This window comes from Motacilla alba, chromosome 4 (assembly GCF_015832195.1).
Source record: "Motacilla alba alba isolate MOTALB_02 chromosome 4, Motacilla_alba_V1.0_pri, whole genome shotgun sequence".
In the NCBI taxonomy this organism is placed as follows: Eukaryota; Metazoa; Chordata; class Aves; order Passeriformes; family Motacillidae; genus Motacilla; species Motacilla alba.
Window position 1 is genome coordinate 66168730 of NC_052019.1, and position 144179 is coordinate 66312908.

General features: G+C 40.5%; 1 long non-coding RNA gene across 3 annotated transcripts; it reads right to left on the reverse strand.

The window, feature by feature from the left end:
- Window positions 1-40373: 40373 nt before the first annotated feature.
- LOC119700610 lies at window positions 40374-112282 on the reverse strand. Of its 3 annotated transcripts, none has more exons than XR_005256828.1 (6): window positions 111771-112282; window positions 87671-87755; window positions 68300-68360; window positions 54450-54634; window positions 53756-53906; window positions 40374-53616 (listed from the first exon to the last, which is right to left on the reverse strand). It is a non-coding gene; the product is annotated as an uncharacterized LOC119700610 (long non-coding RNA). The 3 variants fall into 3 exon arrangements; XR_005256829.1 differs by having other exon boundaries at window positions 40374-46383; window positions 53435-53906; XR_005256827.1 differs by having other exon boundaries at window positions 40374-53906.
- Window positions 112283-144179: the final 31897 nt, after the last annotated feature.

Consider the following 144179-nt stretch of genomic DNA (forward strand, 5'->3'; position numbering starts at 1 on the left):
TGCCGTGTAGCTGCTGCCTTGGTGCAGTTGGTTTTGGAGGTTTCTATCTGCTGGGCACCTCTGTGTGCTCCCAGCTCTCCTCTGTTTTCAGCATCATGGGACAGCACGCAGTGTTTGCATATCAGGCTGAATTTGTCACTTCTGAGTACCCAATACAAAGGTTTTGGTGCCTTTTGTCCACAAAATAGCCTTTAACCCACTTCAGTGGGAAAAATTATCATACCTGTGATAGCAGAGGCACACAGAAAACCAAAAAAGACCAAATTTTCCAGAAACAAAATATTCACAAGCTCTTTTCTTTTGTTTTCCTCAATTGCTTTTCTGTCATTGCAACATAAGTGAGGTTTGTTGAGTTTTAAATAAATATTTCACTGAAAAGGCTCTGGAAAGGGATTTACTTGAAGTGAAGGTCCTTTCTGACCTCTCCTATGTGCTCAGCTTGTGCAATAGGATTTGTTTCCTGGGGCAGACTTTTGATTCAGAAAACGTAGTAACTTCATGGTGTTTCTGAAACACCATGATCTGACATAGTGGTACAGCAGTAAGTGCAAGAGTTGCATGCAGGAAGGGATTATGCACCAAAAATTCATATGCGTGTGCTTTTCTTTTATTTTCAGGTTGTCTTCTTGTCTATTTGCACAAAGAGATGAATAAGATCCCCAGGTTCATTATTATTCCATTCTCACCAGCCTTGTTTCATATATTTTATTATGTTTCCCATTACTCATTCCCTTCACTGAATACATAAAATATTTTCCTTACTTGTCATCTTAATACAAACTTTCCCAGGAGCTTTTATCGCTTTTCTTGCTCTTTTCTTGCAATTTGCAGTTGCCATGGAACTGAGATAAGACAATAAAAATCAGCCCATCTATTTAGAATACTTTTGCCTAGAAGCATAGATGTATGTATAGATGTATGTGTTATAGAATGAGATATAAAAGTTATATATTCTACGTGTTTTTGTCGGCATGCACAACTTATTTTCCGTAGTCTGTGCAGCTCAGTGCTTCAAAAACTGTCATCATCTGATGTCCCTGAGCGTGCCCCAAAGCAGTCAGTGGCTACTCCAGCTTCGCACCGCTGGCACCTCAGCCAGAATTGACTCATTCATGGAGATTTTATGCGCAGTCCATGCACCTGAGAAGTTGAAACTCTGCTTTTCACATTTGCTTCAGTTTGCGCTTGCTCGTGTTAGGCTTTTAGTGTTGCAGTGTTGCTTGCTCTGAGCCAATATTAAAGACAGTAAATTGTGGTTTTTCTCAGTTATTGGGGGGCAAAAAGGGCAGTGGGAATGGCAGGTGCTGCTGGACGCCCTCGGGTGCCCCTTGGGCTCCCCAGGGAGCTGCGGGGCTCTGGGAGAGGGCTCCTGCCCCGCTCGCTTCGTCAGGGGCAGTGACTCATTAAAACACGAGCGTGTGTTATGCGGTTGCCAAGGGAACGAGATAATTGAAGTAATTGTTTTTGCAAATTCTTCAGTTGGTATTCAGCGTGTAAGGCTGCCTGTCACAGGGCGAGCAGAGCCATGTGGGCTGTAGCCAGCTTTTCTGGGAACCAAAAATGCCTTTTCAGTATGGGCAGTGCATATTCCTGCGAGGGTTTTGGGTTGGGGATTTGGTTTTTGGTTCTTTTTTTTTTTTTTTTCTTTTCCATTTCACAGGACGCAATGCTTTTTTTCCAAGCCAGTTTTTGCCCCTCTGAGACTCGTTGCAGATCCAGCAGCTGCAGATCTGGTTCTCTCCTTACATTTAAATAAACATTCCTGTCCTGACTGGCAACAGCCCTGTCTCTGGTTTCCTCGGTACCTGCATAGGCAGAGCCGCTAACGCTGCTGCCGAGCAGATGCTGATGCTATCAGCAAACCTGTTCCGAGAGAAAGCGCACTCAAAACCCCTCCTCCGTCGATAAGAGCAAGCCTGCAGATGCTTCCAAAATATCCAGATTGGCTGTCGGTAGCCGGGATCGCTTCGGCAAACAGCTGGATCTCATCTCCGGGCACGTTTCTGCTCGTGTAGGGTTGGCAAAGTTTGCTCTTCTGCACCAGGAGAAAAAGCAGCAGCTGCAGCCGGAGCGGTGGGCTCGGCGTGGCACATCCCTGTGCATGCCCCCTGCCCTGCACATCCCGGTCCTTCCAGAGCGCCACCGTCCCTGCAGACAGCACGGGGAAGCTTCTGCTTTCAGTGCACATCCATGGATCCGTGCTTGGTATTTTGCTGGAAGTAGGAGTATTCATTTCACTCATGACCCGAGGCAAATTTAAATGTAGGCTTCCAGAAGTGTTAAAACAGTATAGACAGAGTTTAATGGGCCAGACTCCAAGCTCTATAAATTTAACTATTCCCATACACCCAGTGTAACTTACAAGTTGATTAAAACATGTGTGAATTGATTCCTGTAGACTGACACTTCACGGGTGGCTTTAGACTGAGAAACTATCTGGTTTTGCTTTATAAAGTGGCCTGTATCTCCTACACATGGCTTGGAAGTTGTTTGAGAAAACCTCTGAGGCTCTTGGGCTGCTGGACTGGCTGGGCTGACAGCTTGGCAGGGAGACACCAGACAGATTATCATATTCCTTTTATCGCCTGAAGGTTGCAGAAAACACAAACAATATGGTCATGGGGAGAGAGCAAGACCAGCTCATCCCTGCTGCTTTTAGTGGAAAGTGGCCTTAGCCTCGGACTTAGAGGAGTGCAGTCATTTCTGTAGGTTTGATGCTCCAGAGTGAAGCATCCATCCCATAACTCCAGGATGGAGTATTCGGAGACACTACATGGCTCCTCACCAGTGGTAGTATGCGCTATGATTGCCCTGAGGAGAAGCAAACCCTTCTGCCCCACATCAAAGCCACTCCTTCACCTCCAGAGGGAAAACTCAGGCTTCAGGGGAGACTTGTGCTTATGCAAATCCTATAAGGATATGCCTAAGCACATCTGCTGAGACAGGAGTGTGACCTCCTGTGAAGCTCTGGTGTCACTGTCTCTAGCCCATGAGGCTGCAGAGGAGGATTATAGCACTCCTGGCAAGACATCATGGAGCCAATCTTGACTGGGTTTGGGCCACCATTAGAAAAGCTTCATAAACTGATCCTGTGCCCCATGCCAGTAAAGATGTCAGTCAGAGCTACCACCTTCTCCCTATTTCCACCTGCCTCCTTCCTGCTCTGTTTAATAGCAGTTTCTAATGTTACAAGCAAAGATAGCTGATACGCTCCTAGATAAAATGCCTATAAACTTGGTTTTGATAGCAGGAGAATAAAGAAGGGTGTCAGTTTAAGGAGAAGTTTGTGCCTTTGATTATCCTTGCAGGAAGACAATTTCTACCCTCTCCATGCGAATACCCAGCTGAGAGACAGCCTAATTTAGGTGCTGTGTCTGCAGCAGTGCCCAGGGGGTTGCTTCCAAGAGAAAGCAGCTAATGCTGCCCTGACTCTGTGGGGCTATAAGGTTTAGGATTAAACTCAGCCTGAAGCTGATGGTTTGGGATTTTATTAGAGAAATCATAATTATCTGGCTTTGTCACCCTGGCTGATGCAGATATCAGATATCCATCTGGCTGATGGATAAACCGACTCTGCTGGTTGTTTTCAATCTTTGCTTGTGTTCTGCTATTTGTAGGGTGAGCAAGAATGAGAAAGACTGATGAAATGCAGAGGCTGTGATGAAAGGATGGTTTTGCAATGTGGCATGATGATTTTGTGTACAAAATTAGGCCGAAGCAGTAAAGTCAGTTTTGGAAAGGGAGTTGTAGTGATCTTTGGTATTCTGTTTCCCTAAAAAGGCATACAAGGAGTGTGCTGGGGGCTTTATGATTGCTCTGTGAAATTCCAAGCGAGTGCATTTCTGGGATTTAGTTGGGAAACCAGAGGAGTGTGCATTTGTCATTTGTCAATCCTATTACTTAAATTCCCCATTAACACATGTAGCTCACTATCTCTCTGGATAATCCAGCATGCTGGACTACTTCCAGATAACCCAAACCAGAAGGGCTGGACATTGCTTCAATTACTGAGACACTTGAAGTGGAAGCCTAATTCCACACCCTTTCTGTATTGCTGGGGGTCTACATCTTAAAATCTGGCTTTTCAGTCTTGATTCTGGAAGGTGGTGAGATCTCTGCCCAGCCCCGATCCCAGGAGAAGTTCACAGCCTGCCAACAACTGTTGTATCAAACATCAGTTTGGGAAATATCATGGATGAACTGTTCATGCATTGTGGGAGAAAAAGGAGGTCATGACACCCCTCTCTTTAAAGGCTGAATCCCTGGCATCCATCCACTTATATCTTCCACCTCCACCACTGTGCTGTTTCCCTTCCAGAAATTCTACTCCTTTTATTCTGTCTCAATAACCTCTGGAGATAACATCATAATTTTATGAACTCTACACAAGAGGCACAAAGGCAGCTACAAGCCAACCTCCATGCTTAAAATGACCCAAGAAGCAAATTTCTATTGAAGTGATTTGAAACCAAAAGTTGGTTTTGATTATTCTCTTTTTTTCCCCCCCAGGACCTAATGGAAAAAAACGTTCAAGCTCTCTTACGGGCTGTATGGTTTTAGGTTAGTCTATTAATCTTTATTATCTAAATTAATGGAATTTTTGTATTACACAGATGTTTATATATTATAATCCTTGCCAGTGCTGGAGGTAATGGGTGTTGCCACTACAATATTTTGCATTCTTTGATATTTACGTTATTTTTTAACAGATTGGCCAAAATTCCAAACAAGTGCATAGTCACACTGTTTGCAAACCCAGCTTTGGAGTTTCTACCTCCTCAGCCAGGTGGAAAAGCAAAAAGGTGAGAGTGAGCAGGATCAGTTTACCTGCAGGCACTGAGGTCAGGGGTCCTTCCTGTTGCATCCAGCTTGCTGCTCCTGCTTGCACAGTGGATAAAAACTGGAGAACACAATACTGGTGCATGTATCATTACTGGTCCAGACCAGTGCATTAGACTTCACTTCTGAAGTAACATGGTCCTTTTTTCTCTAATTCTTGCCAAATAAAAATGGGAATTTTGTATTTTCTGCCGTGCCCTGCCTCAAGGCAGGGGTTCCTCAGGGAAAACACAACTGAACCTCAGACGTTTTCTTTCCTTTGCATGGAAAAGGATTTTGCTTTGAATGATCCCCCAAAGCATCACAGATCCTTATTTTTACTTTGTATACTTCAGCCTGAGGAATATAACAGAGCTCTGTGTGTCTAAAGAACAAGATTTCTCCTAGACTGCCCTCCCGAAAGGATATGGGTTTCCCACTACTTAATTCATGGCGCATTTAAGCCACTTTTCTTCTTGTCCCAGCTGGAAGCAGAAACTGCCAGAGGTTCATGAAAATGAAAAACGGTGAGTGAAATATATTGTAAATCCAAACTTTCAAACCCCAATAAGGCTTAATTATGATTTCATCCAAAGTGGCTCACGTAATTACTTCTCCCAGGTTTTAATGCTGTAAACCTGTCTTCTGCAGCACACATCCACACTCCCATTGGCCGTGCCAGGAACTGACCTCCAGATTTATCACTCGAGCAGGAAAACATACAATGATCCTTTAGAACTTGCCAGTCGCTGGAGAGCTTAATATTAGATTAGGAGCACTCTCGAAAGTAAGTAGGAGGAAGTTCAAGGAGCACTGAAGAAACTCTATCTATTTATCTAAGGCAAAACTGGCAAATTTTTAAGGTTGTCTCCTCCAGGTACTGTCAAATAGCACAGGAGGTCCCTACATGATTTGGACTAGGAATGATATGTCATTAAAGGAAGTAAAGGGCCTGTCAGAGATAATTTCCTCTTTGTGTCATGTTGTCACTTTGCTCCCAGCGTGGTTCGTGTCATCACCAATAATTCCTGCACCCTGCAGCAGGTCTGTTTTTCCCTTTAATCCAGTGGTTAGATGGACTGGCCAAGCTACACAGGGCTGTGATTGCCAGTGGGCACAGGGCTGACAAACGTAAGAGATTGATTTCAAATGTACGCATGCGATGAAAGGCACGAGGGGATGGTCCAAGAGGAATGCTTTTGTTATAGTCCTCCATTTTTAATGCTATTAATAAATTAACATCCTTCATTTGTAGGAACTAGAAGTATGGTTACTTTCCAGGCCTTACATTCTCTTCATCAGAGGCCTCTGGATCATCAAGTGGCACCAACAGTGTGTCTAGAGTATTCCCTTGCTCAGTCATTTGCACAAACAAACAAATCCCCCTTCCCAAAGCTCTCTTTTTCTCAGTTCTGTGTTTCTCATGACTAAGTTCTGCATTAGTCATTATTTTATTTTTCATGCCGCTTGGAAAAGACCTGTCCTTTCAAAAACTGCAAGGATCTGTCTGTGTGTGATAGCATTTGAATGCTGCTAAAACAAGAAGGAAAACTAAAAAGCAATCACTCTGAAAGTCCAAGATTCCGCCTTGCACGCCACAATATAAACTTAAAACTCAGTGCCTACCAAAGGGTTTTATGCTGTGGAGCTCATTAATGCACAATTATGTCTCATGGAATGGTTTGGACTGGAAGTAGTAATATCAGGGGTGCAAATCCCCAAAGTCAGCCCCAAACCTCTGTGCACGAAGCTCCTCCTCACCCAGGTGCCACAATTCCGACAAACCGCGTCCTTCCCTAGGCAAGGCAGCTTTCTGAAAAAAACCCCAACCATCATCATGACTTCCTGCACTAACTCCCCTATAAACAGCCACCTTATTTATGCTTCCCAGCAATCTTTCCTGTGAGGAGCAGAATTGCTACTTGCTGCCTTACAGCTCCTTCCTCCCCGCAGCAGTCAGACCAGTGGAGCCTGGCCGCGCTCCAGGTTTTTGGCTGCAGAGGGGACGAGCATTTCCAGCCCTCTCATTTGATTTTTCCCTCCAGAGACACAGGTCTTTGTTTGCACAGCCTGGTGGGTGATGCTTGTGCAGGGGTGGGAGCTCAGGATATGACCTGGCCCCTCGCCTCCTGGTTTCTGTTTATCCCAGAGGAGAAGGGAAGGTTCCTATGGAGCAGCCCTTAATTTGGGGAAATAATGTGTGGTTTCCACTTGGAAACTCTTAATTAAATAGTCTGTGTAGGCTTGGAAATGAGTCTGTGTTTATCTGAATGCAAATTTTGTTTTCCTGGGTGTGGGTAAATGGCAGGGTAAATTAGGGGACAGAAGTTTTCACTCCAGAATTAAAACATCCAGTGCCAGCTCCACCAGCCCTGGAGAAAAGGAAAAGCAGCAACATAGAGATGTGGCCCAGTTGACAATTTTCCTGTTTCTGAGCTGAGCATCTAATTTCTAGATTAATTTGTCGTTTATCTAGGTCACTTGCTTTCCTTCATCTTTGGGAGGCAAACTGAAGCTGAGAAAGAAACCGTCCTGGTGCGCTCACCATGGGCAAGAGAGGAGGGCTTTGTCTAAAGATGCAGTTTATCAAACGGGCTTGCTTTCACATCCCTCTGTCTTCATGTTTTTGTTGTAGCTGTCTTCTTCCCTCGGGGCTTTCCATTGACTGAATTGTCTAAACACTTTGACCACGATTGCCAAATTATACTTTCCTTCAGAGATCATAATGCAGATAAACCAGTTGAGTAGCTGCCTGCAGAGAGGAGAGATACTGAGCTCACTCGAGTTGTTAGCACTTTCAATTACCAGCTAGAGTATCTTAATTATTAACCTTGTGAAGATGAGAGGTTTCTCCCATGGGCCTGGGGACAGATGTAGGGATTGGCAGGAGGGAGGCTGAAGGCAGCAGGCTGCACCTTCCCCTTGTCACAGCACAGGCAGAGCTGGGGTGCTTTCGACAGTTGAGGGTGCACATTGCACATCCCTGGATTTGGGGCAGCTTGCCAGGGGCCTGACACCTTGTAAGGGAAGAAAAAGGCAAGGAAGTGTGGCTGCTTGGCCTTTCTTGCTCTCACTCTGCTTTCAGTGCCAAAGAACTGTTTCCACCTACCTATCTAAAGGTGACTTTCATCAAAAGAGAAAAAAAAAAGTGGCAGCTTTACAGGTATGTAAACACCTTGTTTTACAAACAGCAATATAAAAGCCTGACTTGAGCTGACAGCTTTTCTTTAACGAAAATATTCCCTGCCTACAATGAATCTCCTGTCACTGATTCCTGGTTCCAGAAACAAACTGTGCTGTTCCAAGAATGTGTTGCACAAGTGAATTCATAACAAAGTAATCATGGAGAAAGCAGGTTCCTTATAGCAAAGCTGTTATAAAGCATCTCAGACATGGGTATTTTAATCTCCTAAAGTGTCTCTGTCAGTACTTCCCTTCCTCCAAGCAATTTGGACCAGAATGACAGCAGCAATAATTGAAGGATGAGTCACTGGCTGTATTGTAGGTGAGACATCATCGTGGAGGGAAGGCCAAGAGACAAACCTTTCAAAACAGGCTTGTTTTTATGCTGCTGCTGTCTCACAGCCTGGCAGTCCTGGAAAGGGCACCACGGGTGCCCCCAGACTCAGGGCCCATCAGAGTTGTCACTTCAATTTGAAGTTACCAGTTCACCTGCAGAAAATCCCTGTCACACAAGATCTCAGTCCGAATGCAGAAATATGCCTGAGAAAATTCTGTCCCTGAAACCCAGATTTGCTCTGGGTTTGAACCAGTAGAAGGGAGGCAGTGAGAAAACCCAAATTCTGAAATTTGCTCTTGAGATCAGGATCCAGCTCTAGAGAAAAATGGCCACCAAGGTTCAGGAAAGCAGGAGAATGGAACTAACTTTAGAGCTTGAATCAGGGTTTTTATGTTTTATTCTTTGCAATTTTAGCACTGACAGAGCAGTACTGAAGTTGGAAAGCCTTGGAATGAGATTCAGGGAGAAAATGGAGGAGGCAAAGATGCCAAAAAAGAAGGGGCAACAAGAAGGAGGGCAGAGGAAGGGCAGAACTGCCTTTTGCAACTGCTGCTTGAGTTTGGGTGACCTCTGTGGGTTCAGAAGTCCTAACAGAATTAATTTTGCCATCCACATTATTTGAGCTGCTTTTGTGGCACGTGAGGCAGGAGAAGAGGCTGGAGGGAGCAGGGATCCTACCTTCCCTGCTGGACCATGCCTGAAGCTGGCCCTGCGGATGGGGGACAAGCATGGTGCCACTCAGGCAGCCTGTCCTCTAAACCAAGCATGTGTCCCCAGTCTGATTTATTAGCCCACAGTAATTAAGCAATTTGTTGATTAAAGCAGAGAGGATAAGAACCCGTGTTTCCTACCGCTTGTCCCTGTGCAGAAAGACAACATCACTTACTTTTTCTTCTCGGGGAAAAAAACTTGAAATTCACATTTTTCCCAGGGTGGGAATGTGGAAAGGGAATTTTATCCAGCAGAGGAGGTGCAGGGAGCTGCGTGTACCTGGCACGTTTAAGGATGCACTCAGCAGCTCCGGGGGCTGGGGCCCAGGAGGCAGCAAGTGAAGGGTAACATGATCTATCTTTTGTGCGAGGTGAAGGAGCTGGGGAGCCGGGCAGAGGCAAGGGGGGCCTGAGCCAGCCTGGAGCGTGCACCGACTAGCACCAAGGCAGGGAAAACAGCTCTTGGAACCGCTTCCATAAATTTTCTTTTCCTTGAAGCATCCGACAGAAAAAGAGAGAGGGGAAGAGAGGGAAAGGGGGAGGGAGGCAGATGGCAGTGTGAGCCGTAAAACCTTGCAAAAGCAGGGCTGGGCACTCGCTCCAGGCTCCGGCACAGCGGCTGCAAAGGCTGGGGAAGCTCTTCTGGAGCTGGCCCATGGCTCGGGGCTGGCCCTGGAGAGCTCTGTGTGGATGAACAGCTAAACCAGTGGAGCCCGAGGCCTGGGCCAGCAGGCAGGGATGCGTGGGCAACAGGGTGGGGAGGAAGCAGGAATCCCCCAGCAGCAAAGCCAAGCACCTCAGAGCGAGGCGGACACGGAATTCCCTGCCCTGGGCACGGCTTTGTCCCTCTCCGGGACTCTGAGCATCCCCCCAGGATGTCCTGCAGACACATCCAGCTCCCATCAGGGCGGCGCGTGTTTGTACAGGGCCTGAGAAATGACTCCTTTCTCAAGCTCGAATCCTGCAAATTGCTAAGCTGCTCTCCTGCAAAAGAAACTTTTCTTCTGTCCTCTGACACCTTCCCCTTAATACCACATTTCTTTCTGTGCTGAGGAAGTATTTCTTTGTGCTAAGGAAAACGTGAATGGGAAGAAAGTCAATGTAAACACAGCCTCAATCATCAGATAGTTCCTTTTTTAGTTCTCAGCGCTTCAAACAACAATGAAATATAAACAGAAGTTACTCCTTTCCAATCTCTGTTAGTAATGGCTGGACCATTAACTGTTTTCCTCTCCATCACCATGACAACTTGTGGTTGGTTCCATGGCAGCTCCCAGACCAGTTCAAACGCAGGTTGCCTGTTTCAGAAAAACATGTGCTGAGCACAGGGGGCAGACTGACTTCCCCAGCATCCCAAAAAAACCCTGATCCAAACCCCTTTTGAAGCCATCAAACAATTGCATTGACTTCATCTGGGGATTTGGAGAAGATCCTGAGTCAGAGCAGCAAAACCACGGCTGTTGATGCCCTCAGCATGTCTCCTGAATTAAATTGTCATTTTCTTTCATTTTGGAGAGGCAAAAGAACAGTGGGAATCACGAAGGCAAAGAATAAGGCTGGTTAAACACATAAAAGTGTTAAAATGCTCTATAATATTTCTAAGAAGTGCTCAGTGAACACATTTCCTATCTAATAAATGTATGACTAAGAATAATATTCACACAGCCATAACACCTTCCAGCAAAGACTTTGAATGCAAAACAGATTAGAATGCTCCTGGACAGGGAAAAGCAATTGGTTCTTATTGTAGTCACCAGGGTGAGTTCTCAGCTCTCTTTGCTGTCATTCCAGATGGGAAAATGGGACAGCAGGATATGATACTGCTACCACGGCAAAGACTTATCTGTGCTTGCTTTCAGAGCCCTCCAAAGCAACCGTTTCCTTTATTTTCTACACTGACTCAGGTTGGAGGCTGTTAGGAAATCACAAAGATCCCTGCAATGGGAATTGTTCCCAAAAGTCAAAGATACCTCGGTAGGTATCCCAAATATAACATTTCAGGGGATGAATGGCTCTAGAAACTCAAAGGTATGGATGGCACTGAATGAGGCATCTGCGCTGTGTTGTAATGGGGAGAGGATTTGGTAGGATCCCGGCAATTGGGACTCCTGGCCATGCACTGTTGGGTGAACCTGGGAAAGTCACTTTCTTCAAGTCTGTGTAAAACAGGAACAAACTCCTGCTTTTCAGACTGAAAGGGCAGGATGAATTATTATGGTTTTCTTTTGGTCCTCTCCAGTTATTTTTCTCAGGCAGCTCAGCTCTTTTATCAGGGTAGCAGTCCTCTGGCATCTGAGAGGCTGGACAAGCTTAATCAGGGGTCATTTATGAAATGGGATTAAATTTTACTTGTAGTTTAACAAGAATCCAACTGTGTTATCCCCTGAATCCTTGACATGAATCCTTGACATGTCAGCCTCTTAAAAACTTACACAGCCTAAACAAACCATAGGCTGTTGCTAATGGAAATAATATAATATTATAATGTTATTACAGCCATGTGTTGCAACAGTTCTCTGATGGAGACATTGTTTGCTTTTCAGATTTTTCTCAGGTTTGTATGGATGGTATTTCATTTGATTGCTTTTCATCACATTTCATAACACCATTCTTTCCTTAATTTTCAAAAACACGAGGAAGGATATTTTTCCGTGGCTGTAGAAAATCCTGGAAGTGAGGAGTGCCCATAGAACAGGGGCAGCTAAGAACTTATCAAGATCTTTGGGGAAAGTCTGAACTCCTTCACTCCTACAGCTCTCTCACACTCTCACACTGTAAGTCAGCAAATCTATAGGATAAATAGATTGGTTCTGCATATGACTGAAGGACCATTTTTAGCACAGATTGAAAAAAAAAATGGGCATTTAGTATTATACTGTGGCACTATATGAAATGCAGAGAACTTGTAGACTTCTGTTGCTTCTCCATCTCCAGAGATGAGCAGAAGATGCAGCTTCTCATCAGGTGGGGAAGTTCCTATCTTTAATAGCATTTCTGTTAGGACTATTTTTTTCCTAATTTCATAGCCCTTCTTGAAAGTTTTGTCATGTGAGCCAGACAGTTCTTGAGATTTTGTCAGATATTATTACCTTCTCTGTAAAGTATGTATATGGCTTTGTGCTCTGCATAACCCAGGCTTGTGTAAAGATAAAATATTTTAAAATACACAGTTGGGTTTTCTTTACCTTGGCCTTCTTAAGTATAGAAAATAACCTCTCGTGCTTGTGTCAAAGGAAAGTGTTTTTTTATGGGTTAGTGAAATAAGCTATTCAAAACCACTAAATCCTTCCAAATAACCTTTCAGAGCTGTCAGAGTGAGAGACCTCAAGCCACAGTGCCAACAGCACGCTGTTAATGCTGCCAGAGTTGGAGGGAAGCAGGAATTTGACACTGACCCATTTAGGAGTGACACAGCATTCTATTAGTCAATTAATGGATGCCATTAATTGGTGGATACCACCATCTCGGGATGGAACCTTCCTTTTCTTCTCCTTTCCAAAGCGCTCACCCGTCCAGCAGCAGGTCAGCACGCCTCGTGTGCCTTTAGCTTAAAGCAAATATTATGCAAATACGAATGGAAAAAGGCTTGAATTTTATTTCCTGCATTTTGCTCCTGGTTGAAAGAGAGCAGAGCGGGTCCTGGGGGCTTTTATCTGATACAAAGTCAAAAATATCTGTTTGCAAACATAAGAATTTGAAATAATTCCCCCTATATTTCAAACATTGTTTTTTAATTTTCAGGTTATATTGTCCTTAGAGCAAAACCCATTTCTACACCAAAGCTAAATGTTCTTTGCCACTTGACACGTTGAAACCCACCTGTTTGTGCTGTCTAGCACTGCATGTGCCAGTCCTAGAAATCAAACGGCAGAGTTTCCTCAAAGGTGGAAAATATCTAAGACTGGCGTCTCAGAACAAACCCTTGAGCTTTTGCTGTGATGGAAACATGATAGTTTATTTTTAAAGAGATATGACAAGATTTTCTGACCATCTATGCAGGTAGAAAATGAGACACTTATACACACGCCTCAGAAGTTCTTTAAATTGGAAATCACTGATAGTTGTGCACTTTAAGAACTCCAGAAGAAGTTCCAGTGTATTGAAAACCCCACCTTGCTCCTGACTGGGACCAGATTTTTCCTTGATATGGGGCAAGGGAGGTTTTCACGCTTTATTTCCTTGCTTATGTAACTCAGTCTTACAAATTTAAAGTTTACACCACCTTTTTTTTTTCTTTGCTACACCTAGGTTTTGAAGAAAAGCTTGAGAAGTGATGATTATATATTATGTTCAATTATTGACCTTTTGATCACCTGAGTAATATGTATAGATTTTTTTTAAACTACACAGCTCATTGCATTTTTTTGCATACAAAAGCTCATTTCACAAAATGCTTCAGTACCTTGGGTAAGCAGCAGCTTTTCCCAATTAGCAAATTCAGAATTGCAACATTAATTAAAGGCAAAGGCAGGAGCCTGTTTTGGTTCTGTGCAACCATGCAGATTTGCAGCTTAGATTGCTGGGTCTTGCTCATGGAAACTCCCAGAAAAGGGAGGTGGCTGGGGTGGGGAGGAGAGCAATATTTGTGCCATCACTGGCTTTTCTCTGTGCTTTCTGAGGAAAAATTATTTTTATCCATGTCAGTACCTATTTTCTTTATTAATTTTCCCTATGCTTTCAGTCTCTTTGAAAATCTTTGGTATGTTATTGTGGGAAGGGATGAAGTGGATACTTGCAAAATTCTAAGGACTATGTGGTATATGTAGGGATCACATGGAACCACAGTGCACTGACTTCTACACTCAAGGTTGGGCTTGATAATCTCTTTTCCAACCTTAATGATTCTATGACTTGCTTTAATCCATGGAATAGAAAATTGGAATTTTAAAGACATGCTCAATTCTTCCCAGTGCCGCTGATTTTTTAGTGTCACTGCTGTGTGAGGCACATTGCTGCCAAAAGAAACATTTCTCTATGGATAATTTTCATTCCCTTGACTTCAGCATAATCCAAAGGGATCGGTGGAATAGTTTTTTGTTATTTATTGATGCCACAAACATGAAATGTGCCACTACAGAAAAGAGCAAACCAAACTGAACAGATGAGTGCCTGCGCAAAAGAATGAGCTTCCCCCAAGTCTATAAAATCTATAACAGACTTTTGAGACTTAATAGTGAAGTTGATGGAGGACAGCCAAGACTACCAGTGCCGTGACTTAGGGAAAAGGCTGCAAGTACAGCTCGGGGTCTATGAAATTCATGTACCATTCAGAGGGCAAAAGTAAAGGCTATGAAGAAAACTTTGCCGCCAGCAGCACAGCCCCCTATTTAGTGCATAGTCTTTAGAAAGTGGCTTGGTGCAGGTAGATAAAATCCCATCTCTATCTTAGCCTAGAAAGTGACGCAGAAAAATGACCCTGCCTTGAACCTTGAGGCATTCTGTCAGAGGTGAAAAAAAATCTATCTGCCATTTTTCATAATTTCCATCCTCTTCTTAGCAAAACATCTCTTTCATGCTTGTTCAACTTGGCCTAACCAATAGCTCCTTTTCATGCTGAGGAGCATGTGTTAAGATCCCCAGAGGATTTCTGCCTGGTTTTTTAGCCTGAGCCTGTAATTTTTCTTCCCATTAATATTCCTTGGATGTACCTGTTGTGCCCCTGCTTTAGATGTGTCACTGAGCACTGCTGGGCTTAGAACCACAGTGGTTTCAACACACACTGGTGATTTGACCCTCACCAAAGAGTGTTCCCTTAGGTGAAAATCTTTAGGTGAAAAATCATTCTGAAGAGAAGCATTAAGATTGCACTGTGCCAGATGGTGATTATGAGGGACTCAGGAGGTGAAATAATGGCAGCAACTTCAGTGCTCTGCACTGATTTCCTGGAGATCCTAGAAGGGGTGTGTGAAATCTCCCAACTGCCACCGGTGGTGGTGAAATAAGCAGCCAGAAGAGAGGGAAAAACATGGAAGAAATCTGAGCTCAGCTGTGGGCTTGGGGCAAAGCAGCAGAGCCAGGCCGGTGTGGGCAACCTGTGCCCGTGGTTCTCGCTCACAGCAGCTCCTTGTTGAGATTAACAGGGAATGGCTGTGTTGCAGAGTGGTCTGTGAGGACTGGGGAAGCAACACGAGACACTTTGGTTTCTGCAGCACAGCCTGATATATTCCATATGCTGCAGGAGCAGTTTTTTCCTTCATCCCTCTTTATCTAGGCAGCTTCGCATGGAGAAACATCGCAAGCGAGGAAACAGAAGGCAGAGGGGAAAGTCAGAAACCCTCGTCTGGTTTCTGCCGGGGTTGAACACTGTTTGCTTTGGCTTCCAGACGTGGCAATTTAGCAACAGGAAATGTCAGCTCATTAGAGCCATCGCATGGCATGGCACGATGATAGCAGCGGCTCCCTCGCGCTGGCCGCGCTCCAGCCGGCGCGCTCCGCAGGGAAACGGCATGGTTTGATGGGAAGGGCTCGCTTTCGCTCTCAGGGCAGGACAGTTTAGTGGGCTAGTTGACTTGGCAGGCTGTTAACAGAATTAATTTGATTGCCTTGGCAGTGGTAGGAGGATGCATGAAGGAAACCTTCTGGCTGCGTTGCCAGTGTATAATACCAAATGATTATCATATGCCATTGAACTGGTGCTGGATGAAGCGGGTGTGAGGGCTTGCAACAACTTTACCAAAAATAGTAAGTGCCATTTGAAGTTGGCAAAGCCGTGCTCGAGAGAAAACAAGCTTTCCAGTTAAAGCCAGTCAGAACTTCACCCCGCAGGCCTGTTACTTGTCATGTTCCTGGGCTGTGTCATTTTTCATCCGCGCTCCGCCTGTGAAAGTACTGCTTTGTATTATCCACCACTGAATTATATTAAAAGCCACAGCTGTCTACTGTTGATGGAGGCTGTTTCCACTGGAGGATGGATACCTGCATTAATGACAGCTGGATTTGCTGTTGGACAACTTGTAGTCTTGGCATCCAGCTTGTTATTTTGCCTGAAAATGCACAGGGAAGGGTGTTGCACGTGGAGCTGTGCTTTTTACGTATGTAAACCTCTCATATTTTTTTGGAATGAAAGAAAAAAACACTTGGCACATGATTCATTTGTATAAATACCTTTTCTTTAGGTACTTAATGCAATGCAATGAGTGATGGAGAAGAAGCTGTAGGATTTAGCTGGCCCTTCAGAGGCAGGTCTCTCACTCCACGTGACTAATGGTAAAATAGGTATTCTTCATCCAAAGGGCTGAAAGCATTTAAAAGCATTCAGGAGAAACCAGTTGCCTTTCCAAATTGAAAGCTGGAACTCAGTTTCCATGATCAGGCTGATATTGGCCCGGCATCCAAAATCAACACAAAATGGTATATCTATCTAGAAACTGGCACAAGACTCATGTCTGAGGAAGGGGTTTCCTGATAGATTTGGGATGGAGTGCCATGAAAGGTTCCTGATTTGGACACTGAAATGGAGCCCATTGCTCCTCCCTCTCCCTTTCTCTCACTGTATGACACACACACATAGCAGCTAGATTGTCTGTTGCAGGTGATGGCAAAAAAAAAAAAAAAAAAAAAAAGGATGGGGGGAGAAAGGGAGAAGAGAAACAAAAGTTTAAAGCATCAATATTTATTTTCTGAAATTATCAATAAAAACTTAAAGCACTGATCTCCTACAGAATCTGTTAACGGCTTTGTTAGAGGCGTAGAGAGAGAGCAGAGAGTTTTGTTAGAGACAAAAGCCTGGAAGATAAATTTAAAAAAAATTTTTGTTACCTCTGGAACGCAATTTAGCTGGAGTCAGAGAAGTTTACAACAGACTTGAAAACTTCCTTGCTGCTTATAGGTTGTTGATTGGGTTTTCTTTAACAATAATTCATTCCATGATTTCCTACCTTTTGTGATCTCCACTGGACCTGAACAGTTGCATTTATATTTCCGTGTTCACATTTTCTTCCTTCAGTGTGTGCATGTGCAGGTACATGGCTCTACATGCACACAGGAGCACAGAAAGCTCAGAAATTCCTAATGGAAAATATCACCAAGCTAATATTTTAATGGCAATTTCTGCAGAGTAAATAGATTTTTCATACAGATAGATCAGCTGTCCTGCACAACAGAGAAGACAGTTCTTTACCCAGGACCAGTTTATGACTCTGCAGCCCATAACAGGTGGCTTGTCTGCATGAGATCATACACCAGGGACATCCAAAAGTTTCCTGGTACCTCACACTCAATCCAAGTGATCTGCTTTTATAATTCATGATGTGATTGAAGGAGCAGTGGCATGACCAGCACTTTGCAGCACTGCTCACCTGCTCTTCCTTCTTCAGGGGTCGGAGGGAGGGGGAAACAAATGAAAGATGAGAATATATGGATTTTGGTGGGGTGTGCCTTGCCAGCCCCCCAGCAGCCTCCAGGCAACCTTGATGTCCACTGTGCCCTCAAATGAACAGGGCAGAGTTCCCTGTGGGTGGAAAAGGAATGGGAAGGGAAATGTGATCTCTCCACCAGTGGTTTTTTGTGCTGGTTGCCAGTGGCTCTGAGAGAAAGGGACCATGACCTGATCAAACAGCTGTGGCCCTGAATGCCTGGGGAGGTGGGAAGAAAAGAGGGATAACGGCTCTGGCAGCTGGAGCAAAACGGGAGGGAGGGGGCATGAAAGGGCTGCAGGCTGCTGCTGGCAGCTGCTCCGGGTGGTTGGGCACAGAGTCCCCTCTGAGTTCAAACAGGGCACTGAAGCCTGCCCCAGAGCTCAGCTTCCCAGGGAGCAGCTGGCATGGTCCTCATCCTGGTGGCTTTGGGCTGGACACCTTCAGGTGGGATGGGATGGCACGGCATGGCATGGCATAGGAGAGAAAAGGGCTGGTAGGAAACAGAATGTGTCCTGTGAGGAAGGTCAGCCTTCCTGACCAGAAGAGGGGAATGGGCAGCAAGCTCTGAAGAGAAAAAACACCACAGAAAGGGAAACAGAAAGAATCAAACCTAGAAATGGTTTGGTTTTCTTGCAGCTTAAGGAGGACACAGTGAGGGTAACTGTGCACCAATAATTACAGTGAATAATGCCATTCCCATGATTCTGCTTAAAGAACTTAAGATCTCATTTAAAATGTCTATCTGTCTATCTATCTATCTATCTATCTATCTATCTATCTATCTATCCTATTTATTAATAAGCAGCACTCTGGTTCCCAATGGAATTTCACAGCCGGATGTTTTCTTCTAAATAACTTTGGTAAGTGGAACTTGAATGTCTTAAGATGTGCCTTAAAAAAAAGTAATGCCCAGAGCTCAGAGCATAACAAGCCTGGTAACCTAATAATGACAATATTAACCACAAGTTGATCCTAAGATAGCTTGGAAACATCCAGTGTCAGAGCCTGCACCTGGCCTTGGTGATGCCTTCAGTTCCTTTGTGGTTTTGCATTCATATTTTCCCTGGTTTCTTCGTGCTGCTTTCTCACACTCCCATGAGCAGCGGACCAGGATGAATAATTAATGGTATAAAGGAAACAGTGACTGTGAGTGAACCTCTCTCAGCAGCATAAAGGGGGGGGAAAACTGAGTTGTAATCAAAGAAATTACAGTTAATGTAAAGAGGTGGAAATGTTCAGAAAAATACAACTGTTTCAGGACTGTCTTTTCCATTCTTGTTTCATCTGTTGGCTATGGTGTGTCTCCGTGACTTTAAATTAAATTAGGTGTTTCAGAGAAACACTTTAGTGAGGTGGGTGCAGTGCATGGAGTATCACTTGGCTGTTAAGGCTTGCCTTCTATAACTTGAAATGGCATAGACCAGGAGTATATGTAATTTTATCTTCATTAACACTTTAGGTCTAACAGGAATTACTGGGTTTACTCATTATTGATGTTCAATATGTTGATTCAACAGGAGTGCATTGATATCTTTCCCCATGTAACAGGAAGTTAAATAGCCATCAATTTGAAAAATAAGGATTTTTCTTCTTCTTGAGGCTGATGTGCATTAGGTTCCTTTGGAAAGAAAAAAAAAAAAAGTAGGAATCCAGTACTTGCTAGTTTTCCACCAAAAAAGATGTATCATACATGAATGTATATATATATATTTTTTTTTTTTTTCATCTCTGGTACCCATTAAGAGACTCTAATGATTTTGTGGAGGGCAGAACATGATCCTGGAGAAATATCAGGGGAATAGTACCAGGTTTGTTGGAAAGTCCGTATTCACTTGGAACTCACACCCTTTCACTCTTTGGTGTTCTTAGCAGGGACTTGATGTACTTGTAACCTGAGTTCTGGCCATTGTCAGTGTGAAAAGCAAGCAGGGACGCGTCATTCCGTGTATTTTCAAATATATTCCAAAGGCAAGCACTGCTGCCAGGGAAATACATATTTTTCACTGTGGCCACTACTGCCCTAAGGTGTGCCGTCGCGTTCAGCCTGGAGGAATCTTCTCAGGAGGATTTTTTGACATGTGATGGCAAAAACTTGTTAAGAGTGCTTTATCAGAGGTTATGAGACTGCTTGGAAAATAGGACAACAGCGAGAGGTTTGAGGCAGCACAAACATACCCTCGCCAAGAGCATCCCTGAAACCACTGAAACCTGTCTGACACTAAACTGCAGTCTTTAATGGCTTGAGCATAATAACAACAACAGCAATAGTAGTAACAATAATAATGATTCAAGGGAGCTGTAATAATAATAATAATTTTGCAGCTGATCTGTGTTTGTTTCCTTTTGTGGTGCTGGCTGGAGGCAGCACACAGCTGGTGGGCCGTGCACGGTGTGGGCTCTTTTCAGTCTGCACCATTATTTCCAAATCAGCAGCTTTCTCTTGACTTGCCCTAAATTCTGCCCTGTTTAGAGGAATAATGCCTGCAGGGGAGATGCCTCCAGCATAGCTTAGTCCCTCTGTGATGATTTTCCCATATCCTTTTTCATTACTTTTTATTTGTTTTTAGGTCCATAAGGGTAGCAGAGATATTTGTGTGAGAGGCTTGATTAAAGCCCAGCTGCTCCATGCAATCTGGATCTGGGACTTTTGGACAGGACATTTTTGGGTAAGTTCTGCCATCTTCAATAGTGGTGCAGCATTATTCTTCTTCCCAGGTGTTAAAAACCCACCAGCACTGACATCTTCTCACAGCACAGGAGTATTTAATGGGGAAGGAACATGTGCTTGCCAACAGAACCCTTTGCCACATGGAGGCCCTAAAAGTTCATTGCAAAACACAAGACATTGCTGGTGTCACAAAGGCATTGCCACAGCACAGCGTTTCATGTGGCTTTGCCATGTTTCACCCAAAGCAGGGCTAAAGGGAACGTAGAAAATTAGCTTTTCCTTTCTGAGGTTACTTGGGGTGATTTTGGAAGTCTCTCTTAGGGCCTTCACCAGGCTTGTGAGGACAAATCATTGAATTGCCTTCTTAGCTGCCCCATAATGAAGGGGCTGGCCCTAAGGAGACACCTCCTGGAGAGGGAAGAATGGGGTTCCTTTTATTTTATTTTAGATAAATAGTTTTTCCCAAAAGAGAAATTTGCATTCCAGAGGTGATACTGTGCTATTTTCTAAGCTTACCTTCTCTGCCACTTGGGGCATGACAGCTATTGAATGACCAACAACAAAATCAAACACCAGCAAATCCACCATGGGGCTTCCTGGGAGTTGCCTCAGGCAGCCCTGGCTTCTGGAGCCCAAAATCACCCCTGGGGAGGAAAAGACATTCCCATCCACAGAAGGGCCAGTCCAGCTAGAAAATCATTCCTGGAGGCCATGGCACTCTCTGGCTGCTCCTGAGGGAGCTGGACTACCACTGACATATATGTTTTGTTGACACTTTTTCAGCCACAGTATTTTAATGACAAACCCAAGCTGGTTTTATACACAAAACTTCAAGTCAAGGTATTTTTTTCCCCCAGAATTTGTTTAGAAAACAGGGAAAGGAATCTTTAAGCCCCATCTATGAAGGGGTTTCCCCAAAGAGAGAAGATCACATTGCAAAGCATCCAAAGGAGCACCGTGTATTTCAACAGATTACGTTGTGCTCACTGCCATTAAGAGCTCTCTGGCTCCCCAGCTGTCACAGACACGTTACCAAATTTTGAGTTGCAGTGAAATCGTTGCATTTGTTGGATTATCTGCTGGAGTGAATAATCCAAGAGCCCACAAAACCAGACTCTGCTCATGAGCCATCCTGTAACCTGAGGCGAGTTACTTACCACCTCTTGCCTCCAACTCCCCAGATAAACTGAAGAAAAATCAAAGAAAATCAATATCCTTCCCCACCCTTCCCTTTTGCCAAGTCCTTTCAAATATTCAGGCAAAAGGTGGTAGGCAAATGAAAACCACCCTGCATTGGGAAATATTTCCATTTCTGATTTGCAGAGGAAAGCAGCAATTTTACCCCTTCACTTTGAAGAGAGGGAGAGAAGTGATGCTGCTCAAACTAAAAAGAGATTAGTTTTATTTTGTTAATTGCAGTCCTTTTGAAAAATGATCCTCAGCCTGCCGGTGAGGTGCTAATTAATGTGAGGATGTGGTGCACCATATAATAAAGGCTGCAGTTGAGGAATGTGAGTGAAGTAGGGATTGTTCCCGAGGTGCTGATGTGTAAACAAGATTGCTGCAAGGTGGGCCACAGGTAAGCTTGACTTTGCTTTTTTTTGCAAGCTGCTGCCTTGCTCATTGTGTTCATTTTCCACAGTGGGAAAGTGGTGAGGAAGAGAACAATCCTTCCCTTGTAACCACCACTGAGTTCTTGGACACAGCACAGCTCCAGTCTTTAGGATAGGGAGATACTCAGAGCAACAGAGCTACAAAGTCACTATGTAATGAACAATCAGCATTTTAAAAGCCTAATTAAGATTCTCTAATTTTATTTGATACTCTGATTGTCTGACTGTAGTGGGTAACTTTGGCCCCACGTTGACAAAAAACCTTTTCAGTCAGTAGACACTCATTGACATTTTAGTTCTGCATCTTAAATTTCTTCAGATTTCATCTTGATCATTTTTGGTTTTCAGACAGAAACATTCAGACATGCCCCATTCTGGGAGAAGAATTGATTATCTCTCTGGTCCACAAGTATTTAAGATTTTCTTAAGCCTCTATTACAGAGGTTTCTGGCCTTCTTAAGTCTCTATTACAGAGGTTTCTGGCTTTACATTGAAGACTTATGGTGGGGAACTTTGCTGCCATATATTGATAATATTGGTGATAACATTGATAATAGGGTGGCAACTGTGGACTACCCCCTCAATGACTCTCTTCTGCAGCCAGTTTTGACTTACAATTGAATGGGAAAACATGCCAGTAACATACTTAAGAAATCCTGGAAGAAAATGCATCCCATGTTCCCAAATTGTGCAATGTTTGATCTGACTGTTACTGTCTGAAGCACAGTACTCCCAGATGGAGAGGGTGAGTCTGAGTAGGCAAACAGTAGGGAATTCAGTGCTCAGTAAAGAAGTCTTCTGCCTTTTCTTTTGTATTATACAAGAGGACAAGCCCCAGGTATGTCCAGTTTGTGTATCCAGTGTAGGATCCTACTCTTCAGCAGGCGTGTTTTGTTCAGATGCTGGAGAGGCAGTCCTCCAGCTGTGAGGAGGTTGCTATCCCAAGTTACCTGAGTATTGAGTATTCCATGAACCTTTCCCAGTGCATGAGTTCAGGCTCACCAACCCCCCACCCAGATGTGTCTACTTCTTTAGAAGACAAATCTGACTATGAGCAGTGAAGGAGGAATATCCTCTTTGCTAGAAGAAAAATAGGGGAAAGATAGATTGGAATAGCTGGGATTGCTTACCACTCATTACTCAGAGCCAGAGGAAGGAGCTGAGGGTCAAAGGAAGGACAACATGTCCAATCCAGGGTGTGTGGAGGCAACTTTTGGTTGTCAGCTGGCCAAGGTTAGTGTCACCGTGCTGTCAGCAGTCCTCTTGTAGTCCATTGGGAAGTGTCCAGCCGAGCACAGCTGGGTGAGGAACATTCCAGGCCCTCAGCAAACAGCAATGCTCCTGCAGCTGGGGTCACAGGGAGAGGCAGGGCAGCTTCCATGCAGGTGCCTTACGGTCCCCAGCTGTTGTGGGGACACCCCCTGGCCCCCTGGGGAACATCTGGCTGGGAATACAGAGCTGGAGCTGACCAGGCTGATGCCATTCAGGGCTTTCTGACCTAGGTGGTCAGAGGTTTTTCCAGCAGAGAGGAGATGCTTTTCCAGTGTGATATACCAGCAGATGAGGGACAAGGGAGAGGATTGACCAGGCCTTTTGAGAGAAGAATATTTCACCTGAGAAATGTATCATTGCATTGTGACTAAAATGTTTTCTCAGAGAAAACTTTGTGGTTTCTTCTTTGGGAGGAGGAAAAGGAAGAATATAATTTTGACATATTGAGGTCTTTCTGCAGTGGGTTGTTTCTTCTGGAGGTTGCTTTTTTCCTTTCTAGAAATATTTCTGAATTCTTCTCCCGTTGCATTTTCAACTCCATGATCCAAAGGGAGAATAACTGGGAATGTCTATATGTGTATATATATATACATATATATGTTTTAAAAAACCCACAAAACATGCTAGATAGCAATTCTATTTACTGATTTCTCCATATCTCTATATATAAATTTTCCATGACCCTGCTGGCTATAAGTTTCATAAGGCAATAATTTTTTCAACTGCACTTTTTATATGGTGTGAAGATATGCTTTTTTGGCAGTCCCAATACTCCAGGCTTGTCATATATTTCATGTAGAAAAGCAGAACCTTCCCAGATGTGGAATAGCAAAATTTGGTGATGTCATTTTCATGTTTACCTTGATAGGGCCAAAGCAAAATCTTATTGATTGTAAAGTATTGGGGAACCATTTGATCAGCATTGAGCAGAGTGCAGAACTACTGGGTTTTTTCCCAGTCTTCAAAGAATCATTAGCTATTTTAGAAAAATTAATGAGAGTCTTCAAAAGAGACCTTGGGTAAGAGCTCCTTTTGTTTCCAAAGTTTTTCTCCACTTCCCACACACATTCAGCCCACTTCTGGATATATATTTAAGGCAGAGAGAGCTCCAGGCTGTTTGTACAATGAAATTGGCAGGAGGCAATCTTTCATTCACTCACACAATTGTGCCCTTAGAATATAAGCTATGAACACAACTAATATGATAACTAAATTATTTGAAAGGATACCAAATAAAATAAACAGTTCCACATCAGCTCAGTAATAAGAATAACCTTACTTTCAGAAAGTGCATTTTATCTTGAAGGCTCCCAGAGCTGCCAGCACTTTGCACATGTCCAGCCACAGTTCGGACCCTGGTGAGAGGCAATGCTCCCCATTGGGAGCACAGCCAGCGTGCCATGCACTGAAATCTGCTCAGAAAGGGGAGCTGAAAGCCAGATTTGGAGTAGAAAGTGCATGACTATGGTTATATGTGGAAAAGATTGCCAGAGAAGCTGTATATGAAAGATTTTGTGAGAGAACTCTGTTGTAATTAACCAACACAACATCCACACGTTGCCTCTCCAGTGGCTCAGGCTGTAGCAGCACAGGATTTCTGAGAAGCAGCACTGATAGTCAGAGAACCATAGATTGGGTTGGGTTGGAAAGGAACTTGGAAAGATCATGTCTTTCCAGCTCCCAGCCATGGGCAGGGACACCTTCCCCTAGACCAGGTTGATCAAAGCCTCATCCAAATGTGTTTTGATCACTTCCAGGGATGGCACATCCACACCTTCTGTGGGAAACTTGCACCAGTGCCTCACCACCCTCTCAGGGAAGCATTCCAGAAACTTCCCAGAACCAGCTCTGGTAAACAACACCACACTATTCCTGCTCCGTCTGCTGGGGTTTTGCTGGATCTCCCAGACACCAGATACACACACAAAGCCACATTTCCACTGGTGTGGGTTTTTTTAAAGTAACTCTGGTGGAGAAGAAATAATATGTGCCTGTTGCATCCACAACAGTGCGGGTGAAGATGAGCACAGCAGCATGACTGAGTCTCCTCATTACCCTCGTGTAACTGTATCTCAGAGGTAGACAATAGCCCCAGGCTTAGATCTTCTAAAAATTTATCTGTATCAAAAGGGATCTTGTACAGGCAGAAAGCAGCAAGTTGGTTTTTTCCAAGAGCAGCTTTGCCATTTTAAGCAGTTGTTGGCTTAATAAGTGAAATAGCTCAGGGCTGTGTGCATGCCACAATGATTGCATTCTGTAAGAAAAGACTGTGCCTGTGGGTCTCTGAGGTTCAGAGCCAAGAGTAGTCATACTTGTGGTCTTCAAGTCACAACCCCAAGCTATTCTCACCACCGTAGATAAGGGATAGCTGATCATAAGAATAACACCGATTCCAAAATAACTAACCACAGCAAAATGAAAATGACCTAGTGGAGCAATACAAAGGGCGTGTGATTGACAAGATAGCTGTTCTTTGAAATGTACTGTAGGCAGTAAATAGCATCTTATGCCCATAAGGTATTTTCTATCTTAAAGCCAAGAATAATGATCTGGCATCTGTCCTTCCTGAGTGAGGACTCAGTTCTCAAGGCTGCAGCAGGTCCCTCCCAAAAGCCTCTGGAAATGATAGCAGGGGTGTGCTCATGGCTTGTAATTATACCATGGGGTGCTTCTCCTCTTTCTTTCCAAAAGGACTTCTCTCTAATAGAAACAGATGTGCAGGGTGGAGGGGAGTTTTGATTCTTACACTTGTGCTTAGATGTATTTAACTCACATTTGCATATCCTTGGAGTGGGCAGCCAGGCAAGGAAATGCAAGGGCCAATTCCTCGTATATCTTTGCTCCCATCAAAATCCAAGTGGCATTTCTGCTCATTTCTACCAAAGCAGCTGCAGGGCTCTGCTATCACTGCCTTGTAATCACTGTAATATTTCCATTTCCCCTGTTTTTGGCATGTTGCAAATATAGCCACGTAGGGCTGTGAACTCTGACATTCCATGGACCTGATGCCAGTAGGGAAGAGTCGAGTTCCCAAGGTCTGCAGCAGCAAGATTTGCCCATAGCACTTTGGCAGCCCATCCCAGCACCCGAGCTGCACGACCATTCTCACCTCACAGGAGCAACAGGAATCAAAAAATGTGAATAAGCCAACAGATATTTGCCTCTTTTCTTTCTTTCTTTTTTTTTTTTCCCCTCCTAGTATAGACTGGAATTCAATCGTGAACAGAAAGCTCTTTGAACATGTCAGATGGCTTTGAGGAAAGCAAAATGCTCCTTCTTTCAAGAGTGGTATATTTTCTGATGTTGTCATGGAGCTTTTTGTTGGTTTGTTTTGTTTTGTTTTTTAAGTGAAAAGGAGAATTGTAACTTCCTTTACACCAGTGCATTAGCATAATACGTTCCTGCCTTCAGGTACTGTATGTCATTGTTGTGAGTACATTTTGACATCTCTCACACTTCCAGCACTCCAAAGATCCATGACAGAGCTGAATGAAAACTTTTTTTTTTTTTTTGGACTTGGCAGGAGCAGTAAGAACACATAAAACCTGCCAGCTGTCAAGGATGTAAATGGTGATTTTGTTTCACTTTTTTAATGAATTAAAGCAGGATTGAAATCTGTCCAAAGACAGCATGTTGGGCCTTGCAAGGAAAGAAAAAAATTAAAGGGAGGGATTTTTTTCTCTCTCTTTTGGCAGTTATGCTCATGGAGTGTTTATTCTTGGTAGCACAGTATAGGACAGAGCTACTCTCCTGGAAGAGCTTTGTCTGTGGCAGGAACTGGTTTCAAGAGAGAAAGCATTTGAGGGATTAAAAAAAAATCTTAGTTCTGCCACTTATTTCAATACAGTCACCTAAAAACTACTGCACTCATCTCTGCTTTGGAGAAGGATAGCAGCAAATAAGTGGCAGAAGTCTTTTTGTGTGCCACTTACAGGATGAAGCCAAACTAAGATCTGATGGATTTTTCTTATAAATCATGTTTTTGATGCCATTTTTTTGAGGTGGGGACAGGTGTGTCTTTCATCTGTCAGGCTGGTATCATGTACTTCTGAGGAGACTGTGATGAGTCCCTCTGGTCCCTCCTTTTTCCTCTTTGGGGGTGAAAATATGGTAAAGAATTTGCTTTTTATGTCCTAGTTTCTGCTTCTCAGGTGATCTCTCATTCCAGAGCCAGCCAATTTCAGGTCATGTTTTCCAGCTGCGAAGGGGTTATCAGTTATGAAGGCCATCTCAGCACCTTGAAAATTGAATTGCAGATGTCTTAAACATCTGGCAATTTCCCTCAGCACTGGCAGAGGGAAATGAAGCCTGTTCTTTAGGAAAATGGAGTGCCTGACATCAGAACAAGCTCATACTGACTGATGTTCCTGGACCAAAGACCATCCTGGAAGCACAGCTCAGCTCTGGATTTGGGTCAAGCCAGGCACAAGCTCATCTCCAGTAGTGTGGGCTGAGCTGGTCCTGTGTACAGCATGGAAGAGGTTCCATGTGCCTGGCAGGAGGTGCATGGAGCACATTAGGTCTTGCAGGGATTTACAAACAGGATTCAATTTGGCCTTTGTGAACAGACCTATTAATCCTATGTGGCTTCTCAGGCAAGCCAGGCTCGGGATGTACTTCAGATTTAGACAAAATAGAAGGGAAGAAATTTGTTAAAAAAAAAAAAAAAAAAAAAGTGAGTACTATCTTCTTCCAAAAAAACTCAAGGTGGACCCAAATTTCTGAAGAAAATTACAACTTTCCCTTTTCCTCCCCTTGCCTCTCCCCCAGCCTTCTAAACCTCTGGCACCTACCCACTTCAGCTGGAACAGAATGACTCTTCTCCAGTTTCCAGCCTCTCCTCAAGTAGGAAGTATAGAAAATCTCACAGGAAAGCCCTTTCTTATGAGCTTTCCAGGCAGATTTTTCTGAATAAAGAGAGTCTTTTACACATATAAGCTATTTATTAGGTCTTCCATCCCCAGCTTGAATGTAAGTCTTAAGACACAACATGTGATTACAGGATGACAATTTGCTAAACCCTACAACCTCTTCAGTAAACTTTGTAGGATTGTAGGAAATACAGTGACAGTTTGGACTCTTCAGTTATCTTTTTTCGAGAGAAATCTTCATTTACAGCAGCATGCCAAGTAATTCGAGCACTTATATATCAGAGCGGAAAAGGGTGACCTGATGAAATGGAGCAGCTCAGCAATAAACATTAAATTGCAATATTTTTCTCACTTTGGGGCAGTTGTGCATGTTCTGCAAAGACACAGAGCAGGCTTCCCTATCTCAGGATCCTGCTGTTACTCAGCATCTTCTTCCTCTGTCTCTGAAATGGGGAAAGCCTGCTCAAAGAAATTTCCAACTTCCTCCTCTGCTGGAAATGAAAGCACAGGAGATGAAAGGAAAGGAATTCCCGCTACCTTTCCAGGTCACGCTTTTCTCCCCCTCATTAGGGTCTGGGCTACCTTGCCCACTATGAGACCTCCCCTAGCAGGGGTGAGACTCATCTACCTCCACCAGTTGGGTCTACAGCATGTACAGCCATTGATAAAGGGATGAACAAAGCAATTTAACCACTTAAATCTTGCTCTGGGTGGACACAGGCGGAAAGACAGGAACGGCTGAAGGGGAAGAAGATCCCCCCAAGTCACAGCACATTTCATACCACCAACACACAACCCTGAGGTGATTATTAACTCACTTGCTGAAGTTGTAATTTGTGCTATATTATGAAAAGTTTTAGGTTTCCTGATGTATGGGAGGCAAAAAGCCCCCAAATTAGGATGCTTGGGTTGGCACCTTCAATGGAGGGAAGGTGCCTGGTGTTTAGCCTCACTTTCTTTGATGGGGCCGCAGCGCTTAACTGTGCTTAATCCTTTTTAATGAACACTTTGCTGATGCAAATCAGCCCACAGATGTCTATTTAAAGGAAAAGAGTGAAAAATCTGTTGGGAGACTGTCTCTGTAAGATAGACTTGGCCAAACTAAAGAGTGCCACATAAGGGTGAGTGAAAAATAACTGCAAGTTAAAAACGCACTTCAGAGAAGATGGTGCAGAGGAGAATGTTTTCCAAAGCGGTGAGTTTTTCATTTCATAGTTATGAAAAGAAAAATAATCCAATTCTACTCTTGTCTCCAGAAATAGTTCAGAACAGAGAAACAGAAGCACTGTTTTCAAACAGGACTTTCCTGTCCTTTAAAACTACTTTCTTTCGAAAGGTGGGAAAGAGCACAAAGTAACAGTGGCTGTTTTGCCAGTTGGAAAACATTTAGGAAGTGTGAGAATGTGAAGGGGGGAGAAAAATCATATCCTTAAGCTTTGTCACTGTTCCTCAGCTGGAAAAATATTGGAAAGCAGAAAAATGTTTTGTTTTTCATACATCCTTAATTTGGAGAATGGTTCCAAGGAAAGTCATTCTCTCCCAGGAAAAGTATTCCACTGAGAAAAATCAAGAATTTTCCAGCACTCTCTAACCACATGCCTTGTTTTCATTTCTACCCACTGACTGATAAACAGGGCATTTGTCAAGCTGGATATTCTACTCCTCCAACGTGTTATTCCAATGCATGTGGCCAGGTAGAACCTTCTGAGCATTATAATTTTCCATTTTTTTCTCTAAGTGGATTTTTAAAAAGAGCTCTAAATATCCACTCACATACAAACAGGAGGTGAACAATTCTTTCTTAGGACCCTGCTCATTTAGGAAACATTTCAAACATTTTCAAGAGCAGGATAATGAGGAGCACATATGAATTTACAGCTTGAGTCATTACTCAGTGATTTTTCAAGTTCAATTTGCCATCTCTAATTACTCTTATTTTACTGCTTCTAATACTTTGAACAGTTTTTGGAGGGCTTAATCAATCAAAAGTGTTACATTGCATAAAAATTTGACTTCCTTGAACTGGTCACCTTCCCCCCACATCATCCAGCTTTACTTGATCACCCTTCCCACCCTTACTGGTAGTTATTTTAATCACACAGCATTTTGGGTAGTCAGGACAGTGACAGCACCCTTTTGCCCAAGCCATCACTTGCAAATCATTGCACAAGGTGCATGCTTTCCCCCTTACTCTACCAGAGGCCATTGCTTAAAAGATCCAGTTCCTGTAAAAACAATCACAGGTCAGCACTGGGAGAGTGATGGAAAGGCCCATTTCAGTCGTGTGGTTTTTGGCACGGAACCACGGCGAGTGCATAATCTGTAGAAATGTTAGCTTTCTAAACAAACAGAACCTCTGGTTGCACAAAGGCACACAATAAGGTTGAAACTTGTTTCTTTCATTAAGCAACCTTTCAAAACCAGAGCTTGTTTTGTTCTAGATGCCCGTCAATCCTGACAGATCCCAATAAACAAACAGCAGCAAGGGCTACGGAGCCAACTGAGCTGCCCTGCACACTTTGCCTTGTTTCCTTTCCTCAAGTATGGAAGTATTTTGTCCACTATCCAAACACAGAGATGTTGTAGTGGGAATGGGAAAGTTTTTGGGGCTTGTACCATGCTGTGCTGGGTGTCAGTGGAGGGGTGCCACCTAGCAATCCCATGGGCAAGGCTTGAATTCCATCCACAACCCCTGGGGGATGTTGGTGATGTAAACTTCCCACTCTGGATCTGCGAGGGTCATATGGGAAAAGTCAGCTGCTGGCAGTAGGCATCCCTCAATACCCTGTCCAGACTTGACCCATTTCCAAGCTGCAATACTCTAAGCAGGAATTCTTTTGCTTGGTGCTGCTATTGCAATTTCACCATAGTGTCACTGATATATACAAGAATTTGGGGTTTTTTTCAGTCTAAAAAAGACAGCAGGAGTGATCTGTTTATGCACTTAAAATAGCCTGGAAAGTAAAGAGGAAAAAAAACTTTGATCTATCTCAGGCAATTATATATTTTTTTAAAAATTTCTCTAAATATTTTAGTGCACCGAAGTATTTTTGAAAGGGATGGAAAAGTAGTGTTTTGTGTACACTGTGCTAAAAATGCCTTAAAAATCCATCATTCCTCAGCCATCTGTTTAGGAAGGCAAAGCTCTGCAGATGAAAAGAAACAGAGGTAGACAGCAGTTCTGCCTGAATATCCATGTTAAAATGCTGTTTGTCTGTGGGCTCTGTTCCACCTCCTCCCACTGTCTTCTGGATCCTCATAGGTGCCCTTGCACCAGGCAGGCCTACATTTATAGGGCAACGTTTTGCATTTTATTTTCTAAAATCTAAATCAGCATTAATTATATCCTTTCACTGGACAATATGTAACATGCTACCATTCTGGGAAAACCAGAATGTGGAAAATAAGCACATGTTTTGTCTGAGAATGCACACCTCACATGACAGATAATACAGGGATTACAGAAGATGTGATTTCTGTGCACTGACAATACAGACGTGCTGTTTCTGGAGGAGGAGGAATTTTGGGTTTAATGTAGGTGGGGTTTAAGTCACTCAAGAGTTTGTCTCAGGCAAAAGTACAATGCATGGCTTTTACTTGAAATAAGAAGGCACTAAGATGATTACTGCTTGTCACACAACTAAAACAACACATGGTTACACAATTCATTTTAAAATGAGTTTTTTCTTTGACTGGTCTGCACAGTGGTGGAGTGCAGTGTATATTCAAGATTGTATATTTATTTTCTTCTCAGTGAGTAAAGGCATCAGGTTAAAAAATTTTTTTAACAAATTTTTAAAAACCCCCAAAAACCCAAACACAAATCAAACTAAAATTAACCCATCTTGTTCACTCAAAAACCCTTGCAAATGGCTACAGTAAGTTTCCCAGCACTTCAGCATGATTGACATGTGGGAGTCATGTTCTGGCACAAATATATCTGGATGAAGTTATCCCTTCAGTGGTCACAGGAGGTCATCCTTTATGTCTTTGCTCCTTTGTAAATAAGAGGTACTTCCCCTCCCATTTTCATGTCTACACATGATTTCTTAGTTTATTAACAATTTGGTGGCTTCCATTGTGGGTTGGCTTTTTTTTTTTTTTTTTTTTTTTTTTTTTTGGTGTTGACTGCCACCTCAGCTTTGCCAAATTGTCTCTTGATTTGCAACTGTGAAAGGAGCTCTGGGGCTGGGGCAGTGTGACCCATCACCTCTCCTTGTCACACCGAAGATGTGCAGAAAGGAAGGGATCAGGATTAGCAGATCCAGCCTGGTGCTCTGCTCCCATTCAGAGCTCAGAGACAGCAAATCTGTGGCGTGCACTGATCATGCATTTTAGCACCACCGAGCCCAAAATCCCCTCTCAGTGCTCCCTGGCAGAAGCAGCACTCGAAGACCTCATCTGTCTCACCCAAAAAAAAAGAGGACAGAAGAACTGCACAGTCCTCCCCTTCCTATGAAACAGTTTTTACCTGCTTCCAGAGGTAGATAAATGCAATACAGGGTTCCCACAAAGTGCCTTAAGCCTGCTAAGAAAAGTAAAACAAAGCACAGTAAACTACACCTTTGCTGAGCAGCTAAGACAACAGATTTGAGCTTTTTATAGCTCAAGTCCGTGTCATTCACTTGGCAAACAAGTGAATTGTATATTAATTAAAGTGATCTACTAATTAAATATCAAAAATATATTATTTAAAGTGAATCATATATTAATTAAAATCCCTGAAAACTTTATTGGGTGTCTTTTTAGTGACCACCTGATCTTGGTATAAATTAGGCTTCTGAATGCCCTACTGTCTTGATAGTGTGCCTTGACTCTTCCTCATTTTTAAAAAGAAATCTTCTGAAATGCCAAAAATCTCTAAAGGCATTTCTGACATTTCAGAAAATATGCTGAGGCTCTTGTCAGCATGGAAAACTGCCTGAATATCATCAATAAAACACGATGAAACATAATTTTCTCTGAAATATGTCATATTTTCCATTTTTTGAAGTATGAAAGATATGTAGATGAAAACACTCAATTCTATAGATGACTTGAAAGTTCAGAATTGCCCTGGAGACCTTTATGTCAGCCAAAGCAGATGATGCAATAAAATTACACATACAAATACTTTAACAGGTTGTTCCTAAAACTAGAGTCCTGTTTATTGGAAACTCCCTACCTTTGGCAATTCTCATCAGTTGCTGTAATAAATACTTGGTTTTCTGCGGAGCATAAGAGAAGCTCTGAAAATGTTTGTGAGCTTTCTGCATTGTCTTCCAACAACCCCCAAACCAAACAGTGCTCATAAATCCATCCTTTATCCTTGTTTAGTTATTAAATATTTCTGTTGGATCTGCTTCCGAAACTTTGAACTTTTCAGCTGGTGCTTCACTAATTTGTGACAAGTCAGAAGGGATCTTTACCCACTTTGTTAAGGGGTTTCAAGAACCTCTAAGCTCTCATGATATGTTGGCATTGCAACTCTCTGAAAACCCCCAAAATCTGACTTAAACCAGCTGAACTTTTCTTATGCAACACATCAGCACTTTCTGGCCTTTTGGATGATTTCACTCTGGCATGATCTTGTTTAGAAACAGAATTCTATATAAAGAATATGTCTTTATGCTTTTTATCTATGGACCTTACAGACAAATATGTAGAACCATACAGAACCATTGTTTACAATAAGAAATATAATCAAAATATATGCACAGACAGTAGAAGAGGGGCAATTGTGGAATAAAAATGGCAAGACAAGTGGCCAAGCACACTTGTGAAACTATAATTTAAAATGTCTTTGAAATATATTCTTTCATTTTCTTGGGCTTTTGTGGGTCACTTAGATATTTACAGCAATTTGAAAGAGGAGCTGAGTGGTATTTTCAGGTTAAAATCTCCGTTTGTCTATAATGTTTTCCTTGGTGCCATTACTCCTCCCTGACAGGTGAGGGGAGGTTTTGACACTGTTAATATAACATAGGGTGTTAATCTTATAATCACCCTGTCAGCACTTCGTGTCAGGGTGTTAATGGCCACCTTTCAGCCACTCAGGCTCGCCTGCCAATAAAAACACTGCCGGCTCCTATCCAGCCAGCAGCTACTCTGCCCTTTCCCCAAAGAATAAATACAAAATTTCACTAGCCATGTGGCTCTAAAAGATGCTCCTCTCTGTTTATTTCCTCTTCCTTCTCTGCACCCGTTGGCACACAAAGCAAACTCTGACACTGAGGCCTTTTAATGCGCTTTGCAGGCTTCATGTTATTTTAAAATATGCCTTTTTTAAAGTTTTAAATAAACATAACACCTGTGACAGGATGAAATGAGATTTTTTTTTTAAACAGTGAGAAGCATAATGCTTTGCCAAAGCACTTTGTTACATAAATTCAATCCAAAGACAAAAACTGTATTTCTGTAATTTCTCAGTGGTTGTGACGAATCCGTATTTTTCTCTCTTCACAGGAGAGGGGCTTTTCCAGCTTCCTGGCAGAGGGAATTGCACAATTCCAGATGACTTACTTTATATGCCTAGAGGAGCTTTATTACACAAAGGGAGACAAAGAGAGGAAGAGGGAGAGAGCACACAGAATAATAAACAAAGAAGAATAAACATTCCTGCAGTTATCCGTAGGGATTCCAGATGCTGCTCCATCCCTCTGCAAGGCCTGCCTACCTCCCCAAACCTTAATGAATATTAAATACAGCTTAACATTCAGTGAGGTGTGGGGAGGCCAGAGCTGTGATGAAACCCCACAGTGCAGCCAGTTTGCTGCTCTCACTATCTGGTGTTTGGATTTTTACTCAATTTCCTATAGGTTTCCTTTCATCAACGTGACGTGGCTGGTTCCAGCATCATGTGCTGTCCATCTGGATTTTATACTCCTTGCATTTTCCTGGCTGAAAAGAAACAGACTTACTACCCAGCTCATTAGAGCCCAGTCCCCAAAAAAGTAATAGTTTGTTCCTAGATAAATAAAATTTTTCTCATGTGGGATTGGGATTTTAATGCACAGAAAAAAAAAAAAAAAGAAAAAAAAAAAAAGAAAAAAAATGGAGCAAAGCCTAAACAATCACCAGTTTCCATGTCACGCCCAGCCAAAGATGCAGTCAAAATTATTTCTGTATTAAATCAGGATTAACTTTGGGTTTGCTTGCTGTATTTTATAGTAAGCAAGAATACTTGAATTTCTATTATCTTGGATGTACAAAGATATTCATTATATCACGACAAAAAATGGTGGGTTTTTTTCCACAGTCGTTCCATAGCCGTTCATGTGCTTTGCAACAGCAAAATGAATGTGAAAGGTCAGACACTCAGAACAGAAGATATCCCTTATCTTGCTGTGATCAGGCTTTAATATAGAAAACACATATAATTTTTGCAAAAAAGATGATATTGAATTGGATGATTTAGAATTGGATTCTAAATGTAAGGGGTAGTAAGAGGATCTATCATTGACTCCAAGAAAAGCCCAAACAGCCAAGCAGCCTCCCCCTCATCCAAGCCACCACAGCCATCGCCAATCTTTTTAACAACTTATTTAACATTTGGTTATTAATGTAGCATATCCTGTCCTGGTTCTGCAAAGTTACTCATTGCTGGTATTCTAAATATTTGTGAAATTGCAGCTAAATCAAAGGAAAGGTTTAAGTAGCACTTTATTATGTATTATATACTTCAAAATACGTGCACTACCCGGGGGATATAGAAAGTATTTAAAAGGAGAGGTCTGACTCTAATTAAAGTGACTGGTTTATGCCATACTGCTTCCTTTTTTATTTTACTTCTTACCAGGGGCTTAAAAATCCCTGTCCTTGGCAGAAGGGAGGAATGTCTGCAACAAGATCACTGGGTCAGCAGTTTGGGTGGTGGACAGAGGTCCAGACCTGGACATGGATGGAATGATGTGTGTGAGCAATGAGAGGGGAAAGAAGGGGAAAGAACAGCCCTTCCACCTGCAAATCCCAGAGAATCCTAAACTGGTCACTGCCTGCCAGGCCATTCCACATCCCAGTCATTAGCTGTGCAGGAATTTCAGAGTTTCATGTGTTGGTAAGGCTGAGTGAGTCACTGTAGTTCAAAACAAAGAGGTCCAAGATTCCTGTCCAAACAGCTGTGCTTCATATTTGAATTTTAGCCTTGTGCACTGTGAAAAACCTCAAGCCCAGTGCTCCCTGAGGAAGTCTTGCATAAGTTTTATTCTCTCTTGGTGGAGCATAGAGAAAGTTAAAGGTCCAGACTTCAGCTGACCTTGGAATATTCAGAGTAGACAGTCTAGTCCCTCTTATATATTTGTGTATATTTAACTCCTGTGAACAGTAATGCGACAAACATCTGCAGAGTGAGGAGCAGCTACAACCCCAAAGAAGGCAAATTAGAAGCCAAGAGCAATCAAACTTGGTTACATTTTAGAATTTTGCCAATGCAATAGCTGTTCCTGAATTACTTTATAGGTTAAGCAAACCTCTCCATCTGCAGTGGGATTTCATCTTCCCAACAGAATGTAGCTATTTACCAGCTTTTTGGTGCTTTAGCTTCAAAAAGCAAAGCAAGAGCTCCAAGAACTCTTACGCAAAAAGGAAGCAGCTGCTGGCAGAGATGTAGCCAGGATGGTAAATGAGGCCTCTTGGGAGTGCTGTGACAGGCACAGTGCTTACAGACTGCTGAGATGTGAGAAGGAGGGAATGCTCTTTGGTTTTGGGATCGCTGCTGCCTGGTGGGAAAGTGGTTTTGGAAGAGTGGAAAATTCATATGAACTTGATTTGGTATTTCTGTGGACAGAAGGTCTTTATTGACAGCTTGGGTGGTGCTAACATCAATGTGCCCCCTTGCATTTCATTGCTGGTGTACAGAGAATACCTCTTGGGAAGACACAAGTTCACTCTTCTTGTTTTTAAAATCTTGGCTGTTCCTGAACTTTTGACTAGGAGTTATTTTGGATTAATTTTTTTTGGAGATACTAAGATTCTGTTAGTAAAATTTGGACTGAGACCACTGAAACAATTTTCACAAACTACCACTGGATAGAGCAGTCACCTGGTCTTACTTTTCAGTTGCCACCAGCCTGCCTTTGACCACATTGCTAAAATGGAGGGCTGAAGCCTTCAGCAGCAGCTGAGGTTCAGCCACATGATGAATAGAGAGTACACAGTCAATTCCCTCATGACTCTACAAAAACTGTGGGCAGACCTTCAGCAGCCCATCCATAATATTTTGAGCTGTTCAGGCTGCTCAGATTCCCAAAAGAGACTGCCAAATCAGTGTGAGAAACACAGGGGTCAGAGTGGAATATGTGCATTTGACTGAGTTACTGCTGTGAGTCCTGTGACCTGCAGGAGCCTATTCCATGCAGAACTTTGCAGGAAGGCAGGAGAAAGCTGTCTTCTGTTTTTCTGACAGAAAGGTGCCTGTAAAGAGGAAGATATCCAACCCAATGAAGACCTACAGCAATAAAAAAAATGAAGGGAATACTGGCTGGTCACATACTTCCAAAACTATATGAAAGCTGCCCCATGAGCTTAACACAGTAAAAGAACCCACCATAAAAGTGGAAACAGAGCAACTGTGAGACCTCAATAAAGGCAGTCAAGTGCCTGCTTAATCTCCAGTGGTGTGGCAGAAGATACGAGCAGGTTTAATGGGTATGTATTTTCTCTCCAGGAAAATGGAGATCCTAACTACTGTTATATTTGGAAAAGACACTGCAAATGCTTCTTAGTCACGTAAATTTCCCCAATTTTATCAGGTTATCTTCTCCAGGCCTTAAGTGGAAATGCTGGTCAGAGGTAGCTCTATTTCTGTATCTAGGTAGCCATAGGAAGCAAATCAAAGAGCAAGCACCAGAAGTGTGGCCTCCATACTTCAGGCAGGTGCACTGCTTGTGACGCAACCTCCCTCTGATAGAAAATATGTATAAAAGTAAATTATTTGATTGCAAAAAACCTTTGTGGAGATGATTTAAAACAAAGCAGTACGCAACATCCAGGGTGCTGAAACTCCTTAAAGGAACAGCAGTTCAGTGGGTATAAATGGACACACACAGTCCTCGGTGCTGTTCCCAAATTGGTTTAAAAATTCATTTGTTTCTTTAAGAGAATATTATCTTCTGAAATACTACAACTTGGAGAAGGTGGAACTATTTCCAGCTTTGTCAAGCTCTGTAATAATGGAAAGATCAGTCATTCCCTCTTCTTCCCACTCGTCTTCCCACTCTTCTTCCTGACATGCTGGCACTCTTCTGTTGTATTGCTTTGGTCATGCTTATGAAACAAATCTAAACAAGGTAATAGTCATCTTTTTCAGCTATTTGGAATGATTTCTGCTATTTGGTTTCCCCACATAAACACTTTGTTATGTGAAACTGATCATTTTAAGTCATGTTGAAGCTTGAAGCTCATTGAATGCATGGTTGTGATGCTGTTAATTCCAACAATAATAAATACGTGTATGTGTAGGGAAACAGAAATGTCTTTATTTATCCAATGTCAATGAGAACAGAACCCAACTCACCTGAATTTTTGTGAATTCTCATAATAATTCATTCAATTACATGGTCACAAAGCTTTTAAAAAATATTCACTCTCTTCTGGCTCTGGCACTCACCATCTGTTATTCCTCTAAAATTGGCTTTTATATGCTGAATAAACAGCCTTCTGTTTTCATTATTCATATGCTATGTTACGAAAAAATCTATAAACACAAGGCTTCTCACTAATTATTAAATAACCACAATTTATTATATGGAAATATATATTTCATTTATTCCAACAACTTTTTTTTTCTCTAAATACAAGATAGTCCAATACCTTTGAACAGTAGCTGTCTGGACTGATAAGTAATAGATTAAACTTCCTTTTGGTAGAACAGGAAGAATAGCTTTAAATTATTTAATGTGCTGGCATTTCAGAGAAATGGATTTTCCCATTATGAGCTTGCTCAGTGTCTCAAACAACATCACAAGCAATTTTGACCAGAACAACTACATTATTTAAATAATAAAACAGAACTCACACAGACTGCAATATCACAGCAGCTTCTAGAACACCTTTTCAAAGTCATTGATGCTTCCTGAATTGTATCAATGATAAACTGGTTTTTTGAAGGAGTCCAAAACTTTACTCAGTGCAGAGAATCTGGACAGCGTGGAGAAAAGAGTGACCATGGAAAAACTTAATGCCTCTGCAGAGAAATAGATTCCTGCCTGGTTTCCTTCCATCTTTAAGAACAAGACTTGTTTCCAAATGCAGCTAAACTGAGATTACAGACCTGCTTTTACTCTGTGTGACTAACAGAGGGGAAACTCTCAGCCCTGGAAAAAACAATGATGGTCCTGTAATTCTGAAGGATATAAAAACTGGCCTGTGAAGAGCAGCATTTTCAGACTGACCAGCAGCATGTGCACACTGGCACTTTCCCTTTCTGTTTACTGTGTTTACATAAATATTCTCTAAGTGTTTATTTGTAAGACTTCAGCTGGCACTTCCTGTACACCCTAACATTTCATCAGCTTCAGGGAGTGCATTACAGGATGCCAGCTCAGGCCTAAGGTCTTGAATCATGCATTGCATATTTCTTGCAATCTGAATGAAAGCCTGCTAGCACACTTCCCGATCCAACACCAGGCCTCTGGTGAATATTTATGTTGGAAGCCAAAATCTAAAAAGACAAGGCTGCTTTGGAAATTCTGTTCTTAGTGACACAACAATTCATCACTTCTGTGCAGTTTTGGAGCTCTCATAACAAACATCACACAATGAGGTTTGAATCAAAGCAAGTAGCCAAAGTTAGTGGTAGTGTTTTACTTCCTACAGTTTCTGCCAGTCTCAGAGAGGGATGTTTATTACAAACTTTTACAAATTATATGTTAACATAAACCCAAGTTAAGTTCTTGTCTGGAACAAGCTCTTGTACTACTAGTATGAAGTTGTCTAAAAATATAGCTGGGAAAAGGGTATGACTTGAAATAGAGTCATTTCAAGGGTAATTTGGGTTGCTATGTCTTCAACACACAACTGAGAAATCTGTGATTGCTGAGCAGATTGGGTTTCTGGTTATTCTTTAATGTGTTTATATTTTCTGAAACAGCCCTTGGAAATAGTGTTTGGACTGCGTTGAGGATTAAGTTTATTAGTGCTGCTTATTTCTTGGTAGGAGATGGATAAGGCCATTATGATTCCATCATTTTATAACACTTACAAATCATGTGCCCACAAAAGTGCCTCTAGTACCAGATAAACAGAAGATCAGTCCCACCCTCTGGAACAACTTCCATATTTATTGTTGTTTTAAAGTCTTCCTGCAGCATCATTTCTGGCCTGTCAGTTACCCTAAGGAAAACCATGAGCATGTGAATGCATAACATGATATATCTATGACAATTTCCACGCTCTGTCTCTCCTCACAGCTAAGACATTGAAGAAATTTTAAAAATAAAACAAAGAAATTGACATTTATTGAAGGGAATAGGGTATAGAACTATGTCAGATAGAACGCTGCAGCAGAATAAAGCCTGCCAGTAAATTTAACTCTTTCTAGAGTTTTATTGCTCATTGTAATTATTAATATCTTTAGTTAGAACACCATTTGGATATCATTAAAATAAATGCAAACGATCTTGGCCTATACTTAAGGATCATTTTTAGACATGCTCTTTTTGTCACTCAGTTCACTAATGCATTCTTTTTATCACAGAGTATCACATTACATACATTAAACACCTTAGCAACATCCAATGTCCTGTTGAGGTGAAAATAAAATTGCACAGATTCATCGCCACTCCAAAAATGACTCGAAACAAATGCTTGTGAAGTGTATCTTCACTTAGCAAAGACTTACCAGCCAGTGTTTTCTCAACAGCCAGACTCTACGCTCATGCTGGGAACCTGAACCTTCTGGAACCTAAGAATAGAGCTCTGCCTTCACTTGGGTACTTTGGTTTCAACATCTCTAGGTTTTTATGGCTGTGGAGCAACAAGAGGGAGGAGAGAGTGACTCAAACTGAAATGAAGTCTGCCTCCGAATAATTTAAAGCAGTAATTTAAATTAATCTATTTTGTCACTGAAACAGGCTACAAGCATTCACCAGGGAATGAGAATACCTTCTCAAATTGCCCCTCTAGATCCACTAATGGATATCTAACTGCATGTTCATCAAGGCTCTTCCAGTACTGGCTAATTACCTCTTCCAAAGCCAAGAACTTTGGCTGTTGGGTTCTTTTCATATCACTTCTCTAGAAGTTCTAATTCATCTTAAATTAATTTCATCCTTAATGCAGCCAAAAAACTAAATTACTTCCTTTCACAGACTTTGCCAAATGATCTTCCAAAGCACACAAATACTCTCTGAATTATAGATAAGGTCACTTAGCAAACAATACATTTCAGCACAATACAAATGCATACCCAAAGGATCATTTTCGTTATTGAACACACCAGTTTGTGATTAAAAAATTGTATCTTCATAGAATAATTTTGAAGATTGTGGCAAATGAGCAAAACAAAATGTTGACAAAAGACAATATTTTTCCCTCCATGGGGAAAGGAATTTGAGTAAAGAATTTTTTGCCTCTTCCGCTGTAGAATAACACCAGGAAATCTGTGGGGCAGGATCTTTGTGATCTTTTTCAGTTTGTTTCCTCCATAAATATTTCCTCCCATAGAAGGTAAGTGGGAGAAAGAACAAGTTGGAATAACTCCCTCAAGCATCCTCTGAGCAGTAGTGCTACTTGTTTCTAGGGGTTGGGTTTCTTGGGTGTTTTTTTACTTTTTAAAGCTCAATGCATAAGTGAGAAGAACAACAGATTTACTGAGCAGTCTGTGCCCTTAGGGAAACACAGATCTGCATGACCTACTCAGTGACTTCCAGGCTTTGTCAGTAGGGCTGAAAAGTCATGGTTCCGTGATCATTGTCTTAAAAATATTAAACTGGATAAAGTGAAGATTTACTTACAAAAATAAGACCTGAAACAGCAGAAGTATTTGATTTTATTTTGCCCTATATAGTGAGACAGTTTACTGCATGGTATGCGTGAAGAAATATTGTATTTATAGGTCTCTGGCTGGATGTTGTGTCTCCATATTTTTGTGGCTGTGTTTGAATACTTATTGCACTGATTTACTGGATTGTTACAGAAATCCTGGCAGGTTCTCAGTTACCAACACTTCTCAGGTCCACACTCAGGTGACTGAATATAGGCCTGAGATTTCCTTTAGCCAGTTAAGAGATGTTTACTTCACAGCAGAGAAACCTAAATAGAGTGAAATGCCTCACTCTCTGCGATACAGCTGACATCTTGCTGGTCTTCCCTGGAAGAGTTCAGCCTGAGGCTCTCCAGTGACATTACTTTGAGCTGATTTAGCTCTTCCCCTCCATTTATTAAGGAAGAGATGTGCCTAATCTTAGAGAAAAACCTCCTGCTGGCTGGCAGGGTGCCTGTAAGTGATGGGTGGTGCTAGCCAGAAATTCTCTGGAGATTTAGCTCTGCATTACTTCCATATAGAGCTGATGTCCTCCAACATTAACTGATCAAATTGTAATTAATTAAAAATGGCTCTCAGTTAATATTCTTGAAGGTCATTTTAATTTAAGAGGATGCAGGTACAAATAACAACTCAGGAAAGAGGTGGTTCCACTGAAAACATAGTTAAATAACTATTATCCACACCCAACATATTTTCTTCTTTCTTTCTTTTCTTCTTCAGAAAAGAAGAAATGTTGTTGTATTTACTGCATTTATATATGCAGTAAATACTCTACATTTTTACTTATATCTGTTTGTTCTGTCACTCCAGCAAAAGAATACTGTTGATATTTGGATATTCTTGTATACAATATATTATTTTAAGAGAACAGGAATGACTTGTTATATAGGACAAAATTCAAAATCTTATTTGAAAATGGCTGTATTTGAAGTGGCTCAAAGTCTAGAATATGTTTTAGATATGCATATGTTTGATGCTTGACTACATAATTTCCAGCTGAAAGAAACACTGTTACTGTGTGAAGGTTAAACACAATCAGCTCCACACTTAAATTTTTCTCCAAATAACTTGGAAAATTCTGCGCCTCAGCATCACATCTGTGCTTCCAATTGCCTTTCACATGATGTACTTGAAAATTATTTTAACGTGTGAGTTGCTTGCATTTTTCTGGCACCTGAGCTGATCTCAAAATTCCTAGATTGTGATAATGTAATCAGGTGTATCCACCACAATCTTATCCATTTAAATTGTGATGGATATTTAAATGAAAAAATGGCAAATGTGATGGCCATTTAAATGAAAAAAATATTTTAACAGTCTTCTTTGGAGCTTATCTTTCTTTTAAAAATATATATATATTTTGAGGGTGCAAAGACATTCAGTAGGATCCTTTGAAAAAGGCAGTAAAAGCCCAAGCTCTAAATATTTACACTTTTTACTTCTCTTCATATAAGAAAAAATATGCCAGCGTGATGCTCTGCTTATGTCTGACAAGCACTCTGATGGCAGAATCAGCTTCTGGAAGCCAAATACCTTCTTGAAATATTTCTTGGCATGTTTGTCTGAGCAGTAATTACATACCTGCCGATAACGGGAGGAAATGTTTTGCTGTGTCTGAAGATAGCTGAGGTCTCAAATTCTTACAGTTTCCATAATCATTTCCTTCCTGTACTTGACTCCATTCCATTCCAAACCAAGGTTTTTAGCAATGAAAGGACATGTCAGCTTCTGGAAAAATGCCACCTGACTGTGTATGGCATAATCTTATGAATGGAACCGAATGATGGGTATTTGGTCAGTCATTGAACCATTGATTATGCAGTGCAAAATATGAGATTTTCAGCTCTTTTTAATTCCTCAGAAATAACACAGCTAAAAAGCAGCCCAGCATAAAAACTTCTTCCCAGATTGTGTTTTTAGTTTTTAAGAAATGATAGTAATTCAGACCATTCGGGTTTTTTCCACAACATAAAGACAGGATATAATATCCAGTCTAATATTTAGTACAGATAACTTTGAGTATTTTATGTTCTTTTTCCTGCTCTTTTCCTAGAATGTAATAAAAGTTTGGGGCCGTTGCTTAGTGTGTAATTTAGACTCCTAAAAAAGTGCTTTGTTTTCCATAAATACCAACCCACTGAAGGTTCTTAGTGTACTCCTGAGCATCAGCTTTCTCTGTCAGCTCCTCTGTGTCTCTCTTTTCCAGGAATGTAACTTTTCAAGCACTTGTGTTTTCATATCTTCACTTTCATCTCCTGTGCTTTGGTTGTAAAAGTACAACAACATTGCCATTTTCACCAAACACTTTGGGAGTCACAGGCAAAGAAAATATGAGTGGAAAGGCTGAATCCCCAGCTGGCGATTTCTTTCTGCTTTCTGGCAAGAAATCCTTTTACTCAAACTGAGCAAGTGGCTGCTTACACAACAGGGTTCATGAACAGACTTCTTAAAAACACTACAATTTGCCAAATGTGTCAAAAATAATTTTATGTTCATCTAATTTCCGCTTGATTTTTTTCTCTAGATGACCTACCAAAAAAATTCCCAAACAATCAAATAAAAAACCACAACCTAACCTCTTTTCTTCTGTTTTGGGCTGAGGGGCAGAGATTTCAGAGAATTTTTTTCAGCATTGGAAAGAAGGCAAGCATGTTGGCACTTCAGAAAGCTGGTGTTAAGGGTGGGATTCCAGAAGCAGCCAGTACTGGCCTAATGTATCCAATTTGTGTGTAAAAAAATATTTATTGCATTATGACCAAAATATCAAGGTCTTTTCTGGAAATCTCTGTTTTTTTATTCATATGCCATTATTTTTTTTTCTTTCAGTCATGAGGGACGTGAGCTGGTACCCTTAGCCACCCTAACACATTTCTCTTTTGGAGGCAGCAGGCCCTCAGGTGAGTTTAACAGAGTGGTTTTCTGGCCACCAAATGCAGGTGTTTAAATAACATCCTTAGATGAATCCTCAGCACAGTTTGGTTCCTGTGTTTCTGGATACTATTTATAAATAGGATGAACACAGGCCCACCCTACACACACCTGGCCTTTGGGAGAGGTGGAACAGCTTTAAACTGTCAGATTCTTTGGTCAGAGGACAAAGTTGGTGTAAATATCTGCCTGGTTTCTCATCTGTGCTACATCACATTAACCAGCAGCAAAAAAAAGATGTAGCCTTTCATTTCTGAGCATCTGCCATGGATAGCACTGCAGTCAGCAGCTATGGCGTAAAACTGACTGGCTGGAATAACACCAGAGTGTCACTACAACAAAATATTGACTCACTCCCATTGTCTCCTTATTTCTCCTTCCTCTCAATGCCATGCCTACAAATAACAATTTCGTGGGATTTCAGAGAAAAGAATAACACCTGCATTTCCAGAGCAGAGAGAGGAAAATCTTTAAAGTGTAGTAGAAAAAATGCACGTTGAATGTTGACCTCGGTGAACAATCTAGAAATTCAACAAGGGATGTGACCTGCAGCTGCTGCCAAAATGTATCAAGAAAAGGTTTACAATCTGCTGAGTTGCATCTGTTATGCAAAATACAGAATTTATGTAAATACTGAAATGCAATACCAAGCCAGGCATATATTAAAACTTAAGGACAGCTTGAAAGTTTAAAAGTTTCCTTTCTGAACTTTGGAAACTGTTCTTATGAAGATCTACCCCAGATGTCAGTTTATCTCAAGAGTATCCATTATACTACAGAGTGTGAGCACAATTTCTGAACAAAATCATCAATTTGTTTTGGATAGTGGCATCCTTGGAGGAAAGAAAGAATTTAATTAAATCCTCTACAACATTTCTATTTGTAAACTTGTCCAAGCAAAACAAGCCATAAATCAATTTGTGTTTATTTATTAATTCTAGCAATATGGGTGGTAAACACACATTAAAAAAACCAACAAACTTGCAAACCAAAACATTATCGTTAGAGATGAATGAAATTTCTTGATGAATACAAAATTGACTGAAAAAATGAAATCTTGGATTTACTAAAACCCTTTTCAAACTCCAATCAGCTTCAGTATCTTTGTTCCCAAAATGGGTGAGTGAACTACTTTGCTTTGAAATGTAAATCGGTAAATAAATAAAAGTTTTAATTTCTTAAACCAGCATTACTTTTTTGAAAGAGAATTTCAATTTTTAAAAGGGGAGATCTCTTGAAGCCAAAATGGAAATGCAGTCCTCTTGAACACACTACGACAAAACAAAGCATTTCACGTTACCCTGAAGGAAAACATCTTTATCCCTGCTGCTCCAGCTCTGCTGTACTCTCCAGGAGCACTCATAACATCAGCTATATCATTAAACAAACAGTGCAATTATTCAAGAACTTCCACACACAGATGTGTTTTCTCCTTTACTTACAATTTTTGGCTCCTAAACACGTACGGATGTAGTCTTGACTCTCGTTGAACTTTGGAAAAGAAATCCATTCCACGTAAAAATCCATTTAGTGTAAATCATCCTAGTGAATCTCCACAGATGCAATATGGAGATGTTTTATGATTGTTTTTTATGATTCAATTCATTATCATAAGTTGGAAAAAATGAAATTTCCACACCAGCTGGGTCAGTACTTTAAACATCTGGATGACAATAAACAGAAAATTAAATCACTAAGAACTTTTATCTAGGTGGAATATAAAGGCAATCTATCTTGACCCGCAATGAATTTCCCATTTTCCATTTTATTTCCTATTTGACAACCACTTTAGAAATTTCAGCTGCCAACATTCCTGCAATCATTAAGCACACCCTAATAAAAAATGTAATTCTGGGAAGAATATGCGATAATAATATTTAATAATTTTATTTGATTCTTGTTTTAAGTGCAGACAGGTCCCCATGTTAAGCACAGACCATTTGACAAACTTCCATAATGCAGGCATCATTATACCACAATGCACTTTGGAAAACTGCCAGGCAGTGATGCATTTAGGACCACAAAATTAAAAATTCAATTAATTCAGAAAATGTGACTGCAGAATAAATCTTCTATGTGTGACATTAGAGCAAAGAGACTTTAGATTCCAGCTGCTCACATCCAAAAGTCCATGCACCTCTCTTTTGGAGATAGATGCTTTTTAGTCCTTCCAATTTATTAATGTACACATCTATAGAAAGCAATTAAAAATGCAAAGCATGTTTTCAAATTGTCAATTAGATGAGGGGAAGATGTTAATATTTAGTTGGGATTTAATTTCAATGGTTTCTCAAGCAATTAAATCTCATTAGGAAAACTTTAATTGTTAACAGGTGAAGTAAATTTAGAAAATATAGAAACTAGCTTGATTTTTATTAAAGACAAAGATGGAATGCTATTATTTTCTTCTGCAAGCATGATCTTCATCTGTGAAAATGACTCTAAGTCAAAGCCCTTTAGTTGGTGCTTTATGTTGGAAGATGATCACACATCAACATGAGTATGGCCAAAATTTCAAGGTTCTATTTAAATAAAGTTTATAAGCAAATAATACTCAAAAAACATCTACACGTTAACACTGCACTGGTAATAGGATATGGATATTTTACCACTAAAAACAATCCTTGAAGCCAACACTGTGCAACATATCAAGCAATGTAATTATGCCAGAGAGAACAGACTGATAAGAAAATAAGGAGTGATGAGATTTTTGATTGAGACAGAATATGGAATGATTATTATACTGCATTTGTGAAGCACATGACAATGGAAATTTAAAATAAAATTTAAAAAAAGAAAGAAAAATCTAGTCCTGCTACAGTCAGTCAAATATAAGACAAATAAAAATGCATTGGAAAGTCTTCACCTGCAGAAAAATGACATATCTCCATGGGAATTGCATATTTTTTATATTCTTAGATAAGACAAATTTGTTCTTGGGAGACGGAGGAAGGAAAAGCATTTAAATATTTATGACACAGATAGAGTATAAAAGAGAGCTCAAGAGTATACAAGAGCCACTGAGGCAGGATAAGACACCTGAAAAATGAACCACCACAAAGTGGTGTTTAGAGCACTCCAAGCTTCAACATCAAGTTGAGACCGAAAAGATAAGAAAACAGTTCTGTATGACTCAATGGGAACTCAGAAGTCACTCTTCCAATGTTAAATCCAGGGCAAATTCCCAGACATCTGGAGTGTGAGGGCCACTTGTGCATGACTGAATGCTAAAACAGAGCCCTGGGCCACCTCCTGGCAACTCATGGAAGGGATGCCACGTCAATCTGGGAGCAGTGTGCATGAGAGTTCTGCTCCTGAGGGTTAGCTGGAGAGAAACTTGGGAGCCGTGGAAGGGACAGATGAATGTGGCTGGGAAGAGCACTGGGCTTGAGGGTCACAGAGGTCTGTCACAAGAAGCGAGCTGAGAACCAGGCACATCACATAAGGTAATGCAAGTGGCTGGGGTTTGGCCCACAAGTAAGAAATACTTAAGGTGACCAAAGCAGGTACTGGTGAGGTCTCTGGGACATGAGTAGTCTGTCATCATCTTCACTAAGTGCTGTTTCCATGAACATCTCAGAATAGGCTCCTTTAGAGGACCCTGCCTGCATTTTTCTGTCGCAAGCAGGAAGCCTGCGGATGCAGATCCGACTCTCCCCACGTGCACGTGAGCAGCCAGCTGGGTAAGTGAGGGGTTTGCTCAGACATGTCACAGAGCTGCACACATTTTTTGAAGTGTACAGCAGGCTTTGACAACGCAGGCCTTCACACAGAGTGGTTTAGTGAGGCTCCTCTCCCCCTCCCTCTCCATGCCCCCAGCCCTACATGAAAGCAAAGGCAGCAATCGGAACTAAGCTGGCTAAAAATGATTTGGTTCATTGCTACACTTCAAGAATATGTAAAAAAAGCCATGCTGCTGCCTTGTGACACAACACAGCACGTCCCAGAGGTTGGTTTTAATGTATTTACTCCTCCAGAGCACCACGACTTTTAGTAAACGGGCAACATATGATGCAGTTCTGGTCTCATCACAACATGTTTAACATCTGGGAGAGCTGCCACTTGTGAAGCCAACCAGTGCCCTGCTGACAGACAAAGTGAGCATTATACTAAAATGCCATTCCTCAGCTGTTTGCAGAATTAATTTCCCTGTAGAATTTTCTAATTAGTTGGCTCTTTCCAGCCTGTTCCCCACAGAGGAAGCAGAAAGGAAGCAAAAGGCTAGCACCTGCTCCCAAAGCTCTGGCAGGGGAAAAAAAAAAACTTAAGGATGACATATACACTAAGTATTTAGGCACTAGAAAGCCTTCTATCCATGCAGCTGTGGGGATGAAGTAACTCTGTTTGAAAGCTTAATGGAGATTCTTCTGTGGGGAAGAATTTCCAGTGGCTCACATTCCAGACAGTTAACCACATTACCAAAGGGAAGAAAAAGGGATTTGTTCAAGCATTGAAAACTGTCTTAAAAAATACAAAAAAAAAAAAATCCCCCCAATCTGTAGAAAAACAGACAGATGAATCCAGACCTGAGGAGGATTCTACAGTAGCTTGCTCCATTACCTATAGGTTATTTTCAATCATTCTTTTTTTTTCTATGATTTTGAATTAAAAGATTAAATATGTTGGAATGCAGTGTATGATATTATCTTAGAAGGAGCAACTTAAACAAAAGAATTTGTTCTTAACTGAAGTGAGTCATTGGAACAAAAGAAATAACATGGTTCTTGCTTTGAATTTACCTGCAGTGGGTCAACATAAGGAAGAAAATATGAAAGGTATTTCATGAAAAATAAAAATAAGGAAAAAATGGTACAAGAAAGATAATTTGCATTTTTGACTACTCAGCCACTTTACAAAAACAATTTTTAAATACTGAATATAAAACAACATGATGGTCAACTAAAGTTAGAATGCATGAAGGAAAAAAGCTTCCTTATGGAAATTAGGATAAGCCATTAGCACTTCAATAAACAGTTTTCACTGTGTTTCCACAGTGACTTCACAAAATAGTAGACCTTGCAAAGAACAAAGATTTTAAAATAAGATCACAGATAAAATCCATTTAAATTAATTGGGTGTGTGTTTGGATCATCAAAGTGTGATGTAGACCCAGAGATGAGTAAGCTACCCATTAGTAAAGCAGATGGTGTATTAAATGTACCATTTTGTCTAATTTTTGTATCATTCCAAAGTTCCTTAAAGCTGTTTTTTAATAAATTCAACATATGTGTCTAAGTGCATGTATATTTTTGAGTATGTGGGATTGAAAGACTTCTTAATTAATAATTTATTAATTTCATAGAATCAAGACACATGCTACATTTTCATAAACTCATCATTTTCCAGGACAATTTAGGATAAACAAATACAACAGGGAATGTAGGTAGGAGGAAAGGTTCAGCTAAAACCACAGGAAAAGAAGCCATAAAGTTGCCTGCCTGAGACAAATGCCCAGACTTTGTTCCCCACTGAGACAATTTTGAAAAAGTAGCAAAATAGAAAGTGGAATCATAAGGCAAGGCTGTTCCTGCTTTTCACTGGCAATGCTTGGCAATAATCTCTGCTGTTCTGGTTGTCTGTGGAAAATCCATGTATGAATGAGTGGCATTCGTCCCTGTCATATGAGGTGGTGCTGACATGTCAATTCCAAATGTCTACAATTATTTCAAGTGGACTTTCCCCCAAAGCCTACATTGGAGAGGATAATTTTAAACTGCAGAAAACCCAAGTAAACAGCACTCATTTATTTTCCTCGGAAGTGGTGCAGCTAAATTCATCTGTGGCTTTAAAAATCTCCCATGATACTTTAGTCTGGCCCATTAACTGCACCTGTTCTCTTTTTCTTTCTCTTCTTTTTTGGGGTGGAACAGGGCCTGGGGGGGAATTATTTCTCCTTCAATAGCAAGTGTCTGGCTTTTAAAGGATGCATAGGATATTTTATTTCATTATTGTTTAGGCATTTCAAATTAAATAATAATCCAAAACCTCTCATTCCATTATTTTTCTCCTTTGAAATTAAAAGTAAATAGTGGAAGGGAGTACATGTCCTTGGAAAGACAAATGGGGGATAACTCACAGAGAAACATAATGTGAAAGAGTACATCTATTTTCCACAAATAATGATCTAAATAAATCCATTTTATAGGCTTCTCTATATTAATCACTTTGACAAAAGTGAAATTTTTTCAAAAGGAAAACATATCACTGAAATAATTTTGACTTATTTCTGATTTGAGGGTAGACTTTCCACAAATATGAGCATATATAAGCTGCTACAGGCAGCTTCTCCCCAAGACCTTAATCATAGCACTGATTTAAATTTAATTTACTGGTGGCTCGCTGAAAAAGGCTTTATTTTTTCCTTTAGCAAGTAAAGTGACAGTGAATAGCAATTTGAGTGTAAACACGACATATTGTTCTCAGATTATTACAGGTCATAATATTTGACTTCAGCTAAATCTGAAGTCAAAAAAAGAGGCTAAGAAAACCCTGGTTTGCTGGAGGAAATAACCCCTGCTTATTTCCCACACTCTGAAATTAAAAAAATATTAAAACTAAATATAGTTGAGTCAGTGACCTTTAAAAAGTCTGTTGGGGGATTTTATATTGGTTGTGTTCTGTTTTGCTTTTGATTAGTTTTGACTAGTTTATCTGCAAATCTAAAACACATGAAGAACCAAAGTCTGCAGAACGGAAAAGAGCGATTTTCTCTGGGAAGCCTCTAACCTGTTGTAAAGAAGAATTCTGCATTGTGGTGCAGCTGACTCAACCCTTATTTCCCTCAGCTACCAAGAAAAGCAAAAACAAGACAAGTTCTGTACCTTTCCAAAAATTTAGAAAAACAGCGGATAAATGGCTGAAGTGGAATGTTTGACTCAAACCCCAGAACACTGATTCAGGAACCACCTTTTACTGGCTGCCATCTGAATGCCAACACTGATTGGTGTTACCTGGTTTTTAGGACACTGAAACTCCACCCATACTGAAAGGCAAAGGCAGAAAATGTTGGTTTGCTTTTAGCTCTGACAAATATCTAACAGTGGTGAGTGTGGGATGAGAATCCAAAAGCAGTTTGCATGGTGTGATGGCAGCTGGGTGACATCTTTCATAAATTTGGGATTAAAGCTCCCTGTCCTTCTTCCCCCTTTCAGCTCCCAGACACACAGCAGGTCATTCTCGCTCCCATTCTTCCTCACTTGCTCCCTCTTTTGCCAGTCATCTGTTTCCCCACCCAGGTGGCTCACAGTGCTTTCCTTGACTGTGTTCATCAGGGCTGAGGTTGCCAAACAACCAGGGTGTGGCCAGATCACAAATCCCAGTGCAGACTCACTGACCACCCCTATTTCCAGCGCCAGGCACTGCAGCCCCGGAGAGGCTCACAGGTTGCAACATGTGTATTAATATGGCTTTGCTTTCTCATATCCTTATCTCTAACAGCAAATCTGTGTAGCTCAGGATATGAACTGCAAATGAGAGATGAGGAACTGGTTAGTGCTTATCAGGAACGATGGAATTTGAGATCTGGAGATGAAGGGGGGTTGTTAGCTGTGTTTTTTTAATGAGAGGACTGGCTGATGTTTATCAATTGACCCCTGTTTCAGGTAATGGAGCAGTTGGCAGAGAGCTGTTCGTACTGATTAGATTGAGTGAGTTGGTATTCAGATTAACTTCTGATTTCCCTTGTATTATTTGTACAAGCTCTTTATTGCTCTGGATAATTCTCCCCTTCCTGGTTTAGGAAGTGGAACTGACATCCTCCTGGAGCACTGCTACCAGCTCACCAGATTTTATTATGTGAGACAACATGATGGTCATAGATTAACTCAAGCTATTACTATTTTTCTGTATTAAAATTAGACCTCTGTGACATTTGCTTTGTTCTAAGCAAACAGGGATAATGTACAGCTTTATCATCTAGGAGAGATTTATGGTACTGAGACCGATCAGGATATTACTTTTAATCAACATTTCTGTGGCTAAGGCAACTGCTGTCTTCTTTCAGGATTGAATATTTGTGTAACCTGAGTGGCTTTCAATCCTTGCTTGTTCTGATCTTCTGCTGTGGCTGGACGGAATTATGATGTTCTTGCCTTCCCTCTCCCCTGCTAAGCTCATTGCAGTATCTTTGGGTTTCTTTCCTCTCTTGTAACCTGTTATTTGTCACTGCTTTGTCTTACTTCCCTGCCACAACAGATCCTTGAAGTGATCCATCAGAGGAGCAGATTCATAACCAGTTTTTCAAAAGTTCCCTTATTGGATTTACAAGCCTGACCCAACAGACCTTGCAATCACAGGTGAGAGTCCAGGTAGAACAAGTAATAACTTCACACATATGTACGTGAGGACTTCCACTACACTAGCAAACACATTTTTATTGACATTTCCTTTCCCAACCTGGCTATCAAACATCATATTTCACATATCTGTAGAGAAAACCAGGTTTATTTTCCATGAATGGGCCGCATTATGGGGATTTTTTTATGTTATTCCATCTCCTACAGGCTTTTATCCAAACCAAGCAACTAAAATAAAACATGGCTTCCTTCCCTGAGATGGTTTCATAGCCCAGCTCTCCAACTTTCTCCCATACCACAAACATGCAACACAATTGTGCAACAGCCGAGGAAGGAATGGTGAGATCAGAGCCGTGACTGCAGACATCCTGACATGGGGATCTGGCAGTTATTCAACACAAACACAATTAGAGGACTTACCCTTGCGTGAAGTATTTGCTTTCTTGATAGTCACCAGCCTTAACCTCTAGGAATGCTTACGAATCAGATAGCGTTCCTTGAGGAGGGCGAGCCTTTTCAAGCTCCTCTGTCCTGCTTTAGCCAACACAGATACAAAGAAGAAAGAAATTCCACTGCGTCCCACAACTTCTCCCAGGGAAAGCCTTTAAGAAGCAGAGAAGAGATGTGGTCCCAAAATCCCTGCCAAGGATTCGAGAACACAATATCGCGCAGCATTTGCTCCTCTTCCTACTATCAGCAGGAAAAAATAACACTACAAGAGACAAACTTTGAAATTCTCACCAAACATGAAAGCAGGGGGGTTTCCTGAGTCCTGCTCCTTGGCTTTGCATTGCAGTTGACTTGTCTGGCAGTGGTGATACCGCAGAAGAATGGCAGAGATTTGCATGTCTTGGAAAGCTCATATGTGTGCATCTGCACAGATATTTGTGAGCTGGATACAGAAAAAGGTTCATTAACTTAGAAAATGTAACATCGTGTACATGGGTGTTACACAACTTACAAATCCTCAAGTCTCACGACACAAATATTTCAGTAGAATAATTCTAATCAGTGTAAACCCTCAGCTTTTCACAGACTAACAGCATCTTCAAAATGGCAATAGCAGCTGACCTCCAATAAAACATCTGCTAGCAAATTGGTCAAATGTCAGTCTGGCACAGCAATTGCAAAGGGAAGGTCTTGTTCCAAAATGCCCAATAATTTAAATTATTCTCATCTCAGACTGCATCAGTGAAACATGAGAACTGGACCAAAGGAGGGCCCACTGGTGTAACCCCAGGAGTCTAAAACAGCAGTGCAGAGGGGAAGACCAGTGGGATTTCCTGATGACGCAATGTGACATGACAGGACTACCACAACTACTGCAAGATACACAGAGGCTTAGCTAGTATAACATAAACCAAAACAATAGTAAAAGAAAGTGGTAAAGATAACTCCAACCCAGAAACACTGAAGTGAACTGAGAGGTTCTGACCTGTGTGACCTGCCTGAGCAAACCCACCACCTCCCTGCAGGACCACTTATCCAACGCCAGCTTTGAAACTGCATCCTGGGGCAGCGCCCCAGCCGCTGTAGGAGGAACAGTTGTGCAGTGTTGTGCCTTCCCAAGTGACCAGATGCACTTTTCCATCTTTAGCAGCTTCCACAAATATCAACAACCTGAAAAACAGTGGAGATTGCCAAAATATCAGATATCTGAATCCAGTCAGAACGAGACACTCCCAACAATATTTCCAACACTAAAAATGTCACACACACACACACCTCCCCAAATATCCAGGGGAAAATTTTTGCGAGACCAAAAGAGAAATGACAATAACGCCTCAGCCAGATATGAGTGGTCACAGAGTTCCAAGCTAAGGAGCTGATTTAGGCTGTTTTGGTGCACACAAAACAACCTGGCCACGCGCAAGGGACAGACTGCCTGAGCACGGTATTGAACTACTGTTAGTAAAGAAGTTGCATCAAGACAGCAAATAAAGCAGCTAAAACACATTTCTGGAGTAGCACTGTTGACATCTGCAGACCCACCCAAGCCAGGCATTCGTCCCAAAATAAAAAATTGGCAACCAGCTATGAATGGTTGCTGGTCTTGACTTTTTTGTAACTCCACTAAAGAAGCACAATATAAATCTGCAACCCTGTATCCGGACAGTAATTGGAATGCATCAAGAAAACGCTTGCAGTCATTCCAGACAGAAAAAAAAAAAAAAAAAAAATCGCACAAAAGGAAAAAAAGAGAGAGATTTCAAAATCTAAGAGTGCTTATAAACAAGGATGTTACTTTCCCCTTTCTTATCCAGAACCGCCCTTAATTGAAAGGATCAGTATCTAAAGCAACTGGTGCTGCCCTGCACATGAATCCCCTTTGCACCTCTTCCCTCTTATTTCTTCAGTGGTTTTATTAACATTAGTGACTTATCTAAGTATTAGAATGCTTGGCTGCTTGGAAGCTTATCAACAGCAAATTTTATGGGCTGTTTAGTGATGGAAACAGGAGGAGATGGAGCTCTCCCCCCCAAGCTACCTCGATATGGAAGTCTTCAAGAAGCCATGGAATGTGCTCTCTGGTATTTTTGGTATCTTTAAAGTGTCAAGAGTGCAGAATTTCTCTTGTCAGTTGTCACAGTGTGACTCACAATTAGAGACATCTGCTCTGCATTCACCTCCCCAGGGGCACCGCTCGTTTTTCACCAGCTTCCTGTTGTTGACAGCACAGTTCCTCCCTGTATCACTCTCCACCAGCACCCATACTCCTCGCAGACATTGCAGCAGGCTTAAGCAGATTTCCCTTGGGAAAGCCCTTCCCCTTGTTTTGCTAGTGATTGGAAAAAAATATAGAATGTTGAGAATGCTCTGAAGGCAGAGGCTGTGTTTCTAAAGGAACTGAACAAATTCCATTCTTTTTCTTTTTTTTTTCTATTTTTTTTGTCAGGACGACCACATTGGTTTTAGATCTTTTTCAGAAATCTCCACATTTTCTCTACATTCAATTTTCATTTCAAGCAAGAGAGCAGCTTGAAAAATGAAACATTATTTGTGCTGAATCCTTGTCAGTAATTGGTGTAAATGGGCGACTAATACTACCAAAATATTATTCAATTAATTTTTCAAATATTGAAAATAATTTCAAATATTAAATTTCAGATGAGGAACACAGTGCCTTCCTTCTACTCCACCCAATTAAGAAAACAGTTGTTCTACGTGTTTTTTCACACCAAATCCTTAAGCTGAGGTAGACTAAGTATCCCATACACAGATCCATGCTTTGTGCTTGGTTAATGTCTGGACAGTGCAGAAATACCAAACACCACCTAGGCTGGGTATGGCTGCCTGAAGCACAGATCTGTTGTGTGTTCTACCTATTTTGCCCCTGTGGACTGGAAATTTTATTTCTTAGGCTCTGACCAGTAATAAAAGATTTGAGACTCTACTTCCCTCAGGAACCTGGCTTTCTTGAAAGGATCTCCATTCCTGCAGGAGCATAAGATCTTAGATATTGTCAGTTTCAGTAGTCCTTCTTCCTTGGTTTTGGTCCAGCGCTTCCCTGTTATGTCCCCCGCACAAGGAGCAGCCCAATAGAAAATTCCAATATTCAACACAATATAAAAGGCATCTTCTACAAAGACTATAAATTTTATGCAGATAAAACTTTTTCTTGACCCATTAGGGCAGCTCCTGGTTCCTGACCTGACACTGGTGAAAACCGCTAATGTCCATGGTTCTCCCCCACTCCAAATAAAGTTGTAAATCATCTGTTTTGTTCCACATCCAGCCAATAAATATGGTATCTCTTTTTTTCTTCTTTTTTTTTTTTTTTTTTTTTTTTTTTTTTTTTTTTTTTTTTTTTTGTGTGTGTGATTTGCTGGGATCTTTCCAGAACCTGTGTTTGACTTCTCCCAGGAACAGACTCTTCCTTATGTATTCACAGTGCTCCAAGCACAAGTTTAGCAGACTCCAGCTCATGACGCATCTGCACTCATTCAGTCACAACATGTCAATGCGATGCACAGAAGCGTTTCATTTGCCTTCTAAATCAGGACAGTGTAACAGCTGAAATATTTCTCACTGGCCCTGGTCTTCAACACAAAACTAAACTTCTCTTTGCTATTTCTACATTCACTCCACCAGGATTATATTTAAGGTCAACACAATTTGGGCCCTGGACCCAGAATGCTTAAATTATTCCAAAAAATATGAGCCCACGCCAGTTAAATCAAGAAAATATGTTCTAGAAAAGATAAAACACATCCTCTGTTTAAAAACACATTTCCAAAAAGCAACTCTAAACTCATAAAACTGTTATGAAATCCACAGCTCCTCCAAACATGAGGATAACTCTCTGCAAGCTAGAATATTAACTCATATTTGTTGGGTAATCTAGTAAACCCAGATGGGGAGAATTTGGAAAGGGAAAAATGGATTCTTTCAGTGTTACCTCAGATTGTTCATCTATTACACAGCCCAGGCACGTATCTGCATTGAAGGCTTTCAATGTTCCACAGCTGAATTCTCACTTAAAATCTGCATTTGCTGAAGGCATGAAAACCTGGATTCAAAATAGTCTCTACAGGATCAATCATGGAGCTGCCACTAAAAGACCTTAAAATGCATTTGCCACTCAATAATTATTGTTCCAGTAGACTGTAGCAAATTATTTTTACAGATTAAAAACCCACTGTCCTGGCCACCTATTAAACACAATCTTCTCTTGGACTGGAGAGCGCTTTCTGATAACTGTTGTTCTAAAAAGTCAATTCAAGGTTGGGTATTTTCCATTTACGAGGTTTGCAGAACTGGATATGACAGCCTGCTCATCACACTTCATTCCTCTGATCTGTGTTTCTGTTTTCTGTTCATTCTACCAGTAACTTCAGTCCATTTTTTTACAGTACTTTCCCAGTATTTTAATGATGGAACCATAAGCAAAGCTACACAGCTAAATAGCTTATTCTTAGCAAATAAAGCTACATGTTTGTACCCCAGGTCATACCTGAATGTTTTAAAAAGGAACATCCAGCCATAAAGACTAAGATGTACTTTGAAACTAAATTTAAATGAAATTTAATGGAAATGCAGTCAGTGCTTTGCAGAAGAGCAAACTGGTAGCAAGGTGGATTGAAAAATCAAAATCATACCGAGGGACAGTAAAATTCTTTTCAAGCAAAGCTGTTTAATGTATAAAAATTACTGTGACTGAGGGAATCTGGTTTTGCGCTGAAAACCTCAAGTGTTACATCACAGACAGACCTGAGGCCTTGCATTTTAATTATTAATTTCATAAAAGATCCCAAGAGCAATAGAAAGGTCATGAGAGCTGCTCCAATCCATGGGCAGTTAAGCAGGAGAATGCTTCGATGCCCTTTAGCCTTTGAGTGTGCTGCAGGACAGGGGGGTTTGGTGCTAAACGACAAATTGAGTTAGAAATATTTAAGTTATAAACCATAGTAAATCTTTTAGCACTTGAAACACCATGAGACACTCCAAGCTGAGAGCAAATGAAGTGTTAGTCTATGCATGTTTAAAAATGCACGGAGGCTGTGTTTACTGAATTATCCATTTCTTAACTATGTCTCCTTTAGGAAGATGACATCCAACAGTTTCCCACCAAAGGAAACAATTTATGTAAAGTGCATCTATCATGGGTTAAGAAAAGAAAATAATATGCATCTCTCTGAAAGCAAAATTATGTAGGTTGCAAAGTCAAGGACAGCTAAATTAGGAAGTGGCAGATTTATGTGTGCCTGCATAACCTCTACTTGGCCCTCTTGTAGGTCCTGTGCCCTGAGTGAGACAGAGGTCCTGTGGAAAAAATAGTATGTGATTATGCAATTAAAGACTATATCTTAAAACAAAAAACATCTGAATTAAGGTTCTGTTGGCATCTGTGAATATAACATTTCCTAACATTTAAATTCTGGGCTTTGCAACCTTAGCACAGAATTTCTGTCAGGTGATATCTTCACATGGTTTTTATATATAGGTGCAAATTAATTCTAGTCAAATTACCAAGGCTTTATTGCCACACAACAGTTTTCTCTTAACCTTGAGTTGAAGAAAGAAGAATATCAGGAGTCATGTGTAAAAGGATGCTCTTCCTGGAATGGGAAGAATAGCTATGGCCCTTGAGTGGAGTCAGCAGAAACTTTATATAAATTTGGTTCATCTTCTACTGGTCAGTGTTGTGATCAATATCAAAATGAGCACACTGAAATAAAGATTATTGCTGCCTAGATCTGAATCTCACCACATGCTTGGCTTTTGTTATCAGTCCTCTAAAATGAGAGGGAGATAAATAGTTTCTTGCCAAGCAGTTTTGAAAGTCTGCTCAGAATTCCTAAGGAAGACTCATATGGACAGGAACCTTCCTAGCAAAAGCCTTCTGACCAACAGGACTGCACACTCCTGGGAAAGAGAAGGTCTGAAGGAATTGCCACCACACCACCACCACTTTTTCATGACAAGTCCCTCAGGGCCTGTCCTGTTCTGACCCAGCTCTTTCACAAGAGGGGAGAGCAAACTTTTTGCTTCCCCACTAAAAGCAGACAGCAGAATCCAGCATAAACTTTGAGTTGAATTTGAGTCAATGTAGTTCTTGTTATTTTAATCTCTCCTTTCTTTGCTTCATGGATTTAGTCAGGGAAATCAAATATTGAAAAAGCATGTTAAGTGCAATGCAAGCTGAGACTGTAAAAGTGCCAAATTGATTAATGAAGTTACCATAAAATTTGCCGCACTGTTTAAGTAAATGATGGTATAAAGTCATCACCCTACAGAATAACAGAAAATGTCATATATTTCTGAGTCCTCATAGTTGCAGAGAGTCATCACTTTTCATTCCCTGACTTTTAAACTTCTAGAACTTTAGACCTTCTTCAGTATACATGACATTTTTGGATTAAAAGTTAGCACAAAACCTGTGTATTCTGAGAGTCAGATGAACAAAAAAAAAAAAAATGCCTCTTGAATCCAGATCTTAAATGTATAGCCAGGAATAAATATTTCCTTACAGATTTTTAAATACTTGGGAAACAAATAAAAAGGGAAAAAGAAAGGCTGCTCAAGTTTGGAAATATTTCTATAACAAAAGCTGCTCCAAAACATTATGTGCTACAAGAGAGTGTGGCAAACAGTATAGGTGCAACTAGGACACTGTTGTCTTGACAACATCATGCAAGTAATGAAAGAGGCATTACTGTTTCATGAAAGAAGGCTGCAGTGCTGTTCTTTTAACTCAGAATATTCCACACAAGGATCTCAAAAGCATTGCTCAAAATGAATGAGCCAAATAGCTATCAAGGGGAGCCAGACTTCACTTTGAGGCTATGGTGTAAAATCCAAAGTGAAGCTTCCTTCTCTGAAAAACCAGTATCAAGCAATGCTACATCAGGTCAAACCACTAAAGCTTGCAGGAGCTGTGCTGGATGTTTCAGGATTAGCTCTCCTGCAGTGTTCATTTTCATGGATAGCTGTCACTGTAGAAAATGGGGATGCTGGGGTCTATCACCCTTACCCAGGGTGCCACTCAACCCTTCTGATGGCTTCCAGCAGGCCTCGCTTTTGCCTATATCCTCTTGTGCTGCTAAAATTGAAAAGGTATTTAAGAAAAGTCCAGGAGTAACAGCTGGACTTCCCAAAACAGCAAATCCAGTGTCAGGGCTGTTACCAAAGTGATCCTTGCAGGACAGGGAAAAGTCCTGTCCATGAGAAACAGATGGAAGAGAAGGAGTTGCGGGCTGGATCCCATTAAAGGTTATCAAAAAATATTGCACACTGCCAGGTGCAAGCAGGAAACCCTGGAAGCCTTTGGGCCCAGATGTAGAAGCTACAAGGAGCCCAGACAGCACTTCTGGGTGCAGAGTGGAATGTGCAACGTGGCGCTAAGAGTGGTGCCACCTGGGAAGCCATTTAGCTGTGTCACTGAGGTGCTGCACCACAGAGAGCAGAGCTGTGAGAAGGAAACACTGGCTCCCACCCAAAGAGAAAGAGCTTTGCTCTGCTAGAAAACAACTTGGGGAAAGGCAGATCCATCAGCTCCGGGGTGTGCTTTGTGCCCCACAGGCAGCTTGACAGAGAAGTCCTCAATTTGGAGAATGCCTTCAGTTCAAAAGATCCCACTTGAATATGAGGATACACATTGGCAACAGCGGGCTCCTTTGAGGTACATTTTCCCTCCCAGCAATATTTACCTAAGAAATTTCATGCACAGAAAAGAACGAGTGAAAGGGAATATTCAGATACACGACAGGAACAGTCTTTACTGCAATTTCTTTTTCAGCCAGCACTTTGTTTTCTTTTAGTGGAAGCCTGACAGTCATAAAAAGCCATTGTAAGTGCAGCCCACTGAGAAGCAAACCACAGCCCTGCCTGCAGTGCCGAGACTCAGGATTATTACGTTGTTAGTGTGCCACCCGGAATCCAGGCAATGCATCCGCTTACTCTATTAAATTAAAGCATTTCCTGCAGCAATTGAGGAAGGATAAAGAAAATAGGTGCTATTATAAAAGTGTTGTGTGATTGGCCTTGTTTTCTGCAAGCCATTAGGACATGGCAGCATCTAGCTTGGAATTGCAGGATCTCTCATCTCCCATCCATTACCACCAGGACATAAATGTGAAGGGCTGGAGCCTACGGTATGGCTGTATATGTACCGCAAATAAGCTGCAAATAGGACAAGGATCTGTCTCTAGTGGTTTTCACTGTTTCAGCTGCTCCAGGTTATATGTGCCCTGCACTGCAGGTTCCTATCTCCCTGGTTAGTCACTCTGTGTTTCAGCCATTGCTCTTCCTGTGGGAGCCTCCTGGGTGTCTGCGGCTCTCTGCATTTGATAAGGAGATTACTTGGAATGGAAGTGGACAGGCACAGGTGGTGGGACCACCTGCTACAATCTCTTCAGTGCTTTTGGAGAGTATAATAGTGCTCGGATTTAACCTTCATATTTCCTTTCTTTTTTTTTTTTAACCAAAAGTTAACTTTCAATTCATTTATTCAGTGGTCTGAAAGGAGGAATTATGATGAAAGACACTATTCTCTTGGTCCTGGAAAAGCAATTTGCTAGAATACTGTTCCCGGGACAACAAGCTCATCTTTTGTGTTATTTCAAAACCTCTGGCAGGAACAACAAAACTGCAACCCTAAAGCACTTTTTAAGGTATTTCTCCTTCCCTTCACTGCCTAACAATTTCATGTGCTTTGTTGCCTGACTGCTCCTGCCAGCTCCCAAATTTTATGTGGCCATCCACAGCAGTAAGAGAGTAACTCACTCCCTCATTTGGCTGTGTTACAGCCTCAAAGGGTATCTGCAACAATGATTATTACAGCAGAGAGTTTCTTCTGAGTATAAAATAGAAGGCTCCATTTGGTCAGGCTCTTGTTTACACAAATAATAAAAAAACCCAAACAACTAGTGCTGATTCTAAATAAGCCACATTTTCCGTGAACTTGCTATTTTGGGACTGAGACTCAGATAGCCTCAGTCTAGCCCAAGAGGGAAGAAGAAATCCATTAATTGCATGGCAGCCTAAGAAAGACAGCTGAACACCAAATTTAAGTTGGGCTTCATACAGTTGGAGTCCAAATTAGAATCAGCAAGAAAGACCTGAACCCCTAAAAGTACACTGACAAGGGATATTTAGCACACAAATAATTTTGAGACAGATACTACGGTTTGCAGCCAGGGCAAAGAAATATTTTCTCAACTTATTTCATATTTAGCCTTTGTAACCATGGATTTCTGGCAGAATATTTCTGGCAGAAACATTTATGCTAGATTTTAACCAAAAAAATCTGCCTAAATCACTTCCTTCAGGTAAGGTTGGGTTTTTCCTGCACATTGTAGAAAGCATGAGCAAACTGTGAGGTCATTTTATGGCATGTATCTCTGGGAGCACAACCAGAAGCATCAAATGCAAAACAAGCCTCTCAGGTGCACTTGTCCTGAGTGCTCCTTGGGGCTCGGCACTTAACAAAAGCGAACAGTTTTATAATGTCACTTGAGAATCTGGAGATGGAGACGTTATTCCTGAGCTGATATGCTATGTTAGGCAACTTGGTTTTCATCCCAGTGTTTCTTTCTGCCTGCAAAAACTTGGGATAATTTTCATTTCCCTCTCTCAGCTTTAAAAGAAAAATGCCTGGGCACATTATTTTTCATTCCTGAGTGACGCTTCATTTGAATTTAGGCAGGATGTCCCTCTGCCTGTCGAGGTGATATTTCGTAGCATCTTTAGTCAGATACCTGCAGTGTTTCATTTGTGATGTGCATGTCGTCTTTCACTGGGATCCCATAATTTTCCCCTGGAATTTACTCAACCCTCAGCTCTTAAACTGACAGAAAAGTGGACTGAGCAAGCCAACAGCGACAGACCTAATTGAAAGCACTTACATCTTTAGAGTACAGCAATGATGCAAAGATTTACCTGTGGTTACGGAGGGAATGTGTGCAGGCTCTGTTTCACAAAGAAACACTGTGTATGCCATTCTCCTCAAGAGTCTGTCTTTTGTGCCTTCAGTACCTACAGGAGTGATCAGGAATGTACAGAGTTTGCATTCCTGCAGATAAATTATCTGAAAGTGTGGCCCTTTGTTTGCTTTCCTCCTGTTTTGTTCTGTTAGTCCTTCATTGTAAGAGAGACCTGTTTATACATTCCATTTTTCTTGGTCTTCTTGGCACCTTGCGGTCAAACACTGCTCCAGACTGATCCCTTGCTTTATAATGCACTGGGAGTACATCTATGTAAGAACAGACAAAGGAGTGTTCTTGCCATCTGATGATTTCATTTCTAGCTCTCCAGCACCTTTTGTTATTTCAGGGTATTTTTTCCTGGTGGGAACAGGCACATTCAGCTGTTGTTTTCATGCTGAAAGCCTGTGTGGAAGCACTTCCCTGTTGGTTTTTTTTTTTTTCCATGTCTTTCAGCATGTTTCCAAAGGCTTGGAATCAGCGCATTGTGTTGTGACATGTGCATACTTGACATTGCTTTGTTCTCTGACTTCCTTTTGCCTGCAATCTTTAGGAAGTTATCTTACAATTAGAAAGGAATTTTGAGTCAGTGTTATTGCAGACCCAGCACATTGTCCTCTGCCATCTGCAAAGAAGAAAGCCTGGAGGAGCAGGAGGGAAGAAAGTCATTGTGGTATTTTTAACTGCCTGAACCACGTAGGAATCAGTTCACTGCATAGAGAGTGACTGCAGCTCTGACTGCTGCCAGAAAAAAAAATTGCATTACACACTACAAACACCTTTTTTATTAAATGAATTAAAGGGAAAGCAAGGGCATTACAGTAACCGTATGCAATTTGGTACATCCTTTCTTCTGTGTTTTGCTCTTGATTAGTGCGTCTCTTATCATCCAGCAAAAGTGACAAGGTATCTTTTTCCTGAGAAGTTTACAAAGATTTTTTTTCTTTTCAAATGTGCACCTTTATGTAAAGGAACCCTGTTCATTTCTTCTGTAAATGAAGGTAGTAAAAACAAACAAGTTTTGTACGATCTCAGTGGTAAATACATTCTTATTTAGCTGACTAAATAGCACAGATTGTTCAAAATTTTATGGTGTTCTCCTTTTTCTTCTTGTATTTTAGGCCATCAGCCTCCTAGAGCACAGACAAGAAGCCAATTGGTTTTGAACTGCTTCTTTGTACAGGCAACACAGCTCAAGAAAGGGAGAACATTTTGGGCAGTAGGGGAAACCTTGAGAGCTGTCTCAGAAAAACTTCCACATGGAAAGCCCTGCTTTCCCACAACCCAGTCAGGCACCACCTGACAAGAATCAAAACACCTTTAAAATGGCAAACACACTGAAATGCTTACCATTGTGCCAGAAAAAAAGGAGTTGGAGTAGCAATAAGAGACTGCAAGGAAGAAAGCAGCCATACCCATGTTGATGCAACATGGAGGCCTTGTCCATTGGAATGATATCTGCAGTCAGATCGTGACTTCTGGACAGGAGTGAGGGACATACCATGCAGTCAGACAAGACCCCTTGTACACCATGGTGTCAGGCATGTGTGCTACACCTCTCTGAGCACCACCTTACTCTGGATGTAAACACTCACGTTCTAACTTTATTGCATTATTTCATAATAGATGTATGATTTACAACAGCACTGTACAGACAAATGTTGGTCCATTATGAGAGAGGTGGGGAAAGCATCTCCCTAAATAATATTCTGAGTAGCTTTTTCTTTATATGCCATAAAATACACATTGTAATGCTTGGAACAAGGATTTTGGTGTCAGGAGGCGTCATCTTCCTGCTGAAGTGGAGAGATTTTTTTTTTCCTTGGAGTCAGTAAATGGTAATAAAACATCTGCTTCAGGCTTAAAGACCCAACCTGAGGAAACAGCTTTTAACAGACACACAGAGGATCTCCAAGCATCAGCAAGGAGCCTCTGCTTTTCACTGTGCTGACTTCTCTCCACCAAATCCCCTAAAAGACACAACTTGAGTGCATCCACACAGTGGAGGGTAACAGAGTGACACCCAAACAAACAGCAGCTGGACTGATTTCCCAGCTGGATTCTGCAGGGAAGCCTGGGTGCAGGGCTCTGCTTGAGATGTGAGAGCAGCCCCACAATTTCCAGACAGCAGTGCAGAGACAGTGCAGGATTTCCCAGAGATGGATCGGATGTCGGAGCACCACAGTCCTTGGCTCTGGACAGACAGGCTGGGCCCATCTCAGGAAGCCCGGAATATTGAGCAATTATTCAACCACTGAGCAAGACAGGGCTATTTAGATCCCAAATGGTAAAGTGTTGCTTAATTTTTTTCATTAGGAGCTCTCCTTCTGCAATCTGTTTCAGATCACTGCATGGCAGGGAGAGTGTATGTCAAAGTCTGTGCAAGACTGAGAGCTTGCAACATAATGATGAATAAAGTGTAAAATACATATTTGCCAAAAATACAGGAATCACAATTCATATAGCTATAACAGAAGGAAAGAAAATAATGCTGGAAATTCTAACATAAGAAAATCAACAAGAAGGAAATAGCTAATCCTTGGGGAGGGAAAAAAGGCTTTTTTTAATGTTAGACGTTTAGGGTTTCTCTTGTTTATGGCAAAAATTCCCCACAATTCAATTTACTAACTCCACAATCTGAGGATTAAAACGTATGGAACATAAAACCAACAAGAGCAAAGAGAAAATTATTCTCTCCTTGCAAATTTGCTTTCAGTCATTCAGTAAATGCTTTCTATTACTACAATATAAATGGCATTAAGGGTGCTTACTTATGACAGCCACAAAAATTGGAAGTTTGTATAATGTCCTGTCCTGCATGGGGCACATCAGATGATTCCTTACATATTTTATTCTATAACATATTTTCCTCACGTAGACATCCAACTTGATAGGCTAGAATAATAAATAACTATACATGGGCACAGATAGATTCAGGACATTCTTCTAAAAACTGCTTGTTTAATTTTTTTTTTTTTTTTAACAGAACACCTCAGAGTAATCTATCTTTTTTTGGCACCATTGTCATTTATTAGTGTTATCTAAGTTGTACTACTTTCCTTGTCACATCATAAGTTAACCTTCCCTAATCACCACCCTGGACATTTACCAGGCCCTCCCTGGGGAGGTGTTTAACCAGAGCCACAATTTTCCTGTTATTATGTACTCCAGGGTTCTGAAAGCTTGTGTGGATTTTACTCAGAGATTGAGAATAAATCCATGGGAGCCTAATGCTAGGAATTTAACACACTAAATGGGTATATGCCTACTTTAAATGAACTCCATAGCTGGTGACATGGCGAGTTCCTCAAAGAATCCCACTTTTTGCTGCACATCCTGCTTTTTTTTGGAAGCTTAATAGAAATGGTTTAAAGTCCTCCTCCTTTCTCAAACACCCAGCAGTTTTCCTTCCCTGGACACCCACGGAAGCAAAAATGGCAGCAATCCAGGGAAAAGGTAAACTCCTTCTGAAAGCACTGCAAGGAAGCACTTAGGCTACAGACACATTACTCATGAAGGACCATTAGCTCAATCCAGGAGCTCAAACAAGACCTTGAAGACCAAATGAATTGGTCAAAAAAGCCAACCAAACAAAACTCACAGTAATCCCTGCTTTTCACTAGCAGGGATACAGACCAAGCAGAGAGCTGACAATTCAACATCTACTCTCTTGAGGAGTATTTTTCAGCTTGGAAGGGAAAGTTGTTGCCAATACATCCAAACCCAAAAATTTCTTAGGCTAGGAGAGGAATCTAACAAGAGACCAGCTGTGCTCAGTTAAGGCACTCCACTTAAAACATCCCATCAATCACATAGCAGGAGAGTGCTGACGTTATTTGTATGAAATGTAAGAGTGCTATTACTCACCTGCAATTAAAAAGAATAGTTTGATTTGGTTTCTTGCCGAGAGAATTATGTGAATATTTTCCCTTTTGCCAGGTTATGAATTTTGCCAGCTTCCATAATCTGAAGGTAGCATTCCAGGTTCTGACTAAATTGTGAATGACACAAGTCAGATCATTTTGGAGGAGAAATCATTCTTTTTCTGAAACCTAAATTAAAAAACCTTCATTTTTTTCATCCACTTTCCTTGCAAGGGGCTGGCTTGCAAAGTTATGAGAGCGCAGTTTTAATTGGTACACATTTTGGCACAGTTTGAGTCCAAGATCTCCATGGAGACCCGATTATTCTACCCTCTCTGACTTTGGACCCTCAAGGCATGGATTAAAGATGAGACACTAATGGGGCAGCATGCAAAAGCTTGTATTACTGAAATAGATCTCCTTCGTGGATAAAAAGAAATAGGAGCTTTCCAACTTGCAATTCTAAGTGAGAACAAAGCTCCAGATAGGGAAACGAGTCAGACAAGGATCTGGGCAAAGATTGGTGATGCAGTGAAAGCATGGGAGCCATCTAGAGGGGATTTTGGCTGGGTCGCATCTTCCAGTGATAGGAACCAGCAGTTCATAAGGCTCTGAGTGCAGGTTTACACCACGTCTGGCAAAGGGAATCATTTCACGTGCATTAAATGCATGAATGCAATTTTAAAAACAAACAAAAAAAGACAGAAGGCAAGCAAGGGCAAGTAAAGACAGTTATTCTAAAGAGAGAAACACTTTGGGTAAATGCCCTTAGTTCTTTTTTTTTTTTTCCCCCAAGTTCAAATCTACCATTCTCTTCATATTCTTTTTAGCTGACATGGAGCTTCCTCATACCAAATTGCCTCAATGTTCATCAGGGTAAGAACACATAAAAACTTTGAGCAAGAAAAAAAAAAGTTTTTCTTGCTCCCAGAGACACTTGCTTGAGTACTTCTCTCCCAAAAAATAAAAATAAATTTAAAAAAATTTGGAATACTCACATTATAGAAAACAATTCTTGAGAGGAGTATCCGTGCACCTTCTTAAAGCTATTTCTTGATTCTGTTAATGAGAACCATAAAGTCAGTTAACTATGGCTGCGTGTAAGCTTCAGCTCTCTCTTGATGCTGTATTAGACAAGTATCCAAGCATCTATATGTCCACCCCTTCACTTTGGTTTCTGAAAGAAAAAAAGTCAAGTTGGTGAGACTGAAGGGTCCCTGTTTGCACTCTGGTGCTTCAGGAGGTGCCACACAGCATTTATCTAACACAAGCAAATAGAGCCAGGAAACATAACTTATGAGCTGCAAAAAACAGCCATTTTAGCATCCAGTAGAGGAAAAGTAACTACTCACTCTTCCCCGAGGTATTCCCACTCCTAATTACAAGAAACCATCTAAATGTTTCACCCATTTAGGGTTGATATTGCAAAACAAGAGCTAAATGCAGCCTTATAAAACACAAGTATTTTGTCACGTAAGTCTTTCCCTGGCAGTTCCCTTCCATGTGGCTTTTTCCTACTTCTCAAACTTCTTGAGGATGTTTGAGGGCTTAGATAACACAGAGTAACCTGTCTTCTTGTAGTGGAGAGACAGAATGATTTGAAACCAGCTTATCTCGGGGTCATATCCTGCCATTGATTTTTTTTTTAGCACTCCCTATTGATTCCAGCAGCGAGTTCCACATGCAGATCAATACCAGGATATGGCCTTTATTTATTAGTACACTTCTGATCCTTCCACTCTACCCTAATGCCTCAAAACACGTGGAATTAATTACAGCATTCCACATTATATTGGCCTTGTTGTCTTCAGAGGAGCTAAGCCTTCATTTGGTCAACAGAATAATTTGAAAGGATTGTTTGGTGACTTCTGCCATTGATCCAAAAATAGATCCTGTGACACATTCTTTAGGGGCACAGATGAAGGAGAGGAGCAGAGACATGTGGATAAGCACGTCCTTTGGCTTTACCAGCACTTCCCACTTGCAGCAGCACTAAATTCCCAGCAGAAGTTTCTTGACAATGAAAAATTCTCTGCATTGAGTCAGTGGTCTGATTGTCCTGACCTAGCCTGATCTTAAAGACATCACGTACTAAAGAAATATATGTTGGGGACTTGGCTGAAAGTTCCTCTACTACTCATTTCTGAACTTCATCAACATCTTTTACTTATCAGGTCAGGCATACAGGAACTGGAATTTTCAAGGAGTTCATCTAATATGCATTTTTTACTTCCTGGGGCTTGGATGAGGAACAAGCTGAAGCTGACCTGGAAAAATTAGTATATGTTCTCCAACTGCCAAGAGCAGGACTAATTAGTATAGATTCTCCAACAGCTGCCAAGAGCAGGACTAATTTCAACACAGTTTTTCAGTGGTTTTGACTCAGGGCCTTGGCCCCATGCTGCAACTGGCCCTACAGCTTTACCAGCCATCTGCAGGGCTCAGGTTTGATACAGATTTCAAACTGCATAGGAACTGCAAGGTAAAGTGTCTTTAAAGAGATAGTGCCTTTTCATTTCTCCCTCTTACCACAGAATTTCTGCACAGATGCAGGCATGGGTAAAAACCAGCCATGGGACTAAACTGAATGTTCTGCCTCCTGAGAAATCAGATCTTCTACTCAGAGTTATCACATTTGATGGCCAAAATGCAACCCTATATTTAAAAGCAGAGTAAATAAAACCCTTCCTTCCTAGGTGCTATGCCTACATTACCTTTCTGCACTCTGCAAAATAGCACAAAGCTAACCTTGTGCATTCAGAAGACTCTTTCTTTAAAAACAGAAAACCAAATAATTGTGTCAGTATTTCTAGAATTACACTAGAGGCAGAGTAGAAGAAGATGAACAACCCCAAATTTTTCATCCATTACACAACCAGTGCATCCTGGTATTGGGATGCAATAAACCAACAGCTATTTTTACAAGTACTGCCTGCACCTGGGTACATTTGATTTAACCCAAGTGGGCAAAGGAACAAATGAACAAGGAAAAGAAAGTGCAGAGGGAAAACAGAGCTTCAGCATTTGTTCAACTGCCTTGGAGCCTTAGGAAAACATCAGTGCTCTGTTGACTTTGCTTCTCTTGTTCTCCTTTACATCACTGGAGGGTCTGGCCTGTGCTTTAAGAAAATACTGCTCCCTTTCAATTGTTAAATAGTGACAAAGTCCAGGTGACCCTAACACAGAGTCTGAGTGGTTTATGTCAAGCCTGGAGACAGTGACTCATGGAGTCACAGATGATCAGTTGATAAATGCCACCGGTATCAGAAACTTGGCCATTAACATGAGTGATGTGAGAACCAAGAGGTTAAGTAAAAGCTACCTCCATAATGAGTGTGTGATACAGAAAAGCAACGTTTTCACCTAGGCTTGGATTTTTGGTTTGGTTTCTCTTTTCCCTTTAAGGTGGATTTGACTTTGTAACTTTTGTTTGCTTTGTAAGTTTTTTGTTTTTTTAATGCAACGTTTTAATTTTTCATGGGTTGGAAAAGGCGACAAGAAATGTTAGAAAGAGTTTCAGATGAACCACCAGGAGGTCCACTGGGATTTTTTTTTTCCCTAAGATTCTGCTGCAACAATGCCATGTGTTTGCCACAAACTGCTGGGTTTTGGAATTGCCTTTGCTTCAAAGTGACTCAGGAGCTGTTTTTAACATGTTTCTAGGAAAGAGTAAACTGTATTATTACATGCATTACAAGCAGTAAGTTCCCTTATCTACAGTCAAACATAAGGCCAAGGACTTTGCTGAAGCAGATCCCTCACAGAATCTTCCAGAGTTTAATTGCTTAAATGTATAAGCAGGCAGCACCTTAGAAAACCACTCGGAGCAGTCTTCTTAGCTGCAATTCAAGAATTCAATATGTCATTCAAGTCATTGTGTCCCACTTTTCTAATCTTCAATGATTTAATGCAAAAAACCCTACAATTTAGAAAAACTGTGGGAAGCTTTGGCTGCCAACATGCGAAATCACAAATTATCAAAGTAGAAGCGAGTGTTTCATAGTGGGGATAACTAGTTCTGAAGTATTTGTATGTAAAGTATGTATGCTGTATTTTTAGTGCACCATGCATTTACAGTCATATTTCTTTTCTTCATCATCTTATTTCAATAAGAAAGAAGAAAAAGAAGTTTAGGCCACTAAAATTACAGATGGATTTATGAGAATGCAGTCCACTCATCAGAAGATTTAAATAAATATAGGGAAAGGGGTAGGAAGCCTTCCTGGCCTGTGGAGGCTTTAGGCATAACAGAGAATGCCCTTACAAGGCTGAGTATTTAATACATTTCACTCTAGTAAACATATTCCATTCTCTCTCAAGAGGAGAGGCTAAAGTACAATTGCTCACCTATTCATCAACAGTAATATAAACCATTAACAGAAATTCATGTTGCAGTAATAAATATTTTTCTGTTCTATTTCAGTTTGAAATTAAGTTATTATTTACCTACAAATACAGGGAAGAGGAATTTCTTTTTCTCTTTCCCTGTTCAAAATTATTTTCATTTAATTATTCATACAATAGGAAACACAAAAGTAATCAAAATCAGAATGAAACATCACACGATACTTTCTCAACCTCATCAATGAAAACTTCTTTTGGTGGAATTCCTAGTTCAGTTCAGGATTTTGGAGATTTTGCTTCTTTCTGGTGTGTAAATAAACATGGAAAGCTTTAAATATCTGCTTAGAGATCATCTTAAATCTGCTTAGAGATCATTTTATTTTGTGACACCTGTCTTAACACTTGAATGTAGATTTCAGGATCCAGACCGGAACCCAGGAGTTCCCCACATTTGCAGTTCCATCCTTATGCTCTCCACGCACTGTCTTGCTGGCCCCACAACACACATCAGGGTTCTGGCAAGGTATGATTTCCCCTACATGATTCTCCCTTTCACCTCTCCCATGCCAGCTTTGCTCTGCTATCAAAACTGCTGAAAGCTGAAAGTTATTAACCTGTTGGAAGAGATGCTCCAAACTTGACTGAACCAGCCCTGAACAACATATTCTAGCTAGCTGGACCAAGTTGAACAGGTAGATTCTCATGGCATAATTGAAGGAATTTTATATTGTGCTTGACCTACTGAACCAGATAGAAGCAAATTTTTTATCTCAAAATGTAAAACTGAAGATTCAAATAAATTTTACATTAAAAAAAATAGGAATTGCTGAGAATGAAAACTACTTCTTGCCTCATATTAGGCCACGATAAGGTGAAAGTGCTGGCATTTCTTTCTTTTTTATAGTACTGATATTCATATCAGCCAAAGCTTCCAGACCTGAAAACAAAGTCTTGAATTTCCATCTTGCATTTCTTGAACTTTCTGGGCCTGGAAAATTGGGTAACATGCTGAACTCAGAAATGATTTTACATTATTCATTTGAAATGAAGAAGTGATATTTGGCTAGAAGTAAGGGGAGGCCCATTCTGTGGTTTAGGAATTCAACATTTGGTGGCAGAAAACAGCCAACAAGCAAATCTTGCAACATTTGTGAGCAAGATGCAAGATTGTAAGATGATTACATCCCAGAATCTGTAGCATGCAATCCATCCATCTTAGATCATCTACCTACACAGCACTGCTGAAAAGCAGGCAGCACGTATTGCAGTGGTTAGTAAAAATTTAAATGGCTTAGCACACTCACAGGAAATCAGAATTGTCTCCTTCATGTCACATAAGAAAAGCAGAGCAGCAAAGGAGAGGCTCCTTATGAGAACCAGAGCAAAGGAAAGAATTTGAAAAAAACTTGGAAGGAGATGTTGGATCTGTTCGAGTGGCACATTGGAGATTATTTTGAAGTGATGGGGTTATCACAGCTGTATGAAATCCCCTTCTTTACAAGGAAACAAAATTAGAAGGAAGAAACCAACAAACACCAAAGTGCACACTGTCATTTGTGCTGACTCTTTGGCTCCTAATAAATGACCCGAGCTGTCTGCAACACCAGAGCTCTCACCAGTTTGAAAGTCCTGAAACTTTTCCAGAGGCTGTTTTGTTTATTTCTGTTGTAGCCAAATCCACTTAACAGGGCACTGTGATAAACACCCCTTTCCCTTGAGTTGTCCTGATGGCCAAGAGACTGGGTGCCAGGTGCTCTCAAAATGCAGTAAATAATTGTCTGTCTCATCCACTTAAGAAGCAGAGCTGCCATTCTGTGCAAGCCTGCTGTGTTTTCCTGATATACCTGCTGGCTGCTGCTCTTACTTTGTTCTTTTCTTTTGTCAGGCATTAAATACAATCAGTGGACCAGTAAAATTTTAAGCATTTTGTACGATGTTCAGTCAGGCAGAAATGACTCAAAGCTCCAGAACAGTGTCTTCAGAAGGACCACAAGGGCTTCAAGTTTTAAAAGTTGGATCTTAACAGGACCATCACTCTGGAGTTAAGGTATGGGTTTAAAGTGGGAATATGCCAGGGTAGACCAGTCAACCTGAATAATAACAGGCATGACATAATCTGTGGTTTCTGACTTGGATAGATGGCAGTGTTTATAATTTTTTTCCTCTCTTGGAGTGAGAGAGATATAGTGGAAAACATACTCAGTGTTGTGGGATTTGTGGATAATAAAAACAATCTGTTTATATGCATCTACTGGGATTTGTCATAGAGCAAAAGGTGAAAAAACCAGATCCAGAAAGAGTCTCAGAGACAGCTTAAAGCTCATGATTGGCATCCATATGGAACAGATGTGTGTTCTACTCTGCAAGTTCTTGGTGCTCCTGGACTAAACGGAAATGTTCAGGTTTTTGCTGAGGCTTTCAAGGGAATGAGGGGCTGCTCTGCTGAGGCACTGTTATGTCTGTGGAGAGCAGCACTGACAGGCTCCTGCTCTGGGTTAGGCTCTGCACAGCACCAGATTTCTGTCACCCTGGACCAGATCCACAGCCCCTGGCCTTGACTGAGGACTAGTGCTTGCCTGCGATGGCTGCCTATATATATATGTTTTTCTTTTCTTTTCAACACAGCAGGTATGTGAGAGCTCCCGTAACAGGGGTTGTTTATAACAGAGTGCACATCCCTTCTTACTCAACACAAAGATTGCTGTGGGAAGACAAAGATTATTTCAGCCAAATACTCCATCTGACAAAACAGTGGAATAAAATCAATAAAGAATTGATCTAAAGCTTCCGTGAGGCTCAAACACTATCAGAAACCTGAGTTTGAAAGCATTGATTTGTCAGTGTCATTAGATTTTTTTTTCCTAATCTATCTCATGAATTTAAAGAGGAGCTTCCAGCCCAAATGAGGACTCACATGTTGCAAACATTCAGTTTGACAGAAAATGTGTATTACAAAACCTCCTGTTTCTCAGTAAGCAGATAATGACCCGGTCAGAGAAAATACTGGCAGCAATTTTCAAAGGACTCTCAAAGACACTTAAGTTATATCTAAGTGACCTCAGTGATTCAGAGGACTCTGTGACCTCAGAGTGACTTTGAAAAACACTTTTGCAAGCTGGAATGGGAGTTTCTGTGCATCTCTCCAGAATAAGCATCTAAACTGGAATAAATGAGTGAACTGTGGGCATGCCAGGCTTTTTTCAGGAGCCCCATGCCATGGTGGAGCCTTGATGGGTAGGGGACACAGCTGGCAGAAGTAGTCCTTTACCATGAGCAGTGGTGACACCAGGACTGGACACAAACAGACCAGGACATCAGACAGAGGGATGGTGGCCTTTTGCTGAGAGAGCCCCCCATCCCAGTCCAGCATGGACACCCACCTGAATGAAACTTGACTCCAAGAGATCTGGGATTTCCACATATCCCACGCCCATCCACAGAGGTGGCTGTCTCCTGGGAGCAAGCCACCATAGCTCTCTGCTACCTGAGGCATCATTCAGATCCTGATCCTCATGGGAGGGCTCCTGATCTGGGCTCTCCTTATGCCCACCATGGCTCTTGTCCCCAAGGGAAGTGGACACCACTAATTTTTATCATCTGGATAATGCTAATCCATAAGACAGAGAATGGAGTAGGTGTTTTAACTTTCTTGTATGTTAAGTGGAGCTACTGTAGTTGTGAGTTACTGATCAACCTCTGAAGTCAACTCTATATTTTCTCTTGCAGCCATTTAGCACAAAGTGCGGTTTTGCTTTTTCAAACGGCATGAGATGGCTGCCCACCAAAAACAATAGCCAGCATGGGAAAAGAATGGCTGTCCCCCTTTTGGTTAGAGACAAATCTCACTTCAAGTGGGAGAAAAAAAAAAAAAAAAAGTCACAGTTTAATAGTTTTAGTGCCATAATAAACTAAAGTTATATTGCAGTGCTGTCTGCAGTGCCTGGCAAAAGCAAGCAACCCATCCACCAGGACAGACCCCTGTCTCCATATAAATGCTTACTAAAAAGCTAAATCACCTTAGAGGAAGGATTTTACTGTCCTCCTGCTAGAGGAGCTTTATGAGCCATTTGTTCAGCCCAACCCTGTGTCTTGTCAAGAGCACTGGCTGTATACTGCACTTGTCAGCATTTGTTCTCACATCCTATTCACTTGTATATTTTTATACATTGACAGCTTCTATCATCAAATTTAATGACCTCTTTTAGACAAAGAAGCAACTGATTACTGAGATTTTTCCTTTATTTGCAGTAACCCTAACAAACCAATTCCTCAGCAAGCCCTTAGACAATTAAAAAGCATGTTCATTTTGTGTAGATCAGACGTGGTGCAGAAACCATCTACATGGCACCAGGACAGGTGCATAAGGATATGACACAGGGGCTACTCACTTTTTAAAAACATAAGTATTCTTATCTTAGACCCTTTCATGTCTCTGCCTTCAATGAAAATTGATTCAAATGCAAAAGATTTCACACTGAACAAATTCCTCTATGAGCCTGAATCACACCTGATGCCTCATCAGTTCCTTTGAAACATTTTCTTCCATTTCATCCACAAAGAAATCATCTAAGGCTTGGTGAGACTTGTTTCCAACTTTATAACAAACATTTTCAATATTCCTTGTCATCCTGTTATTGTTTTCCTCTTGAAATTTGCACAGGGCAATGCAGACCCTGGGAATATCAATGTATTTACATCAGGACAAAGTCACCTTCGGATATGCAAGTCTCAGGAGTCAACAACAGCCCACAAAATAAATGCACCAAGTGTAGATTGCAGTTATTAAGATTATTGGTTCTGATTGGGAAGATGCAGTTTCCACCACTAGCAGGGAATCCGGCACCTGAAGGAATGGAAACTCTCATACCAGAGGTAATTAAACCAAATGCACCTCACAGAACTGACGGGGTATTTTGGAACCATTACAAACAGAACAATCAGTGCTCCTTTATTAATGTATTCCCATGAATACATTACACAAATGAGTAGCATTGAAGAGTCACAATCTGTGACAGAAGATCTCTGAGAAATCTCTTTACATACTTAGATGTATGGGCCATTTCCTCAAATGTGGATTTTTTAAGGCGAATTTCCCAAGGGAAATTCATACAGGTCTACTTGTTTTCAACAAAGTCTTTCCTCTGTAAGGCGGGGAGCAGATAAAATGCTTGCACAGACTGTTTTGCAAGAAAAGCATTTCTGCTGCCTGTGCCGGTTCCCAGCCGGTGGAGCACATCTTGGAACAGGTCTCTACTAGACACAGGGGTGGAACGAAGTTTGGCAAAACAAAGAAGTGGTTCCAGAAACAATGAGCGTCGTGTGAATGACTGATCCACTACAAAAGAAAAGGAAATCGAAGGGGAGGGAACTTCTTCAGGCTGCGTTGTAATGCTAATTCACGAGATTAACTCACCAAAAGAGGTAAGGAGTTTGCTCCGTGGTACAGCTACTGTAGAGTGGAGAATTTAATATACATTTTAAGTACGGCAGCTTTACAGATTGGTGTGCAATGTTCTTTGTTATGTCACTCGTGGGATCATGAAAAAAAAAACACTTTTAAAAACCCTATTATGCCAGAAGTCAGTTTAATGCCACTGTAGATCCTATCTTTTGGCTGATCATGTTATGCCACCTGAGATGGACACAGGTCTGGTCTGCAGCAGGTTATTTTTACCATTTATACAGGCAGTGATTCAGATCTCAATTGTCTCACCCGTATTACATGTCCATGGAAATAAAGCCAAGGGCTAAACCCCTCCAGGGTACCTGCAAACAGCTGGTTCTCAGGAAAGCAGGACGACCCGCACCTAATCTGACAATCATCCTTCCTCCCAGTCCCTGGGCTTTAAACAGCACTGAGAAGAGGGAGCCAGGATGTGATAATGATTTGCTTCCACAGCCTGGTGCTGCCATGCAAAGCACACAGGCAAAATAGGCCACAATCCCTTTTAGGAAAGAAGGAAACATATTTAGCGTTAGTTAATAAACCAACCTTTCTGCTTAACCCATGCAGACTAGCTGAGCTCCCTAAATAGCTCCTGCAAGTTTCAAGACAATAAAACGTACTGCTTTGACTTTTAAAATACCTGAGACATGAATTCAGCCCAAACTCTCACAAAGTAATAGAGAAGCCTGAAGACTGGTCTGGGTAATAGGTGATCAACATGTGTTTCCTAAACCTCGTGGCTATTAAGCACAATGTATGAAGACCTTTTTAATTTTCTGCTTTGGTCTGGTTTCATGTGGTTGGTTTGAGAACTGTGTGAGGCCTGTTTTCACTGGGACTCTGCAGATATTTTTATTAGAAAGCCTCTGGCCACACAATTGTTTCCAGGTCACCATGAAATGTCATCAGATACCTGCTCAGAGAGTGTGCAGTTATTCCATCTGTGCCTCTCCTCCTGTACACAGCTCCTTCATACCATGCCAGTGCATTACATAATCTCCCCAGGTCTCCAAGTACTTGAGTCTGTTTGACCTAAATAAACAACCAATTCTGCCACCTCTAAGCAGACCACAACATTTTTCCATGCACCTCTTCTCACAGTATAGTACTCCATTGAGTGAGGGTGGCAGAACCCACCCTGAGGAGGCTCAGCTGTGCAGAAATTGTATTTGGTGGTTGGATTGAGAATTTCAGCAGTGGTATTTGTCCACCTCACTAATATCTTGAAGCCCTAATTTAAACTCCATAAAACAAGCCAGGCTTCGTGGAGCAGCAAAGTGCTCCTTACTGGCTTGTATAACAAAACAGACTCATGATTAATTATATCAAGTATAATCAAAATCCTACACATTATTAATTTAAGATAGGAAGTACAGCAGTAAAATAAGATAATATCTGCTACTGTAATTTCTTTCCCTGAGAACTTTGCTACTGTAGACCCAAAGAAGTAAATGACAGGCAAGGCAGTTACACCCTTTTTTATTTTGCTACCTAGCATTCACTGTGCAAATGTGTAGTTTTTTCCTTATCCCTGCTAATACTGATTTTTTTCTCCAGAAATGTTAACAAGATTTTCTCTCTAGTAGGCACAGTCTGTTGCATGTGTGGTGGTATTGGTATGGTAGAGAAAACACAGAGTTAAGAAAGTTCATTGATTAATCTACTCTGAATCTACACCTTCCATCAAAAAGCCTTCCTTCCCTCTGTGTGCTCATGTGCCTGTAAGAACATTCTGGATTTACTCCATGATTTTTTCCAGTCTTATTTTTGCCACTGCTTCACCAAAAAGACTTATTACTGCAACTTTTTTTTTTTTCAATATAAAGCACTTAGGATATCTTGTGAAACTAAGGGCTTCCTCGTGCAAAGCATCATGAATATTCTGGAGAAATCCTAATCCTGTGAAGATCAATGGTATCTTTGCCATGCACTTTAACACTGCCAGGGTTAAGACCCCTGTTGGTTGAGATGTCGTTTGGATGATAAGTATTCCTAAGAGAAGGTTTGGGTAAGCAGCCAATCAAAAGTATTGGTCAGTCCAGCCTCTGTCATGGCTTTTCCCTAATTTGCATAAAACTACTCAAGATTTGAGTTTCTGCGGAAAAAATAAAACGGGTACGTTTCACTTAGTTTTTGGTTCCACTGAAAAAGTTACCCTGAACTTTGGTATGTCACTGTTTGCTTAAAAAACATTCTTTCTGAATTCCTCCACAGTTTTTTTTTGTTATCCCTCTGAAGAGTTTTAGGTCATTCTTGCTGGAGACGAGTGGATTTCATCAAGCTGTAGAACTACTTTGATGGTCTGGAGTGTATTTTACTGGGTCATGGATTTGCTGCCTTTAACATTTGCTTAAGGAGCATGTCATCACATCTCAAACAAAACCAGTTCTGTCATTTGAGTGCTTTTATCAGGCTTTGCTGTCCTGGTATGCGATGAACCACAAAACTTGTTATGCACCCCTTTAAATTATTACTTTACTGGGAGAAATTAATGAAGTTAAATTTGTATTTGAGGCTGTTCTGCTGGTGCTTTTGGCTGGTAAAACCGTGAAGTTTTAGTCTGTGGTGGCTGGTGGGTAGAGCTTGCTTGTCAGTTTTCTTTTGCCTTATGTGTGTTTGAGTGTGTGGTTTGCTGTTTGTGTAGCAGGGTTTTTTTAAAGTTTGCATGTTTGGCTTTTGCAGCAGGAGCTGTTGGATCTTTATTCAGTCTGGCTCCTGCCATCACAAGTAGGTGTCAGACCCACAGCATCATGGGTGGGATAAAGGTGGCAAATAAATAAGTGGCAAATAAAAACTGAGAGTCTTAAGTTTCCTATGGTATCCACTCTACTGAGATTCTCAAAATCTCAAAAGTTTTGTCCAAAACTCATAAGAGTCTCTAAAAACTCAGACATCATCTATCCACTCCATTCCAAAGCTGCTTGTAATTTTCAATAAATCTTCCAGTCTCTGCCTGAGAATATTCTGAGAAACCAGCAGGACAAATAATCAGGGTTAATTCTGACTATAACAACATCAACTTTTATTTATACCAAAGTTACACGGAGGGCATCTCCCCTTTTAGTGCAGATGAATTATTTAAAAGGGAGGAGGGGAGAGATAGGATCATAACCAAAGTACGTGCCTTATCAAAATTGTCAGGGCTTTTACATTCCATTTCCTTGTGATAAGACTCTTGTGCTGAGCTGGTATTCGGAAGTGAGCCCAAAGGGCTGACTGATAAGTTTACATAAGGAAGGAAATAATCAATTTAGGGCTGTTACTGAATGAGCTCTTATCATGTTCATTTCCTCACTATTGCTTCTCAAGCTAAATATTACATGTTTAGGAGCAACTTCAAAAGATTTAACATTCTAGTCTCTGCATTATTCAGGAAAACTCTTTCAATAGCACAAAGCATTTGCTTGCTGCACAATAAGTTTGTCATTCATGCACTGACAAACTTGCATTTTAAGACACTAATATTTATGTTGAAGGAAGAAATACATTCTTGAAGGAAGATTACACTTTTTTTCCAGCTTGCTATCTAATATGTGAAGCACAGAAAAAGGATCCTAAAAGGTACTAATAGGTAGCACACTAAATTCCCTTCATAGATTTGCTTCTCCCTCTCCTGTAATGTGCTTTGTTTAACTGCATTAGTCTACTTTTTCTCCCAAAAAGATGGCTTTTTTAAGACCCTGATGACAGCAGTATGATTTGTTGGTGCATATGACTTGTCATGCTAAAATTTAAAAATGTGGCTCTTATTTTGAGTCTGCATTAAACCATAAAAAAGTAGATTGTGTCTGGTAAGTAACTGACTGTAGCCCCTTTGTCCACAGTAGCCTTGCAGTTCTTTTGAGAGCTTCATCCAGGGCAGAACCTTTTCCACAAGATCAAAATGGAATTACTGGAAAAGAGTGGGGAGGAAGAGTCCCAACTTAAACAGAATGATGGTAGCATTTAAGTTGGTTGTATCATGTATTGGTACTCCAATGTAAAACAACTACAGGTTTAAAACACTACAGCTTTCATATGATGTCAATATTTATTGCTCTTTACTTGACCTGGTTCCTACCTTGCTCACAGTCAGCACTGAGGAGGATCTGCTCAGGTCTTAGCTGGGATGTTTGGTTTTCCACAAACACAGATTACATTTGTATCCTAATATATTTTTGACTGGGCTGTGTCCAATCATTAAGAAAGACCACAGAGATCCTCTAACACTGACATGGCTATAAAACATTTTCCACTGGCATGCAAATGCTACAGAAAGTGTACCCATGGGCAATTCCCTCTGCCAACAAATTTAACAACAATACCATGATCAAGCCTCAACTGAGAGAAAATCCAGGAAGAAATGTACTTTCTCCCCACTCCAGCAAAGCCTGAAGTTTCAGACCATCAGGACACTTCACAAGGTTCATCCACTTCTCTGTGAGAAGTCTCCTTCCAAAGCTGCCATTACAATTGCTTTGCTCATGTTTCAGCACTGTTGGATCCAGGTATTTCATTCTAGCACATCTTTAATTTCCAAAACTAGATTTATTTCTGGAGCAGACCACTTCCTTTCCGGAAAGGTTATATACCTTTCATCACCTGTAATGAATATATAGCTTAATGAATTCATCAGGAGCCTGATGGAAAGACCTTGAAATGAAGTGGAATCTATTCAACAGTTTGCTGCCTGGAGAAAATACAGAATACTCAGCTTGGACACAAAGGATGATGCATTTGCGTTTAACAGCCAATTTTAAGCAAGAAATTCAATGGTTCTCTCCCTGGGCCCCATGATGTGTGCAGCCTCAGCTAGGCTTTGATCCAAAACCCTTGACCTAACTCTCCGAGGTACAAACACTGTAGGACAGGAATTGTTTGATATAGATGTTCTCTAAATTGTTTCCCAGAGAACATTCAAATAAAACAGGCATTGTACTTCAGCAGGCAGCCCTGTCCTTCTGTAGGAAAGCTGACATTCATTTACAGAGAGGGCAGCAAAGTTGTCCAAGGATCATCAGGTGCTAAAGAGAGGGGCAGGGCCTTCCTGCTGTCCAGCACATCCAGGAAGATGAGGAGATCACTGAAACCATGCAGCAATGAGTAACCAATTGTTTTGAGTGAGACTTTCTGTGGTATCGTGTCTGCACACTTTGTAAAACATTGACAGGTTTGTTATGCAAGTGGTCACTGGTACCTTGTAAACAGAGCTTCTCCATGCTCTGTTGATCTTTCCACTGCAATTTGTTGCAGGCCTAATAGCTGTTTAAATAATTTCTGACATGGAAAAGCCCAGGCCGGATCCAAAAGTGTAAACCAGAACCCTTAGGCTTAGCTGCTAAATCCAGGCAGCTACCACTGAGCTCAGAGCATCTGCATTGGAGTGCTTGGCATTGTCAGCGCAGCACACTCAGAGCCTCCACAACAAGTTCTGACTGCCACTTCCAATGCCTCCATTTAGGAGATCCAAACTGGAAATTCTGGGACATTTAAAAAGGGAGGTGAAACTTCAGAGTGGAATTGCTAGACAGGTGTTTAACCGCTTGGGTTCAGTCTGCCTGCATGTAAGGGACAGAAATACTTCCTTCAGGAGGTCAGTTTTGCATTATTTTAATTATTATTGTTGTTTCTGCTGCCATTGGTCATAATTACCAGACCAGATAATTGCCACAACCCTAACATGAGTTTATGTCACCTGGTTACTTGTAAAGTAGATTGGTTACTTTCCCAGCTTTCTCTGATGATGAGAAAACCTAAATATACCTGGGCTGATAACACCAAATGTGGTGTACACTGGCAGCCCCTGGAAACAAATTTTAGTCAGATGGCAATAGATGTCAGTAAAATACTCTGGATTTATACCAAAAGGAATGAGAGCCGACTGAATTTTTATTCAATTCACCTGTGTTTGTAATCACAGGCTTACTAGGCTACTACCAAAATTTCATCTAGAAGGCATCAGTGCTAGTGGCAAAAATGGCATTCTGGCCAGAACAAATATTTTACTTTCAGTAAATAAATTTTCACCTTCCTGCCTAAGAATAATGTTGTTGAATTACAGCTGAAAAGCTCAGAAGCCCTTTGCTTCCAAAATAAGCTACTAATGAATGTAAGGGACACTCACTGCAGTTCAAGATCCAGAAGGATCTTCCAATGAGAGGCTAGGAACTCCACAGAAGCATGATCTAATGGAAAAAATATGATTGAATGTAACCCTCAGTAGAAAAGTTCCTCATATTTCCCTTTTTCAAGGGACGTTTTTACTGGTATAACATTAGCTAATTCTGGGAAATGTCAAGTCTGCCTACAAAAGGATTAAGAAAAGGGGTTTAGAAAAATAGGACACATAAATCAAGGTTCTCCATAAAACTGCAGATGATGGGGGGATTTTTAATTATTAGTCATTTTTTTGGAAAAACCAGGGCACTCTATTTTCATCAAATGTCTGCTCTGTACCCTTCAGCATAACTTAAGAAGTAGAAACACAGGAAGAGAAAAGGCAGTAAAATGCAAATATGGACTGGGAAGGTTTTAACTTTACCATGAAACTGATACCCCTACACAAAATCCATACTGAAACCTCAGCCTGAACACCTCCCAGCCCTGCCTGACGTATTTTCCTGCATTTTCATTTTTCAGTGTGCAGGAAGGTGTTGCAGCCTGGAGGACTAAATGAGGCATCAGTAATCTCAGTGCCAGCAGCACAATTCCAGAGGTCACTCCAGCCACACTCCTCAGGTCCTCACTCAGACTCCCTCCATCCCAGAGCATCACTCCAGCTGCAGGAGGCTGTTGAGTGCCACACTCCTGGTGTGGCAGGAAATTGGTCCTGGCATGGTGTACATTTCCCCTCGCTGTTATCGTTATTTTCATTCACAGAAACAATTTAATAACCAGCAAAGGGAGAAACTTCCATAAGCATTAGGATGTTTTGTCTAGGATCCTGGCTCCAAGCCTGGAATTTCTGTCATTAGGTGATATGATAACATTAGCAAATAATCATGATAATACCAATATGATAAACAATATGAGAAGATAAAAGTAACACAGTGTAAGCACTCTTTGACTATTTTGTCTTTTTCTCACTTGCGTTATGGCACACCACTGATTATCTGCTTTCCTGTATGAGTCACATCAAGTTATATCATTTATCCTTCCAGAGGGTTCAGAGGATATCATAAACCATGAAGAGCAAAGCTTGTTCTGCATCCTAATGTAATCTAAAGTTCCTGGTGCTATAATTGTCTGCCTGCTGACTGCTCTGCTTATGGAGCATTTAAAGCAAAGAAAAACAATGCCTGACTACAATTTTTTTTCCTCCATTCATACTCCCCTTTAGACCTGATGCCTTCTCTCACTTTCTCTCGCCTATCTTTGCATTGCTCCTTTGTCCTTCCTTTTCCCAGCCTCCTTCCTTCCTCCTCAGTCTCCCGGGTGAAATGAGTCCTTTCTTTTTCCTAAGCCTGAGACTAAACTCACATCCACAGAACCCTCTAATAATTATTTGGGCTCCTTTAGAGTGGTGGGGTATCCTGCAGGTCTTAACCAAAAGCCATAAAATCATCAAGTGCAACCAAGAATGCTCTAGGCAGAGAGTCCAAGTGGCTGTGGAGCCATGCAGCAGATCCCACCAAACACACAACCAAACCAAACAGAAACCACAGAAAATGTGCAAGAATGTATTGGAATATCAGCTACATCCTCCTCCGTCCCTCCCATCGGCTCCCCAGATTTGTGTCACAAAAATCTTTGGTAAATGTCATATAACCTTCATTTAAATATGTTAATTCATCAAGTTTTCATTCCATCTACTTCCTGAATACAGTCAATAAATTATATATGCATATGTCCAATATTTTGGAAAGGTTTATAATCCAGAAGCTTCCAATTTCCTCTTTTTTTGTAAAAGTTTTGTGTTGCTAAGGCAGAAGATAGAACAGATTTCAGTGTATCATCCTGGTGTAACAGGATGAATTTGTTCTAAGGAAGCCAGGTTAGAAAAAGATTTTTTTTTTTTTCACAACTACACATACAGTGCCTGTGCATTACACTTCCAGCTTACACCACATGGGTGGGTTGTTTTTTTTTTCTATTTGCATGAAATTTGTGTATTCATCTGCCACTGCACACCTCATGCACACAAGTCTTTACACGTTTTTCTCTGAAAAAAACTGCATTTTGCAAGTGTTGCAAAATTAACAAATACCATTCTATTGCACATCAAAATGGGTGAAAACCTTTTTCCAAAGTGTGGACTAAATTTACATTGTTCAGTCCTGGTATAAAATAGGCCAAAATGGCATAAAAATAGTCTAATAACAGTTTCATTCAACAAGAGTCTATTATGATCATTTGATACGAAAAAGTAGGAGTTAAAATACTTTTAAAATTAAGTCAGTGTTAATTCACTGCTGTCTTGTTTTCTCCATGAAATCCAATTTGAAAATCAGTGTCTGCCCATGCTGTATTTCAGAAACACTTTCCCACAATTTTTGAATGATGAAAAATGCAGCCACATTGAAAAAAGTGCTCCTCTCTAGCACTTCACACTGCAGGTTATGACATGATCTTTACTTCCACTATTCACTCTTTATCCTGTAAATAATAGATAATTATACATTATATAAAATTATAATTATTGTTCATTTCATCATTTTCGAAGAGCTAACTGTGAAATACATTTGTCACTACAGAACTTACTTTTTAAAATGCCATCTTTACAATTAAGAATAAAAGGGGAAAAAAAATCATTTTTCTGTTTAAAAATGTACAAAACTACAGAGTTTGTTCAGGGATTGTGGCACACAGAAGTTTTCAGCCTGTGGGTTACATTAGGGATGACCCGAGGAGTTTACACCTAACTTAACTATGGTGACTGGAAACAACAGGAGTGAAGTTCATCTCATGACCAAAGGAGTTTGTTGCTCTCAGCTCCCAACTTGTGCCCCACAAAATGCTGTAAGAAACCAATTTTCAAGTTTGCACTTGAAACCATGCTAAAGGTGAAGGGCTCCAAACTCTCCAAGGCACTTACAACCAAGCATCCCTTACAAGTTTTAATGAGTGATGGAAAAGTTAGAAAGCAGACCCATAATTTTTCAAGCATTTGGAGGCCTGAGTAATGTTAACACGAGTGTAGAACAGAAATGTTTTTCTTTTAATCAGATTCTGAAGCAATGCCAGCACCATCCCAGCATAATGGCACAGGGTAGAGTTCAGAAAGCAGAAAACACAAAAATGCTGATCTGTGGTACCACCCAGTGCCTGCTGTAAGTCACAGAGCACACATTACAGACCCTGTACGGTCTCACTGGAATAAGCTTCCCTTTCCAAAAGTGAAAGGTGTAATTCTGCTACTTTTCTGTGAACATTTCTGAAGCAACGACCATGGGTTCCAGTCCTATCTGGAGGAACAATCTGACTCGCCTGCATTTTCACGTATTTTACATGGTTTACATTCAGCTCTCAAAAGCAGTTCCAAACTACCAAACCCACAACAGCTGTTTTCAGAAACAAGCATTTCTTATCATTCAGTATCAAGCATCAGAGCCCATTAGAGTATGGAAGGAATGCCACAAATGAACTGGGTTTCTAGAGTCCTAGGAGATTTGTTTCAGTTTCTAATCAAACTGGTTCCCAGACTTAACTCAATCAGCCTTTATTTTTCCTACACTTGGCAGAAGAAGGACTTTTTTTTTCCAGAAGCAATTACTGTAAATATAAATGGCTAAGCACTCAAGCAGTATATTAACAATTCTAAATCCTTTTCTTCTGCTCTTGATCATAAAAACCCTTCCATGCAAGAAACAGTAATGCCCCTTTTTATAGCATAAAAAGTATAAAGAAACCATCTGGGCTGGCATGCCTGCCTTTCTCATACTTACACAGATTCAAGGTGACCCCTTCCAATGTTTCAGATTCCCTGATCCCTTTTGAAAGAACTGGAGACTTCTTTCAGCTTATCTTATTCCCAGGATCTTTTAAAGTGCATCAGATGCATTAGAGATGATGGAAGAAGAGGAAGGAGGGGGAATGATATGAACTGATACAGTTGCTATGACCCCGTGTGCATTTCAAGCTCATTTTGAAACAAATTTGTCCAGTTAGAGGATAGTGACTTCCCATATTAAGATCAACAAGAGGGGAAAGTATGTAAGTGAGATTGACTTTCACTGCTAAAGCAGCTTTAAATGTTAATCATGTGGTGACACAACATGCTTAAGTGTTGAAAAGACAGGACTCTGCCATAATCAAAATGACACTGCAAGAAAAACCTACTTTGAGGAGGGAAAAGCTTTAGGTTTGTACAGTGGGCTTCCCAGATAAAACAGCACAGGCAATTGCCATTGTACAAATACACTCATAAAGAAGGGAATAGGAAAATAAAGAAATATAGGCTTAACTTCCAAGAGTGGAGCAGTGAAGCTGGTTTATAAATCTTGAGCTGAAAATAAGCACTGAATGAATAACTATCAGACCCCGAACCATCAAATATGTGTTCACTTCTGGTGGCAGACTTGCAAGTGGTTAAGTATTTTTACACTATTTCAATCATCAGATCACTTAATCCCATTTACAACCAAGAAACACCATTGATTACCTAAAATGTAGGAAAAGGTCCTTTTCTTGTACTTCAGGTGTGTGAAGTCCTTTCCTTGTACTTCATCTGGGAGTGTCAGAAGTCCCTGGCAGAGAAAAGGAAGAAGGTTATTAAAAGGTGGGTGCTTTCAGGTAGCAGCACCTCTGAAGAAGTGCACCACATAACAACCTACCACCCAGACACAGTGTGAGATGGCAGGAAAGTCCTTTTTACAGGAAATTCCCCAGTTATCCTAATTTAATGGTGCAAGTTTTAAACTAAGGCAAGGTCCCTCCTTTATAATGCACATTAAAAGAACATTGACATCATAAAGCATAACCACACAGGCAAAGAATTATAAAGACTCTATCAGAAAGGACAGGCATCATCCCTTGCAAGCTGGTGTTGAAGGGGTATCAGAAGCAGACCTCCGCATTTCTTCCCTTTCCTAAATTCATAGCACTGCCCTCAGATCCTCCAGCACTGGTTTAACCAAGAATAGTCCTATGGAATTTTCATACCCAATGAAAACACCAAATATAAGTGTTTTAAACAGACTAAAAGAACAGATCAGGACCATGCCACCAGAAGCAGAAAAATTACACAGACTATGTTTATTTTTATGGTTTTCATTTCAACCATTTGGTTTCATTACATTTTACAAAAAGAATCTTATAAGAATTTTCTGCTTATCTTTTAACACCTGGCAACATTTTTTTCTTTTATTACATGAAAAAAGGCTGTGATGTTTACCTTTATTTCATTTAATAATCAGTTTCTTATGCTGTAGCACAAAGCATTAGGAAGTTACCTAGGTCCTAAAGAAAAGCTCTTTAATGCTGACATTGTTGAACTTACTCATGTTTCCTCCTTATTTATTCAAGTCAACTTCTGTAACATTTCCTTATCCCGGATTTTCATTCTATTTTACCAACGTAAAGGCACAATCTAAGATGAACATTCTGTATTTGCATGGTTGGGGTTTTTTTTAAGGTTTAATTAGACACTTTAACAATGTCAAGTTGTTAGGCAACAATTTACAGTTGGGATGGGTTACAAAGGAAGCTCCCAGATCACAAAGGTCCCAGAGCTTTTGAATGGTTTCTCCACTTTTTTGTCTGTGCACGCTGCTGTGTGCTTAAAGAGTGACATCACTCATCTGCATTATTGTGCTGTACATTCATCAAAGTACTGATTAGAATCTAAAAGTTCTCAAATAGCAGTAGGATTTAGTAATTTGTAATCAGATACATAAGAGTGAACAAAAGGAAGTATCAGTGCTTTCAAAGGGAGTTTGTGACCTTCTGGTGCAGGTTCTGGAATGACTTTCTCTGCTGATTTTAAATTGTACCTGAATGGCAATTTTAACAAAGCAGATGGATGCATATTCCAGCCGAGAGAAAGTCAAGAATCTACTCTGTAATTACATTTTGGTATTTTATTTATTTAGGAGTATTAGTACTTGAGAAGACAGAAAGACATGAGCAGCTTAGTATAGTGAGAGTCTCAGATTTTTAATTTGCAGTGGCTAACGCTGGTAGTGGTGATGTTGATTTCCCGGGCATACTGCTGCATTTCTGCTGCTTTTTGATCAATTTGAGGCCGTGGAAGCTTTGCCTTGATCACAGATCCATAATGTGCATGTGTTGGGTACTACGTGAAAAATGTAATGATAGCTGACATAAGGTATCTGTGGTAGGTATGAGCCCTCTCTCTCTCTCTCTCTCCTAGGCCATGGAGAAGATTTCAATCTACAGCATGGTATGAAACAAACCAAGCATTTTATTTTTATTTCCATCACAAAGAAAAATAGCAATAGCAAATTTCAGTGGCAAATTTGTCTCCCTTCAGAGCAGCTCTTCTGTCTGCATAAAAAGCCAATAAATCACTCTGTACTTGACTATTCCAGCGCACAGCACATCCCAAAGAATGTTGAAGGTTTCAAGTCAAGACATCTTTGATGATGACCTCAAGGCTCTCACAGATCCCAGGTGGAACCCAGCTCATGAGTTCCCTTCTCACTTTCAGCCTCCCAGGCAATATCTGCTGCTTCCAGGGTTTCATTAGGTTATTGCCTTGCTTACAGGATGCAGATATGTTTAGATGACAGGCAGGGGCCTTGCTCCCACCCAGCAAGGCCCATATCTCTCTTCTGAAGGTACTGAGGGCGTATTTCAGTGCAGATACTTGGTCACCACCTCCCACAGCCAGATGAGGATCCGCAAGAATCTCCGGACTTTCCATCCCAGCCAGGGGACTGCAGGGACCCCACTCAGCAGCTTGGAGCTGATTCAGACTGTTCAAAATTGTCTTCAGCTGCAACATCCTCCCGAGGGTTGCTGCAGCAGCTGGGGCTTGCCAGAGTTTACAGACGATTTAAGCCTCCCTCCCGGCCAGCCTCAGCTACATCCCGAGTGGGCTCCCCCATGGAAGGCACAGCAAGAGGATGCTGCAGGGGCCAGGCTCCTGAAGCTCAGGGGTACTGAGGAATTCCCTCGTGCAAGGCAATGGATGCAAGCCAGGGATCTGGCTCAGCGCTGCTTCTTTCAGATAGGGATTCTCCCCACACACACACACTGCTCTTATTAAAGGAAAGTTGCCATGTGTTAGATAACCCTAAACTATCAGCAAGAAGGAACAGTGGAAAGCATTTCCTTCAAATGACTGGATACTGTGAACTTTACTTAGGTTTTAAAAATTCCATGTCAAGCAGCTTCCCTCAAAATGCACAGATGTCCATTTGTACAGCTCAGGGGGTGAAAAGTTCCTGCATATTCCGGGAATACAGCTACATGTCTGCACATCCACAGATTTTGGAAACACTACTGGCTGCTTCTATTTCCAAAGGTTGAGTTCACACTGTATTGTAACAGATCATTTCAGTAGGTCAGAGAGAACACGAACTCAGGGTCTGGAAGGAAGGTCCCTAACAGGGGCTCTCAGAATCTGCTGTTGTTTTCAGCCGCAGCCTTGTTTTTCAGAGCTCTGCCAGCACCAGCAGCTCCTGCTCACGGAAGCAATTTGATTTTTGGCCATTTTTACAAAGCACACAGTTCCCATTCTGCAGCCCACGTTCTGCCTTTGTTCTTTGTCATTAAAACTTCACTAACAACAGGCAGGGGTCTAAATGAACGGAGACTCTGCTCCCCTCTTCTGTTTGCTGAACTCCAGCCAAAATCATCACGTTTCATTCATCCTGAATAAAATCATAAATCCTTCCCCATGGGGAGCAGGGTGTTCCCCTTGGAAGTTGGCCTGTGGTTCCAAACCACTTCAGGAATATAGGCCAGGTTTCTAAAACTGAAACAGAGGCATGCCCGACTTTTTTGCAATCCATAACTTTTGCTTCCTTTTCTCTGAAAACAATGCTTTGCATGTTTTTAAAATAATATGCCCTCCCGAATCCATACATTTAAAATGTGCATAGCTGAGCTGCCAGATGCTATAAATTGTCCCAGCTCAATGGAAATGAGGAATCTATTCTGCCATATGCAGGGGGAGGATGTGCAGAATTTCAAACCCATTTTTATATGCAGCCTTACTTATGCTAAGATGTTGTTGGAGATTACTTGGGTCTGAACTTTATGATACATTAAAACACTTCTGCTTTTTTCTCACAATTATCATTATTAATCTTCTCCTGGATGGTATAGCCAACAGTATATTCATTTATTAATGAAATTAAATTTCAACAGGGAGAGCACTTGGGTAAAACATCCTCAGGCTTTTGGGTATTCTGAGGGAATTCATGTGTATAAATAAGCACTTTTTTCTGTATATACATGATCGTTTCCCAGAAAATAAAGAGGCAGCTACTTCACTGAAATTCTGGTAATTATCCTTATATATAATGTGAAAGTAATGATCTATCAGGGCCCATAAAATAAGTGAAATCCAGTAAATAAGCACTTCTTGCCAGAAGTCAGCATGTTTTTCTAAAACCTTTACTTGCTGGGTTTTGACTGATTCAGTACAGCAGGTTCATTAAGTCATTAAATCCCTTCTGTGCATTAAAGATCTTCTGCTGTTCCTGGCACACACTGGCACTATGCGCACATTGGGAAATTCCCATCTCTCTGTCCAGGAATATCTGCTTCCATTTCAGCTCGCACTGCAAACTCAGCACATCGTTCTGCATTCATGTCCATCAGTGATTTGTGCCAACCATCTCATTCAGGAACAGAATTGTTTTAAACTAAAGAAAACTTCTTAATCATATTTTACCTTCTTTTTTCTCCCCCCCCCCCCTAAACTGGATGTGAAGGGAAATGCTAAAGCACTGCAGAATCTATCTTATTATAATTCAAAAATAGAAACCCAGTAGTAGCTATCTTACGTGATAGGGCCTGGACTTTGTGTTTCAGTATTGCACAAGAATAGATTTAGCATGTTTAGGATCAGGAAATTGAAAAAGCAGCTTAAAATCACTGCGCACCAAACCCTAAAGCCCCACCAGATGCAGGAGGGTCAGACTCAAATTATTTGACCTATTCCAGGATTGTTTTGTGCCCTGAATGACAATGCTCCCTGCTGAGGGTTTTCCAGCTTGTGCCACAGGACTCAATTAAACAAACATCAGCCAACCTCTGACCCCAGCACGCCTCTTTAATGCTCACATTATTAGCCCATCCATAAGGCAGACGGCTCTCAGGCCACAGTTGCCCCAGTAACTTGGATAAGGTGCCACAGAGAAAACTGCAAAACTCATGTAATACAAGTACCAACTAATTTTTCTAAGCAGCAAAAGGCTCCTTCTGAAAGCAACACAACCTGAAGAACACTTCCACCTGGTCTAAAAAAGAAATTGCAAATTTTTGCTGCGTCACAGTATCCCATAAGCACCTGCAGCCACTAAAATCCATAGGGGAAACACATCAAAAATTTAGTAACATCGCTGGGAAGTATGGGATAGACTTGGGAAAGCTGTTTCCAGAGTAATGCCCCGTGGCTGCCTGCAGCAAGTTCGTTCAGACAAATCTCATCTCTGATTAAGCTGTATAACAGGGTCAGCAGCATCTGAAGGGCTGAGGTGTAATTCTCATGAGTATGATATCCTTTGTGCTCTGAGAGGGAAGGGAAAGTTATTGAGGTTATCCACCATTATAGAGAAATGTGATGCCTGGTTTTAAAAGTATTTTACACTCAACTCTTTTCCTGGCTCTCTCTACTTGCAATATCTCTGTGGTGAATTTCTCAACTGAACTGTGGGGGTGGTTTTATTGCTTCCTGACCATAAATGAGAAAGCAAAGTCATTTTTAAAAATCAATTATCTGTAAAATGCAGTGTCAGAGATTAGTATTTTCCCCTTCTTTATTTACTAAGGGGAGTTAAAATAATTTGCTCTAAACATAGCTTCTGTGGAAACACCAGTTGCCTGTCAGAGTCATTGTCAGTCACAGGAACTCTGCAGAACAAAAGCAAAGGTTACTTGGTTTTGGTGTATTTTGGCAAAGCTGCCAATAGTATAGAATCACCTTAGCACTGGTATGCACCTCTGGTGATGACCACAAGGCTGTCCCCAGGGAGAAAAATCACTGCCTGCTCCCTGGCTGAGGTCCAGCAGCTGGGCGCATACTCTTTGCATATCATTTACATACATCTATATAGATATCTACGTACATCCTGACATAGAGATTCACTCTTCACATACCAAAAGCCTTCCTCATTTTGGAAACTTAGGTTACAGTCTGCAGGGAGGAACAGATTGTAGCAGAATGTGGAAACCAACCTCAAGGGGCCCAGTCAAACTGAATTCAAACTATAAAGGTCTGTGTCAAATAAACATCACAGAAGTCTGCAGAGACCAAAGAACCTCTTCATTCCCATCTCAGAGAAAAGGGGTAAAAGAAGGAGGAGGATACCAAAAGACGCAAGCCTGTGCTCTTCCAGAAGGAATGTGTGCCGGCATTGCCTCCTGTGAGGGTCTGTGGATTATTTACCACAGTCTAGCTAGCCCTTAAACAACACAAGAGCCTTGGAGTAGACACATGATGAATTTTCTCTCCCAAGTAGGCTACTTGAGCTTCACTCTTGTGGTTTTTGAAACAAGGAAAAACACTCCAGGAAAGAACAGTGTAAACCATATCTCAAATTTAAATATTTATATTTTCTATATATTGCACTTGAAATTCAGGCTGCATATAAACCACAGGTTTTGGAGAGAAATTAGATAGTTATAGCTGGGAAATCACAGAATTTAGTAAACATTGAAGAGCTGTTTCATATTATTTAATTTCATCTTTAAAAGAAAAACTGCATGACACTGACTGACAGAGATTATAATGCTTAGGCTTAAAGGGAAAAAAGATGATAGGGCTCTTATATTTACTCTTAAGTGAATCAGCAGCCAAGCACTCTAAGGAAAAACTCTGTAAGTCAACTCAGCATCTGCAAGATCAATATAATTCTTTGAGAGGAAAAAGTTCTCTATTTAACTTATTTTTCTCCCACAGGGGACTGTGTCAGACTGTTGCAGGAAGCAGTAAATTGCAGAGTTTGTGGACTCTGCTCAGGCACAACAAGAAATCATTGTAATTCAAGTGATGAAGTCAAAAATATCACAATCCGGTAGAAAGTAGTTTTCATGTTCTGAACTGCAGCTAAAGTTGTGGCCTCAAACTGGGTCAAATAATCCACACTGCTTGCGACCCAGACCTGCATAGTACCAAGCTGAATATCCAGTCTTTACAGTCTGTAATGAGTCGAAGAGTAAAAAAAATTTTCTTGTTTCCATGGAAGATTTCACGACTCCAGGAAAGATTCCTGATAGGTGACCCCTAATCCTGAGCCATGGCTGAATTCACATTCAATTGGTGTGGGTATGGCAAAGCTCTTAACTCACTCCCAATTTATGCACAGGAAGAGGAGCTGTGGGAGAAAAGCAATATCTGGACAGCGAAAAGAACCCAAAAAATGGTGAAACCATCCTGAAGTCACATGCACATCATCATCCTTCCCCAGCAGAAGAACTGGTGAAGAGGAGTTTGAAGGACAGCATTGGAGAAGAATATGGGATTGCCATTCCCCCTGGATATGTGAGATGAGCTTGTTGGAAAAAATGAGATTGTCAATAGGGATTGATAGACTGGATGGAGACATCACGAAACTGACCAGCAGAGGTGGAAGGAGGGGCCTTCAGACTGAGGACAAGAAGGACATGGAGGGAAAGGAGAAGCACTCAAAACTATGTTCTAGGCATGCAGAGTTGGCAACCATACTCTGGAGGAACTGCTTAAGGGAGGACTGTAGCTGTCATGCACAAGACACAAGGAAAAGCTCAGACAAATATTTCAGCTGGATAAAAACTGCTCTATCACTGAGTTAATGTGAAACAGAACCAGCAAAAGGTACTACACAGGTCAAGCTGAAGACAGAACTCAGATTATGGCTGACAGGTTAGACCATAGCAATATGTACTCTGATTAAGAAAGGAAATACTCTTCAGCATGGAATTGAGAGAATTCATCATTTGGCTTTTTTTTTTTTTTTAATGTTAGCATGGAGTACTTGATAGCTGCTGTGAAAATTTCCTGGCATAAACTTAAGTTGCATGATGAATGTCTAAGCTTAACTAAATCATCTTCAGAGAAAAATTAGAGATAATGGTCAAATCCCTGAGGAATTAGTTGATTTGATAACTTTCTGTATAGTGTCATGATTCTAATGTCTGATATCTCAGAGCTACAGGAGGTCAAATGACTGAAAGCAGCTGCTGCCTGCTTCCCCATGAATGTGGAAATCCTCCCTTTGCCATAGACTTAATTTCCCGGTTCTTGCTGTGAAGCTAACTGAACTGGCCAGAAGACAAGAATTCCTCACAAAAAACAGTGAGGTTTTGGCATTTGCCATTCAGATGAAAAAAAAAGGGATTTCCAAATATTTCACCACAGGGAGAAGAATGTCTGTGAATTACTCCAGAGCAGCACTGAAAGCACTTGTCCAGTGGTGATTCAAGTCTGCTTTCCTCAATTTCTGTAGCTGACTTTTCAAAGAAGGGAAAACATCCAAATCTTCCCTTTGGATTCAGCTGTTCCTCTGAAAAAAATTAAAATAGGAGGCTAAATGTTTCCTTCTCTTTTAATGAGAGGTCATTATCTACGCATTCCCGAGATAAACTATGGGAAACATACAGCAGAGTGATTTCCAACTGAATCAGTGAGGATGAAAGATGATGAGAAAAGTTTTTGTATCTAGTGTACAGAGCATAACATCAGCTAAAGGCTGCACAAACTGCCAAGTGACTCAGTACCAGACCTAGAATCATTTAGGTTGGAAAAGACCTCTCAGACCATCAAGTCCAACTGTTAACCCTGCACTGCCAAGTCCAGCACCAAGCCATGTCCCCAAGTGCCACATATTAAGGCACAAATGGCCACTGAATACAAACATGCCATGTACAGATGTCAGGGAAGCTGAGGCAGGAGCAGAACACCCAAATGCCATGTAGTCACCAAGTCAGCAGCTAACGCTTCTCTGTAACTTGGTATTTAGCTCACACTGCTGGGTAGGGGCTAAAACCAATCATGTTCTGGTTAATCTGCCTTGAGTAACTACAGCTGGTGGTCCAGAAGAAAATGACTCTGAAATTAATCTGCAGCATAATAAAGGTTTCCGTTATCCAGCAAGGAGTGTCCCAGGACTAGCCCTGCCCAGTGCTCTGAGACTCTCAGGAATGTGCAGGAGGAGGAGAAACTTTCCACTTAAATACCTTCCAAATGCTTCCAGGCTTCGCATCCTCCTCCTTTCCTTTTCCCAGCCACTCTGTTCTCACAGCAATTGAGACTCTCCAGTGAAACTTGCTTAGTCGCCTGGATATTTTTACAGATAAGATGTTTTCTTGTTTAATTCCATCATTGGAGAGATCTGCAGTAAAAAATGAGGTTGCTTTTTTTACTGTACACCTAACTGGCTAATTTCTGTATGCTGTTTAAGTCCAGGACATAGAATAATATGTGTGGCTTTATAAGGTTACATAAAAGTTATAAATGCCCTGTGTAAGTATTTGACTTGTTCATAGTCAATGAGAACTGTTTGTACACGTAAGGCAAGCAAGATTTATCCTGTAATGGGTAATCCTTTCTTCATTTAATAAATAATCCTTTATTTACTTTTCCTTGGTTCTCAAAGTCAGTCTTCAGAACCTAAAAAAAACAACCCATGACCTCATTACCTTCTCCCCTCATGGTGCTGGAAGCCTAGGGATGACTGAGCTTATGTTAACATGCTTGCAAGTAACCATTCAGCCTTTTTTTCCCCTCTCCTTTGAAGCAGCCTTTCCTATGAAGGCCGTTCTGAGAACTGCCATGATGTTCCATAACACAAAAACCTCATGGGGCAGGGTTGGAGGGGAAAAAAATTAATTTCAAAACGAAGCATGAATTCTAGGATTAATTGCCAGGACTACCACTTGGTGTTTGTGTTTCACACAGTCTTTGGTTTAGTGTGACTTAAAGTCTTTCTGATTTCAAAGTTTGAAACCTCCCTGCTGCATGTCAGCACCATTTCCTAATCAGCTCCTTCAGCTTTGAGAAGTCTGCTGTAGAGTGAAAGAAATTCTGCCTGGACTAAAAGATTTCCTATCCAGATGAAAGCCTCTAAAACAAAGCAACAGCACTTTGCAATATGTCATCATAAATATTGACATTATTTATTTCAAAGCGCTTACTAAAATTAGGCTTCTAATCCCATACTGAAGCATTTAAATCAATGTCAACCTTTTCCAAAATGGCAAGTATTCAACTGGTATTCCCTGAAATATATGGTGGTTTTGGTGACTAGCACTTTTGGATGTCAGGCTATGAATTTATGCAGCTATCTTTCAGCAACCAATTTTGCTTGACCCATATTTCAAAGATGTCTTATAAAAGCTGGACAAGGAAGAATTTTAAATCCTGGCAACACTGCAGCAGTTACTGTCAATGAGGCCTTGATTTAGTAATAATGTTGTTGTGAAACAGATCACAAGATGATGTTGTTTAAAATGGGACAAAATAACTCATAAGGCCCCTTTTCTTTTTGGTAAACTATGTACAGTGCTGCCTGTATTCCAGTTCCTGTAGCATGCTTCCTAACATCTGTTTTCCATTTTTCTTTAATTTCCATTCATGCCCTTTGGCCTATTCCTTGTGTTCAGAAGAAAACAGTAATTAAAATTGACATTATCTCTTTTACCTTTTCCAGACTACATAAATTGAAGACATTTAATTTTTTTTTAACGTCCCTATAAGTTGTCTTGTATCTTTTACTACAAGATCAATCTCACTGTTATTTTTTGAGGATCTTAAGAGCTGTCAAGTAGTGACCAGCTACAGACTCTTGTTGACCACAGTAATGAAGAGGTTTGATTTTCACTGCATCTGATTTCATCGTTTCATTAGTACAGGTTTCAGGGAATACCCTTGTCCTTGCTAGGCTGCAAAAATTATCTATAAGAATACAGAGCAAGATAAGACTTGCACTGTGTTTACAGCAAGCTCCTCACACTGTCAATGCCCACATGAGGTGAAATTCAGTGTGTGCATCATTTTCGTCCCACAAACTCAGAGCAACTCTTTGTTTTCCCTCACACATACAGACAAAAATATCATCTCATTGGTCAGTATAAATGGTACATAAAAAAAAAAAAAAAAAGCTGTTGACCTTTTAAACTGTTGTACATTGGAAAGTACAATTGTCTTGAGTAATCCTGGAGCTGCTCTTACCAAAATCAAGTCATATTTCATGACAATGGCATCAAAGTCCTAAAATACAGCCTTTCCTTGACACTGGAGTTGTGTTATGGCCACAGTCTGTGTTCTGTGGCTGCCTTTTTGGGAGTCGTATATTTGAAATTTGACATTTACATATAAATCACCTGTAGGGAAAGGGAAATGGGGCTTTTGAAATCATATATATGAACTCCTAAATTATTTCCTCAGTAAATACTATCTTTCAATAGCTCTAGATAATGCACAAACACAATACACAGCATGCATGACATGTGTTTGCTGTACACCAAAGAGTTAACTGAAAACACCTGGAAGATGATGCCCTCATACCAGCCTTAATAAAAGATAAATAGAAATTCAGAACTCCCATGTTAGGGCTGCAAAGACATATGAAAGATTTGTCTCTTCATTCAAGCATTTCTGTGTGCCACAAAATACTTCAGAAGCCATAAAGGACCATGGGTGACATAAAAAGGAGGTACAAAAATTATATTAAAATAATATTAAAGAGGAAAATGCTGTGCTAAGTAATGCCCCTATCATTAATGGAGTCATCCTGAGAGAATTATGCACATTATATCTGCATGAATATGTGTCTTCTTACTGATCTTGTATATTTGCTTTGTATTTTACATACATTACCACAGCATATAGTAGTGGACTCGGTGCCTTCCTCAATCTCACTTCCGTTGAGCAAAATAAACTTTAGGTTCTTTTGAGACTTATGAAAAAACAAAACAAATACAACCAACAAACCCCACAAAACAGGTTGAATGGATCAAGCTGTAATGCCATTTTTTTAATCCTCTGCACTGATTTGAGACAGCTGGATAGAAAAATTAGTGCATTTTAAAACACAGATTTGCTGTACTTCAGTTCAGCACAGTGTAACTGTTGTTGGCAGGAACAAGAGGCAACTTGGTGGAAAACATAAGGAAAAAAAACAGCACTGGGCTTGGGACTGGAGTCTTCACATGTCTGACAGAAATATTGACTTCAGTGGAACAGCTACAACACTCAAAGCACCACACACCAGTGAGTTCCATGCCAAAGACAGAACTACCAAAACCAGTGTAATCAAACAATCTATAAGAAGTAAATTTTTTTAAATGTAATACAAACCTACTATGTCCAGTTTCCCAGTATAGAGGTAAGGATATTATTTTGCAGTCTTCTGTGTTACAGGTGGTCCTAAAGTCACTTGATACTCATTATTTACTGTTTCCAAAACATCATGAAAACCTGTCAATACTAAACTTTAGTTATGAAAAAGCTTCATTTTGAAAAATTTTTTGTCTAATTTCTGGATAATGAACTGTGAAACGAAATTAATCTTCAGTGTAGAGCATGAGGAGCTTTTTAGCTTGCTAAAAAAAGGGGGAGTTGCCATTGGCTTTTCTTTGGTCCATCTCACAAAATCCTTTTCAGAAGCCTAAAGAGAAATATTTAGCTACTGGCACCAAGTTCTTTATTTCCACATTTATCCTGTTGCCCAAAATAATATCCTCTGCATATTTCATCTTTCCTCCCATTTATTCAAGGATACGGTGAACAACATTGATATCTCCACTCTGATTAAAGCACAGAGTGAATTCCCTTCAAACGGGAATTAGTGCTACACAGAATGAGGATGTATTTAATTTCATAGAAATGCAGCTTTTTTTTTCTCCAATATTCATTGCACCCTGATCAATAAATCATTCAAATCCTGTGGGACTTCAACTTCCCAAGGTGCAGAGGTCAAGCTACAGTGGAACTAGCAAATATCAGTTTCACACAGATGTGCAATTAGAACATCTGTTTGTGTCTTCTTTGCCTATTAAGGTGTTTGTTCTGTTAACTGTAGGCAAAACATAAGTAGCCATTGTGGCTTTGTGCTGACATGGGGAACTTTGCATCCTACATTCAACTTAAACAAGCTGTCAGCAAAGCTCTTTGTCACTGCTGTATTTTTCATAGGGTGTGTCAAGCTTGGTAAAATTTTCGGCCCACAGATGCTCATTACCCTGAAAATATTTTGCTACAAAGAAAAGTGGAGACTTGTCAGCTCCCTGAATCACCTTTTTTCTTTTCTTTTCTTTTCTTTTTTTTTAGGTTTAAATCCACTAAGTTCCTGTTCTATAGCAATAAAGGGAAAGTTGGTGGGATTTTATGTTGGAGTTGATTTCATAGGAGTGAAGCTAAGCAGCATAATCTGATCTGTCTGAGCAGCCAGCCTCACAAACACCTACATCTGTGCTCAGCTCTGAGTTTGGGAGCAGTTTGCACATTCTCATCAGAACGTCTGCACCCTGCCAGCATTTGCACCACACAAAGTGGAAAGCCCTGTAAATGAAACACTATCCACGGTGGTAGGAGCCTGGCAAGTGCAGCCAAGGTCTCTGAATCTACTCATGCAGCACAAATATTTGCAGTGCGGAGGTATTACAAAGCAGAGGAAGCAACACAACTGGAACACCAGACCCAGAGTCTTCTCCAAACTGCTGTTTACTCATGACAGGATCTTGGCATGCTCTTTAAGTTACCTTTGTCTCCGTTCCCCTGTCTACCTCTGCAAAACTAGTTAAGATCCAGAGAAGAGAACCAGTTTTTCTAAGTGCTAAGCTCGTTATTATTGCTCCTTTAGGGGAAAAACTCCCTTAGTAAAGAGGATTAGGATGCCAATTGTCACTTATTAGAGCTAGCAACACACAAACTTCACAAATTCATGTGCTCTTGCTACCTCTGTTGTTGACAAAAAAGAGCAGTCTCTTAAAAGGATGCACAGACCAGCTCTTTGAATTGAAAAGCAGAACTTGCATGGCTTTCTTGCATTAATGCTGACCTCAGGTGCCCAAGGCAACAACAGATCCTCCTCCCTCTGGTATCACTACCCACTGGGGAAGGTACCAGACTGACAGAATCTTTATTTGCCAAGAGCAGACCTATAAATTATCTTCTCCTTCACCTGCCCTCTTAAAAGTATAAGTATTATTTTTCAACCAATTATTTCTCAAACGCATAATCATTAGAAATGTCAGTAAAATAATAACTCGAGGGTGCTTCCTGTTAAATTTCTTAATAACCACATCCTCGGCTAATAAACACCTAGGCCTTTGGCCTCAAGTTTATTTAGCCCAGGATATGGGTATTATTACCTCATTAAGAGGAAACACCCTCAAGATATTATTTAAGTACCTCCAGAAGGAAAAACAGCTGAATGAAAAGGATGTATAGGCCAGCTATTTAAAATTCACTGGGGAAGGCAATTTTACATGTAAGTCACCAAAAATTTGGTTTACATTGGATAAAGATATACTTATTTCTAGCATGATAGCATGCAGTGACCTGTGTGTTTGCAGGAAGAAGCTGAAGGTATAGGAAAGTTAAGAAAAGCCCATGATTTAAATTTCCTGGGCACTGAGCATTTAGCAATACAATGATAATTACTGACTTTGATATATTCCATTCCTGCTGTTATGCTGGAAAATGTTGGTGACACTTTGCTTGACTTTTCCACTTCAGAAAAGGCAACTTTTAAATTAAATGTGATGAAACTGTTTCTATAGCACCATTTCATCAGCTCATGTGGGCAAATCTCAGCATGTGGGCAAATTTTTGTAGACTCTACAGCTAGGATATTAAGCATTATCATATCCTTTTGACTGGAAAGCAACTGAAAATAAATCCTTAGCTTTGTTTACAGGAACAATTTATATATTTAAATAGTGCAGGCTCTATTCATATATTACTAAACAGGCATGTTTTTTCAAAAAAGAAGTGTCTATACATATATATAATCTTGTTTTTTTAAATTTAATGAAGAAACAATGATGATGTTTGGCAATTATATGAAAAATTAGTCTAAGAGTTAGATATGTCCATCAAGAACAAAATATTATAATTCTTTTCAATGCATATCATGGCAATATTCCAGTGGAAGTAGAGACAGGACAGAGGCTCCCACTTCACTTGGCTAAGACCCCACAAAAGATGGGAGGGACTGGTGACTGTGCCTGCCCACTTTAAGGAGGGATTAGGGCCTGATGGATGTCCTGGCACACAAAAAATTATCACCAAAGTAGCCATTAAGGAGGAGAACAATGGGGGTTCCACTACAGGGAAAAGAGCTGGCAAACCCCAGAGCTCTGAGCTTTTCCTGACCTTACCCATCAGTGTTTATGGCATTAGGGCCTTAACTTTCATAGGCCACATCCCCATCTTCCTCAGTGTTCTTCTCCAGAGCCACACAGCCAGGTTTGGTGAACAATGACTCCACTACCTGCGCACAGATATGACCTCAGGCAAAGAGTATTCAGGGAAACCCACTTTAAACCACAGGTCCTGCAACAATGCAAGTGGTGAGCAGAGTAAAAATGTCATTTTTGAAAAGAATAAACAAGTGTGGTATGGAGAATGTCTGTATCCATCAAAACAAAATCTTTTTTATAGCACCTCCTTCTCCAGCACCTGCCTTCATTTCTCCCCTAACCCCACAAAAGGAGATTTCTATCAATAAAACTGTTTTGTTTCAAATCTGTATACATAGCACTGTGGATTATGATTACTGAAACAGTTTACAAAGTCAGGCAATGCGAGAGAAGCCCAAATAATCCTCCTTATTGAATGGCAACCTTTGTTCAGAGGATGTTGCAGGCTACCTTTGATGCAATTAACTCCACATAAATACCACATATTTCATATGTGCTCACATACCATCTGGAAAGAAAATGTTGGAAAAGCAGCAAGAAATCATTAAAAGTAGAAGAAGGAAAACCCACCTGAATGCACTGAAACTCTGAACACAGGAATTCATAAGACTGACCTAAGTGAGCCCTGAGCACAAGCCTGACCACAGAATCACATAATGGCCTGGGTTGGAAAGGACCTTGAAGCCCATCTCATTCTACCCCCTGCCATAGGCAGGGACACCTTCCACTGTCCCAGGATGCCCCACTTCCAGGGATGGGACATGCACAACTTCTCTGGGCAACCTGTATCAGTGTCTCACCACCCTCAACGTGGAAGAATTTCTTTCTAACATCTAATATTAACCTACTCTTTTTCAGTTTGAAGCCATTCCCCCTTGTCCTGTCACTACATGCCCTTGTAATCACTGAGATGCTCAAAATTCACTGTCAGCCACTTCTCTCTCTTTGAATTTTTTATTGTTTCCTGCCTTTGAGTAAAACAATAAGCATCTTTCTTAATTTTTTCCTTTATTTCAATATAAAATACAGAAAGAGCCACATCTTGGCTCTCCCTCTGTACCTTTATCATTGCTCACTGGACTCTCAGTCCTAAAACAGCAGAATAAGGCATGAGCAAGCACAAGAAGTGTTAGTGGAATCAAGCCCTGAAATCAGGCTTTTAGATAACGAGTTCTCTGCCTCAAAAAAACCCTGCAAAACAGAAAAACAACTCCTCCCTCCTGTCTCCCTACATGCCCATTTTGGGAATGTGTACAATAAACAATTTCAGCTTTTCTAGCAGCGTCAGAAGATTGACCTGCCAGCAGAGCAGTGGTGATGGATCTAAAGCATGTCCAGGAGCCAGGTGAAGCTGCTGGGTTCCCTACCTGAGCTTTTCCTTGCCTGAGCAGCACCCACCTCTGGCAGCCTCCCGGCCAGCATACCAGAGCCCTGAAGGAATGGCATGTTTGTAAACTAAACAGGAAAGAGGAATAAGCCAGACACTTACATCACCTGACAGATGTCTTTCTCAAGCATGCAAGTTCATTTAAGGATTTTCCATGGCATGTGTTGACTCAAATCAACAAATAAATGAAAAAGTAAATAAAGGAAGGAGTGGGAGAAGAAAGGAAGGGAGAAAAGAATGAGAGAAAGGAAGAGAGCGGGTGTCATGCTCAACATGTTTTGCACCCTGTAAAAAGGAATTAAGTGACTCGGGCTCCCTGCCCCCCTTCTCCCTTTGTGTCTGGAAGTGAGTCCCTCTGAAACACTATCGCTACTGGCAGCACAGCAACACATAATAACATGGTAGCGACACATAAAACTGTCAGTCTTCAATGGAAATGGATGGCTAGGCTGAGGGGGTAAACAGACTAAATCAATTTGAACATGCATGTTAAGGACTGTGAAAGGGCAGAGTTTAGTGCTGCTAAGCTGGAAAACATTTGTCTCTGTCTCGTTGTATTTCCCTGCCATTCAGCGGCATCCACCCACAGGCCTCTCGCTTGGCTCCAGTCAGACTCCACGGCTGATTAATGGCAGCTGGAGGTGTCCAGTAATTTCCTCACCTAATAATAAACTACAACCCAAAACAGGGGTTCCCCTCAGGCCCGCATTTAACACAGCTCTACTTACTACCAGGAGAAAGCCAATTATCCCACGTCTGCTCTCGTCTTTGAGACAGTGCACATTTAAGTGGCTTTGAGAGGTGACGCAGTTGGCTTCGGGCACATCATCTTTGTCTGTGGCAGGGAAACAAAACTCAGAGAGAATCTGCACCACTCTTACACAGGGATCATTAAGGAGGGAAGGAAAAAGTGGGGAGGGAATGTCATTTTGGCAATGGGAAAATAGTCTCTCCTCCAACAAATCTTAACACCAACTTGACCTTAAAAACAGAGGGACTTTCTCTGTCTTATCCTAATCCCCAGGTCACCAACACACACAATTATGATTTCAGTGGCTGAGGCTTAAGCAATCAGTCTGGCTCACCACTTCCTACCCAAAGGTGCCCAATAAAACATTTTATATGAAGACACATCCTCAACAAGAACTTTTCCAGACTTTGTTAGCAATTAAAGCAGAGCCTTGTTACTGAGAGAGTTGCATGGGTTTGTGTACTCAGCAATAAGGCTACAAAGACAGTATTGTCTATGTGGGATATCAGATTAATTACATAGTATCACCCTTACATTGGTAGCTTACTGGTTTAATAATAAATCATTTATACAACATGAGGAAAATGGTTTTTTATGTTATTAGGCGGGTAATCTCTCAACTTTTGTACAGTTACCCAAGTAAATAAGGGACAAAGATTTAGCTGTAAATAATTGATAGTAGTATTGAGAGCATGAAATACCTTATCAATCCTTTAGCTGACAGAAAATTAGTATATAAACATGCATGCAAAACACAGGATTATTCCTTGTGCACCTCGAATACCCCCTACAGCCCAGTCCTCCACACTCCAGTGCTATAAAAATACTGAGATAACATTCAGTTTCAACTCTCCTGCAACAAGATGGGAAACCTGAGCATCTCAGCTTCTTGGTGAATGGACAATTGCAAGCAATGCAGATGCCAATATTTTTGCAGTAGTACTTCCTCACTATAGGAACTGGATACACTGGGCGCCAAAAAGGAAGTAAATAGTGTCCCATACTGTTTGACAGATTCTATTAATACCTGCAATTTGTGATGTCTGTCAAATTTTGAAAAGCAAAAAATGCATATGCACATTCACATGAATGTGCCTCTCCACAGGAACAAATCTAATTAGCATGTGGACACTGAGGGGAGACTGACAGACACCCACAGACCATCGCTGGCAGTGTCTGGTCACACAGGCAACTGCTGGCACTAGGGGATTAAAAGGTAATATAATGATTTCTTCAAAAGTCTTGAGACAGCTTGGGAGGAAACTGATTTTCCAGACATCTGTGCAAATGGATTTTCCATTCTCTTCAAAGGTTTTTTCCTATCCCTCCCCTGTCTTCCCTCCCTAAGGCACAGATCATCAGGAAGAAATTTAAAACACTTCTGGACATTGTTCTTATGCTATCTCTTTGTAGAAGGGATAGCATAAAAACAGTGCCATTTCTGCCACAGATGTCTCTACCCATAACTTTGCATTACACTAGAAACTGAGTTAAGAAAAATAGTGACCAAGGCAAAAAATGTAGATGCGAAAGAAAATACAATTAGGAACTGGTGTATTTAATCATGTTAAAGTCATTCCATTGGAGGTGCTCGTACTAACCAGTAGATTATCAGCAAGGCCAAGTTCAAGAAAAGCTTTTTAAAGCGGGAGAGGAGAAATTATGCTTACTTTTGTCTTAGAAACAAGCAACCACGACTCACATCACGCAGTTCAGCAACCTTCTAATACAAATTGCAATAGCCCCATTTTAAGTTCCAGAAGGACTCACAACTAATTAGCAAATGAGCTGTATAATTAGCATCAGCCATATGATAACTCAGCCTAATGAATGCTCTAACATTGCCAACAATATGCAATTGTGGTGACTTGTTATGAGCACTTACAATATTATGTTTTATGTTAAAGAGCAATAAATATTGTTGTCTATTTATTCATTATACATTTGACATGTTTCTGTGTCACCTTTGCAATGGTGACACGTTGCCTCAGTTCTGCACTCAGGACTCTCAAACTAGTTTCCCACTTGAGTTTCATCAGGGACCTTTGCACGTAGATCAGATCACATTCTGTTCATGTCATTGGAAAATTTTGTTTGGAAATGTGGAATTTCTTCCTCCTAACAATTATTAGAAGTTATTATCACAGGCTTGCATTTCTTTTTCAGTATGCACTATCTTAAGAAATGGAAGGTTTGTGGTGTGTTTTGGGGTCAAAAGTAGTCAGGCAATTAAAAAGACAAAAAGTGACAAAGAAAATGAGTTTTGTAAAGAGTTTCTGTCCATTCAACAATAAATGAGGCAATAAAGTACAAATAAGGCAGAGCTCTAGAATTGTGCTTCATGCTGGCTATGAATCTGAGATATTAACACTGATATTCCCTGCAAATTTTTTTAAAGGGGAAAAAAAGAAAAACAAATAAAAAACAACCCAAGTTTTCCCCACAAAGATTCCAGTTATTTTCTTTACTACCAGTAGTATTTATATAACTAAAATACTCCCAAATACGAAACTTGCAGTAAAAGTTCTGGCCTGTTAATCTTACATACACTGACACAGCTCTGTAAGAGCTGAACAACTGCACATAACATTCAAGCCTGATTTACTTTCCTCTCCAACTTCACCATTTCCTGGATTTAAAAAATATCACATTCTTATGAAATTATTTAATTAAGTCAGATCACAGCTGCCATGTGACCATGTGACTGTGTACAAATTAAACACAGATCCAGCTACCACCACCCCATCTATTTTGGAGAACAAGAACATGCAGTTATTACTTCGAATCAGACAACATTACTGATCAGTGTGTAAGTGAGCCCAAAATTAAGCACAATCATATCTGTAGCTGATTTGATAGGCCATGTAAGTCCTCCCTATAAAGAAGAAACAGTTTATGGGAAGAGTAACATCATCCATTACACCAATTGCTCTTTTGGAAAAAAAATCCTTCCATACACAAAAGCCCTTAAGATCTTGTGAGGGATTTTTTTTTTCCCCCCAAAAAACCTATCCAAACTAATAAAATCTGCTTCTCCCTTTTAATCTTTCCCCACCAATATCCTTTAAACACCATAGCTGTAACAACACTGTGCTTTTCTATACATCTTCTGTCTGCCTCTTCTCTATGAAATAAAATATAAGCTTCAGGTCTGCAAAAAACGGTTGTAAAGCTACTCCTGCACCCACATTCAAATCCCTTCTGAAACATCTCTTTTGCCACGAGGACTGCTAAAAACAAAGACTGCTGATGTGCTGTGACAGCTGCTCTGCCTCTCCCTTATTTCAACTGTTGGTTACAAAAAGCCAGAAGAAATTGGTTTTTCACTATTCTTTTTTCTGGTTTCACATCTGGCCCAACAGGCCTCTGGTTCATGACCTAGGTTCCTAAGCTAAATAATCAAACAAGTAAATAATATTAATAAATGTAGTCTGTGTGTGAGCTGTGGAGTCCCCGCATGGACTATGTCTGATATTATTTGAATTTTTTTAAGGACAAAAAAACCCATCTGTTTAAATTAAAGACCTCTGAATCCTGGATGTTTCCAAAAGGAGGAGCAAACTTTAAAAAGGCTATGACACAAAAATAAAATTGATTTCCTTTAGGGAGGTTGCATGAACCTCGCTTGCAGTGCAGTCCTTTCTTCTTCAGGTTGTACATTCAGACTATTTAAGAAAATTGTCTTCACCTTCAGCAGAAAAGCACATGCACTGCTCTTGAGATTTTCCCCCACAAAAGAGCCTCTTACTTCAAACGCAATCTAAGGTCAACCAGAATTTTTGATCAACTTTAATAAGCACAGGGCTCCTAGACAGTTTTAATGGAATTAGGGAGGAAGTTAACTTCATTTTTAAACAGCATTTCTCCTCAGTCAGGAGAGCTGAGAGGTGACAAAACCTTGGCTTTGAGTTGAATCTGCCCCAAAGAGGGATGCAGGCTTCCATTTCTTTATTTTGTGCAGTGAGGCTCCAGTTTACAAGGCGGCTTTTGAACCCAGGGACCTCTCAAGGGGCTGTGCTCTTTAATGACCTCCCCGACTCCTTCAAACGCATCTCCTGAGGCCACCACACCGCTCCCTCTGTGCCAAGATTACGTGTTCCCAGAGCACAGCCAGAGCCAACAAAGTCCAGAAGAAAAAGGAAAGCTGCTCTCCTGTCAGAGCCTCAGCTTATCTCAGCAGCTCCCTATTTTTAACTCAATTGCAAACGATATCTGTGATCAAAGAGCCAGAACCCCTGGAGGAGCTTAGGCGAACAGCGTGGTGGCCGCAATTCTTCCTGATGATTTGTAAGCAGGAAAGGACTTTTGACATGAAAGACAGTTTAAACAGCACAAGAATAGCAATAAACCAGCTGTAAAATGCTTAACATTGCCCTTGAACTAATGCAAATTGTTCCAAACAATTTTCCTTTTCTTTCTTCTTTCTTTTCTTTTTTTTCCTCTTTTTTCTTTTTCCTTTTTGCAGTCTCTGGGTGCCCCGCTGGGACATTTGAACAGTCACATGCTCACCGTACAAAAGCCTATATAAGTGGGGAAATACAGTGTACTAATGTGTTTAGAATAAGGGAACCAAACAACGGCCACAATTCAGATCTGCTGCCTTCCTCTCTTTTGTTTGAGAAAGTGTTCATTAATGACAAGCTTGTTTTGGATACTGACTGAGCTCCAGACAGAAATGTTGAAGGGTTATTTATTGGCTTAAAATACTCAATTAAGCTATTGAAGGGATAGTTTAAAAAGTGAGTAAAAGCCTGAATGTTCTGAAAGTAAATTAGCTGGGTCACTGAATATTTTAGATGTTTAGAAAATGGCAGCATTTACTGTCTGAGCTTCAGCAATATTAAAGAAGTGTTTACGGAAGTGATGCTTCAAGGGCATGCTCTCTCCTACAGAAGTTACACTACAAGAGACTTACAGAGCCCTTTAATGTCATCTTTAAAAGCATTATTTTCTATTTTTTTAACCACATGCATGTAACATAGATGTTAAATTTCAAGCAATGACACCGATCTTTATCACCAGCAATTAGTTACAATAATTTAATACGTTCCAATATGGAATAAAATAAAATAATCTTGAAGTAATTAGAGATAGGAAAGAGCAATGAGATCATCAGTTCAATTTCCAACATTTTTGAGTACTTGGATATCTCTGTAAGGTAGATTATATCAGCTTTTAGAAGAAAACACCAATTCTCCACTACATCTGTTCACTTATTTGTACTTCTTCCCGACAATGCTTGTTCCTTTAAAACAACACTTTCTTTTTCTCCCCTCAAAAACATTTCATTCCTCCCCACTGTTTCGCAGGTCATTGTACAAAAACCTTATCAAGAAATTAAGTATATTGATCAAACATGGTATATTTCAAAGAGCTCCAAGGTAAACATTTAGCTCAGGTGGGAGGAAGTAGAATATAACTAAAAGTTACATCCTAATCAACAGCCCTAACTGGGGGAGGAAAGATGGAGGGCAAAGGCTGTGCTGCCACATGAAAAAGACACTTTTTTCATGCTGCCACATGAAAAAGATTAGAAATAAAATAAATAAAAGCATATAAACATTTTCTGTAGTTTTATCTGCAGTTGAAAGGACTTCAAATTGAAGAACTTAAGTTTAAATTCAGGACAGTTTGCCAATCCACCACTGTATTTTAAATCATAGGACAACTGGGCTCAGAAAAATCCACGGTCATACACAATTTTACAACTTCTGTATGTCAGCCTTCAATCTCCCTCATTTCCATAATTCATCAAATTAACTTCATAACAGTGTGGTAAGAAACTCATTAATCATTTAAGCTATCCAGGTGAGGAGCAGGAAGAGAGTGCTGTGCATGCATGGCCAGGAATATATGAGGTTTCTGAGCAGCCTAGGAAGTGCCCTCAGGAATCCATATCCCAGGATATCCAGGCATATTTCTTCATCCTCTGGTGATCTCTCTGTCTGAGGATGATAGGATAGGCACTCCTGCTAAATCTGGACAGCATGGGAACCTCTTCAGTTCCTATTTCTGGTGATGCTGCAGCCATTCACTGACCGTACCAAGCAACGGGGCTCGGCATTGTTTTAACTAACATTGAGGTCCTGTGTGCAACCACAAAGCAAAGCACCTAAAATGTTTTCAGCTCCAAATATGATGTCAATGAAATATAGTTGGTGAATATTTTCTGCTGAGGCTCACATTAGTGAGCTTCTTTAATTCAAGTGACCTCATACTCAGTAAAATCCACTATTGTTCTATTTTATGTAAATTTTCAATTACTTAAGAAAATCTGCAAGCATTTTACTGACTTTTGTTTTCTTACTTTGCTTCCCATCATTTCTATTTCAGGGATACATGATGAAATAACTATTAAATCTGCAAAGTTTTATGGCACCTCAACCAACAATCAGGGAAAAAGAGCTGACTGGCTTTGTCTCTGTTTTCCTTAAGACTAATTTCTGCAAGTGTTAGAGGTTAATAACACTTATTTCATCCATTGCTTGAATCTAATAAAAGCAGTGGGGCATAACATTCTGTAAAAGCCTGGCAATAGAGGAAATAACACTAATGTTAACCTCTAACATAAATGTAGTGGTAATTGCCCTGGTCTACTTTTAAAATGAATGCCTTTTGCAGTCTCCCAAGTGGCACTGAAAATAAATTCCAATGTTCTAGGCAGCCACCAGTTTCCCAGATGGAGAGCACTCTTTGTTGTCCATCCCTAATTATGCCATACTCCCCAAAGATGTCACACAAAGGATTAACACATTATTACAGACACAGGAAGAGCAATCCCTGGTAGCTGCCTTAAATACGCCACAGAGATAGCCTTATACCAGGGGAAAAAAAGCATTTTGCCTACTCTTCTCCTGCCCAAAATTTAAGCAGAATACATCAGAAGGCAGATGAGGTATTTTTTGTTAGTTCATAACAGCATAACCATTCTGTTTTATCCCAATACTAATTAAATCAACTGTTTTTAAAATTGTCTTTTATAGTTTTCAGGGTAAACCTGCATGTGTTTAAATACTGAGTTTTTATAAATACTGTCATTATCTCATGTTTATTTATAAATACTGTCACCTCAAAGTCTCCACTGACCTGAAGGGGAGAGCTCCAGTCGGTGTGTGCTGATACTTCATGTCAAAAGTAGAATTTCACAAATATTCACAGAACTATTCTCAGCAGTAATTTTAATTTCCAGTTGTCTTCAAGCAGGGTAGGAAAGAAGGTGACACTCACAGGTCAGGGCCATTACTTAGTAGCTTCTCACCTACAAATGCCCTCAGCTAATCTTGAGAATTATATTCCATTCTGTTGTATAAACACAACCTTTTAGAGCCACTTGATATCCCCTCCTGGTTTCCAGCTTACTCTCCAGAAGAGCACAGAACTCCCACATCCCAAACCAATAGGAATATCTTGGAGGCAAAAAGTCTCACACAACACCACTCAAGAACTGGGTAGAGCCCAAAATATGTCACTCCAACTACTTGTACACTTCTTTAGTTTATTATTCTTTTTACTACTGGTGTTTCCTGAACATTCAGGAGATAATATTTGGTTGCAATGGGGCTGCTGTAGCCTTCTGAGCCTCACCCACGGCTCTGAAGAAATCCTCTCTTATCCCTCCATTGAGCCCTGAATGATTAAATAATGCTCCAATTGAGTTAAATTCAAAAGTATCACGCTGTTACCACACACTGAAATTTTCCAGAACAGTTACTGTTACCATACTTCACTTCCTTCAACATCCTTCTTACTACCTGTACACAATCAAGAGTTCTGAATCTCAAAGCTTTTACTTGGTGGATAAATCTAATGACTGATGAGGATGATCAGGAATATTCTTACCAGGAACTGGTACCTTGTCACTATGGGTGTGAATTAGTAGGAAGAGGAAAAGTGGAGTGCAGGATGGTGATGATTCTAGTCACCTGGGAAAGGAGTTCTGGAGATGATCTTTCAAGGAATTAAATAAAATTAAAGAAAAAATACAATCATGAGAAAAAAAACAAAAATAGAAAGGCTAAAATTTGAAATGAAAAATGAGAACAAATGAGATTCTGAGTTGCATATCCAACTTCTGAGTGACTTTGGAGAAACATAACATCAAAATGGAGAAACGTGTCTATCCATCCATTCCTCCATGGGCTACCTGATATGGAAGGAGACTCAGACTGTTTGCTGTGCTGCCACACTAATGCTCCTCAGACGCATTACATTCACTAAATTCTTTTCTAATAAGGCAAGACAGCAGAGTTCTTTTCTCTTGACATTTATGAAGCCTGCAAAGTGGAAACAATCAGTACTTTGTCAACACCTGACATTTAGCCTGACCTTTTTTTCATAATTGTATTAGAAGGCTAAACTAGACCCCAGAACATTTGGAAACCAGCTGGATTTATAAACAGTAAAATATACTTCAGTCTACTATGCTCAACTAAGCCAGTTCAGAGTGGATTCCTCAAAACTTAGCTGTGATTTTCACAAAAGAGCAGCACTGTAAGGTAGCTTTTTAAGGAAATGGACCCCAAGGTCTGTGCATAAAATAAAAATACAAATGTAACCTTTTCGATCACCATCCATACAGACTTACTTTTGTATCTGAAACACAATTTTCTGAAACTTTCTGTAGAAAATCCTCAGGAGCTTTTGAGGATGGCATTGCTCTCCCACATAAGACACAGATAAACTGCACTAGGGGGAAAAATAATTTGGAGTGACTGATTTTATGATATTCATCTGAGTATTTTACTTATTTCTTTACTTCATCATATTTGGAGGTCTTCTGCAAGACAGATTCAAGTAGAAATGTGACATCCAATAGCTACATTATATACAGAGAGTGATTAAATCTGTCTGCAGGGGAGCAGCTACTCTCATCTTCATTGTTCTCATGATACAGGGCATGTTTGAGCACATGGCAGGTATCATCCCTCTCTACCTCACTGACTTTTCACTGTCTTCCAGAAGCAAAACTGTAGCCCGATTAACTCAGCCCTTGAGATCATTCCCATTTACTTTGTCCATGGAACCACAGCTTTCCAGAGCTTTCTTGTTAATCTGGGAGGTTCTCCTCCACCCTTTGTAAAGGCATAGCCTGGAAGGAAAGAGGGAAGGAAGGAAGAGAAAGGTACTGGAATTGTAGAGTTCTCTGCAAAGTGTAGGAAGAGCTATGCCCCAGAGAAGCATTTGAACAAAATAATCATTCTGATGCAAGAAAAACAGCATTGTTGTAGTGGAGCAGCTATGAAAGAAGGTATTCTGCTGTACCTGCTGTGAACAAGGCCCCTGCTTTAATTATGTCTGAAGCTTGGTGGCAAATATCCAATCCCCAAGTGAAGGGGAAAAAGGAAGCAGTATTTTTTTTCCCCATTCATTTAGTTGGCTGATTATTCTGAGTCTTTGACTCTTTGACCTTTTGTTCTTTATGAATGTGTCCTGCATGTACCTATAGGGTCAGCTTGGACTGACAGAGAGCAGCTAAATCTGGCTTTGTACAGTGCTTTAAACACTCTCCACAATGCCCAGCAGCTGCCTCCTGCCCTCACTTTGCTCCAGTGCTGAGAGACCTCACTCCTAGGAACTGATAAGAACTAGGAACTGGTGGGCATGTTACAAAAGCAAAGGTTGTTCTTCATGACAAAACACAATTGCCAGCATTGCCAGCTGCTTGAGACCTCCTGCTTACAGGACAGCAGTGCTGGCTAGTGACTGATCCAGAGATTAACATTGCCAATAAAATAAGTTTGACAATAAACTCAGAGGACTCAGACAGATAACAGCGTGACATTGCTGGCTGTGCACATACAGCACTGACTTGTGCCTCTGAGGAAGCCCCCTGTCCAAAAGGGCCCTACAGCCAGCTTTTGGAGCAGAGATCTGGTAAATGACCTCAGGAAGCATGACAGAGAGTAAAATAAAAGGAAAATTCACAGCAAAAAGCTTCAAAATATATTATTTTAAAAGCCTAATTGCATTGAGAGATTTTGGTCCTAAAGATCAATAGCACACTATGTTTGATATACTGTGCAAAAACTCTCCCAATTGAAGCTGGAAGGAGACGCTGGCAAAAAGATGGAAAGATATGAATGCAAGAAAGCACAGGGTATTTTTGTTAGTGATGTTTGCCATTTTCTTTCTGTTGGACAGACAAGCCTGAAAAATGAAGTTTCTAAACCAGCATCTGACTTGAATGATTAAAATTAGACCATGCAAAGAAGCTGTGAACTCTTCCCTTGAAGCTGTAGTATGCATGATTTTTTTGGTAGGAGTTCCAGTTATTACTCTGTGTCCATGAAAGAAAATTGCCTGATTCCTAACACCTAAGCAGCAGAGTGCCAAGCATAAGCCTTTCAGAAGGCTTGTTTCTCAGACCTCTCAAACCACTGCATTTTCTCTGATCCCCAGTCTAAAACCAGAAAGATCTGTGTGTTTCTGCTATTACTGGAACACAAATCATTAACACTCTGATTATTTCTTTCTATTCATGCTCCTTTCATTTGTGTTTTCCTCTCTGCCTGTTACCATCTCCAGGTATTTCAGCCTCCTTTAAGTCGTCATAATACTCAATGTACTCAGAAGACCTGGACACTTCCACTCACCAGTGTCTTCCAAACCAAGCAGAGCAGCTGTTGATCTGGTGTGACTTAGCTTTACAGTGTAATTAAGCACCTCATCATTACTCTGATAAGAACTCCACAAACAAATAAATACATTAGTACCCTAGGTTATGCACCAATATGCTCCCAAAACAAACTGTTTTGTGGGAGGGACTCATGATTTTACAAGTTTGTGACCCACAGATACAGTAATTGCCACCAAAATGGGAGCCACATGACCAAGTTTCTCAGTCTCTCAGATAAAGTTAGACTGTTCAATGATTCCCAGGGAAACTAAGATCAAAGTCCACAGACAATCCCATAGCTGGTTAGTGACATGACCAGTCACTGTTGGGTAGAGGGGAAAAGAAGGGAATTATAAGTTTGATTCATAAGTGTGATGAAAAACAGTTTTATAAGTCACCACGAAAGGCAGATTCCCTAAGAGGCACCAAAACTTCCCTCCACAGTAATTGTGGGACCACGAACTGGTTAAACCAAAAAACAAAGCTGGAAAAGCCCTGAAAAATGGTACTTGGTGTAAGGATCATGATTTAAATTAAAACAAATTGAATGGATAAATGTGATCCTGGATAGTGGTGTATGGAAAAAAACTGAAATCACCAGGCAAGTAACAGTGACCCAGGCTCTGTTGTGTACCCTGTCCAGAGAAGGCCACAGCTATGAACAGTCTAGTCAGAAACAGGATCTGAATCATTCTCTGCTTCAGCTTTAAATAAGGATGACATTTGGTACTCAACAATTCAGGAAAAGAATCTTAATTTAAAACAGTTTATAATTTAAAAATGGGTTATTTGCAATTAAATTGTTGGCATTCAGTCTGTGGAAAAACATCTCATTGCTGGGTTTTCTTCTCTCCTGTAAATCTATCTTTGTCTATCCTGCAGTAAAACCATGTAATTAAAGATGTCACTCATTCAGGAAGGTGGTACAGATCTATTACCAGATTCCCTCCTCAGAGGCCACTGCATATTGCCTCATCTTCCAAACTGCTGTGGGGTTTTCTGGTGCCTGCTCTGTGGGAAGATGTTCCCAGAGAATTACTGCATTTATTAAAACAAACCACTCTATATATATAGATAAAGATATATATGTTAAAAAAATCTGTTGCAGCAAGAAATGATGACCAAAAAAAAAAAAAAAGCCACAAGTTTTTCTACATCTGTTTTTGTTACACATGGTAACCAGGGAGATGAAAATATCCACAGTCCTTGGTTCTTCTACTCATAACAAAGTGCTTCTGCTTTATACACTGAATGGTTCCATTTGATTTTTTTAAGAGACTGAAAATAAACACAATCTCTATGCATAGTTTCCTCTGTTTTCAGGAACTATGACCTTTGACTCCCATAAATCTATTTAAAGCTAATGTCTAAAGATCTGTTGTTCCAAGGATGTACAAAATACACCTAAGATTTATGTAACAATAAATCTTTCCTGGGATTTCCTTTGTCAATTTTATTTCATTAACCAAAGCCAGTAACCAAAATGAGCTGCACATCCTCTGGAAGCTATCTAATGGGTTATTTATTTTTATTACAAACAATCATTTGTTTGTATCTCATAATAATGTTGAAGGCAGGTGAAGACATAAGGATTTACTGTCACCCACAGACGTGCAGTAGCACTACAAACAAGAGATGTTGTTATTATTATTATTATAATTATTATTATAAAACTCATTAATGCCGTGATAGGCATTCATCTCTGAAAACAATCCCATTAAAATAAGCCAGATAGAAAATGTGGGCTACTGCACAAAGCACTCCTGAAAACAATATTTTCTGTCTTTTGCAAGTCATGGAAAATGTTACAATAATACCATTTTAAGACTGCTCTTGAAAATTTCTTGATCCTCTTATTTCCCACTTAAACCACTACTCCCACTTCCATGAGCCCCAGATTAACACTGACTTACATCTATCTATTTTTAAAAATAGATGTATTTTCTTCTCAGCAAGTACTGTCACCACTCCAATGGTGTGAATAAGTTTAAAATTGGTAAAAACAAAGCTTGTTTGGAGTGACATACTTGGTTTTCCAGACATATTGCTTCAAACCATCTCCTTTCCCAGCAGAAAAAAAAATAAGCTAAAGTGATTGGAAAGAAAAACTACAAAGCAAAAAGTAAATTAATCAAACTACTTGGGAAGATGTTTATCATTTGAGAAAAGACCACAAAACCATATCTAAAGAAAGACAGTAACTTCATTAAACAGCCAGCTGGGTCAAAATTAAGATCATAAACAAAGAGAAAGACTGCAATACACAACTCCTGGAAAAATATCAGACTGTGATCCATAAAAATCCACACTGGATGAAGTTTATGGTCATGGAAGGGACTAATTCATAGTCCCTTTAGGTATCAGCTATCTATAAACACTTTAACAACTGGCCAAGGTAAGAGGCACAGCTTCCTAGAAGAGCTGCTGAATACATATCCAGCCTGATAATGTGGATTTTTAATGCATATTTTAATAATAAGGAAATTCGAGAAGATTGAAAGAATGCTAATAATTTGCCAGTGCCCACAGAGGGCAAGGAGGATGACACAGGTAATTGTCACAAAGGTAATTGACACAGGTAATTGTCACAAAGGGCAAGGAGGATGACACAGGCTGGTTAGTGACATCTATTTTTGATAAAACACTAGAACACCAAAAGGGGATTGAGTTGATAAAGAACTCAGAGATAGGAAGATAATTACTGCCATCAGCATGTTTTTATGGAGACAAGGTCTTGTCAGATATCCCATTCAACCTTTTGAGATCATACATTTCATTAATGGAAGCAACTGCACTGATGCAATAATCTGAGACCTCTATAATACATGCACTTCTGATTTGTTTACCACTATCCAGTGTCAGTGACATTTATACCAATGGAGAAGAGTTTAAGACCTTAAAATGAGGATAATCACTGAATGGAACTTCAATAGCAGGGACCCTGACAAATTGGTATTAACTCCAATGCAATTCCACATTTTCATGGGTGATCTGTGATTATTAACTTCCACTGACTGCACTGTGGGGCTTGCACAGACACACATACGAGATGGCACTATAGACCAATCCAGTTAGAGACTTAAAGAGCAGCAATAGGAAGGGATTTATGTGTCAGAGTGTGTTTGTTTTTGGTTTTTTTTCCCTTTTTTTTTCCTTCCCTTTTTGGAACTACTTGAACCTGCTCTGGACTGGGACCTGGAAACACCGAGAGCTTGCACCTCATGGCTTGTAGCAGCCATCTCCAGCGCCGGAGGGACTGACAACAGAGCAACCACCCCCCAAGAGAGACTTTCTGAATTTGTCATCCTTTTCAGAGTGGTGAAGGAGTGTTATCATCTGGTATTGTTCATTCTGTATGCTGGGGGTGCTGTGCCTGTTAAATAAACAGGTTCTTTCCACTTCTCTCCGAGGAATCCTTCCCGAACCGGTTGGAGGGAGGGGCTGTGTGGGTTTGCTTTCTGGAGGGGCCTCCTTTTGCAGGTTTTCTCCCAAATTTGCCCTAAACTAGGACAAATGGAGTTTCATCTCCATCTTTCATTTCTCTTAAGAAACCCAAAATACATAAAGAGAGGAGTATTGAGCAGAAATGTGTTTTAGCCTCTAGACGGAAGCTGATTAAACCTCTAAGGAACATTTGATCTATGAACAGATGTTCACTTTCTAAGAAGAAGATTGGAAAACTGAAATACCTAAGGTGAAAGAAGCTACAAAAATGAGAGCTTGCAGAAATCCTTATTATGAGTTGAGATACATTTGAAGATATCTTTTTGTTCTTTTTAAGAGAGAATACTAGAAAAGGATGACAGTGTGCAAATACCTTAATGAAGCGAAAACACAGACACTAAACAATACTTAAATTTAGTAAAGAACTAGATTTCAAGATCCAACATCTATGTAATGTTTAGATTCAACTTTCTCTTCACACTTTTTTCATTAATTTTTATTAAAAAAGGCTTTTTAAATAGGGGTTGATTGTCTCTGGTTAAGGTCTGGCCTCTTTTCTTCCAAAAGATCCCCTTTTAAGGCAGTTCCTGTGTTCTCTTCTATAAAGGCAATTTCTTAGCTAGACGAATGGCTGCGCTAGTTCCCACCACAGACCACACCACTTCCCAGAGGACCTGCAGGACACACTGTGGAGCAGGTTAGTATCACAGGAATATCCAAACACCACCTCCACAAGAGGGCTAGCTGCATGCAAGATCATGTCTTCAATGACTAAATAAGGATAAAAGAGCTTTGAATTAAAAAATTCTTAAGATCATTTCAGTACCATTTCACAGTTCATCTATGAGGATATTTCCAGCCTTTTCTTCTTACCATCATAAAGATATTTTCCCTATCACTGTCAGGTGACAGATGTTTTTTTAACTTTCAGGAAGGCAGCATTCCGGCATTATGGGCCTATCTTTTTCAGGTGAGATAGACAAAATGGAATTTAAAAAAAGGTTATTTTAAAGTGCAAAAGAAACAGAAACCTCAGGAGGCTCAAGTATAAACATGTAAAGCAAGAGTCTTACAAACTAACTCAGGCAGCCTGCTCTCTTCAGCAGAGACAGTATTAAAAAAATGTTGATAATACGAGAAGCAGATGGATTTGGGAATGCTAGAGGAGCAGATGGGGAGGACTGGGAACAGGAAGTCTGCTGTGGGAGGACAGCTAAGAGGGCAAGCTGTTCTTGCACACAAGGCTGTGGAAGTGGGGGCAAGCTGCTCACACCTGATGCAGCACCAGGTGAGGAGCCTGCAGGGACACATGAAAGAGGGAGGGGACCTGATCGAGCTGATGAGGAACAACACTTCAGCAGATGCATTTCATATTTACTGGGAAGGGTTCTGCTTGTTTTGGGAATGCTAAAGTAGTGGATGTCCCAAGAGTCAGGGTCACATAAAAGTAGACCCTGCCGTTCTGTGTGGATTAAAAAAAAAAAAAAAAAAAAAAAAAAAAAATCACTTGGCTCACACCAGCAGTATTGCTCATTGTTAGGTTTGGGAATAGATGCTTAATTGATGAAAATCAGAGGAGCTATATGAATTTCAGTGGAGATATGGCAGCTTATGATTACTGGCAGCTTTAGGCCTGTTTGTCATTAACTAACAACTTATCGTCAACAAATAACACACTTTGTATATTTACAGCACTAAAGGTTTTTAGACTGAAAAAGTTATTTCCCTGTCAAAATGAGCTAAATTAGCTGATGTTTACTGCCTTTCTCAGTTCTGTTGCTGCCACTGACACTGATTTTCACTGGATTTAGCTTGGTAAATATTTGGTATTTTATCAAGTATTATGTCATTCTCAGTATATGGTTCACAATCTTGTTGCTTAAGTTTCTATGGCATGCATTAGTCAATTGGAGATTGACATATGAGTTTGATTTAGGTTAAAAAATATGAACCAGAGCAGAGGATGAAGAATTCAATTTATAACCACCAAAATTGCAAGGAAAATACAACTGAGAACAATGTTGGCATTCCTCAAAATAGCAGATATATGTGTGGTTGTGGTTAGGAATGGGAGGGCAAAGGGGAGGATTTTCCAAAGGAATGGAATAGAAATTTTACAGTGGTTTATCTGGCCCTTCTATTCATAGAGTTTGTTAACTCCCTAAAGAAAGTCAGTACAGAAGATCATTTGCATTTTAAATAATGGGTTTTGCCTAAGACTCTTAACTCATTTTATTAAACAAATGAGTAAATAATTAGGTACAAAAGACAACTAAAGGATAAAAATTCATATTAGCAAAACATCTCCAAATTGTAGGGCTATGCCATATGATCCTCTGGGAGGCATTGCAAAAGCATTTCAAAATCTGCCCCTTTTCTCATTTCCTTAATCTTTGATTCTTTCTTCTAGTCTCTGCACTAACAGGGTGAATTTTACTTAAAGTTTTTCTGAAGAGAAGCCTTCCCTAAACACTACTAAATGAAATTTCTCCCAAACTGGCATTGTTCAAGTTTTCATTCACACACACAAAAATACAGGCAACACAAGAGAATAAATTTTCACCTGTGTTCAGCAGTAAATTCTAGAAACCAAAGAAACCAGGGGTAAGGAGACAGCTGCCTAATAAATAGGCTTAATTCTGTTTCTCTCTTTACCTGGGGCAGCCTTGTTTTTTCCCTCATATTTCCTCTACTTTCCCTCACTGACAACATGTCACTCTGTATCTCTACATTTTACAAACATTCCATTGACAAAAGAAGCTAAAAAACCCCCAGAGATTGGTCATTGCCTTCCTTATCCACACCCTTGCCTGTGTAACAGAAACCATGAAAATTTTCCTCCCTTTTCTTGGTATTTTTATTCCACCTCCTTCTGTGAATTTCTTATTCAGCTGGGGTTCTTTTCCCCTCACTGTTCAGCTATAACACCACAGCATCTTCTTAAACCTGGCAAGAAACAGAAGTTCATTTATTGATGATTTCTCCCATTAGATCACCTCATGAGACTTCCTGACATTGGATTTCACTCCAGAATCTCTATTGAGCTCTCTGGAGGCCAAACACTGAGCCACAGGCCTTAAATCAGGGAGACATCAATACACCAGCATTTCCTGAGGCTCCTGGAGTGGCACAGAATTGATCAGAGGTGCCCAGGTTATCCTCTCAAACAGCATTTTCTGGGGAAGCCATTCTTTCTCCATTTGTACTGATAAAAGTCTTTCCCAAAGCTCTTCAGCTTGTGAGGAAGAGATGCTGAACAAATATAGAGGGACCAGACTGGCAATGAGAATCAGAGTTGTATTTTCCTCTACAGGAATTCCTCTCTGCTTCTCACGTCTCTGATAAATCACCAGACTTGGTCTCTGCTCCACTTCTGAACAAGATGAGCAACAGGAGTTAAGTAACTTGAAATTTTTTAATCTCATACTATCATCATTTTTATTTATGTCTAAAACTAAAGCAAATTAATGCATTCTCTCCCAAAACTTTATTGTGGGTAACTATCCAAATACATGTAAGCTACACAGTCAAACAGAAAGGCTAAGAAGGTTTTTTTAAAAATATAGTTCATTTTGAAAGAGAAACAATCTGCTTGTTACATGGATGAGGACCACTACTCATTTTGAAAATGTGCAATAAACAAAGGGCAACAGCAGCAGTGACTCTGCTCAGGAAATGTCTTAAAATATTAATAATCGCATACACCTAGATGAAGAGACAACATCACATCTGCTCAAGCCATTATAAAGTCATAGAAATGCATTTGTATCAGACACTTAAAGCTTCCTGCTTGTCTTCTTCCTGTTCCACATTGATTCCATAATGCATTGGCATTGCTGAGTAAGCTCTTGGGAAGTACAACCAAATATAGTTTCAGAAGCTAAAGAGATCAAATAGAGACTGATCTAGTTTGCAATAATGGCAATAAACAAAACAAAGAAAAATACCTCCTGAAAGAATTGTTTTTCTATGGAAATCCTAGCCATGCTCTTTTTTTGATTCTAGGGAAGAATGTCAATATTGAAGTAGCTTAACTTAGTGGAAACATTTAATTCGCATGAGTGTAGCTTTATAAGAGGTCTAGAATGTCGTGGCTAATAAATGTCTCAGGTCAGATTAAATAAATCAGAGTGACAGCATTGTAATGGTTTAATTTTATAATCTGCATATAAACTTAGAGCGCTGTAGTAGACTTATTCTGATTTATTTATGCCTGTACCAAGATTCATACATTTAGCATCTCACAATTTAATCAAGCTAGGAAAACAAAATCCTGCATGCTACATTAGTATTCATTATACAGCTTAGGAGTAAGTTGAGCCAGAGTTTCTAAATACTTCCCTTTCCAGGGTACCTGAACAGATACGAGGCATTCTCTACCTTAACTCACAGGGGGAAAAAAAATAATTGGACATAATGGAACAGGATACAAATGTGAATATTCTTAGTGTTTGGGAGCTAGGATAGCACTCTAAATATGAAAGATGTGACTGAGTTATAAAACTAAGAAGGAGAACCACAAGGCAGATTAAAAAAAGAACTGCTTGTGTCATGTTTCGGCCCAACAGAAAGGGATTCATGCTAACTGCTACACAGTCTCTTCAGTTTTCATTTCCAAGCTCTAGATATTCCATCAGACTAGACCTGCCCTTGAATACAACCATACCACTCCATTTCTCACCTTTTACAAACAAGTCAGCCACAACACAGAATTTCCATAAGTTCCATTCCTGTGAAACCCACAAAGGTTATAGATCATGCTGGGAAACCATAGCCACTAAGGCAAAGAGCCTTCTTCAAATAAATTATATCAGATCTGTTTCAAGCATATTCAGAGTTGGCAACACACTTCTTCCCAGCCTCTCTTCCAACCCCACGAACCAGGAATTACTTCTGACTTAATGCTTACTTGCAATTTTGGCCTCTTGATAGATACATCACAGAATTTTTACTGCCATTTCTCGTATTGTTTGTTGATTTATATTGCCTAAACTTTCGCTGCAATACTTACATTTCCAGAACAGTCATAACCTAAGAATCTGTGCAGAAGTCACCTTTTCCTGTGTCTTCCCAGAGGCTTGGGCTAGAACTGCCAAAAACTCACTCCTCCTTTTCCCCAAATTGTTTGATATCCTATGATATTTGTTGTTAATAAAAGGGTTCTTCCTCAGACGCATCCCTGGGAAGCAGTATTCCTGCGCAACGGAAATGCTAAACACATATTCTGAAAATAATCTATTAGTTTTTTGTACTATCACCTGACCATTTTTTGAAGATTTTCTGAGAGAAATGAGGGTATGGTTTTGCATATCCTAAATGCCAAGATTCTCTCAATGGCCCTACCATTATCTTTCAGTTTAAGTCACATCTAGAATGCCATTATCTTGAAAAGTGTAATTTTAATTTCTTGACCACTTTCCTTACTCTCATGCAACACAAGGTGGCCAGTTCTCCAGAGCTTGACTACATACAGCCATTGAGGACATCTTCTGCATATATTTATTCCTAAGTTGTGGTCTACCCCATCACAGTAAATTAATTCACCACTATCATCCAACACTGGCAGCTTTTGAAACACCTTCTACAGCAGCTCGCTGCAAAGACATTCGAGCATTAACTTTCTCCTGGAGCTTATGTGAGCAAAGAGCCTGTGTGAAATTGTGGTGGAAGCATTTCTAATAAGTGCACCTGACACATTTGACCCATAAGACTGAAAAGCTAACAACGGTTTGACTACCATGATAGGGCAGAGCATAGCTATTCCAGACACACTTCCACACATAATAGAGGTTATCAGACTTGTATTTCTGCTTTGCCTTTATCTCTTTTAAGATGTATTTTTTTAGGTAAGTAACTGCCATGGGATGTCACCCGCAAAAATCTCACAACAAAATTTTCAGGACATTATAAGGCATGAACCATGAGAAGACCTAGCAGAAGGGAGAAGAGGGATAAAGGAAGAAACTGGCATTGTCCAGCTGTGGGATAAACTCTCTGTGTCTTGCACCTCAGTGATTGTGCAGCTACATAGTTAATGTGCATTCACATCTGCTCAAAAAAGTGCGTGCTTTTGAGGATGAGGACATTGACTGCTGGAAAAATGCATGCCTTAGAGGGTGAGGACATCGACTTCCTTTTTATATTTGCTATTCTAATTATACTGTCCTGATTTCAAATTAAAGACACAATGGTTTTTGCTTTTCCATTATGTAATTATAGATTTCTGTAAACATTCTTTCCTTTGTTGGTTTGCACTGCGCGCAGATTTTTTTAAAAACACACAAAGCAATGAAAATAAATTCTGAAATCAAAACAAAGAGAAAACAAATGGCGCCTCAGATATTCCCTTAAAAATTAGCTCTGTGCATCATCCTCAGGCACTTTTGTCATCTGTTGCTATAATAACAGCTCTGATTACACGAACACTCACCAAACTGCACTTGGCTAACTATAGGGCACTTCCCAGCAGCTAAATAAGTATCACTGAAGCACTGTTCACTTCCAGCTCAGTACCAGATTCTGTCCTATCACATCAACAGCCACAGAGCCAAGAAGCAGAGCTCTCTTGCACATAGTCTCCATGGTGTTGATGTGTTTCTTCCCCAAACAGACAGATGCAGATTAAGCAACGCATGTCAATCTCATTAGGAGACTGTGAAATGTGCAGAAAGTTTGTTACACACTCATGCAATCATACACATTGTGAACATCCTGTTTATTTGGCCTCTTCTCTGATGATTGGCTGTGGTGTTTCAGCACATTACTGACAGCTGGGAATTGCTCCAATGGAACATGCTTTTCCTATGACAAAGATCCAGAGAGCAGCAGTAACATGTGTCTGCCCATTATTTCAGCCTTACAGAAAAAAAAAAAAATTAAAAAACCCCAGCACAGTCCCTCCAAATGAATAGCACATTGGTTGTCTGAGCCGGGCTGCAGCACTGCTAGACGGGCCCTTGATGACCTTTAGAGGCCATCTGAGATAATAAATCCTTGGACCCCCAGTTCCGGAATGCTTTGGGCAAGGTCAGGATGGCAAATTTCCCACTTCCACAATATCAGATGTTACGGTAATTCCTTTTAGCTAATGTGTAAGAGCTAAGGAATGTCTTCAAACCTCATCTAGGCCCTGTGGAATCTGTTGAAAATGCATGACAGCTGCGGGCTTTGGCTGGGGTCTGCCTGTGAATATATGAGATTTGGAAGCCTTTCAGACAGGGAAAGGAGGGAATGACTGTACATTCGATGTGTACCATCAGTCTCTCCCCTCCCTTCCCAGCCCCTTTTCACACCACACAGCCGTGTCACAGCTCCACGGTCACGGCTGTCACGCAGTCTTTATGACTGAGTGTCGCAGCCAGCACGCAGAAATACAGATGTGCAGGCGTGTGTACCTCCACACAGGCACGCAAATGAAAAGAGGGATAAAAAGATGCATTCCCAAAAGGTCTGAGAACAGGTCTGAGAATTGAGTAGCTCCCACATATTTTAATAAAATTTATAGGGAGCAAAGAAGTAAGAAACCAAGCAGTGGATTGCTGTTTGATGTATCTGGATGCCCAAGGAGGGAAGGAATCCCACGTGAATTCTCTTGTTACCTGTTCTCCAGAATTCAGGTCACGCAAAAGACTGTGGTCCCCACCCCATATCCTTATTTTCAAGCAAATTATCATGGCCTCCTACACATCTGTTTTCTTAAGCAAAAAAGTTCAACATCAGCTAGCCTGTTTAAACCTCTTCACAGTCTTGTGTTTTCCAAGGACCTTATAGTCTCAACTTCTCTAGTCTGGCCCTTAGATCCAAGGTCTGCAGCGTGTGTGGGAAACTCCGCTTGCCATGTGCATAAATTACCAAGACACGAGGCATGGAAGGATCAAAACAACAGTCTGGGAGAGATACCTCCTCTATACAAAGCTTTTCCAATCTGGAGTCCACAACCCAGACTAACACAAGCTTGCAAGTGCTCCTGAATCACTTCAACAGTGTGAAAAAGCTCCCAGCGCAAGGGGCTTCTTCCAATAACTGCAGTATTGCACACAGTGTTTCATAAACTTTTATTGTATCACACACACTGCCACGGAACCACCTGCATATAGACTGTGTCCATCTTTTACCCTGAAAAGAGCAACAAACCTGCTTTATGTGCAATAATAGCCGTTACAAATTGTTATTACCACCGGTATAAAATGAAATGAAAGAATGGATTCAGCAATATCTGGATGAAATGCACCTGATGGTGAGAGACTTGGAGCAAGTACTTCTCCCAGACTCCAAAAAAGGTCTTTTGTTTCCAAAAGAAGCAAAAAAAAGGACTGGTTAGAGAACTGGAAAACAGGACTCGAAAAATGTGTGGGGCTGTCACACACAAGCTGCAGCACAGAGGGAAGAGGAATTGGGAGATTAGAAGTATATTAGTTATAAAGATTAAAGACAGCACACTCATGGCTTCTTACAAGCAGCTGAAAAGCACAGCAAGGCTAAACTTGTTAGCCAGAGTCTGGCCAAGAGAGATAACAGTCTTCAGTAAAAGCAAAATACATTGAAAACTTTTCCATTTTTTGCCAAAGGGAGAAGGGCTGGAAAGGGTATAATTTGTCCCAGATTTTCATAGGACTGGGAGAAAAAACAATTTCATGGCTGGTTTCAAGTAAAGACAGTTGAAAGGACTTATTTAAATGGAAAGATTTCTGAAAAATATAGTTTTATCTACTTCAGAATGCAGATGCTGAATTAGTGAGCTGGGGCTGCTTTGTTCTGCCATATGTCTAACAAGCATCTACTTACCTACGTCTACCCAAGCTGCATTTTGAATGAAGGAAAGTGAAATTATCACCCACTGAAAAACAGCATTGTATTTGATTCCACAAAATATTTAAAATCCTCTATTTAGGGGCTCATAACCCAACATCTACAAACTTAATCTGCTCACACTTCATGGAAGTCTGGAGGCTGTAATTATCCTAATTTTTGTACTGTTCACAATGTCAAATACCACCTCAAACAACTCCACCTTCTAGTGCTATATTGGGTTTGTGCTCAATATGGGTGGAAGGCGACTCTGCTGGATTTTCCGTTATTTATTAATCTGCCTTCCTCAGGTGGAGGTGCCTGTTCTCTGCCCCATGCCACCTTGGCTAATCCCTGAGCCCCACACCAAACTGTCTTAACACCTTTTAGCTCTAATGCAGCGCTGGGAAACACAGACAGGTTGTTCTATCAAAGCATGCAAAAAATTAACATGGTACAATGCTGTTCGGGCCACTGGCATTGTTATGAACTGTGTGCTGCTTTACAGTAGATAAACCTTCCCTTCCAGATTTTGTAATTGCTAGGTGTACACTGGAGTTTCTAATGTTAGCTTCTATTTCTTGTACAAGGAGATATTTTCATGAACAAATTGCTTACATATTGATTTTTTTTTCCAGCAAATGCTTAGTCAGAGAGCCACAGATGCACAGCATTTTTTAGTTTATTCGCAGATATTCTTCTTTTGACTGTGCACAGAAAATGGACTAGATCATCAAGAGGTGAGGACCCTACCACTCAAACAGATGGAATTCTCTCTGGAAAGAAAGAAGAATGAGTGGCTCTGAACTCATACAAAAGATGTAACAATCATAGCTCACTGAATAAAAGATTCCCTTCATTCAGTGATGAAAAGGTCTAGGTCTCCTCTGCCAGGGGAACATCAGGGATAAGGATTCACTTTGCAACTGCTGTAATCGACATGAATTGACCACACTGACCTGGTTCTCCGGAGCAGCAATGCTTCAGAGCTGATGTAATCTTAAAACCCAAAGACTAATTGCTCATTTGTTATGCCTGTGGATACAGAAAGCTTCCAGTCATGACCACAGGAGAAAGAAACCCAGAGAGATGTGTGCAGAGCTGTTACAGCACCAGTCATTTGAAGTTCCATCCACTTTTCCCAGTTTTCCTGGAAATATGTATGAACAGACCAGTTTTTGCCCAACCAAGAGGGAGCCCTTTATATAGAATCCTTATAAAATATTAAAAAAGCCAAAGAAATAAACCATTCCAGTAACACTACTGTAGTGGTTGGTGACATTAAAGCAGGCTATGGTAGCAACCTGTTTTTAAGGAAAAGGGAATGACAGTACACAAAACCAAGCACAACTCTGTTTTCAGTGTTGAAAACTAACCACACCTGATTGATAGACAAATTCTCCACAGGTAACATTAGTCTGTCTACTGCATTCGACATGGTTTGTAATCCTGACTCTGCTTAATTAGGAGTTTTAGTCGTGATTTCAGAGGGATTTTACCTACTGCCCTGCTTTTATGCAAACTTCTTGACCCCTGGTAAAGTGAAAAAAGAGCCTAAAGCAAGGGAAGAGCTCTGCTCAGAACATACTATCAAACTTCAAAACCAGCTTATTTTCAAAATTACAGCTACTGGAGAAGTCTCTTTTTTTCAGAAGTCTACAGACATGCTGGGTTTTTTCCTTACTAAATTATCACCCAATCCCTCCCACAGTCACAGATGATTTTCTTCCACACTCAAGAATTTTCAACAGAGCTCAATCAATTCAGGAAAAAAGAAGTTGTTTTAAAAATACACGGAATTCACGAGGATAAACTTTCTTTGTGGAATCTTATTAAATAGCTGAGGATTTTTTTGTGTGATCAGTGGCTCTTTCAATTATGTCACTGAGGCAGATTCAGCACTTGCAAACAACAGTAGAAATGTAGAGGAAATCCCTGTATTTAACTTGGTCTCAGGGGATTTCACCTAGATTTACACCACTGTGAATAAGATGAGAATCTGGCCCATTGTTTAGATTAGGTCATTTTGCAATGTGATAATAGCACTATTTCAGAGCACTCACTCCCAAGAAATGTCAAATAATAGATGCCACTACCCTCAACTTTTTCAAATAATGAGAAGAATTCAGCCTGCACACCATTACATGATAAAGAAAAAAAAAACCAGAAAAAATCTATTTATTTAAAATTCTATAAGGCCCATATGGAAATACGGTTTTAACCTAATGCCAGGGAAGTTGTAAAGTGTCTTGACCATAGCAGCCATTTGCCTTTCAATAAGATTATTTTCCAGGCATGCTCTAAACAGATTTTTAAAGGCAAAAAAATTATTTACTATTCAGCTGAGAAATGCTTACTGAAATTCAGGCAATACCAAGATCTGAAATATATCATCTGCCAGAATGCCTTCCAAGCTGTTTTTGATATTCATCTTCTAGCTTGCATTTAGACACAAAGGAAAAAAAAACCTCTTTAATGACTAAGTAGAAAGAATTTGTAAAAGCCTTTCCAAACTTCTAATTATACAAATAGTCGTGATTCCAAATTGCACATAATAATTAAAGTAGCATGTTCCACCTCAGGAAAATCCATTTTTCATACTGGACGTCACCCTTGGTTGCACAGAGTGGAAGAACATTTCTGTTTTGTTACATATGCTTTACATTTGGTATCTAAAAGTGATACTACCATATGATATAGAAACAAAACAAGCTAATGAAAAAAGTGCTTAGAAGAGTGACACATAAATCTTTAAGGTCTTCTCACAGCATGACAGGTACCACTTTTAATCAATTTCTCCAAACCTCTACGTGTTCTGCCAGGTCACGGGATGATCACCTGAGAACAGCTCTGAGAGCAACCTGCAGACACAGGCATTCCCATTTCACTTTATTTCCTCCTCACAGCCTAAGAACTGCATCCTCTGGATAATTCTTTCACCTCCCTACATCAAGCAGGCAAGGATCAGTAAGGGATTTGAAACTGATGAGTTGACCCCAAAGAGAAATCCTCTGTCCACTCCACTCAGACACGTAATGGAGTAAGTGTGAGCAGTCTCCCCCAAATCTTAGAAATACCTCATCAGATACTTCTCTTCACACACACTTCCACAGGGCAGCCAGAATCACTGGATTTTTCCCATTAGGCACATTTAACCAAAATAAAGGAGTCAAATGTAAGGGTCTCTCTCCTCCCTCACTACCCGGCTGAGTTAGCGCCAATGAATTACCTAAATATTTTAAAACTGGTCTTTCATTTCATTGTTCCAAACTGGCCTTGCTTGGTGAGCCTTGATATGTAACCAAAACAAGGTGTGTACTGCTGTTCCATAGGCAAAATATATCAAACCTATATCACAGGTCACCTGTGGGATGATACAGAAAGAGACACTGGAGCATGGTGCCAGGCCAAGAGGCACATCCTGAGCAGGGTCTCCTCACACAGAATCCAGCTTATCTTGGCACCAGGTTTCCAAGGGAGCAAATCCTGAAATTTTCATTTGTGAAATGAGTGAAGACTGAGGCAAATTGCAGTAATGGGTTTGTCTAAGGTTTGTCTCATTGAACTGGGTTGTTCTCAAAACTAGGCAGGACCAACAGCATATACACTTTCTTGTCTCTGACCTAGCTGCACACCTGACTTGTCAACTTTCTTCACATTATCTATTTTTTCAGTAGGAGAGATACAAAGTGAGTAAAATTTGAATGACATTGTATTCATTGAATGCATTCCTGGTAACAAACACAATATCCAGGGATGAAAACTACTCGGGTATCGCTTAAATTTGAGAATTTTTAAAACACGTGGCCTGGAAAATACAAAAATCCACAACAGCCACAACAGAACATCTACTGCAATCCCAAAATAAGCACAGCAGCGAGGTCTGCAAATTGCCTGCTATTTGCAAAAGGCAAACTTCCTTAGGTAAAAGTAGTAACTATTCAGCATGGCTTGGGTTTCCAGTAAGTTGCTCTCTTGAGATCTGCTTTTATAATCATTCCCGTCTCAGAAAGAAATATAATATTTCCAACAAATCTGTATCAGCAAAATCACGTTGTCCACAAAGCTTCATTAGCTGGCTGGAATTCTCCTGTGCACTGTTTTGAATTCAATTGTGTCTTTTAGGCCTCCTCCACTTGCAGGGGAGATAAACAAGAACAATTTTGATGTATACTAATTTATGTCCTTCTGAGCACTGTGAAGCAATAAACCCCAGGAGCCACAGAAGCTTTAACAAGGCCAAGACAAGCTATAAACCAAAGTCTTCAGTGGATTAGTGCAAATCCACACCCCACCAAAACTGACTTAAATTTTTTCACCTTGCCATAGTGATTCTCTATGTACAGCATAAATATTGTTCCCTACTAACCCTCTCTATAATGCAGTCCTTCACCCCGTCCCAGGGGTGAAGTCTCTCTAAGGCTGGGGTGTATTTTATGGCTATTTTAGTTTGTACTAGCTAGGAACCTACCAAGCTCTTCGGGCTTGTTCCCTGGGAACTAACGTGGAATATGAAGGAAAAATCATCTTCCCAAAATCAGGCTGCGTGAATTCTTCTTACACTCTTGATGGCATAATAGAAAGTCACTAGCATACATGATGCATCTTTTTCTTTTCTTATCAGAGTTACTGAAATCTCAACTGAAATTTAGTTTATTCATTTCCTTCTCTCCCTTGGGGCACATTGAAAGCTCAGATCAAATATTGTGAAAACATAGACACAGAAACATGGAAACCCTTGCTAACAAAAACCTTCCTAAGGTGCCTTTTGGTTATTTTTTCAGCAACGTTGCCATTCTTTAATGATAAACCACTCATAATTTCAACAGCAAAAATGTTAACTCCAGGTATTCATGCAGTCTAGCAACAGGTGAAATAAACTATTAAACTCCTCTTAAGAGGAACCAAGCCGGATCAGACCTCAACAAACTCACTTGTGTCCAGTTTGAGACAGGGGGACATTTAATATCTCAGAATCACATGATGAAATTCTAAAGGACTTCAGCTAGGCCCAAGTAGAAACAGGATAAAAATAATCTTTTTTTTCCTCAAGATCCTCCAGCCTTCTCTGCCTAAAGTCTCATCACACAGTGATGAGCACAGTGAAAAGCAAATCATCACACAGTGATCAAAGAGATTCAAACTACAGCTAGCTTGATATATCCAAGAAAGTTTCACATTAAAAGGGCAAGGATGCTGAAAAGAGCACATCATATGGAACAGCACGTCTGGGCTGGAGTTCCCTCTTGAGCTCACTGCTGTCTTCTGATATCCTTTGCATTTCAGTCTTAATTCAAAACAAACAAAACCTAACCAAATGCAAACAAAAATCCACAACAACCACCACCTCAGGAGCAGCACTTCTGTCTGATCTTTCCTTTTTTGGGTCTTGTAAGGAGAACAGCAAAAGTTATGGCCAGATGAAATAAATTAACTATGCCACATTTTGACCCTGTATATTTATCTAATAATAAAAATGCTGATCAAAGAACAATTAAAATGCATTCCAACCACCAAAAAAGCATTAGGGGAAAATACAAGGAAAAAACCATAACCACAGATTATGGTAGAGAAGTGGAGGGCACAGCTGCCCTCAAGCACTCATACCCTGCCCAGCTAGAGAAATTATAAACCATTCAAATGCCTAGACAATGAACTCCATAGGCAGAGTGCAAACTTTGGGCTCTCCCCCATCATTACAAGGCTTCCAGACCCCAGATCAAGGAGTAACAGGTTCAGATGTGAAAAGCCACAGGCTTCTCACAGAGGACCAGCTGCTGCAACAATTACATTCACCTACAACTCTGATCCTAAAATGTAGTCTTAGACAAGTGAACAAAATTAATTCTGTCCTTATATTCACTACAACGAGCATATACTAAAAATAAACTCATCTACCTCCCAAAATTAAGAGAGGTGAGGTCTAAGGGGTTCAGATTTATTTCTTGTGCTGTATTTATTACTTGTATTCTTTCTTGTGCTATTTATTACTTGTGCTGTACTACACTTACATTTCACATCTGCACTGCGCAGCAATCTTTCTTTAAGACTCAAAGAATTGACACTTCATGTTAATCAAACCAAGGCTATGGATCAGTGCCGACAGTATGCAGAAATTCTTTACTCAGAGATACATCTCTTTGCTCTCACCCTCCTAAATTTTAGCAGTATCAGATCAAAATAAATTCTTGAGGTAGGAAGAATCCTTATGTAGAAACACTTTAATCCTTGAAAGAGGAACTGAATGAAACAGCTTTCATCAGAGCAGTTTCCCTTCCCAAGTACCCTGCACCAGAATCCTACAACCACATCAGCCAGATGCCAGCTCCTTTGCAAAAGGCATCACTCAAAATTTAACGATTCCACAGAGCTACGGAATTAGGGAATGCAACTTTTCAGAAGTCAGATTCTCTCTTCTGTCCAGAAAATTATGTGCAAATGTGAGGAAATCGGAAAGCCTGACTTTATAACATTCATTTCAGATTATGTTACATATGTGTACAAACAGCCATACACAAAATTACTTATTGTAAATCCAAATCCTTATTTACAATGAGATTCTTTTCATGGACATGGGGAAAAAAAATCCAGAGTGCTTTGATTTTGTGAACTGTCAATGGACAGGATATTATTTTGAAAACAAAATATAGAAATTCCTAAGAAGAGCTTAGATTCTGCTCCTGCTGATTTGTGTTTGCATTGTAGGATTGCATTAGGATAATTTTCTTTTTTTTTTTTTTTTTGTTTAGCAATAGACTCTTCTCTATATCTGCAGAGAAGCCAAACTGCAAAAAGGAGGGAAGAAATGCATCCTCCTACAGCACCCTAACTATGTATTCAAGTACCCAGGAGAGTTTAAAATCATTTAATATCAACAAATATAGAGGCCAAGTACTGCAGTTTAACGAGAGAAGCTGAGAAAGCCAGAAGGCTTTGCTGACTGTCCCTTACACACTGAGTATCAGTCATACACTTACGCAGACTTGTTAAGCAGAGCTGCCCTACAGGAAATAGCCTGTCAATTAAATTCCACAGTCACACCATTGCAGATTTTGGGGATTATCCCAAAACCAGCACAGCTCTGAACCAAAGTCTTGGCTTTGTGTAAACCACATGGTGACAGCACTACCAGAATAATGCATACGGGTAATCAGTGCTTCCTTTTTATTCTAAAAGGAAGGAAATTGGAAGAACAACAGAAAAATAGCCAAGACATCATGCTTACCCACTAACCAATTTGCATCACATACATCATTTCAAGTGACCCACTGGAATCAAATACTTCATCAATACCTGCCCACAGAGGAAAAATGCAAGACAAGAAACACAAGAGGACAGTTTCTTAGGTAAGTCTCTTTTATGTTTGCTTTTTATTAGACACCTTCATTCCCATGACCTGCAAATGCTATGCTGTCCATTCTTCATTTAATTTCCCTGCCAGAAACCATCCCACCCATTTTAACAAAATTTTGGGGACAACAACATTGAAAGCCAGAATGGAATTCACTTCAAATTTGGGCCACTTCTGGCCATTAGCTACCAGCAAACAAACACCTTTCTTGATGTCCCCCTCATTGAAAAGCCGTATTTTAGTCAGAGGACTTTTGGATTGTTCAGGGTTACTAAAGTCAAATAGCAGTAAAATTGTTAATAGATGTATTGACTTCTTTTTCCCATAAAACACACACAAAACCAAAGCATAAAGATCCCAGAGACTGATAAAAGAGATTGCTTCAATAAAGACAGCCTTTTTCCTTAGGAAGGATTGAAGCAGAAACCTCAACCTTCAAAATAATTGTGCTGCAATGTATACACTCATTTTCAGCTTTGTTCGGGTTCCTTTGACTCTGAGCCACCCCACTGCAAGATCCTTTTGTTTTTCAGAACTCGCAGTAATAAAAGAACAATCCATCATCTGTCTGGAGAGACAGGTTCTAATCCCCATTCACATATTGCAGGGATTTTCTAGAACACCTGCACCGACAGTCTCAGGAAAAACTCTTGGGCAAAACACAAAACTCTGGAGGAGGCACAGACCAAACCACAGAGAGCAGCACTGGTAAAGCCACAGGAATCTGTGTGTATGTGTGCTTGAGGACTCCAGACAAATTTGTTCAGGGATCAATATGGTTTGTGGATACAGCCTTTTTGCCACACTACCCCGCTGGTTTCCTGGCTTTGGGGAGCAGATGATAATTGGATACACTGCCCTTGAGTAGGAAGCACATAATATGAGAAAGATGTTGTTAATTCAACACACAGGTCTTCCCCTGAGCTGGGGGACCACTGGTTATGAGCCTCACTACAGACAACCAGAGGTTCCAATTAGGCACCAGCTTCGAGGATTTTATCAGCTGACACTCATAGGAACAGCACTAAAACCTTCTGAAAGCTTATACAAAATGCAGATTTGGAAAAATATTAATTTGTTTTTCTTTTGTTCTTTCTTTTTGTGTGAATCTTAGCTTTTCATTAAGAAATTGAGGGACAAATTTTTCCTATGAGAGGCTTCGACTCTGCTCAAATCAAAAGCAAAGTTTCCATCAACATCACCTTTGGAAAGAGAAGACATTTGAATGTCTCAGGCCAGCTACCAGCACACCTCAACATACCAGCCAATCTGCTTAAGTAGTTTCAAATTCTAGAAAAAAATCAATAGGCAAATTCTTCATTAAAAATCTGAATGAGAAAACGTTAAATAAGACCCCCCGCATCATGAAACACTAGAGAAGGAGTGCCAAAACTGATCCCACTCACATGTATATCAGGAGAAAAAAATATTACTCAACTTCAGGAAAACAAGAAAACTGATCACTTTGATTCTTCAGCTGTAATACTACATATAATGTAATGTAGTATTTAGATAATTTAGATAATGTATAAATACTACAAATACATTATCTAAATCTAGGCACAGTATCGGGCTCCAGCTCTTTTGGGAGTTAATTACAGAAATTGAGTCTTCTACAGGAATGGGCATTTGCTCTTTCCATTTTTGTCAGTTAACTCCAGAGCTGCTATTCCCTATAAAAGTATGAGTTTCAGCTGAGCTGACATACTCTATCACTCTTGTCAGTGCTTCTCATTGCTGTTTAGCACTTCAGAAAGTGAAGAGACAGCCAACCACCGAGAGAAAAAGTGAAAATAAATGAGCAAAATTTGTAACAACTAAGGAAAATAGGAGCTAAGATTGAAGGCAGGGATTTGCTTTTTGCCATTTGCAGAGTAACACCATATTCCAACACATGAAAAGTCACCACTCAACCAGCTGATCTCCTGCCTGATGTTGAGAAACACAGCTGTTCTGCATCACCAACTTTCCAAAAAGATGACACTGCCATGACATTTTTCATATGCCAAGGGTTTTTTTGTTGGTATTTTAAAATCAAAAGTGCTTTTTCTCAGACTATTCTTTTTATAATTGAAAAAACTTTATGACGGAGTACATTCTGTGTTTGCGTGAACACGTGCTGTCACTTAGTTGTCTGCACTGCAAGCCACTTTGGCACACTAGACCAGTCCAGGTGGGGTTTTTGTGTCCATCAGAGGGGTGCACCATGTTACCATCTCTGCCTCACACAGTATTCCCAGCAGAAGGATAAAATACCCAGGTGCTCCACAGCTCAGAGAGGTTAACTGTTGCAACACTAAATCAGGTAGCAGCTTGTAGCTTTCAAGGATCCAGCTACCACAGGCAGAATTCCCCAAGTTATCCCCAGAGCAATGAGAAATAGGGCTTCCAATAATAAATGCAATTGGACTTCGGAAGAAGCACATGATCCTAGTTTGTATGAAAACTGGACTGAAGCTCTGGTTCTGCAGAAGACAACTGGACCTTACCAGGCGAATTTACTGAAGTCCCACTCTAAAAAAATTCCCTGAATGAACAGTGCTGCTGGAAAATATTACTAGAACCTTTCATTTTTCAGCTACATGGAAAAAAATAATAAAAAAGAAAAGCCCCCCAGAAATGTAAGACTTAGAGCAGATGCAAGAGAGGAAATGAAAGACATAATTTCCTACACTGCAGCAAACTTAACTCCTGCTTGGAGATTAGGATCTCTTTATGCAAAGTGTTTCAGAGTAAAATTCTCAATTTTCTCACATGCTAGAGAAACAGAAAATCAGCAATGTTTGATGTATATTTACAACTTCAGCCATTAAAAAAAGTCATGATTTTTCTAGGACCGGCTTATCAATGTGAATTACAGTTCAAAATCCCCTATGTTTACAAAGGGAGCAAAAGCAGGTACAGAAATTAGTTTTGATGATTTGTTATTGCTTACATTAGAAAAATAACCAGACTGATTTCATTACTCAGAAAAGACAAACTGATTAAAAGGAGGAGTGACTGTACCATTAAAACCAGATGAATTCATCAGCTATTTTGGCACTGTACCCCCAGGGCTGCATGCTCTATCTTGCATCCTTTTTGTTGTAATTTACTTCCTCAATTTCAGTATCATTATGTGGAGATTCAAGAGATGCCATTGCATGTTGCTTTACATCTTCTTTTATTTAACTAGCAAGCCCTGCTCAATCTTTCAAGGAAAGCTAATATTTTTAGTCATAAGTTTGTTCTACTAGTGGGAGGTGGCACAAGTAAACAAGACAATTTGTTCTCTGCTTTAGTACCTCTAACGAGAATTAATTCCTGGAATAAAGTCATTCCATTGGCATTGCTGCTCTAGCAGTCTAGGAAAGAAAACAAGGATGAGGGAGAACATCTTGCACACTCTTTGACCATCCATCCCTGTCACACAACTGGTGAGTGGAGTCTTAAGTAAACTGAGAACATACCCAGACTCCACATCACCAATTTCTCATGCAGTGGGAAACCCAGCTTGCATGACCAGGAACATCTGCTGCCACTTAGCCCCAGGACGATGAAACTTACATAAGAGTCTACCTTACGCTGTCAACAATTCTGTTTATCTTCCATTGCTCAGGTACTGGCGATTGCTAAATAATTATGAAAGAATTTGCACAAAGGGCAGGAATGTAACCCTCTTGCTGATATAGATTCCAGCATATCCTCCCCTCTATGACAATCTGATTCCTTGAGTAAAAATGCATTTTATTCACATTAAGACATAACATGGAAATCATCCCTCCCTGGCTGCTGCTTCCACAGTTGCACTGAGACTGGATTCTCAGGAGCTGGAATGTAGCTTTGGAGAGTTACAGGCTGCACAGGCACTTTTAGCATTTCAGCCCAAGTTACTTAATGCTTTCACACTGCATTAGAGGCCAGGAGAAGAACAGAGTGTTCAGCCCTTAGCACAGCCAAGTTTAAAGCCCATCAAATCTGGTTTGAACTAAATAATTTCATAAATAGGATGCAACCCTTATTTGCAGTGGCTGCAGGACTGAGTTCATCTTTTCAATGCTACAAGAACAGTTTTTGCAATATAGTTCAGCTTGCATCTAGACTCTTGCTATTATTAGTATTATTACTGTTACTGTACTTTAAATGTGAAACTTCTGTGTGAGAAGAGGGATCTGCCCCATTTTAGTCGGGGCTCTCTAAGCGATACCACAGGCACTTCACATGGCCTATGTCTTCCCCCAGTGTAGGTTTATACACAAACGGCCCCATCACATGTGATTAAACAAGACACAGAAGCAGACATATTTTGCAGCTAATGGCAAATAGCATAAGCAAAATAGAGGGCACCCTCTCTTGTTCCCTCAGAACATTTCCTGGGGTTATTGTTTAAAAAGGGAAAAGAAATTTATTTGGTTTATGTACATGACTTTATCTAGAAAGCCAAAGTCACAGCACCATAGCCAGTGTTCCCATCTCCCCTCCAGAAGAAAATACAATTCCTTGCTTGTATTTCTACAGCTGCCCTTTCTACATGAGTGCTCTACCTTCATCTTCCACTTAACAACACCTGCTTTAGGAGCTCCAAGAGCTTCAAAATACTTCATTGAACCTCCCAGCACCTTTTTGCTTTGTTGAGCCCCCTACTTGTGCTGATGTATAGATTCATAGAATCATTTTGTTTTGGAAAAACCTCCGAGATCATTGAGTCCAACATTTGACCACCATCTTTGAAACTAAACCATGGCACTGAGTGCCACATCCAGTTCTTTCCTGGACACCTCCAGGGATGGGCACTCCACCACCGCCCTGGGAAGTTCATTCCAATGCTTAATGACCTCTTCCATGAAGAAATTCTTCCTGCTGTCCAACCTGAACCTCCTTCGGCACCAGCTGAGGCCACACGCTCTCGCCCTGTCACGAGCTGCCTGAGAGAACACTGAGAATTTGGCTAATGCACACAAACCACCCCCCTGCATCTTGCTGAAAGTCATCTTGCCTCTGCAAGTCCTGCTCTACAATAAAGAGAAACTGCAACAATAGGATATTTTGCTTCAGACCCTTTTCAAGACGCGACAGAGCGGGGACAGTCTGAAACCAAGCGGAAAGACATTCTGGACTCGTTTCCGTTCTTTTTCTTTGTCTCCACTTTTTAAGATACTTGTAGTGACTTACAAAACAAGAGATGGCTTCTCCTTCTATTCAGCTCGCAGGGAATGATGACAAGCAAGGAACACCCTGCATCTCAGCACCAGAGCCTGCTCTGCCACTTCCCCTTCCCTGCTGCTTTCAGCTGTTTTCACTCCTGGGCTCCAGTCTCTGGTTTCAACTTCCATGGCATGCTTTATTTTTTAACAGAGCAGTAATTGTATGTGTTGAGCATTGGAAACACCAGCCCACTACCAATATAAAACAAATCTGAGAATGAAAATGGCTCTACGGTGGCCAAACAAAACAGAGCAGCCTGGTAAGGCCATCGTAGGTTTGCTCTAGAAAGAGGTAATGGACAAGTTTCCAGTGATGTAGTATTCCTATCAGAAATTTGCCAAAACTTTCTGGAACTTATTTCAACAAAGAACTTTGGTTGGGATGGAATAAATTAGATGCCCAGCATGAAGTGACTTCCATAGTGTGGAGTGCTTTGGCAGAAAAGAGAGGCAATCTAGGAAATTCTCAGCACAGTATTCAGAGCACGCTCCGGAGATGGCACATGTCATCTCCACATTCTCCAGTACAAAAGAAATCTCTTTGGAGCCAGGTTCTCCTTCACGATAGTGCCCTAGCCAGAGAGCTGACTAACTACTCGGGAAAGTCTTATTCTTCCCTCAGTGAAGACTGACAAAAATGCTTTTTAAATAAATCTTGGTTTCACACTGTTGTAGATATCTTCACGACCGAAAAATAAAATATCTGTTTGGCTAGATCACTATTTCTGTGCCTTCCCTCTTTTACTGACAGCTGAAGGTATGAGTGAATTAGAGTAATGCAAAGGCTTCAGGCCCAATTTGACTCTTCATGAAGTGTGAATGGCCAGGCCACATCAGCATGTAAATGAGCTTTATCACAGTTTGCTTTATCCTTTCCTCCCCTGTGAGGTGGCACTGATCTAGGCAATTCTCATGCAGCAGGGAGCCCGGCTGTTGTGCAGACAGTGAGACATTCCAGCTGGTACATCCTGTGGCTGGCTGTCTTCTCCACTGTCTGCTTTGAATCCTGCCACTGAACACCGCTTCTGGTGTCAGTTTAACGCACTGATCTTCTTCAAAAACAAAACCTAATCAAGCTCCAAATCTCTGAAACACTAAGAATTAGGACAGACTCCTCTGGACTTCAGAGACCTTAAAGCCCAAGGACTTAGAGAGCTGAGAAGAACTCAGCTTGAGCTAAGACTCACAGAAGAGCTCTCTAACCTTAGAAAGGCTGTTAAGAAAAATTACTAACATTAAACCAGTATGGACATCTTAAAAAAGAATGTAAAACTCATTCAGAATCACGAAACAAAAAGGTACAACTCAATCCCACCATATATCACTACATCTTTGTCCTAATGGCAAGTCCTAGAAGCAGCTACAAACAAACTCTAGGATTCTGGGCTACAAAGACCTGAGATCTAAACGACTCCAGCAATTATTCTGTTAAATCCTATTTCAAACAGTAATATCTTCAATAGATGGACACTCAGGTTGTTCCATCAAATCAATTCCAAATAAGTGAACAGTAAGAGCAATAGCTGAAATAAATAATCTTTGGAGTTTTTTTGCCCTGCAATTACAGATATTTTAGAGAGCAGTCTACATGGATTCAGAAAGGTCTTTGTCATGGTCATTGAATGTACTCAAGACTCCAATTCAACAGGATGCTTGCAGGGTAAAATAAATGGAATATATAACAGAACATGTTATAGAACACAGTGTTGAGTTAAATGCTTCCATCTTTGTAGATACTTCCCACAATTTTTCTTCTTTTAGCCTTTCCTGGGATTTCTTATCTTTTCATCTACAAATTCCTGTGCTGACATCTTTATGTTTTCTGTTTGACACTTCCTCCTTGTTATAGAAAACATAAAGCACATGAATTTTACCCATCTCAGCCACTGGGCAGATTATTTAATCACTGCTGCAATCATTGAAAAACAAAATCCAAGCAAAAAATCCTAAACACTCCAAAAAAAAAAAAAAAAAAAAAAAAACCAAACCCACACACAGGAAAAAAAACCCACAATGATTGTCTATGACTCTGCTGTAAAATTTAATGACACTAAATAAAACAACATCATCAGTCCACAGTAGTATGAAATCAAATGCAAAATTAAATCTTTCCTCTTAACTTGAGGCAGAATTATCTCCTACATAATCAGAGAGCTTTGCAGAATCATTCTGAACATGCAGATGAGCTAAATTCCTACTTTACTTACCAACAAACATGGCACATATGAAATAAAGACCTCGCTGTCATACAGTATCTCACTCTACTAGCACATAGAGCTATATTACAAGAACAAAATTGTTTTATATATATGTATGAATACATATAGCTTTTTAAAACTCAGGAAAAATTGCAGAACTAAGTTAATCACTTAAGATCTGTAAAATGACTTTTTTCTTTACTTTTAGACAAACCAATGCAAGCATTATTGATTGAGCTTGTGACAAAAATCAGTTCTCTGCCTTTTTTTTGTACAAGCTTGCCTGGAATAAGCAGTGTTGTCAGAAATAAATTCAATTCAAGAAAACAGGCAAATCAACTTTAAAAAAACAAACAAAGGTGATTGATTGATTGATCACTGACCAGTCGATACACAGCATGACATTTGAAAAACTATTTCAAAATTTCATTTTAACACATACTCCACTAGTAATGAAAAATGTGCTGTCACTGATAAGTGGCCTTACCAGAAGAGTTTGTGGTGAGAGGGCTTTGAAAGAAGGAAATGGAAAGGGTATGGCCTTTCATTACGTTAGGTAAATCTATTTGACCACAGAGAGGTTGAGACTCAGCTGCTGAGGTTACAAGCTAAACAGGCCATCAACTTAATTAATGCATGACTTTTCAACCGAGGGCGCATTTGCGCTGCACCCAACGATCAATGTAATTCTTTACAAGGCTCGCCCCCTGCCACCGGCGCCGCGTTTGGCAGCGCGCCCGCCAGCAGCGCGGCCCCGCTCCGAGAGCACCTTGGGGAGCGGGCGGGCGGTTCTCAGGCTGCCGGCGGCCAGCTGTGGCCAGCTGTGCGCCGGGGAAAGGCGGCCCGAGCCCCGGCTGCCAGCGACGTGCCAGATGGTTCCCTTCCCTCGGAAACGCGCGGCCAACAACTGCCCCGCCGCTGCCTCGAACGCCTTGCTCCCCCTCGCCGGCCCGAGAGGAAAAGGCGGCCAAGTCTGGATGAGTGTTTCCCACAGGCTTCCAGTAAGCACATCCTGTGCGCTGACAAGTACAGCATCCTGTTCCTCAGTGCTGCTTGAAATCCCATTCTTCCGCCTGGCAGCGCCTGTCCTGTACACAAACCCGGGAATTTTGGATTCCCGATGTTGTCAAGGAGCTCTTGGAGCTGGGAACTGTTGCTCATGCAAAAGTTTTTGTCCTGAAACTTGAAACCAGGTGAAACCTCCCCGTTGCCTCCTTCCCTCCCTTCCCCCAGGCAGCCTTGCAGAAGAGCTTTTGCCAAGTTTCGGGAGCATTTGAGCACACCTGGGTTGAGTCTCAAAAGCTGAGGAAGGATGTGAAGACGTTGATGGAAATTATGCAAAGCAACACCAAACCCCCCCCAAGAGGTTTCACGCCGCCTCTGATGTGTTCCTAGGCTACTAAAGCAAATATAAGCAATATAACTTCCCAGCTTGTACAAATGTTGCTCTCAAAACTGCATTTTAGGCCACTTTTGCTGCTGGCTAGAAATGCATCCAAAACACACCTGTATTCCTCTACTTGCAAATTGTGTCATTAAATTGTAATTTATTGTGGTAAGCACAAGACCCGGTCATAATATCTTGTGCCTCACTTTTTCTGGAAACCCCTGCACTGGAGACCCACAAGGCCATGCGTCCTGGGTGAAATCATTTAATTTTCAGTCTGATTCCATCCCAGAATACTGACTGCATCCTCTAACCCTTGGCTGAAACCTATAGATCCTGCTTAACCTAGAGTATTCGTTCTTTTACTTTTTTTAATTATTCATGGGGGGGTTTTGTAGGCATTAAATGATAAAAGGCACAAACCTCTGATTAAAAAGGGAATTGGCTAAACAGAAATAATACCTTCAATGATAACCATAGCCAAGGTACGGGTGCTCAGCTCACTTCTTGCTCTTTCAGAAAAAAACACC